At 41.0% G+C, this 144,179-nt stretch overlaps 2 protein-coding genes across 2 annotated transcripts; both read right to left on the minus strand.

Annotated features, from left to right (window-relative positions):
• Positions 1-3,378: 3,378 nt before the first annotated feature.
• LOC102452377 (glutamyl aminopeptidase) lies at positions 3,379-47,733 on the minus strand. The gene is made up of 20 exons (XM_006119274.5): positions 46,879-47,733; positions 42,665-42,806; positions 40,512-40,643; positions 37,126-37,246; positions 34,796-34,950; positions 34,023-34,136; positions 31,635-31,769; positions 26,224-26,289; positions 24,643-24,708; positions 20,899-21,050; positions 18,555-18,634; positions 17,175-17,305; positions 16,992-17,047; positions 13,206-13,356; positions 11,853-11,932; positions 11,664-11,765; positions 11,390-11,560; positions 9,914-10,054; positions 5,452-5,530; positions 3,379-5,327 (listed from the first exon to the last, which is right to left on the minus strand). The coding sequence occupies exons 1-20, from the start codon at positions 47,511-47,513 to the stop codon at positions 5,193-5,195; spliced, it is 2,844 nt and encodes a 947-aa protein (XP_006119336.3). The 5' UTR covers positions 47,514-47,733; the 3' UTR covers positions 3,379-5,192.
• A 9,837-nt stretch (positions 47,734-57,570) lies between these two features.
• Positions 57,571-106,987, minus strand: LOC102452629 (aminopeptidase A-like). Its single transcript, XM_006119275.5, has 20 exons — positions 106,117-106,987; positions 101,498-101,639; positions 98,326-98,457; positions 92,210-92,330; positions 88,334-88,488; positions 87,217-87,330; positions 84,499-84,633; positions 80,471-80,536; positions 76,030-76,095; positions 73,902-74,053; positions 71,877-71,956; positions 68,442-68,572; positions 68,274-68,329; positions 64,304-64,454; positions 63,452-63,531; positions 63,265-63,366; positions 62,966-63,136; positions 61,586-61,726; positions 60,182-60,260; positions 57,571-59,461 (listed from the first exon to the last, which is right to left on the minus strand). The coding sequence occupies exons 1-20, from the start codon at positions 106,731-106,733 to the stop codon at positions 59,324-59,326; spliced, it is 2,829 nt and encodes a 942-aa protein (XP_006119337.3). The 5' UTR covers positions 106,734-106,987; the 3' UTR covers positions 57,571-59,323.
• Between the last annotated feature and the right edge of the window lie 37,192 nt (positions 106,988-144,179).

Raw genomic sequence — 144,179 nt, forward strand, 5'->3', positions numbered from 1 at the left:
ATTTCATGATTAGTCTGTACTAGTCTTTTCTGGCAGAAGGTGAGAGCCAGTGAGGAACTCACTTGAAAAACATACTGCTCTTATTATCTGTCTTGTGCTTCTACCGATGCAGTGAAACTCTTTATCTCAGTTGGCTGCTGGAATACATTCAACCAGAAACACTATCAAACCTTTCTATCGCTGCTTGTGTTGCTGCTGTCCAGTATTGCACTAGATCAAATCTAGTTAGAACTTAACATCTCATGTTCCCACCTTCTTCCTAGTAGATGAACTGCCTCACATTTTTTCATTATTGTTTTCTTAATGAAAATATAAAAATATTTTTTTCAGACACACTTCACAAACTAAATATCCTATCTTGAAGATAATTGAGCCGAACCACCTTATAAAACAAATTATCTTCTCCTCTTGATGCATGTGAATGTAACTTATTGCTCAGTAAACAAAATGAGTTTCCCTCTGTGGCTGATCTGCAGAGGTATGGAGCTATTACAATTCTCAGCTTGAGAGGTTGGGTCTTTAACTCATTCTTTTCTCAGTAGAAACTTCTGGTTTAATCCTAAATGAGCCCTCACATCAGGGATGGAATTGAGAACAAAGTGGAGCTAACATGTTTGGCTCTCAAGGTGATAACTGTACTAGATTTCTCTATCTTTTGGCTCAGGTACAGAAGAGACTACACAATACATATTGATCAGCTGGGATCACAGACATTTGGCTAAACATAGGCATGTGTGAGGGGAGCCTTGTGTCAGTGAGCCTTGCTACATAGAATCATAGAACTGGAAGGGACCCTGAAAGGTCATTGAGTCCAGTCCCCTGACCTCGTGGAAGGACCATGCACCATCTAGACCATCCCTGATAGACATTTATCTAACCTACTCTTAAATATCTCCAGAGACAGAGATTCTACAACATCACTAGGCAATTTATTCCAGTGTTTAACCACCCGGACAGGAAGTTTTTCCTAATGTCCAACCTAAACCTCCCTTGCTGCAGTTTAAGCCCATTACTTCTTATCCTATCATCAGAGGTCAAAGAGAACAATTTTTCTCCCTCCTCTTTGTCAGACAGACCCTTTTAGATACTTGAAAATCACTATCATGTCTCTCTTCAGTCTTCTCCTTTCCAAACTAAACAAGCTGAATTCTTTCACTCTTCCCTCATAGCTCATGTTCTCTAGAGTAGATCTTTAAGCATTCTTGTTGCTCTTCTCTGGACTTTTTCCAATTTTTCCACATCTTTCTTGATCTGTTGTACCCAGAACTGGACACAGTGCTCCAATTGAAGTCTAATCAGTACAGTGTAGAGTAGAAAAATGACTTCTTATGTCTTGCTCACAACACTCATGTTAATGCATCCCAGAATCATGCTTGCTTTTTTTTTTCCAGCAGTGTCCTACTATTGACTCATATTTAGCTTATGGTCCACTAAGACCCCTAGTTCCCTTTCTGAAGCACTACTTCCTAGACGGTTGCTAATTATTCTGTATGACTCTGTCTAGTCTGCATTTCAATTTTTTTTTAAAAGAACAGACTCGTTCTTCCACCATTCCTGTAAATCTGGTTCTATGAGCCATAAGGGATCGCTTGAAAGAACACTTTTTTCCCGAAATTTGTCACCATGTTGATGCACCAAATTTTGAAAGAGCCTCTTTTGAAAGTAAATTTGCGGTACACAAATTGTGTATCTTTTCCATTTTAACATTTCAGTCTAGACGTAGCCTATGTGTGAAACTGATTATTCCTTCCTAAGTGGAGTACTTTGTATTTATCCTTGTTAAACTTTATCCTATTTACCTCAGACTATTTCTCCAGTTTGTTCAGATCATTTTGAATTATAACTGTAAGGGTTACATAACCCTATTTTCTAAAGCAGTTGGAACCCCTCCCCTCTTGATATCATCTGCAAACTTAATAAGCGTACTTTCTATGTCAATATTTAAATTGTTGATGAAGATATTGAATAGAATGGGTCCCTAAACAGGCTTCTGTGAAACTGCACTTGTTATGCTCTTCCAGAATGATTGTGAATCATTAATGACTACTTTCTGAGAACAGTTATCCAGCCAGTTATGCGCCCACCTTATAGTAGCCCCATCTAAGTTGTATTTGCCTAGTCTATTGATAAGAAGATCATGTGAGACCATATCAAATGCCTTACTAAAATCTAGGTATGCCACATCCACCACTTCTCCCTTATAGACAAGACTTGTTATCCTATCAAAGAAAGCTTTCAGATTGGTTTGACATGATTTGTTCTTTACAAATCCATACTAGCTATTACCTTATTTTCTTCCAGATGTTTACAGATGAATTCCTCAATTACTTATTCCATTATCTTTCCTGGCACAGAAGTTTAACAGAAGTTAAACTGATTGGTTTGTAGTTTCCTGGGTTGTTCTTATTTCCCTTTTTAAAGATGGGCACTATACTTGCCCTTTTCCAGTCTTCTAGAATCTCTCCTGTCTTCCATGATTTTTCAAAGATGATAGCAGATACCTCCTCTATCAGCTCCTTGAATATTCTAGGATACATTTAATCAGGCCTTGGTGACTTGCAGACATCTAACTTTTCTAAGTAATTTTTAACTTGTTCTTTTTTATTTTATCTTCTAAATCTACCCCATTTCCACCAGCATTCACTATGTTAGGCATTCCTTCATCAACAGACTTCTTGGTGAAGACTGAAACAAAGAAGTCATTAAGCACCTCTAGGACTACATAGTCTATAATGCAGCATGATAACATTAAATCAACACACATTAAAAGAGCCACCATATTCATTTGCTTTATTCATTCACAAAATTCTTTAAAGATACAGACATAAGAAGGTGAGATCTAAGATACATTAGATATGTATGTCTAGATAGGGACTTATCTTATCTATCTATCTATCTATCTATCTATCTATCTATCTATCTATCTATCTATCTATCTATCTATCTATCTATTATAGTGCATCTGTCTGTGTATCTGTTAATCCATTTGTTTAAACCTCCTCCTAAACCACAAGAGCTCAGGTCACCAAATTCAGTATGTAGCTTCCTCTTACCCTAGGTCAGAGTTTGGTTGTGCCTGGAAAATGAGAAGTGCCGGGAATGGGACTATTTTCCCATAACATGGAATGGGAGGGGCACAGAGATGAGAGGGATGTGATACTGAGAGTGGCCACTAGAGGCAGCTGCAGCACCAAGAGAGTGGCCAGCAGGGCTGATGCTCTGCCATCTTGCCTGCCTGAAGATGAGTAAGGAGCCCTCCTGCACCAAACTTGAAGCCTACCACCCCTGGGGAGAGCTGCGGGCTGGGGCAGGGAGGGTGCTAAAGGCAGGCCAGCAGGAGACGGGGAAGCCCCCAGAGAGCCTGGAGGCTGTGGGCGGTGAGCTGCAGCAGGCCATGTAGGCTGGCCCCTCCCCAGACAGGTTGCAGTTGGGGAGAGGCTGCTGGAAGCCCCCGGAGCCTTGCCCCGCACAGACAGTTTGCAGGCTGCATGTGGGAGTGGGGGATTGGGAGAGCAACCCCCCCCCCCCAGAGCCTCATTCCCTCCTCCCACAGACAGCCTGCAGGCTGGAGGGGCAGCTGAAGGGGGTGGTAGTCTCTGGACCCTCCTCCGCCCAATAGCCTGCAGGAGAAAGGAGGTGTGCTTGTATTCTCTTTTGATACTGCAATTCTGCAGTGGTCCCATAAGTTTGGCCAGTTCCCAGGCCTACTCAGTAGTCTGCACTGGGAGACAACCTGGGTCCCATTTGTCCCTAGACAGAGAACAGGGATGAACTTGCTCCTACTAAAGCTCAAAGTTTTTGCCATATCTCATATTAAGAGACAGTGGTTGATGTTTTTCAATAAGTGATGCCACTAATATACTTAGTTTTACCATAATTTTCTTTCCTAATTAATAGAGAATTTTTCCTAGTTGTTGCTTTTTTTTATGGACAGAGAGGCAGCAGGTATACATGTCCTTGTCTAAAACATACAGTGACTGGCATCCTAGGCAGTAGTTACTTAGACAGGAGTTACAGAGAAAAACATATAAAAATTAGAGAATCCCAAATAATAAATTTAAACAGTAGGCTGATAATATCAATCCCTTGAAAAGAAATAGTTGTGAAGTCTCCAGGGCCGTGTCCAGACTCAGGGGTTTTTTCGGGAAAAGTAGCCTTTTCCCGAAAAAACTTCCCCTGCGTCCAGACTCAAGCCGCGTTCTTTCGAAATTATTTCGAAAGAACGCGGCTTTTCTTTCGATGGCGGGAAACCTCGTTTCACGAGGAAGAACGCCTTCTTTCGAAAATTCCTCTTTCGAAAGAAGGCGTTCTTCAATGTAAAGAGGCCGTCTTCGAAAGAGAGCATCCAGACTCGCTGGGTGCTCTCTTTCAAAAAAGCGGATTTCTTCTTTCGAAAGATCCGCCTGCAGTCTAGATGCGATCTTTTGAAAGAGGCCTCTTTCGAAAGAAGCCTGCAGTCTAGACATAGCCCAGCTGATCCCAGGCTCCTAATGCACTGTCCTTTTAAAGCACCAAAACGGCACTTCAGAGGGGCAGTGCAAGGAAAGCCAGCACTTCAAAGGGACTTTGCAACAGCGGACCTGGAGATCTGCTGGAGTCCCCAGCTGATCCTAGGTTTCTAATGAGCTGTCCCTTGGAAACGTCACCACAGTGCATCCAAGGGGCAACGTTGCATGAAGCCCGGGGTCCAGCTGGAGATTCCAGCTGATCCCAAGCTCCGTGCAGTGCTGCCCTGTTGAAATGCCACCACAGCGTTTCAAAGGGGAGGCGCACACGATTAATTGCGATTACATTTTTTAATTGTTTGACAGCCCTGATGTTTTTTTAAACAAGTTCATATTATTGCTTAGAATAGACCACCTGTAAAATTCACTGGGTAGGGAATCCCTGAGTGTTTTAAATATTCTTAAACAGATTGCTTTCTACATAAATAAGGAGTACATTTTTCAAAGCAGTAGTTGGGAGGTACAAACACAAACGCTTATTTATTTCATGAGCTACTTTACTCTTACATGTACTGTAGTCCTATTTATCTGAGTGGGTACTTAACTTTATTTGTGTATTTAAGTGCATATTGTAAAATTCAGAGACAGCATTTGTAAACACTCACAAATATTCATGTAAGAAATAGTAAGTGAATAAAAATAAGATAGGACATTTTTAAATATTTGCAGCTTTGAAGTAAACACAAATTAGTTAAACCATGCTTCTATCTCTCCCTTGTTTTGTTTTAGCCATGCTATATTGGTCTTCACTGTTTCGAGAGCTTGTTTCCTGGGTGCTTCTCCTGCTCCAGCAATAGGGTATTTCTCAAAGAAATTTTCCATCTTGAAAAGAGAAAACAAAATGAATTCTGTGCTAGGCATCTTAAAAAATAAAAAGGCAAATTTCCTGCAGAGGAAGAGCTTATAATTTAGTGGTTTAAAATGATAATAGATATCATCTCCATACCTGCCAAAGCTGAAGGTCAGTGTTGAATGTTTGGGTTATGGATACCAGTCGACCAAGATATGCATTGTTGAGAGTGTATCTGGAAAAAAAAGCATTTGATATAAAATCAGATTGCTTTTTGAAGTGTTTTTTCCTTTACTGTTAATAAACTCTTTTTGTTCTTTATCCTTTAGCATCATGAAATAGATGTTGCCCCACATATCTAGATATTAGCAGAAATATTATGAAAATCATAATGTTACATTATTTGTGTACTATTCTGCAGGTTAATTACACCTGGCAAGATCTGTGATGTAAACATTCAAAGAACCATGTCTACTGCATAAAATCAAGTCAACCCTTGAGAGAAATTTCTATTACAACACTTTCATGTGTCTATCCCTTTGTAGCACTAAAATTGTGTACAATCAGAGGACCTCTGTAAATTGGCCAGCTTACTGTGGTTTGGTGCCCCCATGGAAGTTTGTTAGTTCCCCTTTCTAGTGCCTTACTCAGGTAGCTGAAGAGAAAAGATGCCCCAGGAACCAGTATGAATACACAAGAGCAAAGCTGGAAACTGATTTCATTGTCATAATGGGTGTGTCTAGACTACATGGCTCCGTCGATGGAGCCATGTAGATGAGTTTACTTGGCAAAGGGAAATGAAACCCCTTCCTGCTTCTCCACGTGGGAACTAATGATACGGCCAAGAATGACCTTGAGCAGGTTACTGTGGATTATGTAGCACTGGGAAGAAGGATTCAAGAATTCGGAGCGCAAGTGGTGTTCTCGTCCATCCTCCCTGTTGGAGGGAAAGGACTGGGCAGGGATCGTCAAATTGAGGGCGTAAATGCGTGGTTGTGCAGGTTGTGTTGCAAAGAGGGCTTTGGTTTCTTCGACCATGGGACTCTGTTCTGGGCACAATGACCAGGGAGGAGTTTAAAGGTATAGCTCGAGAATGCCTGGGGGTTATCAGAAAGGCAAAAGCGCAAATGGAATTGTGACTGGCTAAGGATGTGAAGGATAACAAGAAAGGTTTCTACAGGCATATTAACAAGAAGAAGGTGATCAGAGAGGGTGTGCGGCCCCTACTGGATGAAGGAGGCAACCTAGTGACAGATGATGTGGGGAAAGCTGAATTACTCTATGCTTTCTTTGCCTCTGTATTCACAGTTAAGGTGAGCTCCCAGACTAATGTGCTAAGTGACGCAAGATGGGATGAAGATGGACAGCCCTTGGTGGGTAAAGAACACGTTAGGAACTATTTAGAAAAGCTAAACGTACACAAATCCATGGGTCTGGACTTAATGTATCCGAGGGTACTGAGGGAGTTGGCAAATGTCATTGAGGAGCCTTTGGCCATTATCTTTGAAAAGTCGTGGAGATCAGGAGAAATCCTGGATGATTGGAAAAAGGAAAATGTAGTGCCCATCTTCAAAAAAGGGAAGAACAACAATCCAGGGAACTATAGGCCGGTCAGTCTTACCTCGGTTCCTGGAAAAATCATGGAAGGGATCCTTAAGGAATCCATTTTGAGGCACTTGGAAGAGAGGAAAGTGATTAGGAATAGTCAGTATGGATTCACAAAGGACAAGTCATGCCTGACCAATCTGATTAGCTTCTATAATGAGGTAACTGGCTCTGTGGACATGGGAAAGTCAGTGGATGTGATATATCTTGACTTTAGCAAGGCTGTTGATACAATCTCCCACAATATTCTTGCCAGGAAGTTAAGGGAATGTGGATTGGACAAATGGACGGTAAGATGGATAGAAAGATGGCTAGAAAGCCGGGCCCAGCGGGTAGTGATCAACGGCTCGATGTCAGGATGGCGGTGGGTTTCTAGTGGAGTGCCCCAAGGTTCAGTTCTGGGACCGGTTTTGTTCAATATCTTTATTAATGACCTGGATGAGGGGATGGATTGCACCCTCAGCAAGTTTGCGGATGACACTAAGCTAGGGGGAGAGGTAGATACGCTGGAGGGCAGAGATAGCATCCAGAGTGACTTAGACAAATTGGAGGATTGGGCCACAAGAAATCTGATGAGGTTCAACAAGGACAAGTGCAGAGTCCTGCACTTGGGAAGGAAGAATCCCAAGCATAGTTACAAGCTGGGGACTAACCAGTTAAGTAGTAATTCTGCAGAAAAGGACCTGGGGATTACAGTGGATGAGAAGCTGGATATGAATCAACAGTGTGCCCTTGTAGCCAAGAAGGCTAATGGAATATTTAGGTTGCATTAAGAGGAGCATTGCCAGCAGATCCAGAGATGTCCTTATTCCCCTTTATTCGGCTTTGGTGAGGCCACATCTGGAGTATTGTGTCCAGTTCTGGGCCCCCCACTACAAAAAGGATGTGGACGCATTGGAGAGGGTCCAGCAGAGGGCAACCAAAATGATTAGGGGCCTGGAGCATATGACTTATGAGGAGAGGCTGAGGGAATTGGATCTGTTTAGTCTGCAGAAGCGAAGAGTGAGGGGGGATTTGATAGCAGCCTTCAACTTCCTGAAGGGAGGTTCCAAAGAGGATGGAGAGAGGCTGTTCTCAGTAGTGACGGATGGCAGAACAAGGAGCAATGGTCTCAAGTTGTGGTGGGAGAGGTCCAGGTTGGATATTAGGAAAAACTATTTCACTAGGAAGGTGGTGAAGCACTGGAATGGGTTACCTAGGGAAGTAGTGGAGTCTCCATCTCTGGAGGTGTTTAAGTCTCAGCTTGACAAAGCCCTGGACGGGTTGATTTAGTTGGGATTGGTCCTGCCTAGAGCAGGGGGCTGGACTTGATGACTTTCTGAGGTCTCTTCCAGCTCTATGCTTCCATGATTTAAATAATCGCCACTTAATTTACATCAAAATGGCCACCGTGCTGTGCCAATTAGCTAAATGATGGCACAGCGTGGTAGTCTAGATGGGGATCTGCCAACCTCAGAACCCTTTGTCGTCAGATCCTTTATGCCTCGTGAAACGTTTTGATGTAAATGAAGAGGTGATTATTTAAATCACCACTTCATTTCCCTTTGCCGAGTAAACTCATCTACATGGCTCCGTCGATGGAGCCATGTAGTCTAGACACACCCAATGAATGGGAATGAGAACATTGCAAGCCCCTCATTGTAGACTGGTGTAAATACACAGAATATTCTGTATTGGTCCACAGTGGGGATTGACCACTGGAAGAATTCATAGAATAATACTCCCATAACTCGGTGGACCTTGCAACAGTTTTCTCCTGCCACTGGCTGCTAGTGATCTGTCACTATTTCTCGTGACAGAAATACCTTGTAGCATAAGTCTTAACTGCTTTATCTACATCTTTTTATTCTTCAAATTCACACTACAATTCTTTCCCACAAAGATGTACGGTTCAAAAAGCCCAAATTGTAACACATAGAACTTTAAGAAATTGTCGTGCACTTTCTTTCTCTTCTTCCCAAAATCCCCTTGGCTTTTATTAAAGCAAAAAGCTTCCTAACTGATTCCTCTGGTGTTGTCACAACCTCATGTAATTCACTGAGAGTGACAACCAGTGTGCCTGTAGAAAATCAGAATGGGCACTATCTATGTGGGTGAAATGACTGGATATGTGGTTTTTTTTTGGGGGGGGGTAGAAAAATCTACGAGAGGCATTGGGCTACAGTGCATTCTCTTTGTACCTGTTGCTCATGCCTTTTAGTTGGCCTAGCAGTTGCAGCCCTTTCATGCCACTTGCATGGTTAGTCATTGAGTCCATGGAATTATTGATACCCCGGTACAACAGTTTATAATAAAGTGGTTTGAAGACTTCCTCTGAAGTTTAATTATTCCACTATTAGGTAGCCATTCAGCTTAAGTGGTATGGCAGGCCTCATACCGTCCTTCAATCTGTAAAGTGCTGAGTGTTGTGAAAACTGGCAGATTAGGGTGCTCAGTATCTCACAGGATCAAAATGCAAATGATTAGATTCTCCAAAGAGCTGGGCTCCCATAAACCAATGGAGTTATTCACATGCTTAAAATTGGGCAGATTCTTGACTGCTTGAAATGGAGCCTTCAGTGTGTTTCCTATTTTATTCAGTGTTTCAAATATTGAATAGCTAACTACTTTGACCAAAAGAGAGGTATGTAACTATGTAAATAATAAACACACCAACTCTTGCTTTGTGCTATTCAGCAAGTTTTGATTCATATTGGAACTTAAGTCTAGGATTTTCAAGCAGTATTTCATTTATTTTTCACCATGGGCTGCAATAATGAAATGCACAGCCATTTTCAGCACTCTGTTCAAAGGCGTTGCTGCTTAAAGCCTCTTGCTTCCACAAGCCATTTGCTGCAACAAATGGGAAAACCCAAAGAAATTTGCAAGATTTGCATCACATTAAGAGAAATGGATTGATGTGTTCCTGCATCTAATGATGACTGTAGGAAGAGACTAAAGTAGAGAGAGATTAGAAAATAAAGAGCAGCAGACTTAGAACGAAGTATAGAACATTCAAAAGATGTTGACGTACCTTTTGACTAGATAGTCCCAGTTGAGTCGCATCCAGTCCCAAGCCATGGTTTTACCATAGCTGTTATAGGAGATGTATTTCAGGACAGTGAACGCATCCTGACTTTTAATAAGACTAGTGTTGTAAATATACTTTAGATACCTAGGAGAAACCAGATGGGAAACAATTACACAGACTTGGAAATCTTTCCTTATAGCTTGTGAAAAGTGAGTTGTAAAGTAACTATTCAAGTATGTATTTTCCAAGACTGAGTATAAGAAATAGTGAAAGCCATCTTAATATTCTCATGTCTTTGCTTGTTTGCTGAGACCAGCCTAAACCATCTGGTGGGAACAGTTCATATTTGCAGAAATATTTGTAGTTTATTATGGAAAAATATAGCACTAGATACTTATTTTTTCCTAGAGCATTTTAAGGATGGTTACCTGTTAGGAATAAGATTTTCAAAATCACCATAGGCACATAGGTTTTAATGTTTTTTAAAGGAGCAAGACTCAAGGGATAACAATTGCATCTTACACATAAGTATGACCTTGCGTACACATCGGCTATGTCTATACTGCACCCGGTTTGTGCAAGAAATATGCAAACGAGGCATATCACCCCACTTCATTGCATAATTAACGAGGCTCCGTTTTTGCACAAGAGGCTTTTGCGCAAGAGCCATTCTTCCTAAAAAAAATGTGGAAGAACGGCTCTTGCACAAGAGGGGGGTTTTGCGCAAAAAGAGTCTAATTAATTATGGAAATGAGGCACGGCGATTTTCCATGCTTCACCTCATTTGTATATTTTTTGCACAAAACGGGGGCAGTGTAGACATAGCCTACAGGTCTTAGGCCTCAGATCCTCAAAGATACTGAGGCACCTACTTCCTGTTGATTTCCGAGGTCATGTGAAAATTTTATCCTAAATATTCAAAGTGTGAATTACCTCCTCTGCAGATTTTGTTGCGGTTTTGCTGTGTGTGTTTGAACAATCCGTGTTTTAGTCACAGAACTGATGACTATGTGGGGGTGAATTACAAAATAACCTTAAATGATACATACACCTGTGAAGTTATACACACTGTAAGCCTTGTTTTCTCATTTACCCCTCCTACTGATACCTTCTTCCCTACTCTTCTAGTGCTTCTTGTTGTTGTCTTTGGGGCAAGGACTGTCATTTTCTGTGCTAGCACATAGGGGCCCGGATCCCAGCTGGGACCTTGGAGAATAGTGCTTTGATGATGGTAGTAGTAACAATTAGTTCTATGCTTACAAGAGACAAAGGGCTATAAAAAACAGCACTTGAGCATATTATTTCAAGCAGGGAAGCAATGACTTTGTCTAGATACCAGAAGTATTGCCTCAGGGAGAACTATTTAAGAGTGACAGCATTTTACAAGCTTCTGTAGTCTATATCATATTTCATATATGACAAAAAGGAGAAGGAGCATTAATTCTACTAGAAAATAACACTCGGCATATTTTCAGCAACCTGTCCAGAAGCGTGATGTTCTTCACTGATGCCAGACCATAAAGCAACTTTTCTTTCTCTTGAGCTAATGGAGTGCTTTGATATTTCTGAAACATGTAGTTCCATGATGTCTCATTTCCAGAGTTCTGCATCCCATAGCGATAAACCAAGAGCCGGAGATTTACAGGTAGACTTTAAAAAAAAAAAAAAAAAAAGGATTATCACCTTTTTCCTTAGTGGCATTATATACCATACACAGTACTCTTAACTGAATGCAGAAACTGTAAATATTCACCTTGCTCCATTTAACCAGGAATAAAATAAGGTAGATGCATTGTTTAAAGCATCTGTGTCGTCCATACGGCATGCAAATTCTAAAACAGCTGCACGAAGAAGCCTTAAAACACAGGGAGAGAGAGAGATTTTTGTAGGTGTGCAACACTGAATCTCCATAGAATATTAATGTATGCCATAAATTCTTAACCTTGTCACATGGCTTCCAGTTTCATCATCATTCCAACCAAGCTTACTAGCAATGGGTTTAACCAAACTGCGAAAGTATGCCTGAAATAAAGAGGTTTTCTGATTATATTTAAGAGTTTCATGATGTAACAAGGTTTTCAGAGTCATAATTTGCCTTTTTAAATATTCCAACAATAGCTCTTAACTATACCTGGGGGGGAAATTCCTCAATAAAGTTAGCATGTCATGAAAGGATGGGAACATCATACTGCTCTTTGCTTTGCACTATTATGGTGTGCTGGACAAAACATTAAGATGTCCAACCATCCTTAAGCCTTGTATATACTATAACATATCCATAAACTAGCACAAACTCTGATATAATGCCAACTACAGTTTGTGCTTATTTGTACCGACCATAAAATATGTTCAGCCCCAGGGTCAGGTTTCATGATTGCCCACAATCTGATCAAGACATGGTTACGTTTCATGGTGCAGGTATGGCATGAGAAATGTTGCGGTGTTGAACAATCTTGCTTGTAATTCTCACAAGCCATCCGTAGGGGGGTGTGGGATCTGGGGCAACTCCTTGTCCTCTTGCCCCTCCCGTGAGCAATGTCGTCCAGGGGATTCTGGGGACCTGGGGTGGTGGCAGCAGGGTTCACCTCCCCACACCCACACTCAGCAGCTTGCTCCACCTCACTGTGCCGCCTTATCCCGGCCCACTGCCCCTTGCTTCTCTACAGGTGAAGGGATCCAGAGCACTCTGGGCAAGATGCTCTGCTGCCCACTGTTGCTGTGAAGATGCATGCAGCGAGCCAGGAAAGGTCAGCAGGGTGGGGTGGAGTATGCTGCCGGGCCGCTCCAGCCCCTGATGCCTATGGTGAGTGTGGAGGAAGGCGACCCCTGCTGCCACCGTCAATCCATAATCACATAGTTCTTCCTGTCCGTAGGATGGTTGGGGTGCCTGTGGTGGGGCCCCCAAAAGTGTGGAGCTTGGCATGGCTGCCCTGATTTGTCCTATGGACAGGAAGGCTCTGAATATGCAGGACAAACCTAGTACAAAAAAAACTATGCTGTGAACAATCAAAATAGGTGGCAACCATAACTGGGAACACTGATTTTATTTCTAGTATATGGGCCTAGACTGTGGATCTGTATAAATGAGGTGTTTATATGAATCAGCTTGGAAAATATATGTTAAGAGTCTAATAAAAATATACACATTTTAATGTTGAAATTATGCATAAAATAGCTACAGCAACTTTAAAAATCACTCTGCTTTCACTACTGCCATTGTTATAACCCTGACATGGCTATAACTGAACACGTAAGAAGAATAGATTATAAGCAAGACTTTCATTGGCTGCATCACCTTAAACTTGGGGTAAAGCTCTGTATCATCTGTAAGCATCTCTCTGAGGTAAGATACAGCTGTTATAACACCGTTCCAAGGTAAATAGTCCTCTTCATTTTGTAAATATTTTGTTAGATTCAATGAAACAGAGTAATCCAGAAGTTCAGCCCTGAGGAAGGAAGAGAGATAGTTGAAAGAAACGTACAAATCCTGCCTTGTTTGTAAATAGAACACAAGAAGTCTAATGCACCGTGCATTAATTGAGGCAGCCATGTTACATTCTTGTGGGGAGCTCCTTTCAGAACCAGTTCATTGTATGCAATTGAAAATCTTGCTTGCCTACTTTGGAAACTGTCTAGCTGTCTTAAAGAAGAGGGTGTATTGACCCTATCGTACAACCTATAGGAAGCAGAGGTACTCAACTCAGGACGATTTACCTCTCTAGAAGAAAATCTGTTCAAATCCAAGTTTTAGAAGTCAAATTAGAGATCAGCCTTCTATGTTTTTCATTTTCAGTGTCTTTTTACTATAGGTTTAATATCTTCTTCCTGCTCTCCTTCACTCAGTCCCTTTTCCTCTCGGTCCTCCAAATTACTCCTCCTTTCTTCCTCAGTTGTGTGCAAGACCCAGTCTACTTCTCCTCAAATAGGAAGAGAGAAGGACAGAATGGGCCCCCAAACAAGCAGTTGTCTTTTTTTCCCATCTTTGAACATGATCAGGAGAAAAAGTTTTCTTGTCTCCCTTCTCTTTTTCCCTTCACAACCACACTGACGGGGGACAGAGGTAGTCAGGGATTAGACAGAGCTAAGAAATTCTCTGTCTCCTTCGGGAAGGATCATGAGCAATGTCTTCCTCTCCTCTCCCTAAACAACTACAGGTGGGAACAGCTGTGGCTTTCTTATTCCTTTTTCCCAGTGGTAAGGTGCTATATTATGGAGCAGGCACTCAGGAGGATCCAGTGCAACCCTCTGGTCTAAAAATAGACTAGGCAAAGCGAGCACACCACCATTCAGTGCTCTTGAGAGAGCTTTCTTAAAGACTTTTATAAGTGTAAAAGAACCACACACTCCTAAATTATGGAAATTTAAAAATGATTTGTTTTGAATTTAGGAATTGACACATTCCATTTAGAAAATGTTGGAATGAATGGTTTCAATACTTTAGACTTTTTTTTTAACCAAACAAATCAGGCAAATACAACCCGAATTCACAAAATGCTTCAGTTCACCTGAATCTGTTTTTAACTCCCACAGAGGAAAAAAATTCAACAAGCTTTGATAACCAGATTGACTTCCATCTATCCTATTTCTGAGAAACCTCACTCTCACCCTATTACTTAGTGAAATGATCCAAGTCCGTATAAAAGTCTACTTCCATACACCTGCTTTTAATGTAGATGCCCAACCCCTCATTTGTGTGTATTGGAGATTTTGTACTATGATGAGAACTAAAAATCACACCCTTTTAATTGTGTTGCAATTGTAGAATCATAGAATACTAGGACTGGAAGGGACCTCAAGAGGTCATCGAGTCCAGTCCCCTGCCCTCATGGCAGGACCAAATATTGTCTAGACCGTCCCTGATAGACATTTATCTAACCTACTCTTAAATATCTCCAGAGATGGAGATTCCACAACCTCCCTGGGCAATTTATTCCAGTGTTTGACTACCCTGACAGTTAGGAACTTTTTCCTAATGTCCAACCTAAACCTCCCTTGCTGCAGTTTAAGGCCATTGCTTCTTGTTCTATCCTCAGAGGCCAAGATGAACAAGTTTTATCCCTCCTCCTTATGACACCCTTTTAGATATCTGAAGAAGTGTTATTTAATCCACAGTGCAGTGATGAATGTGTCTTAGAGGCACTATGGATACGCAGCTCTTCTCTGCTTGTTTCAAAACATGCATATTACATCAGTGCCAAAAGTATTTAGCTAAGATTTCATTTATCCACTCATAGTAAAATGCAGGAAATCTGCTGATACTATGGAGTATGTGTTGGTAGAAGTTATTTCAGATAAATAAATCATTACAACAATACCTAATGCTAATGCTAGGAAAATCATTACAACAATACATAGCAACTCTCAAAGCACTTAAAGAGGGGTTAGTATCACTGAGACATAGAGCCGCTAAAGTGACTTGCTGAAGGTCAAGCATCAACCCAGTAGCAGAGGCAGGAATACAATTGACTTTCACATCTTTTTATGACACAAAAATAAACCCTGAAGCTCTAAACATGGGAAACCATTTTAATGTTGGGGGGAAATCTAATGAATTCAGTTGTATTGCTTTCATAACTGCCCACTTGTGGGAGTAAGGGATTCCTACTCTAGCCGTTAATTTTTGCATGCAGCAATGGGTATCTAGTGGTCTGATCATATGACTGAGAGTCAGAAAGACTAATTCCTTAAGAGCTGTGTATCTCAGTATTCTTATCTGCAAAATGGGAGTGTTAATCCTTACCCACTTTACAGCATTGTTGTGAAGATTAACTAATATTTGTAATGCAGCATATAAGTAACACAGAAAATGTGTTAATGTGAATCCCACAGAGGGAACAAAGTAGCTAATATGTAACTAATATGTCATGAAATCTTGTATGCTAGTGAATTTTTGTATTGTACATAGCATTGAACATGAAGGGTTTAATTTTAAGCATATTAGGCGTATAATTCAGGCACACACTTGCAGCAACTGTATATAATTCAGGCATGTGAGAACAAATCATTATAATTATTCTTTGCATGAATAACTGCCATAACAAATAAACTGGATGCAAAATTGTGCATATATTCTGTTTATGCAGTTGCATTCTTAATGGGTTTAGTAAGCAGGCCAAACCATCTTTATTTTTCCTGACTTTTTATAGAACTGTTATCAACAGTCCTTCTAGTTCTCACAGTGTTTATCTCATTAATACACAGCTACTCAACTGCACTCCCACAAGACCCCTTCACTTCATCCAAAGACAAAAGAAATTGCCTGTATTGTGTGATAACAGCAATTAAAGTGCTAAAGAGAACACTATAGCACCATGTAAAAGAGCTGAGATGATAAACTTGGGAAAAAGTTATGGAATATACACAGGAGGTACTTTACAAATAAAGTTCTGAAGGATTATTGTGATTAGATGTCATGTACAAGAGCAGAACAGCTCTTGAAGGAGCGCTCATTATCATTCTAGAGCAATCAACTTTGTGTAGTTATCTGCTTTTGTTCACCCAATAAACCTTGAGAAGGTACACATAGTTGTGTTACCAATAAAGAAGCTATGTCTCATTAATGTTTCATGATTCAGAAAGAAATCTGGATTTTGGGATATTTATTGAGATATACACACAGAGGGGCAGATAGACCCTCTGTGACTCTCCTTAGGCATTTTGTTTCCCCCAGGAGCATGGCTTCATCTGGAACATTTCTGTCATTGCTTTGCCATCGACAGCAGGCTCAAAAAGCCAGCAGCTCTGAAGCCAGAGAAAGGAAATAAATCCTGCTTTCATTGAACTGAATGGCAAAACTCCCATTAACTTCAGTGATTCAAGATCAGACCCAAATGCTGGACAGAGAAGGCCAACCCTAACTGACATCAATAAGAGCTGTACATATGTTTAAGTTTGTTCCTTATGTAGGAAAACATGAGAAGAAAGATAAAGACTGATTTTTTTTCTTTTGGTATAATAAAAACATAATTCAAAATTTCTCATTCTTATCCAAACCAAGAGAATGCCAATATAATAAGCAGTAGGAGGACATGAAGGTTACATGAACATGTCTCTAATGCACTAATTTCGTTATAAAACCTACCTTGCCAAAGAAAACACATCATCCAACAGCCCAACACGATCGGTGGAAGAAAAAAACTACACAAGGGGAAAAAGAAAGAGAACAAGAATGATTTTTATATCTTGTAGAAAAAATAGTAATCATCAATAGACCCCAGAAACCAACAATCTTATAACCAAATCCAGTTAATTTCATCTGACTCACCTTGTGATTGTTAAGCAGATTCTTGGTTATGTCGTTCCAAATTTGTGTTTCATAATTTACACGATAAAATCCGATGTGGTTTGGATTTATTTTCAGTAAAGAAGCAGGATTCCCAGGTGTTACAGTAATTCCTGTGCCAGTAAGCAAATAGTAATGGAAAATTTACATACATATAAATAAATTGGGGGGGGGGAGGGGAAGGGCAGGAGGCAGGGTGAGGAAAGGCTCATCAGAAATATGCTCATTCCAGATGTCAGGTTTGATTTTTAACCCATATCCACAAAGGACCCAAAGTTTAATTCCAGCTTGGTTACTCTAAAATGGCAGAGAATAAAGATATTGATGCCAGCTGTTACCTTAGAATAGGAAATAACTGTGGTAAGGATGGAATCTGTCAGCAAACTTTCTTTATTAAATGGAGAATACTGTACTTAGAATAAGCAAACAGGAAATTAAGTGTTTATAATCAAAAGAATAATCACAAAGATTATTCCTATTAATATTTATTCCAAAAGCTTTTGTCAATTCTCAGTGCCACTGATCATGGCCAGACATGTATTTACCACCATCCAGATCCATCATCTTCCCTTAGGCTATGATTCAGGAAAGCGCATATTTAAATCCTATTGCTGTTAATTCAACAACACCTTTACAGATAAGCATATGTGTAGGTGCTTTTCTGAATAGAGATGGATTTACCTATGTCTTAAATTGAGGTGGGAAACCTACGGCCTGAGAGCCAGATGCGACCCCTGGCTTCCTTGGATCTGGTCCCCACACACTGGGGAGCCTGTACTGGTTCACCAGCCCCTCCCCCCCCCATTTTCTCCCCCAGGGAGCGGGAGCAAACAAAATCAACTAGCCTGGGCCCGTCAGGGCTCTGGTGTGTGAGGGGAATGTGGGGTACGTTTTTCTCCTTCTCAGCTGGGGGCCACATGGGTGAGGTGTTTTTGTTTGTTTGTTTGTTTTTACTTCTGATTTTGTGTGCAGCCTCCAACTGATTTTTCTGTAGCTCAGTGGCCCCCAACCCAAAAAAGGTTCCCCACCCTTGTCTAAAATGCTATCGTTAAAATTAAATAGACTTTTTTTTAATGTGCCCCAAATTCGTCTAAATTAGATGACTATATTATAATAGGCTGAGTGTCATACTGCGTAAATAAATAAGAATAGATTTTAATTAGTATAATACTACTTATGGGCAGGGCCTATTCTCATTCCGGGGAAAAATCTTAACTCTGTCATTCCCAAGCAGAGTGTTTCAAGCACTAAAGAGCATAAAAGAGAACTGCTTTTTTTGTTCTTATTGTGGATATTTTTAAAGTTTTGCATGGTTGTCACATTGAGCCTACTATTATTAAATGAAACATCACTGAAGTTTACCTGCAGATCCTGACTTATTGTAGAATGCAACACCTGTTTCATTCCCAGCATGCCATTTCACTGGGATATTCCAAGTGTAACTGAAATTATTTTAAATGAAAAAAAAATGAATAACTTTTGAAAGAGAACCTAAAATAACACATTTAAAACATTTTTATCGGTTATCGTGAATAACCATACACCTATGGTGACTCATAAAGAATCTAGCTTCATTGTGCAAGGCACCTCATAAAGTTACTTCTTCATAGTCAATGTATAAATCTGTACATGCCCATACATCTATATCTGCATATCCACTAATGTATGACTAAACACCATAGCTGACAAATCTTGGTCTTTTACCAACAGCTTGATATTTAAATATAATTATATGAACTGTGTTAGGGCATCATCTCGGCAAAAAAAGTTTACAAAAATCTTGGATACAGGCAAGGTAAAATAGATACTTGCTAATTTTTATTGGACAAACCCTGCAGAATTAGGACAATATTCCATTTCTAAGTTAAATTAGAAGGTTTGAAGTATTTGATAGTTTTCCTCTTATAGAAAATAGCAGTAATTAATCTCTAAATCTCTGAAAGGTATGTGTCACACCTCTGGCAGTCTAAACACAGGAGTGGGAGCTATGGACTATCAAGTTCTAGTCCAAATTCTGTCACTGACTATGTGTGATGCAGTGCATTACACGTGTCATGAATGCCTTGATTTAGGAAGGCATTTAATCACATGCCTAACAGCCATATTAATAGTTGAATTGATCAAGCCATTTTTTCTGAAATTAATTGAAAGATTTCCATGCTTAAAGGTAGTATGTGTTAAGTTCTTCCCTGAATGGGGCCTTCCTGTCTCTGTGCCTCATTTTTCCCCATCTATAAAATGGGAATGATAATTACCAGGGCTGTCAATTGACCTACATTAATGCCTTCTATTAATGCAGGACAGGATTAACACGTTAATTTTTTTAATGCTTTAATTGCAGGCATTAATGCTGCACTGTTCCTTTGAAGTGCTGCAGTGGTACTTCAAAGGGGTTTTGCAATGTGGAGCCGGGGATGAACAGGGCACTCCAGCTGATCCCCAGATCCACTTGTGCTGTTCCTTTGAAGTGCCATTTTGGCGTTTTAAAGGAGCAGTGCATTAGGAGCCGGGGATCAGGTGGAGTGCCCAGCTGATCCCCGGCTCCGTGTTACAAAGCCCCTTTGAGGTGCTGCTCCAATGCTTCAAAGAGGCTTTGCAACAGTGGAGCTGGTGATCAGCTGGAGTCCCCAGCTGATCCCAGGCTCCTAATGTGCTGCCCTTTGGAAATGCCGCTGCTGTGCTTCCAAGGGGTAGTGCTGTATGGAGCCTGCGGTTAGCTGGGGACTCTAGCTGATCCAGGGCTCCATGCAGTCCTGCCCCGTTGAAACGTTACCGTGGTGTTTCAAAGAGGAGGCACGTGCGATTAATTGCGATTAAATTTTTTAATCGCTCAACAGCCCTAATAATTACTCAAGATCAGAAGGGTGTAAATATGTTCATTATAATTATATGCAGCCATTCTTCTGACTTTACTGCATCAAACTTAGGATGAAAGGGAAGGCAGCTTCATTTTAGCAAGTAAGAAAATGAAGGACGTGGTGTCTGTTTGTCACCTACCCAGAAAAGGTCAGTTCTAATTTTACATTTTTAAATAAAAACAGTAACAGATTCATAAGCTTCTAGCTTTTATTAGCTGTGTTTTGGAGAATTATTGTCATGGAGTATTAAAATACTATTGTTTGGCCAAAAGTCTGGCTGTTGCATTTCTCCAGGAGACAGCCAGTAAACGTTTTTAATACTTGTTTTGCAAATTCATTAAGTGAAGTATTTTACCTTCAGTGTTTTTATATGTTCCTGAGACCGTGTACATAAATACTTGTCTTGGGTATAAAGTGCAATGACCATGCTGTTAAGTATGGGTATTGAGGATATGTTCCAGACATACTATATAGAAATCCACATACTTATCTGGCAGCACTATTTAAAGAACATGAGTTCTTAAAGTTGTAATTTTCTTTTTGAGTGTTAATATCCAGGACAGGACTTTGTCAGGATAGGTGTGCTGTAGCCAGTCTTATTGTGAGGCACAACACCCCAGGAGTCTCTTCTTCCTGATCCATGCTGGCTGAAAGGAATACAGTTTCCCAAAGTAATTGGAATGATGAACCACAGCCACTGGGAGCTATGGGGACAGTGCCTGTGGGCAAACTATCTTGCAGCCTGCCAGCAGCTTACCCTGATGGGACACGTGACAGACACTTTGCACCATGTATCTGCAGCATCTCACTATTGGTCTACAGGACAGGCAAGTACAGTAAAACCTTACCCAAGTTCAGAGGGTGGTTCAGAAGGATTTGCTGAGGGGTCCAACAGAAAACGTTTCTGTGTGATCTTTGAATTGGCTTGCACACTCAATACAGGGTATCCCATCTGCCTAGTCCAGGTGTCCATCACTTCCTTCACTGGATTTCCACTTGCCTAAGAGTAATAGCAGATGGTTACTCTGAGGAAGCTAAAACAGACTGTAGAAGGAATAAAACTCTCATGATGAGTGGATGGGAGACCAGAAAGGGAACAAGTCTCCCTCACTAGTGTTAGAACTCTGTTCCTAACTATTGAGCAAATGACAGCAAGATTGAAGGAAAAAGAAAAGAACAAGAAGAAAAGTAAAGAACTGTCAGACATTTTAATTCCTCTTAAAACAAACTGGGTTAAACTAGGTCAGAATTCAGGCAGCAGGGATTGTGATTGACCGTGGCACATCCTGCTGGTCACCTCAGGAATTAGGTTCTCAGCCTTGGAGACCTGCTGCTGGCCAGTGCCTTACCTTTAGTTACCTGTCCTCTGCATGGCTCAGGTCCTGTGTCCCTTCCTGCCCCCAATGCCCTTTCTTCTCAATACTATCCTACAGCAAAGCCCCTGCACTCTAAGGTCCTCCCCTCCCTAGGTACTCCAGCCCCCTATATCCAGCTTACCTTGATGACCCATTGCTGGTCATCATCTAGCCCCTTCCTCAGGGGCAAAGTGCAGTCGGAATTGGTCACTCATCATTACCAAGGGGGTGGACCTGTTGACTTCTGCTGCCCTAGTACCTTCAGGCCTTGTCTCAGGCCCTGGAGTATGTGTGTGTGTGGGTGGTGAGTGGGGAGGGAGTCATGCCTGAGCTCCACAGTTCTGCCTGCCTTTCCCCAGCACTGCTCTGTCTCCCAAAGCCTCCAGCTTCTATGACAGGCAGGTCCCTTCTGCGCCACAGCAGGAGCAAGAGTGTGCTCCCCACGTCTCTAGAAGCCCCTATTTATACAGTCATAGTTGGGCCCTAATTGAGGGCTATATGCCACAGCTGCTTGCTCCACAGCCCTAGTCCTCTCTGCGGACTGGATTTAACCCTTGATAGGGGCAGACATCCTGTCACAGAGGTGTAAAGAATATTCCCTGCCTTTGTGGCTTGCATCTCTCTGCACCTTTCAAGCTGAAATGATTTCCCTCCTCTGCTGCCTTCTGAGGAGAGTGTAGAGGACTAGTTGAGTCTCGAGCACTGTTGGCAATTTCTTTTGTAGCAAAATTCACAAACAATTGTCTGCAAACCAGTCTTTCCAAGTGCTCTGAAGAGAACTGAGTTGTTGGTTCCATCCTGAGCCCCCAGACAAGTTCAGGTAACTGCGAGTAAAAGGAAGGAGGAACAGAGAGCGAAAGAACTCCCTCTTCCCTGTCCACACATGACTTTTTCTGAAAGCTCTTTCGTAAAAAGGCTTCTTCCTCGTAAAAAGAGGTTTACCAATGTTGGAAAAAACACTCCGCTCTTTCATTTTTTTTTCAAAAGAACGCGATTGCAGAGTGGACGTAATTGAAGGTTTTTTGGAAAAACCATTGTTTTTCTGAAAAAAACTCTGTAGTGTAGACATACCCTAAGCTGGGAAGAGGTATGTTGGAGGGCAGGGATAGGGTCCAGAGTGACTTAGACAAATTAGAGGATTGGGCCAAAAGAAATCTGATAAGGCTCAGCAAGGACAAATGCAGAGTCCTGCGCTTACGAGAGAAGAATCCCATTCACTGTTATATGCTGGGGACAACTTCCTGGGCATCAATTGTGCAGAAAACAACCTCGGGATTACAGTAAATGAGAAGCTGGATAAGAGTCAGCAGTGTGCCTGTGTTGCCAAGAGGGCTAACAGCATTAGGTTGCATTAATAAGAGCATTGCCAGCAGATTGGAGGAACTGATTATTCCCTTTTATTTAGCACTGACGAGGCACATCTGGAGTGCATCCATTTTTTAGCTCCTCCCCACTACAGAAAGTATGTGGACAAATTGGAGAGAGTGCAGTGGAGGGCAATGAAAATGATTCGGCCTAGGGTACATAACTTATGAGCAGAGGCTGAGGGAACTGGGCTTATTCAGTCTTCAGAAGAGAAGAATGAGAGGGTATTTAATAGCAGCCTTCAACTACTTTGGAATTGGGATGGAAGAATCCCAAGCATTGTTGCAGGCTGGGGACCAATTGGCTAAGCAGCAGTTCTGCAGGAAAGGACCTGGGAATTACAGTGGATGAGAAGCTGGATATGAGTCAACAGTGTGCCCTTGTAGCCAAGAAGGCTAATTGTGTATTAGGGTGCATTAGGAGGAGGATTGCCAGCAGATCTAGAGAAGTGATTATTCCCTTTTATTCAGCACTGGTGAGGCTGAAGCTGGAGTATTGTGTCCAGTTCTGGGCCCCCCACTACAGAAAGGATGTGGACCCATTGGAGAGAGTCCAGCAGAGGGCAACCAAAATGATTAGGGGGCTGGAGCACGTGACCTATGAGGAGAGGCGGAGGGATTTGGGCTTATTTAGTCTGCAGAAAAGAAGAATGATGTCTTCAGCTTCCTGAAGGGAGGTTCCAAAGAAGATGGAGAGAGGCTGCTCTCAATGGTGACGGATGGCAGAACAAAGAGCAATAGTATCAAGTTACAGTGGGGGAGGTCTAGTTTGGATATTAGGAAAAACTATTTCACTGGGGGGGGGGGGGGTGAAGCACTGGGATGGGTTACCTAGGGAGGTGGTGGAATTTCCATCCCTACAGGTTTTTAAATCCCAACTTGACAAAGACCTGGCTGGGATGATTTAGTTGGGATTGGGAAGGGGAAGGGGGCTGGACTTGATGACCTCCTGAGATCTCTTCAGTCCTATGATTCTATACCTGAAGGGTGGGTGTCAGAAAGACTATTGGGCCAGGCTATTTTCAGTGGTGGCAGATGACAGAATAAGAAACAATGGTCTCAAGTTGCAGTGGGGAAGATGTAGGCTGGATATTAGAAAAACTATTTCACACGGAGGGGGGTGAAGCATGGGGATGGGTTGTCTAGCTGAATCTCCATCCTTAGAGGTTTATGAGACAAGTCTTGACAAAGCCCTGTCAAGAATGATTTGGTTAAGGTTGATCCTCCTTTGAGCAGGGGTTGGACTAAACTAGATGATCTCCTGAGGTCTCTTCCAACCCTAATCTCCTGAGTTTTTATTATATAAATATTTGCCTAGTTTTACAACAGGCTACATAAAAAACACTAGGTGAATAGACAAAAAAGACCATCTTGACATGAGTAATTACGCATTTTTAAACATTTGAATTAATCTTTCATTTTATTTTAAAAAGTTGCATGTATTTTGGGAAAAACAAAAGAGCCATATTTGGTTCCATACTGAGCCATATTTGGCTCAAGAGCCATAGGTTGCTGACTCGTGGTTTAAAAGTTGAAAGCCACTGTCTTAGATACTGTTGTGATGTGTGCTATAGAAAACCCTACTGTAGAGAGAATCATAAATAAATGGGAGTGAACGAGAGTGTGTGTGTAGTTTATTAAGTGAGACGGATATGAGCGGATAGATAATTTGGAAGGATTGAAGTTCCTTATGTATGTGAGTAAAGGCTTGCTTTGCTTTATCAATTCCCACTCGTTTGCTCCCAGTTAAAATTTACCCCCTAGCACTTTGTCCATGCAGAAAATGAGGCAACATGAAAAAGCGGAGGAAACTCTGTTCTGTGGGCTAAGTACAGAATCTTTTAATAGCAGGAGTATTTGTTACAGAGCATACCTGTGCCAGGGATTCCCAGAAATCATCTGTCTTTGCATTCTGAAAATGGTATTTCTTTAGGTAGTTCTAGGAAAAGAGAAAAGGAAATGTTTCAAATATGTGCATGTCCTCCTCCTTCACCAGTCAAAACAATACACAAACTGTAATGTTCTCTATTGTACCAGGATACAGAATAGCTTCCTAAGGCTATGTTTACACTGCACAATTATTTCAGAATAAGCTATTCCGGAATAATTTTTCTGAAATAGCTTATTTTGAAATAGCACGTCTACATTGCAGGGAAGGTGCTAATGTAGAGGTGCTATCTTGATTTAGAGACCCAGGAGGAATAATTTAGAATGGTCCTGGTGAGGAGCTATTTTGAAATAGCAGAAGTGAAGCATCTACACGTGCCTTATTTTGAAATATCTATTTCAGAATAGGTGTTGTTCTTTGTGGAATGAAGTTTACGGAAGTCGGAATAAGCCATCAGTTTTTTCGAAATTATTTTGAAATAATGGAATTGCTGTGTAGATGCTCACATAATTATTTTGGAATAAAGGCCATTATTCTGAAATAATTTTGCTGTGTAGGCACACCCTAAGAGTGATGTTATGCAGCAAAGGCTTTTCGAGGTATGCACATTTGTTTATTTCACTGCTTTCTGAACAGAAAATAGAAACACTTTCCAAATTGTCTTGGGAGAGAAGGGAGTATTTTTGGCATAGGTTGGTGGCATTGTGATTAATTATTTAAAGGCTTTAGATGGCATCAGTAATGTCTTCTATTTTCGGAGAGGACCCCAAGTTCTCCAATTTTCTCTTTTGTGTTGGCATGTATCCCAACATCTTGGTAGGGTTAAAAAAAGGAGGGCTTTTTGTTTCTTTGTTTTTCCAGGACAAGGGCTTCTTAGTTAACACCATACATCTGGATTGACAGATGTACTCTGAGAAGGAGTTTCATTATAGTGACCTCAGGGCAAGCTTGGAGATGCCAACTGGGTGAATCAAGATTTGTAAAGCTTTCAGATAGATTTCCATAAATAGCATAACACAGCTAAGTGGGCTGAGGTCTGCTATCTGGGTGACTAGGTTCTAGTTACTACTGATAAGAGGATAGGGATAGAGGAATTAAGGAGAAATCAGGAAGGTATTGTTATATATCATGCACCTATGGTCATCACTGGCTGGCCTTCAAACACACATACAACATTGCAGTCCAAATTCCAACTCATTTCAGTGAGTATGTATTTCCACCTATTGCCATTGCAAAAGGATCTAAACATCTATATCATTACCAAACTGTCCCATCATGCTGGGAATTCATGTGACCTAGCTTTTATTGGCTAAACAGCTTTTTCAGATATAGTTGAAAGAAATTAGTGAAAAAACACCCCCTGAAAAAATAAAATGTAGATTAATTGGAACAAATGTTAGTATAGAAATGTTTTAAGATTATATGTTTTAGTACAGACATTGTTACCTAAATTTCTTATGAGAACACCAAACCCGAGTGTATCACATTCACTTTTCTCAGAAAAGTCTTTCCCTTTGTTATGTGGGATTTGTTTTTGTTTCTGGCCTGTTTTACTGTTGTTCATACCTGACATCCTTTTTGAAAATTTGCTGGTGTAATCCAGTCTTCAAGCATTCTGAGAATTGATGCTCCCTATATACAAAAAGAAAGGGAATAGGGTTATTTCAGGCCTTTTTAAAACTAGATTCTCTCTTCTATCTGTCAATTATTTCTTCTATTTATTTCTCCTCTTCTATCTTTACAAGATTTCATTACAGTGAATATTCCATAGAACAAAAATAGAAGTAATTATGTGGATAAAATATAGTTCCTTATTTCTGCAGAGCATTCACTTTCACTCACACTCCAGCCATGATTTCAGGTCTGAGGCTTTGACTAAAAAATCAGTAGCCTTTAAAATACTGTAAATCTGCAGTTTTACATTGTACCTTGACTCTAGATAAGGCTTAAATTATATTGGAATGCTGACCTGGCATACAAATACGGCCTCTGAAGCAGGTTTCTAGGCTCTGTGACACTTACTCCAAAAAAGGGAAATTGGTTGGCCAGAAGGAGATAAAGTGGGCCTTGGAAAGGAAGAAGATGGGAAATAACATCAAGGTAGAAGAGGAGAAATAAATCAAGAGAAGAAATAATAGAGAGATAGAAGAGAGAAAATGGGAGAGCCATAAAAAGGGAAATGAAAAGGAATAAAAACCAAACCCAACATACAACTTCGAAGTTAGTAAATATTATTTTCCTGGGAGAAAAATAGGATAGTTGAAAAAATGTGTTGAACTGTATTTTCTTTAACTCTCACTGTCCCATGAGATTAAGCACTTATGTCAGTCCTCAGTAAGCCTTGAATCCATTGTTTATATTACTAGGAATGACAGTTTGAACACACTAAAGTCACACCAAATTGGTTGTTAACATTGAGTAGTCATATACAATAATTAGGACTTGTCTACACTTAGACATAGTACATAGGAAGCCAGGGTTTGAATATACAGTGCAATAGCTAAACGCTGACTGGCCACGTGGACTGTTGTACCATGAGTTAAAATTTCCATAGTGTGCTTTGATGTAGAGTAGTGGTTACAAACAGCAATAGATAAGCCCCTGGTTTGGAGAGGTTCTTCCATTTTATTGTTGCACTTCTGAATCTGGCCAGCAGATGACTCTTTTCTAATGCAAAAGCAGCTTCATTTGTAGTAAAGATTGGAGACACTGACAAGCTTCAGAAGTGATTTTAATTATAAAGACTATAAGGCCACTTGTATAAACAACGTAGAACAGTGTTTCTCATCCTCACAAGCCTCCTCATTGCCTTTTGTAGTCCCCTTGAAGTTGTGACACAGTGGCATAGAAGTTACATAAATCGTTATTCTCTCATTTGAGCCAGATCAATTGGGAAGTTTTGGTGCCTTTTCCCACAGGGTTCAGAAATACAAAGACTCTTAAAACTACTTCAAAAAGAACTCATTTAAAATATTTCTTCTGAAAAAAATTAATCGGTATCAAATGTCATCTGAAGACATAATTGATTAAACTGTAAAATTAAACTGGGAGAGAAAATGGAGGGTAATAATTCAAGTGGGAATCTCAAAACAACTTTAACTGTGGAATCACTAAGAACAGTTTGATAATACGGTCCAACTGTCTTTTTCCCAATTTAATGAGACAAGAGGGTGAGGTAATATATTTTATTGGACCAACTTCTGTTGGTCAGAGAGACAAGCTTTTGAGCTTACACAGAGCTCTTCTTCTGGAGCCAGAGACATAATTCATTTTGCATCTGTGTATCCTCACTATGTGGATTTAACTCAGATTATTTTTATTGTCTGTAGGCAAATCTATGATCATCAGATTAGTTTGCTTCCTTTCAGGTATCCCTAAAAAATGTTAAGAAAACATCTTAGGAAAGCATATGGCAGTGGACAATGCACTACTTAGAATTCAATATCAATTTAATCAGACCACATAAATATGACCTGAAGAAGAGCTTTGTGTAAACTCAAGAGCTTTTGTCTCTCACCAGTAGAAATTGATCCATGAAAAGGAATGACCTCATCCACTTTGTTTCATTGATACACTGGAACTTACATGGCCAGAATAACATTGCATTTTACCTAACTTGGCTTTTCTACCTATGTTGTTCCCTATCAATCAGATACTGACCCAGTACGTCATTTAGAATGTGCTAACTCCATAGACCCTAAAAAATTCATTGTCTGTAGATTATATAAATATGTTTGTGTTGTGATGAAGTTGAATTTGAGTTCCAAATTGTGCATTGTCAACTATCATGCACTTGGTAAGATGTATTTTAAATATTAAAAAAAAACTATCTCCAGATCACTAGTCCCAAACATTGCATGTCTCTCCAAAGCAGTGGTTGATTTTAAAACATTCTATTGTGTAGGAACTAAGTAAGCAAAAGAGGGAAGGTAAATTAAAGATGAAAACTTTCTATCCCATCAGGGTATTTTTAAAAGTTTGAGAAAACAAGAAAGTCTGTTACTCACTGCATGGGTGAAACTTTAGGTCCAGAGCAGTGTTCCCTCTAAACTGTGGCGGAGCACAGCTACCCAGGTGATTAATCAGCCCTGCCCTGTCGATCAGCTGCATGCACGGAACCCTGAGCTTGACTAGATGGGGCTGATTAATCACCTGTGAAGCTGTGCAGCCGCACAGCTTAGAGGGAACACTGGTCTAGAGTATCTGATTTTAGTCTACACACCTTGGCCTTTGTTGTTTTTACTCAGACCTTCAGGGCTACTAGAATGCAATTTACTTAATGTTTATGGTTGGCCACTGGACACTTAGGATGCAATGAATACTGGTTTGTAGTGTTGGGCACAAGCACTAATATTGAAAAATAGAAAAGAACTGTAAAGGATATAGGCTATTCAGTTCAGTTGTAGATTAGCTAGTAAAAAGAGATGCCTACTATTCAAAGATTTTGTTCTAGATAACGCTATGGCTAAAATCAGCGAAAGAAACATTTTTGCTTAGCATAAAAATGGAAGTCTTGAGAGAAGGAACAGATTGGATGTAACATTAGCAGACCCCACTTAGAATTTCTACATATTGGGTTCTGAAGGAAAAATACAAAAAAGCACAGACTGTGTATGGTTTATTCACTAAGGGTATGTCTACACTACAGCACTAATTCGAACTAACTTAATTCGAATTAGTTAATTTGAAATAAGCTAATTCGAATTAGTTTTTAGGTCTAGATGCACTAATTCGAATTAGCGTTTTGCTAATTCAAAATAGCATGTCCATATTGAGTGGACCCTGAACCAAAGTTAAGACAGTTCTCAGGGTTCCCCGCTTGCTTGTCTACCTCGATGAGGGACAGCAAAGCAGTCCTGTCTTGGAGTGCCCAGAGTGCCCACACTCGGCACATCACAGCACTCGGCCATCAGCCTGGCTGCACTTGTCGTAGGCTGCCATCCGGGGGGGGGGGGTGTCAATCAGGGGGCTGTCAGGATCCAGGAGGCCCTGCAGGAGAGCTTCCACCCTGAGGAGCCCGCAGAGCCACCCCAGTCCTCCCCATCGGGGGCTCATGCCCCATTCCTCCCTCACCTCCTTCCACTTACCCCTCCCTAGTCCCCCTTCCTGATGTAAAAAATAAAGGACACGTGTATTCAAAAATAGAAACTCTCTTTCGGGGGTGGGGGAATTAACCTCTGGGGAGACTGGGAAAAGGAGGTGGGAGAGGGGAAGAGAGAGGGTGGAAGAGGGGAGGGGGAAACCTGGGAGGAGGGAGCTGGAAGGGGGAAGCCAGGGGAAGAAGGAGGAGGGGAAATATAAAACTATGGTATGCCATATCTTCAGTACTCAAAAAAGATATTTTGGCCTTGGAAAGGGTTCAGAAAAGGGCAACTAAAATGATTAAAAGGGGTTTGGAACAGGTGTCCTTGGCCTCTGTTTGTGGAAGGCTAGAGATTGATGGCATGAGACAAATTGCTTGGTGATTGTCTTTGGTCCATCCCCTCTGGGGTACCTGGTTCTGGCTGCTGTTGGCAGACAGGCTACCGGGCTAGATGGACCTTTGGTGTGACCCAGTACAGCCATTCTTATGTTCTAAGCTCAGGGTCGGGCGTCTCACTGGACAAACTTGATTTGCATGCAAACCTGCTCCTGGGTTCGCATGTGGCCTTTGGTGGCCAGGCAGGCAGCTATCCTGCCCTAGACGGCCACTTTCCTGTGCCTAGTGCAGAGATTGTGGACATTGGAGGCCTCCCCCCAAACCTCGATGAGGTCCACGATCTCCGCACTAGACCAGGCGGGCGCCCGCCTCTTGCAGCCCTGGGCAGGCTCCTGTGAGCCGCCAGCCTGGTCCTGGGAAGAGGCGGAGGGCTGGGTGGCAGCGGGAGGCTGGCTCATGCTGTGCCAGGGTCAGGGTCTGCTGGCTGGGTGCTGGCAGGCTTGCAACTGGCACAAGCACTGTAGCCAGACTGTGCCTCTTTAAAGGCTCTGGGGCCAGAAGAGTTTTCCTGGTTTGGCCCAGAGTGGCCACCAGGGCAACCTAGGAAGGGCTAGCCTCCAACTAGTTCGAATTAAGTGGCTACACAGCCCTTAATTCAAACTACTTAATTCAAACTAGGCATTACTCCTTGTAGAATGAGGTTTACCTAGTTGGAATTAAGCGCTCAGCTAGTTTGATTTAAATTCGAACTAGCGGTTTGTATGTGTAGCCCCTATTAAAGTTAATTCGAACTAACAGCTGTTAGTTCGAATTAACTTTGTAGTGTAGACATACCCTAAGGATTTAAAGAATTTAACATAAATCTTAAGCCTACTAATTCTTTTTTTGTGTGTATGAAATCCGATTTTTGAATGCAATTAATCATTGGAAGTCTCTGAATTCTTTAACTGCTCTCTTAGGGCATGTCTAAACTAGGAAATTATTTCAAAATAATTTATTTTGAAATAATTGCTCCTGAAATAATTATTTCAAAATAGCATGTCCATACAACAGGGAAGCCTTGAAATTAGTCCGAGGCAGGCTCACTTAATGTGGATTCGCTACCTCAACTTAGAGCCCCAGGAAGCACTGGGGAGTAATTACTTTGAATGACTCTGGGGAATAGTTATTTTGAAATAGCAGCAGTGGAGCATCAATACTACCGCTATTTCAAAATAACTATTTCAAAATAAGTGTTATTCCTCATGGAAGAGTTATTATTTTGAAATAACCAGCCCCTTATTTTGAAATAATTGGCTTGGTAGCGTGGATGCTCTGCTTGTATTTTGAAATAATGGGAGTTATTTCAAAATAATTCCCTGGTGTAGACCAGGGCTTCGGGTGCAGTGTGGATTGAGAATTAGAATAGTAAGAGGAAATCTTGTCTACAGTAGCAAATGTGAAAGAACCCTGGAGTTGCACAAGAAGCTGTTAAACCAAACGACTTAAGTATATTAAAACCAGAAACTGGCAGGAAATATTTTGCAGTAAAAAGATTAAAATTCCAGGACTCTCCTACCTTGCTGTATGATATACCATCAAATACTGATGATATTTCAGCTGGAGATGACACATTGACCACAATAGGGTGGGAAGACAACAAGGAGTCGTCCTTCAACACAGGCAGCACATCGTAAATTAACATCTGATCAAGCTAGAAATAAGAAAACATTAAAACAGAAATAAATTAAGGGCTATAATTCATATTCCAAGAGTAAGTAATCTATAATTTTAAAGGAAAGTTTCAGACCTGTCTTTGGTGTATGGGGATGTGAAGGAGGAATACAGAAATGAAACTTCAGCTTCTCTACAGAATGATTTGAGCACTAGCACTATATGTTTAGGATGGGGACATTTTTCATCTGCCTCGATACATTTTCTCTTACAGTATCCTCTTTGCATTTGTGCATCGGAAAACACAAAAAGCTCAACAAGGCAAAAAAAGAGAGGCTATTACCAATTTCAGCTTTGAGACATAGCACAGATGAACATATGAAGGTTGGCTTGAGGAGTGTAATGAACAGGAGGAGTGCTGACCAGCAGCCGGTGACTAGGGGGTTAAACTCAGGAGGCTAGCAAGATGTTGGTCAGGGGATCAGGAGAACCAGTTGAAATAGAGGGATGAAATTTGAATTGGATATAGGTTCCCTGCCTGCTTTCTTTTTGTGGGAGAGAAAAAACAGGATTTGAGAGACACAGAACGATTTAATATCAGGAAGAACTACCATGTCTCCGAGGAATTTGGGTCATGGTAGTGGACCAAACAAAGAGAAAATTGGAAGTAAGTTAAGGGAAAAGTGAATCTAGTCACGTTCAGGGTAATTTTTCTTTCTTCTGTGGTTTGGGTTGAGCTACTCTGTGTGAATCTAGGCCTACCCTCCCCATTTATCATCATGCACTGTGCCCAGAGACTTTTCTCTGTGTTTTAATTTGTTTTCCTTAGTTGCTGTGTAACATCTAGCAACCAAGTATGCTTTATCAAGTTTATCTTTTGTTTTGTAATGAAAAAAAATCACTTTTTTTAAGGTGATGATTTGATTCTTGTGTACTGGAAGGTTTCTTGTGTAAATGAAGCACAAGAAAATGCTAATTCACACTTCATTTGCATTGCTTCTTCCAGCAAAACTCATAGTGTAGCCGTAGCCTTAGAGTGCCAAAGTGGGGAACAGCCCAGACAAGGAATATGCAGGATTTCATTAGGGTGTTGTCCCTGATTTTTTTCTTTGACAGATCCAGTACCTTGTGATCCATATTAAGTTAATGCCGGATTCATAGATGAGTGAGACTAAAGTTCTATATAATTTTCTGTTCTACCATTCATTGGTGTACAGCTCTATGCCTTAGTTAAATAGCATTTTAAAAAGGGGCTATATAACCTCATGATGAATAACAATATGTCGGTATGTATGTTAAAATAAGACTCATGTAATTTCATACTTCAGGATGTAAGGTTATTAATATAGAGTGGAAGAATCCCCCCCATACTTCCCAATTCCCATGAACTGCACAGCATTGCACAAATGAAAGGGTGCATAGTATTTTTGGCTTTGTTTTGGTGTTCTCACTGCCAAAGTAAATGGGCCAATGATTAGCATTTGGCTATAAAGGATTTAATATAATAAAAATCTAACAAAGTCTGTATAAATAAAATAATATGCATATGGTAGCTAAAGTCTCATATCCATTTGGTAGATGTGGGCTATGGCACTTATTTTTGGCTGGCAACAAAATCATTAATTCAGCAATGGGCAATCTGGGCTAGTGAGGGGGCCACATGAGTGACCCCCCTTCATCTCAGTGGGCTTCAAAATTGCCATAATCAAGATAGTCTCCCGGGATAGGGTAGTTTAGTTAACTGTGCTTGTGTTCCTAGAATGGGCAGAGTGTGCTGATTGAACGATAGCAGCACTTGCATTGAATAACAGCTCTCACAGTTATTGTGTGCAATCAGCATGCACCTCACTTCACATGCCTTTGCTTTAAGTGAGTGTCGCTCTATTAATACTGGTAGGAAAAAATTATATGGATGGAAACCAGAGGAATCTGGCAACCCTGCACATGAGCAACAGCAAACAAAATGTCTCATGGGCTACTCATAGGACTCCGATGGGATGCATGTAGCCCATGGGCCGCAGGTTGCCCACCACTGACCAAATTAATACAAAGAGTGATTAGTCGTCAGTGTATAAAATATGTATGTATAAAGCACCTGCTTTTCTTTTCTTGTGGAACCATAAAGTGAACTAATTAGTTCAGCTCCACTGTTTGCAGTGTAGGGAGCTTTAGGATAGATAGGACATTTTCTGTCACCACAATTTTAAATATTATTTTGATTAGAATGGTCTATGACGTGTCTCTAATTTTCATTCCATTACAAAATTAAAAAAAAATAGTACAAAATAGTTACCATTTGCCAATCAGATTCTGCAGCATTTACTCCAAGGTACTCAAAGAAACTGGCAAATCCTTCATTTAGCCACAAGTCGTCCCACCAGTCCATGGTCACAATGTTTCCAAACCACTATAATTATAAATATTGAATATAAAGTATCATAATAAGTGTGTATTACAGTTTTGTGAATCTTCTTGCAGTATATTCATTTATTTACATTTCTTCCTATTTCCAGGAAGAAGAATGTCACAAAAGTAATATTTTAATAGGAAGTCACATGATGACTCAGATTAATTATTTGCATTATGAAATTACATATTATAGCTATGATTGATACTGATTCATATACCACTGGAATTATGTTTAGTTTTGTCTTCTTGATTTGATTTACTTTTAGATAGACCAAATTTTTAAGCAGCTTCCAAAGTTTAGTTGCATCTGTTTGCAAGTTTAAATCACATGTGTTCACATGTAAATAAAGTGTGTGTGTGTGTGTGTGTGTGTGTGTGAGAGAGAGAGAGAGAGAGAGAGATGAAGTTGCAAGCAGATTTTTCAGAAACTGAAAAACCTGGTCCTAAGTATCCAATTTTCTGAGAAGTCCATTTTCAATAATTCCAATACTACTTCTAATAGTAGAATTACCTCTGTGCACTTATTTTTAAAATAAAATTTAAACATGCGTAGAAAACCTGAAGCTAAATGTATAACTGGTTATGTTCATAAATGAAGTATGTGGATACTGTGCACTTCCAGTGCTTTAAAAACAATAAACATTAAATGAAATCTACCTGATGAACGAGTTCATGGGCAACCACAACTGCTACTCTCTGTTTGTTGGAGGAAGCAGATTCTTTGGGATCATAAAGTAGGCTTGTTTCTCTGTAAGTGATCAGACCCCAGTTTTCCATAGCACCGGCATTAAAATCTGGAATAGCTATTTCATCTATATGGAAAGAAAGAAAGCACTGTCAACATTGTATTCATTAAAATTCTTATGTGATGAGTCCTCTTTGGGTAGGAGAATGGCCATCTTCTTACTCACAGCATAAAAGCTTGTTTTGTTGCTTGTCATTTAACAGACTTCTGTATTACATGCTGCAGTGAGAGAGTGTACTCTCGGCTTTCTGTTCCTATGTGTAGGATATTCAGTGATACTGTGGGGGCAGACAATCAACTGAATGTAAATTATCATAGCTCCAGCAACTTCTATGAAGTTCTGATAATTTACACTCGTCAAATATCATTCCCAGATAAAGTGATGTGCAACCATATGAAAATACGCATGTGATCCAACACTGCAGTTTGGCTTCAGAAATTAACATTTTACAGGGATATGCTGTAGACAATAAAGCATCTAAAACAATCAGAGGCATGTCACTGACAGCCTTTTGAATAATAAATATTTATCGACTTATTAACTGAAGTAAATCCCCCCTGTCGTGAACAACATTTGCTTCTTCTCACTGCAATCTGTGTAGTCACTTCTTTGGCTTTCATAATCAACACAAGTTAAAAATGTGAATTCTGGATTCGATTGGCCTTGCATTCTATTCTGTGAGGATTGACAGCAGCCTTTCCAAGAGGGTAAGGGTAAAATGGATCAATCAGTTCAAAATTGGACACAAAACCTTACTCATATCTCTACTTGCAAACTGCAAGTGGAATTACTAATGTTTGTTTATTCTTTCATTGGTTATAGCTGTCATCCTGGCAAGGTCTTTTGGACATATTATATAGTCCGTCAAAGATCCAAAAATGAGGCAAACACAAAAAATACTGATTTCAGAAGTTTTGATGTTATAGTAAATTAATTTAGTTAAATTATTATTTTGTTAAAACCCTGTTTGATTCACCACTTGTGGTGTAATCCATTTATAATAATGAAGGGACGTATCATAAAGCTATGAAAGAAAGATGGATTGTTGGTTTTGTACTGAGAGTTGAGATGTTTCTCTCTTACTACTTTGCACCCAGAGGAACACAATATCAAATTTTTAAGATGGTCTGTGATACAAATATTATTAAATCAGGGGACAGAGTTCTATTCTACAATGTAGCTGGATCCTTATCAGTGTCCTTTAACTGGGCATTAGACATGTTACAGAAACATGAGCTTGGTTATAGATAGTTAAGAGCCCGTCTAAATGGATCCACAAAGTGAAGCCAGCTTGTAACCATGTAAAGGGGCAACTGTGTTCTAGCTAGGTCTCCTAACTTAGTTGTAACCTGTAACATGGCAATTTATATTGACTTTTTAGAGGTATTTAGGATGAGGAAAAGAAGAAGTTCAAAAACTTCAGAGAATTTTGAATGTCAATGGTTTGACATGGGTAATCTATTGGATAGTGCATGATCCACTGCATAGCATGATTTAAAAAAAACGTTAAGGCAGCTAGATGTTTCCTCCTTTTGAGTTAAGTTTCTGTACTTTAGTAAACTATACCATTGGATTTTATAGCAGAGGCTGCTTCTGAAGCTTTTCCACAGCTTCAATTACTGTATATCCCTAATTAATTCAATTTTCACAGATCAAATCTAGATTTTAAACATTCAAATTTAGGGATGCTCAGAGTCAATGTTTTGCTTTGGGACCTAAAAATAGAGGGGCTACAGGCAAAATTTGGTTCTGTATCAAGGTTGGTTTGGTTTGGATCTGTACTCTTCATTCAACCTTGTGGAAATGGTTGCACACAAATTGAAGTGAGTCACTTGACTTGAATCATTTATGTCATTAGTAATAGTTGTTGGGAAGCATTCTTGGGAGTTGAACCTGTCTATTCAAGCTACATTTGGCTGCATTGATCCTGTATTGTTTCTGTGTTAATGTCACTAACATTTCATATTTTTAAAACTGAACACTCTAAAGTAGCTGTGTGAGTGCCAGTGTTTCTATTCAGCTGCCAGAATGAAGAGAGAAGAATGTCCCAAGTGAGTCTGAGGCTCCTGTCATGACATAATAGGGCATATTGAACTATAAAGTCTTAATCTAAGCAGATTCTGGCGTTAGCAGCACAAATTCTGTCTTCTCACTCTCCCATGAAATAACAATGATTAAGAGCAGAAAACAAAACTGTGATAGTAAATGAAGAGAATGAAGAATATAAATTGTGGTAATCACCTAATTTTGGAAGAGAATAGTTCATATCAAAATACCGTTCAAAGAAGTCAAATACAGCTTTGGTAACATTTGCAGCATATTCTGCTGTGTGTATTTGCTGTGGCTGTGCATAGATCCTGAGCTGTAAAATAGAGAAATATAGTTAGAGCACATTCCAACTGATCAAAACAAATCAACATGTGTTTAGCAGTGAGGCATCATTGCCAAAGAGAAGGACAATATGGTTGACTTCTCTTCTCTGGAAGACTAAAGCTAACACTGAGACCCTTGTGTAAACCACTTATTTGAGAAAGCTTATGAAATATCAATTTTATATAGATATGCAGAGATCAAATCCGTGTATTACTCTCCTCCCCCCGATCTCGGCATTATTCATCCATGAAACTTTGTGCATTGTGTACGAATACACGGTTTATATCTATCATTACATTTTTTAATGAAGAAGAGAAAAGTGATATTTCAAATGCTGCTGTCCATGCCCCCACTATCTGTGACCAAGAACTGCTACTGCCCCATGGAAATTAATTCTGTTTTACTGTGTAGTAATGGAATATTCCCCAGGCTTATGGGCCAAGGATGACTGTTTTCCACAAACAAACAAAGAAACAAAAAAACAGTTTGTTAATTTGTCAAAAAAAAATTGTAGAATGTATCTCTTTTGACAAAGCTTCTGTCTGGAAAGTTTCTTGGGTCCAGAATGGAATTTTTGGTCAAAAACAGCAGCGAGAAAATCCAGAATAGCCAGTTTCCCATTGATGAGGGCATTCACATGGGATGTGACAAACCTAGCTGTGAATCAGACAGGGATTTGAACCTGGGTCCTGCTAATCCCATGTGTGTGCCTGACCACGGAGATTACTGGCTATTCTGGTGTCTGCTTCTCTCTCATTTACACTCAGGTACACATAACAAAAATTCCATCCTGGATCCAAGAAACATTCCAGATAAAAGTTTTTAGTAAAAAATGATAGATAGCTACAAAAATATTCACTTTCAATTAATCTGAATCTTCTTATGGAAAAATTGTTCCTTTGAAAAATTCCTGACTGAATCTAGTCAGGAATTTAGGCTTTGAACTGAACAAAGTTGGCCTGTGATGGAAGTGCTATCTAAGAGAAAGGTAGGGTAGATATTCACCTTTATTCAGAAAAGCAAGAATAGGAGTGGCAAAAGGGCCTCTGTGGGCCAGATCTGGCCTGACAAGCAGGTTCATCTGGCCCCTGGATGCTCTGCTGCTTCCCCACCCCCAGGCCAATCAGGGCCTAGGGACAAGGGAGTGTGTGGTGCCTAGAGTCAATCCTAGCGGTTGACTCTAGGTGCCACATGCCAGAGGGCAGGGAGTGAGAGATTTCTTATGTCAATCAGACCTTGGGGTGGGGGGAGCGTGCAAAGTCTCCTCCCGTTCTGCAAGGAGCTCGGCACTTAAGGTCAACTGCCAGCTGCTGGTCAGCTGGTGGGTGACTCTAAGCGTGACACTCCCTTGCAGGGCAGGGGCACAGAGCCAGAGACTTCGCATGGTCTCCCTTCAACCCAGGCCCTGATTGTCCTGGGGGCAGGGGTGGGAGCGCACAAAGTCTCCTCCCACTGCCAGGGGCATTGGTGCCTAGAGGAAATCACCAGCTGTTCAGAACAGCAGGTGGGTCCTCTATGGGGAGCAGGGGCAAAGACTGCACTCCTCCACCCCCCAAACAAATCAGGGTCTGTGGGTGGGGAAGCACGGAAGTGTCCGGGCCTTGCTCTTTCCATCTGAGGCCCCACCCTTTCTGAAATTCTGAAGCGGCACCAGGTAAAAAATTATTGCCCACCTCTGAGCTAGAATCATACTGTAATGTTGCTGTTTTTCTAGTGTTCCTCTTTGGAACCATAAAAATCAATCCTAGCCTAGAACTCATAGCCTAGAAGAGAGTGGTAGCTGAATGTAGAATGGCTGGGCTTTTCTGCATACAAAATAATGACTTTGAGTGCATCTGCTTAATTCCTTTTCTTTTTCCCTGAACAAATTTTGTGAGAGACCCTTGTAAATTCTGATTGGGTAGATGATTCAGATCTAGAGGGAACGTGTCTAGGCTAGAAAAACATTGTCCTGATTCTGAGTACAAGTGGAACATTTTATCTGTGAGGTACTCTTGCTCTAAATGTTTGGAGACCCTTTGCTAATTATCACAGTTTATAAATTAAATTTGCAGCTAAACAAATATGATTTTTTTTAAATCATTGATACTGCATCATATCACAAAATGCACTCTGGTTATGCATTTATACAAATGTGATACAGTTCTAATTATTTCTGATCCAACACTGCATACGGAAAGATGTAAAAAAAAAAAAGTTTTAGAGCAAGGAGGCCTCAGGACATCACTATGCTATTAGATGTTTACTAACAAGTAGGGTCAGACATCTTGCATTTTTGTAAAAAGCATCAGATTTGCATGTTGGTGAATGCTAAAACTTAGGCACATTTTGATTTCAGATGGGAAACCGAGGCAAAGTACAGACTTGCTCAAAGAAGGTTACATGGTGTGTCAATAGTAGTGTTCTTAATAAAATCCAGAAATCTAGATTCCCAGTCACTAGGCAATATTTTATCTAGAACAGTAATAAATTGCCCTGAGCAAATGGCTAAAACATCCTTATGCCAAAAGTGTGTGCTTTGATTCTTAAAAGAAAAGGAAGGGAACTAGCAACAGCACCACTTGGGAAGACTTTTTCTACTTCAGATTAAAAAAACTTTGACAAATAACTACTTGGGGCTGAGCTTTCCACATTAAATGTAGGCTCAGTACGGAGTTTGGGTTAAAGGCTAAATCACTACTCTGGTTTTAGGTCAGATTCAAGAACTCTGATAAAATGACGTGAACTGTTCCTACAAGATTTTGTATAGTAAAAATCTCATGAAACTAGTCACAGTTACAAGATGTTGCCTGAATCCAAACCAGAACTAGAAAACCAAGTCCTTATTCTTTTGGGACAATCTAGAATCACATTATAGGATTTTAGATTAATGGATTCAAATTCAAACATGCTTCATTCAGAAGACCTGAGGGTCCATTCTTTTGGAAAAGGGACTATTCTTTTAATGTGTCTGAAGTATTCCTACTGGGATTGGAGCATATAGGCACTACCGTAATATAATAAATAATGTTATACTATGCATTTTTAAACATCAATGCAGTGCAATGACTCCATTTTTCAGTGTAGTTGTTTACTAAATAATAGAGGCACGAGGTGCACATATATTCACAGCTTTTAAGGACAGAAGGGACTATTTTGACTTCATGCAGAACACAGGCCATAAGAATGGGAAGATTAAGCAATACAATATGAAAAGTTGACATGTTTTTTGAAACTCACAGCTGGAATGTGTTCAGAATGAAAATTGGACTTACAGGAATTCCTCTGGCAGACTTTCTTTCTACCCAGTCAAACTGGTGCACAGCAAAGCACACCAAATATGTGCTCATTGGGACAGATTTCTGAAAAGTTGTCCTGTTCCAGCCATCACCCAGTTGAACAGTTTGCTGAAGAAGAGAAATAATTCTTACCTTTTGAAACTTCAGACATGTGCATAAAAGAATCAAATATCTTTATATAAACTGGAGCTATAGGAATGATGCCCCTCTGTCTTTACCCAGCCCATGGGATGGGAACATGCAAAGTGATTTTTTTTCTAAAAGGTGCAATGCCTAGGTTGGAGCTTTGTTTTTATGCACCAAGAACACATTTTCGTATGTCTAGTTGTTTGCATTAAGAAATCAAACCATGTATTATCTGTGATTATATCATCTTAAAATGAGTTTTTTCAATAAGCTTGTGTCCCCTTTAATTTGTTTTCTAGCTAGTCTTCATGAACTAGCTTCATAAAACTAAAATGTTGGATAAATTACACAAAGGGACACATTTTGCCCTCCTTTAAACCTGTACAACTTCCTTGAGGTATTGCAGATGTAACTGAGAGCAGAATTAGCCCACTGAATCCAATTTTTCAGTAATAATTAGTGTTGTAAACCTTACTGGGTTTGCTATCCAAGGGGTTGTTCAAGCATCCTTGTGTTCTTGGAGCTGGCCAGAGTTTTGGTCTGTTAATTCATTGCAAGTCAGTCCTGATGTTAGCAAATGCACTTGATATCTTTCATAGAATCATAGAATACTAGGACTGGAAGGGACCTCGAGAAGTCATCGAGCCTAGCCCTCTGCCCTCATGGCAGGACCAAATACTGTCTAGACCATCCCTGATATACATTTATCTAACCTACTCTTAAATATCTCCACAGATGGGGATTCCACAACCTCCCTGGGCAATTTATTCCAGTGTTTGACTACCCTGACAGTTAGGAACTTTTTCCTAATGTCCAACCTAAACCTCCCTTGCTGCAGTTTAAGCCCATTGCTTTTTGTTCTATCCTCAGAGGCCAAGATGAACAAGTTTTCTCCCTCCTCCTCATGACACCCTTTTAGATACCTGAAAACTGCTATCATGTCCCCCCTCAATCCTCTCTTTTCTAAACTAAACAAACCCAATTCTTTCAGCCTTCCTTCATAGGTCATGTTCTCTAGACCTTTAATCATTTAAAATAACTGCAGAATAATTTGTACAAATCATTTGAACTATTTGTTATTTGTTACTGGTCATGTGGTATATTCTCAATTCCCTGGTTGGATGACTCTCTGAAAAAGTAAAAAAAAAAAAAAAGGAAAATGACAGGTACTTACAGTAGAAATGTTATACACAAGTCTACATCTACATGGCGCATTCTTGTGCAAGAAGATATGCAAATGATGCATGCCAATGAATATCGTCATGCCTCATTTGCATACCCAATGAGCTGCCAATTTTGCGCAAGGGGCTTTTGCACAAGAGCCGTTCTGCTGATTATTTTTAGGCAGAATGGCTCTTGCACAAAAATGGCAGCTCATTAGGTATGCAAATGAAGTGTGGCAATATTCATCACCACGCCTCATTTGCATATATGAACCCCCTTTATGCTTTGAATTCCTTTCCAAAATATGATAACTGTGTTTCTACTTTAACTAGTCACATTGGTCCTAGAAACTTCAGCATTTCTTACAAAAGTTGAGTAATCCATGAAAAACTATCAATAAGTTTATATGCTACATTTATACTCAGGGTGTATTTTTAGCACATAAAAATGTAAGAGCTATCACATTGTGTCAGTCTATGGTCCATCTTGCCCAATTGATTGTGTCTGACAGTCTGTACCAGAATTTCAGGGAGAGTATATAGAACATGACATTTAGGGGAGATCCCTCCACTCTTCGCTTCTGGTAGTCCGAAGTTTAACATCACCCTGAAGCATCAAGTTGTGTTGTGGGCCTATGCTACATGGGCTTTTGTTTTAGGCCGCCTTCTTACTACATAAACCTCCAATCCTATTTTATATAAATCTTTTTTAACATTAAGCTATATAGTTTCTGAGATGAAAAAGGATCTGTTAACATACAAGGTGTTTAGATTTCAATTACCATTACAGTTGTTTTACGGAATCATTCAACTTATGTAGTGCATTTGTGAAATACATACCTCCACTGGCATGTTTGAGAGTGTTTTGTATGGTTCTTTATGGATGATAACTATGGTGTAAGTTGCCTTTTTGCTGGGCTCATCAAAGCAGGGAAATGTCCTCCGTGCATCTGTTGGCTCATGATCAGTAACTGCTATACTCCTTTAAAAAAAAAATAGTTGCATTGTCCTAAGCCTTCATGAAAGCCATTATTTGTTATGTCCATGTCTGAACATAATTGTTCATTAATACTGCAAACTATATAGTAGAACTAGCAAAAGTTTTATTTTCATTGGTCTTTGTCTAAGATACAACTTAAATATTTATAACTCTCCAATATACCTGTGCTCCTAGAAGTCACAACTGTTAGATATTTTAACAGAAACCACGTGAAACTGCTAATCATAAATGGAGGATGGACTCAATTTTTTTTAAGAGCAGGAAAAATAAAACACAAGTGTTCCCCACCACAATAAGGGAAAATCCTGCTCATCCGACTGATGAAAGTGATCCCATTGATGTCACTTGACTAAACATTAGTAATGTTATCAACTGAAAGGAAACTAAGGTTCTGATCTACAAATGAACTCTGAATGAATGATTTGCTCTGCCCATAGGAAGCTCCGCTGATTATTAATTGAAGAATTGGGACCTGAGCTTTTCCTGGAAAGACATCTTCCGAGGGAAAGCTTAACTCCACCTCCACAAAATAGTGAAGCTACCTGCGCAGCACTTTCTTGTCATAGGCATATATCGCTTAGAACTTACACTGCCTGCCCATACTCCTAAACTTTACTGACTCCAATAATGAGGTGTGCACGGATATGAAATGTTTAACATATGGTAGAACACCTAATGGCAAGCCTTGTCACAGTGTTTGCACAATATTTTAGCTTGGAAGTGAAGTGGGATTACTTAGTTAGAAATTACATAGAGAATTATTGCAAAATAGGATCATTTAGAAAACATATGAAGCCTGCTGTTCAGAGATGGAGCACACTCTCTGCTTTGAATGATGATGGTAGGGATTCATCTTAGATATCTCTTCAAATAATTTGGAACATAGAACATTTTTAACAGCATTTCTATGCTACATAATGTTAAGGTGTGGATTCCCCCCCCCAAAAAAATGTAATTTAAAATATTCATAAAATTATAGATCTTTACCCCCATCACAAGTTCACTTGACAGCCAATTTTTCAATGTCTGTGTTGCCTTTGGCTTTCCCAGTGATGGTTAAACATGGTCATTAGGAACTTAGCAAGGTTCATTTAGAGGCGTGATGAGGTAATACATCTTGGTTTTTACTATTCATATTAATTGGGACAGTCACTCAAATGCCTCAAATTCATGGTCTCAGAGGAGGAAGTGTAATGAACCTCGCCTTATTTAAACCTCTCAGAATAGTTTAGACTTAATGGAGTTTCTTCTGTTTTATAAGCTGTTTGATGTCCCATTCTCCGTTTTGTAGGGTTTGGGAGATTTTTTCATAACCAAATTAACTTCAATCTCTTGGGCAATGGTTTAAAAAACTGTTTCTTTAAAAAATTGCTCTATATTTTCTATCCATGTTAGTGAAGATTGACCACTCAAGAACCTCTTTAATGATTTATAGGTGATAATCCATGTACCCTCAGGCATTTATGGTGGGCAGACAAACACCAATGCTGTAATTTATCAATGTCACAATTAATGGGGGTTGATTCAGAAACCTCTAGACCAGGCCATGTCTCTGTGCACACAAGTAGTAATTAAAGAAAGAAAAAATCTTACATAACTTGGTTTTTACATGAAAAAGCCCTCCCTTTTTATAAGTTGCATCCTGTCCCTGCAATTTCTGTTGATTTCAAGGCTTTAAAACATGAAACAGAAGTGACAAAGTTGTAACTATACCAGGAATATTGAGAGGAGATCTGTCTGAGACCAAATGCAGCTGCTGTTCCCAAAATTAAACACTGCTGCATTTAAAGAGATGATAAATTACTGTTTTTTGCCAAGCACATACAGATTTTCATTAAAAAAATGAGAGAGAGAAAATTTTTTCTCCCTCAGATAAGTAATGGATTTCATACATATTTGCAAACATAGATTCATCATTTTCCCAGGAAAATTTTGGCACTTTAGTGAGAGTTACACAAAGTAATGGGAAAATGTACTTTCTGCCCATAGCAACTGTCTTTTAAAAGGAGAAAATTCAAGGAAAGAATGGAAAAGTATTTCACATTTGTGCTAACCAACAAAACCATGAATACCAGCTTCCTTATCAGTTGGAGCCATGCCAAACTAGCACCTTTTGAGCGCCCCAGTCACACATTGCTTCACTTCAGTGCTTTGAATAAAAGAGAATTCAGATCGTAGCCAGATTTTGGTTATGCAAAGCCAAGACACAGCTGGCTTGCTCCAAAACCTCAGTAATACCAGAAGAAAAGAAACAGGAGTTAACTAACTTAACTAAAAAAGCTGTCACTCTCTAAGTTGAGACACTTTTTTTCCCTAGTCTTCATTTTCCTCCTATCTGAGCACCTCACAGTCTGTTTATTTTGTTCATTCTCACCACAACCTCATGAGGTAGAGAAGCAGTGTTATCCTCATTTACAGATGAAGTACAGTGTCCAGTGTCATCATAGAAGTCTGGGACAAAAAGTATTAAAAAGTCCCTGGCTAGTCCCCAAACCTCTGGATCATCTGTTCTCTGGGACCTACCATTACCCTCTGGTGAATGTATAAAACCAGAGGTGAAACCAAAGGATGGTGATTTCTGGGCCCATGCCTAGTGTTTAGAGAAAAGGAACTACAGCAATGCTTAAGCAATCCTGGAAGAATCAGCTTCCAAGCTGGCTACTTCTACTCCACCTCCTCCGGACCACTCTTCCTCTTCTCCGTCAGCTGTCAGGTTTTATAGCTTCTGAGACTATTGAAGAAGGAAGGAAGACTTGGCTAATTGCTAGCTGCCTGTCTCCCTCACCCCATTCTAATGATAGGCTAGGATGGTAACACTGTCTTTTATTAATGTTGCCCAATTCTTCCCATGATAGGATCTGTTTTCATTTGCTTCTAACACTGCCAAACATTTATCACTTGGGCTCACTGAGCAAAACTTTCCCTGAAATTACAGCTGCCGAGGCTTATGTGATAGCTGAATACCTAAACTTAGAGCAGGAAACCTCTCTCTCCTATGATCTTGATGCCCACCCAACTCCTTGACTCTACCATGCCCCTGATCACAGGTGGAGAGAAAAGCCTGCTTTGAATGCAGAGGGGACAAGAGCTAGATCTATGGGACGGATCTGTGGATTATATTGAGACAAAGATCCCTCTTGTAGGAAGACTAGAACTGTGGGGTTGAGGGCAAGGGAAGAGGAGAGAGCAGCTCCAAGTTGTGGGGTTAGACAGGCCCAGGACAGTGAGTAGGAGCCAGAGAGCAAAGTGTATGTGTAGGGGAAGACTGATCTCCGATGAAGATCCAGAAGGGGACTGAGACCAGCAAGCAGTAAACTTGGTGGATGCAGGTCAGGTGAGGGAAGGTAGATCTGACTAGAAACCAGGATGTGAGGGGATGACTGGGACAAGGAGCCAGAGGGATATGAGTGGAGGGACACAGACTGAAGTAGGAGCCCAGGGATGGAGACTGGGACAGAGAGCTAATAGAGATGGAGGAAGTGAAGGGAGCAAAACAAATTAGATGAAGAATCAAAAAAGGGGGAAATGGAGAATAGTTGGGTGACTAGGAGTCCAGAGAGAGACACTAGAACTGGCTTAGCAAGGAGACTGGGATTGAAGAGTGAACAGAATAAGACTTAATATAAGGAGCCATGGAATGGGGGAGGGGGGGAGAGAGCACAGAGACAGAGACAAAGAGAAGAGGGCAGAACAGGAGGAACCCAGCTGAGCTGCATGCCATGTACCAGACTACACCTATAAAGCAACAGACAGGTCTCAGTCCCCACATACAACTCCCAGATGTGAGTTTGAAAAGATCAGGGGTAGCCTAGGGCCAATAGAGTACCAGACTGCTTTTCACAATACAAACTCCAGCCACATTTCCTTGTAAGCAGTGGCCCCGAGACTGCTCTGGCATTCTTAATGCTGTAGCTTCCTGAGGGGAGCAGGAAAATTACAAGAGAGCCCAGAAAGGTAAGCAATTGGGTGACAGAAAGAAGGGGGAGAGGGAGAGAGCAGATCTGAGTAAGCAGAGATAGCTGTGCAAGTCAAAGTTTAAAATAAATGGGTTTACTTGGTTACTCCATTCTCAGTGTAGGTAGTTCTGTAAAATCCAGCCAGGGAGCCATTCAGCGAGCCTTTGAACTTCAGGGTGAGTACATAGTCGACATTTGCAGCAGTAGGAGAGAGCTTCTCTTCTGCCTCCATCACCACATATTCATGTTGTTCATATTTAAAGCAATCTCTCAGTGCAATCTGCTGCCCAGAGGATTTCCGGAGCACGGGCGTCTCTGTGATCTTGGTCTCTCGGAGGTGAAGCCACAAATGCTGGGTTGGTTTATCTAACTTGATAGAGATGTTGACTGTCCCTGTGTAACTATTTGCATCCATCTCGGGCTTTATTTCCAGCTCATAGTGCACTGGGTTAATGTAAGTGGGTAGCCTGAAGTCTGTCCATTCTCCACTCACATTTTTGGGAGTGCAGTAGTGCAGGTCCCCTGTCCCAGGGATGGTGGTTGCTGGCTGCTGTGTGGCTCCTGAAGTCTGGCAGGACTCAGGTCTGTTTAATCCCACACCAAGTCCAATAGCTATACCTACTGCAACCACCACTGCACAGATGGTGCCCGTATGCTGTTCATTCACGCGGTCCTTCACCACTGCAGAGATAGTGCCCGTATGCTGTTCATTCACGCGGTCCTTCTTGGACATCTTAAGGCTTATTAAGGTCCTCAGCAGTTCTGCCTTTTTTAGGTAAGCCCAACAGATTTGGTCTGTATTCTAATGATATAGTTATATCCTTTCTGTCTCTCTCACCTCTTCCATCCGGCACTCAATTAAAAGTAGCTTTCATCTAACCCAGAGGAAAAGTGGCTGATTCAGAGTGCAGCTGTGGAGGAAGAGAGGAAATGGGTACAGAAGAACACTGCTGTAATGACTTCTCTCCTTATAAGCAGTGCAGCTCCACCCCCTCCTCCTCTTGCTCTCTGCTATGACTGAAATAGCCAATAGTGCTGTGTTACTCAGCAGTTAGGGGATGATCATCTGCCAAAGCTCTGTCAGCAGCTTTCAGAAAGAGTTCACAGAGAGTGGTGTTACTGCTAGGAAACCTCAACCTTTACCACTACATCTTATTTTTTATTCCTGTTGTTGTTATTGTTTTGATTAACAACCAAGAATTTCCTTGAAAATCCACCATGGATTTTCTGCAGTCAAATTTCCAATATTTAAAAAAAACATTTTTTTTTGCAATTTAATTCAGTTGTCTTCCCTCAGTCACAGAGTCATTCCTTTACTGTGTAACTCCACACAGTTACAGGTAGAAGCGTTAGCTAGAAAATGGTATATCTTAGCTTTTATTTCAAGCTTTAAAATTTTGCTATTTTCACATATACAGGACAAGTTTTCAAAGATATGTTTCAGAATTACGCATACAAACAAGGTAACCAGGGGATGAATTTACTTCCCGCCTAGTCAGTGCCTTTAGTGCTTCTCCTACAGGGAAAGAGGAGAACATATCTGGGTCAGAGCGTTCCAAAAATGTTAGTTGTATTAAAAGACTGGGACTTTTCAGCTTGATAAAAGAGGAGACTAAGAATGGATATGATAGAGGTCGATAAAATCATGACTGGTGTGGAAAAAGTAAATAAAGAAAAGTTATTTTCCCTTGTTCCCATAATGTAAGAATTAGGGGAATCAGCAAATGTTCCCATAATGTAAGAACTAGGGGAATCACCAAATGAAATTAATAGGTAGTAGGTGTAAAATAAACCAAAGGAAGTTTTTCTTCATGAAGTGCACAGTCAACTTGTGTAACTCCTTGCCAGAGGATATTGTGAAGATCAGGACTGTAACAGGGTTCAAAAAAGAACTAGATAAATTCATGAAGGTTAGGGCCATCAAAAACTATTAGCCAGGATGTGTAGGAATGGTGTCCCTAGCCTCTGTTTGTCAGAGGCTGGAAAGGGTGACAGGAGTGGGAACAATTGATTAGTCCTTTTCCCAAACAATTTAGAGGGTATTTGAAGACAGACCAGCATCAAGCCCCACACAATATTTGCTTCTCACATTGTTTGTGTAAAGAAGCAGCACCAGTTTAAAGAGGAGAGGAACAGGATTAGAACAGGAAGCATAGCCCCACCCTGTTTTCTTAACATGCTGGCTGCTATCCAGAATGATCCTTCCCAAGCGCAAACAGGGCACACCTGAGGAAACTTTTTTGTTTATAATCACTTGATGGTAGATACTTATCTTTGGATGCTTTCTTCATTTGTGAGCTCTTTATCTTAAAAAAAATGACAACATATAGAGGAATAATTGAAGGCATGGCCATGGAAAAGTAGAAGTAATCCATATTACGAGATTAAAAACACTGAACCAAACTCTGCTCTTTTACGTTGGTGTGTACCTGGAGTGACACCATGAAAGTACTTTTAATTTGGAAAAAGAACAATAGTATATATTGTTATATAAGTTTTTCCTGCCGGGCGACAGAATGACATCATCAGCATCAACAGACGCTCTCAGCAAAGCAATAGCAAAGTGAAACAGATGGATAGGTGAGTGCAGCAAGCAGAAGGTGCAGCCCTTTAGTAATGATAATAAAACATTGGAGCTGTGTCTAGACTGGCAAGTTTTTCTACAAAATCAGATGATTTTGCGGAAAAACTTGCCAGCTGTCTACACTGGCAGCTTGAATTTCCGCAAGAACACTGACGATCTCATGTAAGATCGTCAGTGTTCTTGCGGAAATAATGTGCTGCTTCCGTTCGGGCAAAAGCCCTCTTGCGCAAATCATTTGTGCAAGAGGGCCAGTGTAAACAGCACAGTACTGTTTTCCGCAAAAAAGCCCCGATCACGAAAATGGCGATTGGGGCTTTTTTGCGGAAAACTGCATCTAGATTGGCCACGGACGCTTTTCCGCAAAAAGTGCCAATCTAGACGTGCTTTTCCGAAAATGCTTTTAACGGAAAACTTTTCCGTTAAGCATTTTCGGAAAATCATGCCAATGTAGATGTGGCCTGGATGGCTTAGGGGTAAATTCAGTTTACCTTTCCAATGATGTAAGAACAAGGAGATGTACTCATTAAAAAGAGATTACACTTGAAACAGAGTAAAGGAAACACTTTTATGTAACATATAATTCACCTGTGACACTCAGAGTAAAATGGCCAGAGAAGGGATTTTTCTTTTTTCTTTGAGCCATCCAGTCAGTATAATAATGAACTAGATGGGCCTTTGATTTCTTCCAGTATATTGATTCTTATAGTCTCCCGCTACTATTAGGTGCATCAGAAACCAAGTAGAGTTATAGAAAAAATGATTGCATATGTATGTTATAGTCATATAAGAGAAAGAGAAATCCATTAGATCAGAATTCAAAAGCTGAGAAAATAAGAAATAAAAAATTCAAAGGCAGAGACAATTCCACTGGAATATTATATAGAAAATCAGTGTTACCATATGAACTGAAGAAGTCATTTAACAATGAATTCAGAGCATAGGGGAGGAGAAACTGTAGAATTTGTAATATAGGAAGAGTCTATGCCATTTATCTACAATATGGAGGGAGGATGAGTTGTGAATTTACAGCTCTGCCATTATGACTAGGTTTGTCAGAATTCAATTTTTTTTTAATTTCAACAGATATGTCTATTTTTAAGAATTATGTTTTTATTGATTTACGATTTTGCAATAGTAAAAAGTTATGGAGGGATCAAACTAGTGGACATTACACAACAATTATTTAATGACCATAAACATTGCGATGAAAAACATTAAAGCTTTATAGTAATCAAAACACAAATTGTCGACATCATATGTCGAGATATACAAAACGTCCTTAAATCAATTCTCTTAGTTCTAAAGCAGCAGCATTTTTTCTTACTTTGCCTAGCCATGCACATTATCTCTGGCACCCGGAGTCTGAGTCCAACTCCACTCCACTCTGCTTCCAGTCCTGAGCAATATTGGTCCTCCTCATATCCCTTGAGAGCTTGCTGCCCAGCTGAATTTCTGATGAACACACTCATGAACTATACATAGTAGAGCTGCACCCTTCAGTCTGAGAACAGGTCCCTTTTGTTAATTCCTGCATACAAGTTGCGATAGGGTGAAGGCATGCGTTCCTCTGTACACCAGCAACCTTCACCTCATGGTCTTATATATGTAAAACAGGGGAAGGGAATCTTCTGGGGCCAGATTGTCCTTGACAAGTACTACAGGCAACACAGACCTGCCATCCCCTATCCCTAGTTGGCACTGCTGCAGGGATTCCATGTTTCCTCCCAGAACTCCTGAATATAGAGAAGCAGTGCACTTACTCTGCCACATTTGAAGGCATGTGGCATGTTCCCTCCTGTACCTGACCATCTCTGATGGCCAGGGCAAGAGATAAGCCATGGACTCCCCTATGGCCTGTAGGAGGGAGCAGTCCCAGAGCTCTGAGGAGTATGGGGATGGTGGTTGTACTTGGCTGCTACACAATGGCTATATGGCAGTCCTAAATCTGTGCCATCTCCTCCCTTATTCATTTACACAAACTCTGGATAGAATCTGGGCGTTGATCAATTAAATTACTGTATCTGGTATTTATTTTGTGTACAGCAGAGCTATAATTAGTTGCCACTGTAAGTGTGAATAGAAGTTAATATCCAGTTTCATTCAATGATAATGAATAGAATGAATGTGTTTATCACAGCAGAATAGCTCCTACAAAAAGTCCTAGTTTTGTAGATTATATGTTTCTTTTACCATCAGACATCCCCCAAACAAAATGTATCATTTCCAGTGGCTTTGGACAATCAGACTCCCCTGTTTCCCCTATCAGCACTCCAGATAAAATCTCCCTACTCCCTGTTTTTGAGGTTTTTGAGGCTTTCCACTTCCTTTGAATTTTGTGTTCTGCCTGGAGTCTGTGCGGCCAACATTTACAAAAACCCTTCCATTAAAATTGTTTACACTACTTTCTTCTGATGCTGCTTTTTTTTCTTGGCAGACCTAAGCTGTCGAGCCTCGTATTAGTCATTTACATTTTTATATCTGATGTAACTAAAGAAAAAAAGTATTAGATGCCAAATTCTGAAGCCTGATCCAAAGCCTACAGAAGTCACTGGAATATTTTCCAATGACTTAGCAGGCTTTTGTTCGTGATCTTACTTGGGCATAATGTCTATTAACAGCAAAAGGAGCTTTAGCGTGAGCAAGGATTTTGACCCTGTCTAAGTACAAGACTCATAACAAGATGACTGCTTTGCAGCCTTGGAGAACAAAGTACAAAGTTACTCTCGATGAGTTACAGTCTAAGCAATGATATTAAAAACATCTCCCTGCTTTTGCACCAGTGAAGTATCCTGACTGTCTCTTGAAGGGGACACACACACACACACACACACACACACACACACACGCTAGCTTCCGCTTGAACCAGTCAGAAAAAAAAGACTTCCAAAAGTCAATGAGAAGGCAGTGAGAGATTTATCTAAATCCCTCCACATAAAGGTGACAGAAAACTCCCCTAGCCTCATTTATATCAAAGATGGGACAGGAAGATATTTCCATTAGCAAACAGAATGGAGACTAGAGATTCCAAGGCAAGAACCACACTGAACTCTGGGGCCAGAAAAGTAGGGAAGCATTGCTGGATGGGAGAAATCTCTGCTCCACATGTTCATGAACCCACACCTGCACACACCCTGCTCAGTAGTTATCTGACCAATTATAATAATTAATCCTGTATTGGTACCCCTGAAGGCTGCCTATTTGCATTGGGAGTTGTCTTGAAGGGACACCACCCATTGCCAGGAATAATCAGTTCCTGTTATCTAACTAGATCAAGACAATTTTGGGATACTCCCTTGAATCACCAGTTTCCTCATAAACAAATCTAGTGTTCTTTCTGGAACCATTGTTGTTTCCCTAAAAAAACCCCTATTCTGTAAGTTTTTCCCCCTCTGATGCCTGGATCCAATGTCTGCATCAGGTCCATCGGGACTTCATCTTCTCCTGAGTGATCATGCTGGGGGCTCTGCCTCTCTCCAGCCCTCTGCTACCACCACTACTTTGGAACCCGGATCAATTCAAGCTTCATGGAATGATGAGAACCCAACCCTCTTTTTCTTCCTCTCCTGCTCATGTGTGAGGCTTCACCGTTTGCTCTGCAGCAACACTCCACATATCAACAGTGGAGCTCAGGAGCTGTATTCCCGAGAAGTCTCAGAATGCACTGCTCTGGCTTTGCTCGTCTGTGGCTTGTTGGCCCAAAGGGTGAAATTACTCCCAACGCAACTGACCACCTAAGATCTCTGGCTCCATCAATGCCATGGGTTCCTGTTGTGCTGTGGGACATATATCGACATTCTTCTGCACAGGACGGCTTTAACCCTTAACCCTTAATCAATGCCAGTTGTGATGCTAGTTTGTAATGCTTTTCAGTTGAAAAATAGAGAACACCAACTCTTTACACCAACTCTTTAGTGTTCATTGTAATTTTAAATGGAATTTCCCCCACCCACCCAGCATTTCCTTATCTGTAGCAAGTGCTCTAAGGCACTGCACAGCAGACCATTACTGGCAGCAGTTTGCATGTATTACCTGTCCACAGGGGTGCTGCCCTTTTGGATATATTTCATGGTGGCAATATTTTGCAGGACACTCTCCCTTCCATGCCTTTTTTGAGCTAGGAACAAGAACTTCATTGGCCATTTCAACCGCTTGTGGTTTTGTTTCTTTGTTTTTAAAATTGGATACATTTCAGACTTTCTTTTTAATAAATTGGACTGCAGCAATCCAGGGAGATTTATTTTCATATTACCTTCCACAAAGGCTCAGAAATGTCAACAGCAGTGGGATCCTATTGGGGTTTCAATGCTATTGTTTGCGGCGGGGAGGGGAGAGTTTTATATTTGTATCATTTTCCTACACCATTTTTTTTGCTTCTTGGGATAGTTTCTTATCTTATGTGTGTGGATGTAAATCTGGAGTAACTCCAGTGGAGAATGTAAAGTGGGGCTCTGTTCCATTGTTTCTCAATCAGTGCTTTCAGAACCCAAAATATACAATGGTTTAAAAGCTAAGACACAAACTTAGGAGGAGATCTTGATCACCGCATACTTAACAGGAATTTTGTCATTGATTTCAGTAGGGGCAGATTTAATCCTTAGTATGTCTTTTCAATTTATCCTTTTAATACTTGTACCAAGCACTGGTGAGCTTCTCCTATTTCACCCTGAGGACAAAGAGCTGTCACTATACTGTCAGAAGACACAGTATTCTATGATAGTGGCAATTTCCAGTTAAATTTCCATGCGTGACCTATTTTAACATTGGGATTCTCTACTGCTTTGTTTTTAACTGCTTTGCTGTCTGTTTTCCTATTCCGGCTTCTGTTGTTTCAGCAGCTGACTCAAGAACACTTACATAGCTTCAGGACCCAGAGCACTGAAAAGGTGCTATCCATTTCTTGCTCTCTTCTTCAGAGAGCGATTTCCAATTGGCCCTTCAACAGGCTCAGCAAGAGAAAGCATCTTTAAATGCCTATAATTTCTTCAGCCATCTGGGCTCAAAGTGTTTCCATTCTGTGAGCATTTGCCTCTGTGTTTTAATATGAAAATTTCTCAGGCAAGAGTAGAGTAACACTGAAACAGTCCCAAGTGCCTGTATTAACTCTGCAAATGCCAAAGCATGCATTGGTGATTACTTAAAGGCCTTTCTCTTACTGTATGCAAGAACTTTAGCTCTGTTGGTGTAACAGGTACAGCAGAATACTAAAAAGGTCTATGGTGCTAAAGAGTCAAACAGTTCTGTACGCTTTCACTTTATCAGTGGAAATTCTTTCCCTGATGATCAAATGACCAAGGGAAAATGATCTCTTTTTAAAACAGCTCATGTTTCTTTGGATTCAGTTTCAAATTGGCATTCTCGGGCTTATCTCAGACCTTCTACAAAAGTACCCGTTCCTGACCAAAAAATGTAACATGCACCAGATTTGTTATCCATGCATGACAGACGGAAAGAGATGCGTGCCACAGAGCACATTCTCCATGAGCTGTTCAAAGGTTCTGAGGGCACTGCCGAATCCAAAGGACGTTGCTTGAAATTGCTGGAACCTTTATCCTGCTGTAAAAGCAGACTTCTCCCTGGTTTTGTGGACCTACTTCCACCTTTGCAGAGCCAACTCAGGTCAATATGGAAATCCTGTCATAGCATCAAATGGATCTGTTATTGGCAAAGGACAGAAATCCTTTAAATGACTGTAACAGGGTAGCTGATCCCTTAAATGAAATTGGCCTCAGCATCAGAACTCCTCTTCCAGGCCAGGTGTGCCCTCATTTGGTGTAATGAGGAGGGTTGGGTTGCCCTTGAGCATTATACATGAGAGCTCAGACTCTAAGAGTGCTGTTCAGAACTCTAGAGTCCTCAGTGAGAGCTTGGAAGTAGAATTCAGAAAAGGCAGGACCTCTCCCAACCAGCACTGATAGTAAAGAGAGCTCAGAGGAAGTGCAGAGCTGGACTGAGAGCTTTGGGGAGGGATCCACCTGAAGGACAAGATGGTGAGAAGTGCTAGTGATAGCAGAAGCTAGGAAGACAGCCAGAGGGTCACATATACAGTTCTCCAGGCTGGAGATCTAAGCATGGTGAGAGAAAACTGGAGAGGTCTGAAGGCTAAAAGCAACAAGGAAGCTATATTACAGCTCTCTGAGCTGGAGGACCAGAAAAGGTTGAAGGCTGGGGAAAGGTGTAGGGCTGAGCCCTCTGATATCTCCAGGCAATCACTGGAATCATACGTGGGAAGAAAATAAGACAAACACCCCAGCTGAAGGAGCTAGGTTAGGCATGGTGAGAAATCCTAGATCCCTATCTAGGAGCTAAGGTGGAGCATGATAAGAGATGTCAGAGCCATGCTTGGAGTTGGACTGTTGGGGACAAATTCACTATTTGGACTGGACTGAGGGGGGAATTTTAGTTTATGCTAATAGACTTCAGATAATAAATTAAAATCCCTGAAAGGAGCTATTTTTATACTCTGAAGTGTGTAGTGAGTATGAGGAATTGAGCGGGAAACTGAGACCAGCAACCACTTGCTAGGATACCTTGAGGCCACAGGGCAGGTTCTCAGTGATCTCTACATTTTCTGTCTCCCGCGCAGAATCTCATCCCATTGTCCTTTTTCTCATTCAGAAATTATAGCTGATGCTTAAGGACTGACTGAAGGGTCAATTATCTCTTCCTGGCACATTTCATTACTAGTCTATACAAGTCTTCTCTGGCAGAAAGAGAGGTACTCACTTGAAAAACATGCTTCTTACAATGTCTGTCTTGCTGTACTTACTAAAGCAGTGAAACTCTTTATCTTGGTTGACTGAGAGAATAAATTAAACCAGAAACATTGTCAAACTTTTCTGCTGTTGCTTGTATCAGTGTCCAATATCGCACTGGATCATATTTAGTTAGAACTCAGCAACTCATGTTTGCCCCCTTCTTCCTACTAGATGAGCTGCCTCACATTTTCCCATTAATGTTTTCTTAATTTAAAAATAAAAATCTGTATCCATCAGATACATTTCACAAACTAACATTTCACAAACTAGCAAGAACATGTCTGAAAGCTAATTGATCTGAACCCATCGGCTGTGTCTAGACTGTATCCCTTTTTCGTAAAAGGGATGCAAATTAGACCTATCGCAATTGCAAATGAAGCGGGGATTTAAATCTCCCCCACTTCATTAGCATAAATATGGCTGCCGCTTTTTTCCGGCTCGTTTATTGTAAAATAAGGGATAAGGGATCTTTTGGAAAAGGCTTTATTTTCCGAAAGATCCGCGTCTAGACTGGTGCTTTTCTCCGGCAAAGCTCCGAGCCGGAAAAAAGCGGCAGTCATTTTTATGCTAACGAAGCGGGGGAGATTTAAATCCCCGCTTCATTTGCAATTGCGATAGGTCTAATTTGCATCCCTTTTATGAAAAAAGGGATGCAGTCTAGACACAGCCATTCTCTTCTCTTTTTGATAGGTGTGAATATAACCCATTGAAATGGGTTCCCCTCTGTCACTGATCCACAAAGGATAAAGATCGATTACAATTTTCAGCTTGAGAGGCTGGTTCCTTAACTCATACATTTCACGTTAGAGTGCTCTGGTTCAGTACCAGATAAACCCTCATTTACATGACAGCTAGGATTGAATTGAGGACCTCCAGAGCAAAAAAAGAAAAACCTAAGGTGGAGCTAAAATGCTCAGCTCTTAAAGTGAGAACTGTTCTAGATCTCTATCGGTATGTCTACACTTGCACTCTAGTTCGAACTAGGGATGCAAATGCAGGCATTCGAAATTGCTAATGAAGTGGGGATTTAAATATCCCACACTTCATTAGCATGATCTTGCCGGCACGCTAGTTCAAATCACAGATGAGTCAAACCAGGAAGTGCATGCGGGGATGCAGTAGTTCAAACCAAAGCCCTTTGGCGGTAGTTCGAACCAAAAAACGAGGAGTAACGTTAGTTCGAACCAAGGGCTTTGGTTCGAACTACTGCGTCCCCGCGTGCACTTCCTGGTTTGAATCATCTGTGATTTGAACTAGCGTGCCGGCAAGTGTAGACATATCCTATGTTTTTTGACTTAGGTACAGAGGAAACTAGACAACACATATTGGCTAATGGGATCACAAAATTTTGGCTAAAAGTAGGCAGTGTGAGGTGGAAAACAGACTTTGCCAGTGAGCTACATGTTCTATATTGCAGATTGCTTACATGAAATCAACACACAAGAAAAATGTCACTATAATTATTTACTTCACTCACCATATTGATTTACTTTAATCAATCATAAAAATCTTTCGAGGTACAGACATAAGCGGGGAGAATCTAAGACACATGATATTTCCTTTTACAGACAAGCGCTCATTATAAATATGAACAAGCTTGGGACAGTTCATCATATAGGAAAATAGTGAAAGATTTTGTACATATTTTGGCTTTGTACAATTTGCCTCCTTTGCACTGGGGGGGGGGGGCAAAGGTGAGAGCACTGAAGAAGTCATTGGTCTCTGTCCATGTTCCTCTCATAGCTAGAAGCAAATATCATTAATGGCTTGTAATCATTGTAGATTAAAATCCTTAAATGTTTAAATGTGGATACCTGGCTGACACTTTCCTTTCACTAGCAATTGGCTAGCAATCATTCTATGGCACAAAGAGGTGTGCTTTTCACTCACTATTGATTCTGCACTCCTGCAGTGGCCCGATGAAATAGTGGCCTAAGTTTGGCCAGCTCTCAGGCCTACTCAGTAGTCTGACAACCTGGCTCCCATTTGTTCTTGGATAGAGGTGACACAATCTGTTTTCCTCCTGTTCCAGCCTTAGCTCCAGCAGATGGGTGAGTTAGTCCTTTCTAAGACTACTGTCTCAAAGGGCACGTCTACACTGCGGGGCAAAAGTCGAATTAAGGTACGTAACTTCAACTATGTCAATTGTGTAGCTGACGTTGAAATAGCTTAACTCAGCTTTTGGAGCTGTCTACACAGCAGGAAGTTGAAGGAAGAATGCTTTTCCTTCGACTTCCCTTACTCCTCCTGAAATGAGGGTTACAGGAGTCAGAGTAAGAAGTCCTCCAGCTCGACATTATTTTGAAATAATGGTTTGCTGTGTATACGCGCATTTTGTTATTTCAAAATAATGTCAGTTATTCTGAAATAACGCCGCTGTGTAGATGTACCCAGAGTGTTTGCCAAATCCCCTGTCCTGGTTGATATTTTTTAAAAAGGTGGTGATGACCAGTTTACTTATTTTTATCATGGTTTTATTTCCTCGTTTATTGTGAATATTTCTTAGTTGCTGGTGGTGGTGCCTTGCTTTTCTTATGAAAAGAGAGGCAACCGCTATCCATTTCCTTGTCACACAGAGAGACTGTTATCCTAGATGCTGTTGATTTGAAGGATTTAGAGAGAAAAATAAAATATAAAAATTATAGAATCCCACATAATAAACTTAACAGTAAGTTATTCATCCTTTGAATACCAGTAGTTAAACTTTTAAAGACTCAGTTGAGAATATAAATAACTGACACTTCGTTAATACTAAGAATCCAAAATTAAATTCCACATGATGTGTTTTTTACAGGTATAAATATATACAATTATTTTTAAACAAGTTCAAATTACCACTTACTTCCCTTAGAATAGACCACCTATAAAATGCAGTAGGAAGGGAATCCCTGAGAGTTTTAAATATTATTAAACAGATTGTTTTCTGTATTAACAGGGGGCAATAGGTGGTACAAACACAAAGCATCCTGACAAACAGGAGCTCAATTATGCAATTGCTTTATAGCACGAGTGACTTTACTCTTACAAGTAGTCCTATTTATCTTAGTGCATACTTACATGAATAAAGTTATTCAAGTGCATAAGGGTTTATAGGATTCAGATACAGCATTTGTAATCAGACTCCCAAATGTTCATGTAAGAAATAGTAAGTGCATAAAATTAAGAAAGGATATTTTTAATTCTTCACAACTTTGAAGTAAAACATTAAGTTGATAGCCATGCTTCTATTTCTCCCTTGTTTTGTTTTAGCCATGCAATATTGTTCTTTACTGTTTCAAGAGCCTGTTTCCTTGGTGCTTCTCCTGCTCCAGCATTAGGGTATTTCTCAAAGAAATTTTCCATCTTGAAAAGAGAAAAGAAAATGAATTCACAGGCAGCAAGTACTTCTGTTGTATTTAGCATCAAGTAATTTTTAGAGGATCAGTTCCAAGCTCCTGAATCAAGGAAGTTTTATTTGAGAAAGTACATCAGGATTGGACTGGTAGTACTTGAATAATTATTTCAGCAAGACCAGACTAACGCGGCTACATCTCTATTACAAAACTATCCTAGGCATCTTAGGCCATGTCTACTCTTGGAAAGTATTTTGAAATGACTACATTTGACTTAATAACTCCCTGTTTAACAAATGCAAACTAGCAATGTCCATACTATAGGAAAGCCTCAAAATTAGTCCAAAGCAGGCTCCATCAATGTACTACCTTGGACTTATAGCGCCAGGAACAAATGGGAAGTAATTAATTTGAATTAATCTGGGTATTAATTATTTCAAAATAACGGTACCAGAGTATCCACACTACAGTTATTTCAAAATAACTCTTTTGGAATTAGCATTACTCCTGATGAAAACCAGTAGTACAGATTTTGAATTTCGTGGCCTGTTATTTCGAAATGATGGGCTTGGTAGTGTGGACGCTCTGCTTAGAAATTCAACCTTGGGGGGTTATTTTGAAGTAAAGTCCTAGTGTAGACCAGGATTTAGAGAATAAAAAGGCAAATTCCCTGCTGAGGAAGAGCTTATCATTTAATATCTTAAAATAAATATAGGTATCATCTCCATACCTGCCAAAGCTGAAGGTCAGTGTTGAACGTTTGGGTTATGGATACCAGTCGACCAAGATTCCTATCATTGAGAGTGTATCTGGGAAAAAATAGTAGTTGATATAAAAATAAACTCTTTTATTTCTTAATCTGTGAGGGTCATGAAATAGATGCTGCTCCATATTTCTAGATGTTACCAGAGGTATTTGAAAAGTCATAATACTATATGATTTTTGTACTAATCTGCAGTTTAGGAATACCTGATGAAATCTCTGATATGAATATATTCAAAGAATGGTGTCTTTGGCCTGGAATAAAGCTAACCCTTGAGAGAAATTTCTATTACAACATTTCCACATGCAAGTGGAATGAAAGGGTTGCATCTCCTAGGCCAACCAATAGGCTTGAGTAATAGGTACAGAGAGAATGCATTGTAACCCAGTATCCTAGGTAGATTTTTTTCAACCCCCACCCAATCCCTCTACCCCCAAAAAAATTCCAGTCATTTCACCCACATAGTGCCCATTCTGATTTTCTACAGGCACATTTATTGTCACCCTTAGTGAATTGTGATCTTTCCCACACTAGGTTGTGACAGCACCAGGGGAATCAGTCAGGAAGCTTTTTGCTTTAATACATATTCATAAAAAGCCAGGTGTTTTTATGGAGAGAGAAAGTACATGAGTGTTTCCTATTGGTTGGCCTAGGAGATGCAACCCTTTCATTCCACTTGCATGTGTGTTAGCCACAGAATCCATGGAATTATTGCTTCCCTCTACAACAGTTTATGCTGAGCTAGTATGAAGATTCTCATTATTCCACTGCTAGATCTCCACAAAATTAAATAGTATGAGAGGCCTAATACTGCCCTTCTGTCTGTAAGGAGCCGAGTGTTGTGGAAACGGTGGCATATTAGGGTGCTCTGTATTTCATAAGGTTAAATGCTAATGGTTGGATTCTTTGCAAAGCTGGCTTCCCATTACCAAGAGGATTATTCACATGCTTCAAATCAGGCAGGTTCTAAACTGGGGTCTTAACTGTGCTTCCTATTTTAACAAAGATCTGGTAGCTGGCTATTTGGTTCAAAAGAGAGGTATGTAACACTCAGCAAATTTTGATTCATACTAGAATATTAATGCAGGATTTTCAAGTTGGCAGTAACTAATTTTTTCACCACGGGCTGCAATAATGACATTTAAAACATTTTCAGCTTTCTCTGTCCAAAAAAGTTGCTTCTTAGAACCCTTTCCTTCCACAGAAAACACAGAGAACTGTGCAAGTTTTGCCTCACATTAAGAGAAACCGATTGATGTGGTCCTGCACCTAATGGTGACTGTAGAAAGAGATTAAAGTAGGGAAAGATTAGAAAATAAAGAGCAGAAGACTTAGAATGAAGTGTTAAGCATTCAAAGGATGTTAACATACCTGCTGACTAGATAATCCCAGTTGAGCCGTACCCAGTCCCAAGCCATGGTTTTACCGTAGCTGTTATAGGAGATGTATTTCAGGACAGTGAACACATCCTGACTTTTAATAAGACTAGTGTTGTAAATATACTTGAGATACCTAGGAGAAACCAGATGGGAAACAATTAAACAGAATTGGAAATCTTTCCTTACAGATTGTAAAAAGTGGGTTGTAAAGTAACTGTTCAAGTATGGATTTTCCAAGGCTGAGTATAAGAAATAGTGAACGCCATCTTAATATTTTCATGTCTTTGTTTGTTTGCTGAGATCAGTCTAAACCATCTGGTTAGTACAGCTCAGATCTGCAACAGTGTTTGTATTTTGCCATGGAAAATATAGCATTAGAGACATATTTTTCCTAACGCAATTTAGGGATGAAATAGTCTGGTCTAAAATAGTCTGATTATCCTACTATGGATAAGATTTTCAAAATTGACATAGTCACAAAGGTATCACCAGTATTTCATTTTTTTAGAAGGTGCATACAGGATTCAAGCTATAGCAATGGAGGAACAGAGGGGCTGGGGTGTCAGAGGCAGGCTGTGGCCGAGAGACCAGCAGCCCAGCTAATTTCTGAGGCGGGATTCCTGCCTGCCTCATCCCTGCACCCACTGCCGGGCCCATGTGGGTCTACAAACCTGAGGAAAGGGGGAGGAAACCAGCCAATGGGATTGTCCTGGGGCAGGGGTAGCATGCCAAGCCTCTTCCCCCTCCCCCAGGCTCACAGCTGTTCAGACAAATAATCCCACCGCCGCTTTTCTGAGCAGTGAGAGAGGGGTGGGACAGACAGGGAACCTGCCTGAGGCTCCCTGCTGCCTCTGTGGGCCAGATCTGGTGGCTTGGCAGGCCGGATATGGCCCATGGACAGTATTTTGCTGAGCCCTGGTGTAATAGTTATGAAATAACCTTAAATGATATACACCTGTGAAGTTATATGCAATGCAAACCTTGATCACCACGTATCCGATCACTGTTACCCTCGTGTTCTAAGGCTTCCTATTGTTGATTATGCTCATTTGTCATTTCTTCAACTGTAAACTCTTTGGAACAGGAGCTGCTATTTTATGAAGTAGCACAATAGTGCCCAGATCCCAGCTGGGACCTTGGAGGACAGTAGCCCTTATGGTGTCAGTGGTAACAATGAGGGTAGTTCTATGTTTACAAGAGATGAAAGGGATAATGACTCTCAGGGAGGACAAATTAAAGAGTGTCAGCATTTGACAATCTACTGTGTTCTATGTTGTGCAATACGCATGACACAAATGGCAATACGGGGGACTAGCTTGGGGAAGGAGCATTAATTCCACTAGAAAATAACTCTCAGCATATTTTCAGTGACCTGTCCAAAAGCGTGATGTTTTTCACTGATGCCAGACCATAGAGCAACTTTTCTTTCTCTTGAGCTAATGGAGTGCTTTGATATTTCTGAAACATGTAGTTCCATGATGTCTCATTGCCAGAGTTCTGCATTCCATAGCGATAAACCAAGAGCCGGAGATTTACAGGTGGACTAAACAAACAAACAAACAAACAAATAAATAAATAAAGCAATATATTATGATTGCCACCTTTTTCTGAGTGGCATTATAATACAACACACAATGCTCTTAACTGAATGCAGAAACCATAAATATTCACCTTACTCCACCTAACCAGGAATAAAATAAGCTAGATGCATTGTTTAAAGCACCCATGTCATCCATACTGCATGCAAATTCTAAAACAGCTGCACGAAGAAGCCTTAAAAACACAAAGAGAAAGACAGAGATTTGTGTAGTGTTCAACACAGAATATTAAATATTAATGTACACCAAAAATTCTTAACCTCATCACATGGCTTTCAGTTTCATCATCGTCCCAACCAAGCTGACTTGCAATGGGTTGAACCAGATTGCGAAAATGTGCCTGAAATAAAGAGGTTTTCTGATTACATTTATGAGTTTCATGATGTAACAAGGTTTTCATAGTCATAATTTGCCTTTTTAAAAATTACAACAGTGACATCAAAGCTCCTTAATTATAGCATGTGGGGGAAAAAAGCCTCAACAAAGTCACAATGTCATGAAGGGATGGGAACATCACTCTGCTCTTTGCTTTGTGCTGACACTTTTCGATATATCACCATCTTGAAACCTTGCTTAAGTTATGATAAAATAACCATAAAGTAGGACAAGCATTGCTCAGCTTAGTTCTCTCATCTAATACCAACTAAAGATTGTGCATATCTGTGCTGATCATGAAGTATGTTTAACCCCAGGTCAGCTATCATGATTGCCCACAATCTGACAGAGACATTGTTACATTATATAGCATAGGTACGGCATCAGAAGTTTTGCACTCTTGAGCAATCCTGCTGGAAATATGCAGGAATGCGCTGGCACAAAAACAACTTTACTGTGAACAATGAAAATAGATGGCAAATGTTAACTGTGAACACTCTGATTTTATTTCCAGTATACAGTCCTAGACTGTTGATCGATATAATTCCGGTGCTTATGTAAATTATCTCAGAAAATGTGTTAAGAATATAATATATAATATACATTTTTAATGTTGAAATTATACATAAAACAACTTCAGCAATTTTGAAAATTACTCTGTTGTCAATGCTATGATTTTTATACCCCTGATTTGTAAAATACATGGAATGTAAGCAAGACTTTCATAGCTGCATCACCTTAAACTTGGGGTAGAGCTCTGTATCATCTTTAAACATGTCTCTGAGGTAAGATACAGCTGATATAACTCTTTGCCAAGGTAAATAGTCCTCTTCATTTTCTAGATATCTTGTTAGATTCAATGGAACAGAATAATTCAGAAGTTCAGCTCTGAGGAATGGAGAGAGATAATTGACACATGTTTAGAAATCTTGCTTTGTTTGTAACTGGAACACAGAGAATGTATTGTGGGTTAATTATATGTGTGTTAATTATAATCATATTCCAAGTTTGCATCATTCTTGTGGGAAGCTCTTTTCATAAAGAATTCATTGTATACAATTGCAAAGCTTGCTTGCCTACTTTGGAAGAGGTTTAGCTGCTTGTTTTTGCACAAAAACCCCTAGCGCAAAAATGGATTGGAAGAGATTATGCAAATGAAGTGCAAGAAAATGCTAATCCTTGCTTTATTTGCATTGCCTCTTCCGGCAAAACTCGTAGTGTAGATGTAGCCTCAGTCACTTCTCTATTCTTCTTCAATTGTGTACAAATCACTTCTCTATTATTCTTTGAGTGTAAATAACACCCAGTCTACCTTCTCTCAGATAGGAAGAGAGAAGGACAGAGTAGGTCACATGTAAGCAGTGTCCTTTTTTTCCAATCCTTGTTAACATGGTGGACGGAAGAAGCTTTCTTGTTTCCCATCTCCACCATTCCCTAGAATCACACTTATAGGTGCTAGGGCTGATCCAGGAGCTCTGAAGACTAGAGCCAACAAACTGTCTCCTTTGGAGAGGAATAGGGGCAATATCTTTCTCTCCTCTCCCCAGACAATATGGCTAACTTATTCCTTCCCCCCATGAGAATGTGCTAAATTATGGAAGAGGCACTAAGGAATCAACACACTGCCTGCTCTAAAAATAGATTAGGTAGAGCAAGTTACCACCATTCAGTGCCAGTGCCCTTGGAGAACATGATAACTAAGAATATAAAAATAATTGATTTTTTTAGTTCATTGGAGGGAGCAGGAAATGAGATAAAATTAATTTCATCTTGACCAGAAATGGCTATTTTTCAGCAAAATGAAAAAGAAAAGAAAAAAATCACTTCCAATCCAAATGAAATGCTCGGTTTGACCCAAACGAAATGTTTAGTTTAGTTTGAGCTTTTTTAAAGGCTTTTACATTTTAAAATTTCCCATCGTTTTTATTTTTTAAACATTTTTAATTGAGAAATCGACACATTCCATTTAGAAAATGTTGGAATTAAGTATTTTGATGGCTCAGATTTTTTTAACCAAAACAATTGGGCAAATCCAACCTGAATTCACATTATGCTTCAGTTACCTGAATCTTTTTTTTTTCCTCACTGGTGGAAAATATTCACCCAGTTTCAGTGAAAACCTGAACCCTATTACCTGGTGAAATGTCCAAGCTTTACAAAACTCAGCTTCTACACACCCACTTTTAATAGAATCTGGACCCCTCAATTTGTGTGTATCAGAGATTTTGTGCTATGATGGGACAACTGAAAATAGCACACTTTTAATTGTGTTGCAATTGTGGAAGTATAAAAAAATTACTCCACGGTACTGTAATGAATATATCCTAGTGGAATTAATGGATACATGGCTCATCTAGGGATTAGTCTTCTCTGCTAGTTTTGAAACATGCATAATTACATCAGTGCCCAAAAAAATTTGGCTAAGATTTCATTTATCCATTCATAGTAAATGCAGGAAATCTACTAATATTATTGAATATGGGTTAATAGACAAGGTTATTTCAAATCAGTAAATCCTTATAATACCAAGTGTAACTCTAGGTAAATAATTATAATACCTAGTAAATCTCAAAGCATTTTAAAAAGGGGTCAGTATCATCTCCATATTGCAGCTGGAGAAACTGAGTCATAGAGTTGTTGACGTGAATTGCCTGAGATCAATCAGAAGACCATTGGCAGAGGCAAGAATAAAAAACTGCTTGCAAATCTTTTAATGACATGGAAATAAACACTAAAGCTCTAAACATGGGGAAACATTTTTAATGATGTAGGAAAATCTAATGAATTCAGTGGGACTGCTTTTGTAACTGCCTACTGGTGCGAGTGAAGTATTCCTACTCTGGCTGTGAGTTTGTATTTGCATGAAGCAATCAGTATCTAGTGGGCTGATCATACAACTGAAAGTCAGAAAGACACAAATTCTAATACCATTAACATCTGTGTATCTCAATTTCCTTATCTGCAAAATGGGGGTGTTAATCCTTATCCACTTTATAGTAATGTTGTGAAAATTAACTAGTATTTGTAATGCAGCATATAAATGACATAGCAAGTTTTCTATAACGTGAATCCCTAAGGGGGGACAAACAAGCTCTAAATACCTAACCAGTTTGTTGAATAATCTTAAATCTTCTATTTTATTGATTTTGTTTTTTTGTATTATGCATAGCATTGAACCGGAAGGGTTTGATTTTAGGTACATCAGGTATACAATTCATGCACACACTTGTGGTGACTGCATGTACAATTCAGACACTTAAGAGCAAGTGATTATAATTATTCCTTTACATGCACACCTACAATAACAAGTAAATTGGAAGCAAAATTGTGGATATATTTTGTGTATGAAATTGCTTTCTTAATGGGTCTAGTAACCAGGGCCATGCTATATTTTCCTGAGTTTTTATGGAACTCTGTTATCAACTGTCCTTCTAGTTCTCACAATATTTATCTCTTTTATACACAACTACTCAATTGCACTCCCACAAGAGCCCTTCACTTTATCCCAAGGCAAAAGGAATTGCCTGTATTGTGTGATAACAGCAATTAAAATGCTAAAGAGATTACTATAGCACCATGCTCTGTAAAAGAGTTAAGATAATAAACTTGGGGAAAAGTTATGGAACATACTCAGGAGGCCCTTTCCAAAGAACATTCTGAAGGATTATTATGATTAGATGTCATGTACAAGAGCAGAATAGCTCTGAAGGAGCTCTCATTACCATTCTAGAGCAATCAACATTGTGTAGTTACCTGCTTTTGTTCACCAAATAAACCTTGAAAAGGTACACACAGTTGTGTTACCAGCAAAGATGTTATATCTCATTATCTGTCCTAAGGTCCCAAGATTCAGAAAGAAATCTGGTGGATTTTGGTATATCTATGGAAATATACACACAGAGGGATAGACACTCTGTGACTCTCCTTAGACACCAGGTTTCCTCTGGGACCATGGCTTCATCTGAAACATTTCTGTCATTGTTTTGGCATCTACACCACGCTCAACAACACAAGAGTTCTACAGGCAAAGAAAGGAAATAAATCCTGAATGGCAAAACTCCCATTAACTTCAGTGATTCCTAATACTGAATGGGTAAGGCCATCTCTAACTGACTTCATTAAGAGCTGTGCACATGTTTAAATTTTCTCCTCATAGAGGAAAACAGAAGAAAAGAAATGGCTCCTGAAGACAAACCAAGACCTAATTCTTTCTATACAGGTTGAACTTCTCTACGCCATCACTCTCTAGTCTTGTGTTTCATAATTTACACGATAAAATCCAAAGTGACCTGGTAGTCCAGCATGATTTTAGTTAGATGTCAACTTATGATAAGTGTGGACAAGTTTCCTATGGACCCATTAAGTTTGTTTACAGTCACCAGTCCTGGCTGTCAGTATGCTGTGCTACTTTTAGCTCTAATTTACCCCAAAATGTCTTCTATGGGCCCAGTAAGCAAGGGAAGTGTTGGTAATGCTGCTAGACATTACTAACCTCCCATGGTTCTGCAAATTCTCTGGTTTGGCACTGGTCAGGTCCTAAGGGTGCCAAACTAGAGAGGTTCAACCTGTATTTATAATAAAACAATAGTTTTAAAATGCTCATTCTTATCATACAAATCGATGTAATGCCAATATAAAAACCAATGGGAAGACATGAAACCTATTTTGAAACGTCTATAATGCTATAGTTTCGTTATTGAGACTTACCTTGCTAAAGAAAAGGCATCATCCAAAAGCCCAGCACGATCAGCAGAAGAGAAAGACTGCACGAGGGGAGGGAGAAAAATATGTTTGTATTTGTAGAAAAAAGTAATTTTCAATAGATCCCAGAAACCAACCATCTTATAACAAACTGGTTAATTCAATCTGACTCACCGAATAGTTTTTTAGCAGATTATTGGCTATGTAGTCCCAATTTTGTGTTTCATAATTTACACGATAAAATCCAAAGTGACTTGGGTTGATTTTCAATAAAGAATCAGGGTTTTTGTGTGGTATAATAATTCCTGTGGCAATAAGGAAATAGTAATGAAAAATGTTTATACATATAAATACATAGTTGGGGGAGAGTGAGAGCTCATTGGAAATACATTCACTCCAAAAGTCATTTTTTTATTTTTAAAACACAAAGGACCAAAAACTTAATTCGAGCTTGGTTGTTCTAAAACGGCAACCTTAGAATAAGAAATAACTGTGGTAAAGTGTGGTATCTGTGGGCAAATACTCATTATTAAGTGGAGACTAATCAGAATAATTATAAAGGAAATTGTCTATTGCAAAAACAATAATCACAAAGATTATTCACATTAATATTTATTCCGAAACCATTTTCAATTCAAAGATATTTCAAAAGACTGTTCTAATTCATTGGGACAGCTATCAGTCTCCTGTGTTGTGATGGTTTGTATTATTCTGATTTTGTATTTTACCTATTTATCTTCTGTATGTTTTTCCATTTTTATGTCTATGCATCTCTTTTCCCTTCCTATTCCTTGACGCAGTTCCTATAACTACAGATTAATTAAACCACAAAATAAGCCAAGTCAGCGCAGAAGTCTTTGAGGTTCACGAAAACACAGACTGAAGCCCAACTCTGAGGATGATGTTCCATTCTCAAATGTTGAACTACAGGCAGTCCTCGGGTTACGTACAAGATAGGGACGGTAGGTTTGTTCTTAAGTTGAATCTGTATGTAAGTCGGAACTGGCGTCAGCCGCTACTGAAATTGATCAGTTTTAACAGCGGCTGAATCTGGACGCCAGTTCTGACTTACATACGGATTCAACTTAAGAAACCCAGGCGTCCCCAAGTCAGCTGCTGCTGAAACTGATCAGCGGCTGATTCCAGGAAGCCAGGGGCAGAGCAACTCTGCCTCAGGCTTCCTGTAGTCAGCCCCTGGTCATTTTCAGCAGCGGCTGACTTGGGGACGCCTGGGGCAGAGCAGCTGGGGTGCTGCTGGGTTGCTCCAGTAGCGCCGCTCCTCGGCGCTACTGGAGCAACCCAGCAGCACCCCAGTTGCTCTGCCCCAGGCGTCCTAATTCAGCCACTGCTGAAACTGACCAACAGCGGCTGAATCAGGACGCCTGGGGCAGAGCAGCTGGGGTGCTGCCGGGTTGGTACAGTAGCACCGAGGAGCGGCGCTGCGGGACCAACCCGGCAGCGCCCCAGCTGCTCTACCCCAGGCGTAGGCAAGAAAAGCCTGGTCTGCTGGGGGGGGAGGGCACTAGCTGCACACCCCCCCCAGCAGACCAGGGAGACGCGGGTGGCGGGACCGCCCGCGTCCACCACAGCTTTGCTCTGTCTCCCTGGTCTGCTGACCAGGGAGACGGGGAGCAAAGCCACGGAGCACGCTCTGCGGTTTTGCTCTGCATCTCCCTGATCTGCAGGGAGATGGGGAGGAAAGCCTTGGAGCACGCCCGCAGCGGGACAGCCCAGGCGCGCCCGGGCTGTCCCGCTGCGGGCGTGCTCCGCGGCTTTGCTCCCGGTCTCTCTGGTCTGCAGGGAGACAGGGAGCAAAGCCTTGGAGCACGCCCGCAGTGGGACAGCCCAGGCGCGCCCAGGCTGTCCCGCTGCGGGCGTGCTCCAAGGCTTTGCTCCGCGTCTCCCTGGTCTGCTGGGGGGGTTCCCCCCCCCCAGCAGACCAGGGAGACGTGGAGCAGCTTTTCTCGCCCCGGAGGACGGGGGTGGCGGGACTGCAGCGCATCTGGGCGTCCTGCCACTCCAGTCCTCCGGGGTGAGAAAAGCCCCGTTCATAACTGCAGATCCGACATAAGTCGGATCCGCGTAACTCGGGGACTGCCTGTACTCCCGCTATGGTCAGCAGTTTTGAAAGTGCCTGTTTCAGTGTCTGCAGTCAGAATCATTATATTCTAATGGATATTGACTCAGTAGCATTTTTCATTTTGAATGAACCATGCAAGGTATTTCAAAAGACTGTTTTAATTCATTGGAAAAGCTATCAGCCTCGTACTGTGTTGTGATGGAGAGAGTGATAAATAAAAATTCTTTCATGCAATTCTATCATGTATCACAACATAATCAGGAGGCTTAATATTCATCCCAGATTCTGAATGCAAGTAAAATCCACACTTTAAAATAAAATAAAATAAAATAAAATAAAATAAAAAGGGGAGACAAGCATTAAATACAAAAAGAGAATAGAAGAGTTGGTCAGATATTTTTGAATTTTGGCATTTTGTTGAGCAGTAAAAAAATTTCACATCTTCAAATGTAGGATTTTGGAGGTAGGAAAAACCAAACTTCCAATGACATTTTCACTTTTTGAGCAGAAAATAGCTCCAGCCAAGTCCAAAGCTAACAGAGTACTACAGCTCCTTCAACCTAAAGTAAACTAGTCCCAACTGCCAGAGATGTATTTATCACCATTCAGATTTAACTTCTCTTAGGTTGAGATTCAGGAAAGCACATAATTAAAGCCCATTACTATCAGTGGGGCAACACACTTACAGCTAAGCATATGTGTAGGTGCTTTTCTGAGTAGGGATGGGTTTAAGCATGTTTTAAATGTCTGAATAGTTAATCCTCGCTCATACAAATTATCATTCAAATTAAATGGAAATCTTTGCTTTAATGTGCCCCAAAATGGCAGAGAATAAAGATATCGATGCCAGCTATAATCTTAAAAAAGGAAATAATTGTGGTAAGTGTGGAATCTGTCAGCAAATGTTCATTATTAAATGGAGACTACTATACTTGGAATAAGCAAACAGGAAATTAAGTGTTTATTACAAAAACAATAATGATGAAAAATTTCCTAATAATATTTATTCCAAAAGCTTTTGTTAATTCTCAATGCCACTGATCTTGTCCAGAGATGTATTTATTAACATCTGGATCCATCTTCTTCCCTTTGACTGTGATACAGGGAAGCACATACTTAAGTCCCATTGCTGATAATTCAACAACACCTTTACAGATAAACATATGTGTTGAAGAGGTAATCCTCGCATGCTATCATTAAATGGAATTACATTAAATGGAAATCTTTTAATGTGCACCAAATTCAGTGAATTAAGTGACCAATTTTATAATTGATGAGGTGTCATACTGTGTAAATAAATAAGAATAGATTTTAATTATGGGCCTTAATTAGGATAATCCTGGTTATGGGACAGGCTTATTTCAGGGAAGAATTTTAACTCCACCATTCCCAAACAGGGTATTTCAAGCACTGAATAACATAAAAGCAAATTGCATATTTTAGTTCTTATTGTGGATATTTTTAAAGCTTTGCATGGTTGTCACATTGAGCCTATTGTTATTCTTAAATGAAACATTGCTGAAGTTTACCTGCAGATTCCGACTTATTGTAGAATGTAACATTCATTTCGTTCCCAGCATGCCATTTCACTGGGATATTCCATGTGTAACTGAAATTGTTTTAAATGATAAAAAAATAGCTTTTGAAAGAGAATCTAAAATAATGCACTTAAAACATTATTTTTATAAATTATCATTATTAATTATACATTTATTGTAAAACTTATAGAATCCAGTTTTATTGCACTAGGCACCTCATGAACTTATTTCTTTGTAGTCGATTTATAAATACCTGACCATCTATATCTATATATCTACTAATGTATGACTAAATACCACAGCTAACAAATCTTGGTCTTTTACCAACAGCTTGATATTTAAATATAAACTGCATCAGGGCATCTTCCTGGCAAAAGAAGTTTACAAATATATTGGATATAGGCAAGCTAAAATAGATACTTAGTTATTTTTATTGGACAACCCTGAAGAATTAGGACAATATTCCATTTCTAAGTTAAAATAGAAGGTTTGAAGTATCTGATAGCATTTCTCTTTAGTTATGGAGAATAGCAGTAATTAGTCTCTCAAACTCTAAACTGTATGTACCATGCTTCTGGGAGGCTGAGCACAGTACTGAGCAAATGGATTACTGATTTTTAGTCTAAACTCTGTCACTGTCAATGTGTGATACAGGGCATTAGGCAAGTTGCTTATGCCCTGATTTAAGAAGGTACTTAATCACATGCCTAGCTTTATCTATGTGAAGTTTCATTGACCAAGCCATTTTTTCTGAAATCCATGGAAGGGTATCCCTGCTTAAAGTTAGCCTGTGTTAAGTTCTTTTCTGAATGGGGGCCTTCCCAATTCTGTGCCTTATTTTCCCCATCTATAAAATAGGAATGATCATAACTCAAGATCAGAGGCGTATTTTATAGACCAGCTACTTTCTGTACCATTATGTAATTTGTAAATGTGTTTATTATAATTATACACAGTCATTCTTCTGACTTTACTGCATTAAACCTAGGATAAAAGGAAAGGTAGCTTCATTCTAGCAAGTAAAAAAATAAAGGATGTGGTGTCTCTTTGCCACCTACCAGGAGAAAGGTCAATTCTAGCTTTACATTTTTAAATTAAAACATTAAGGCTATGTCTACATAGCCTTTTCCGTTAAAAGCATTTTCGGAAAAGCGCATCTAGATTGGCAGGACACTTTTCCGGAAAAGCACTTTTTCCAGAAAAGCGTCCGTGTCCAATCTAGATGCGCTTTTTCCGCAAAAAAGCCCTGATCGTCATTTTCGCAATTGGGGCTTTTTTGCAGAAAACATTACTGTGCTGTCTACACTGGCCCTTTTCCGGAACAGATTTCTGGAAAAAGACTTTTGCCCGAACGGGAGCAGCATAGTTTTTCCGGAAAAGCACTGATGATTTTACATTAGATCGTCAGTGCTTTTCCGGAAATTCAAGCGGCCAATGTAGACATCTGGCAAGTTTCTCCAGAAAAGCGGCTGATTTTCCGGAATAACTTGCCAGTGTAGACACAGCCTAACAGAATTTTACACTTCTAACTTTTATTATCTGTGTTTTGGAGAGTTATTGTCATGGAGTTTTAAAGGATCATTGCTTGGCCAGAGGGCACCAATAGCCTCCACAGGCCCTTGGTTAAGGTGAGGTGAGCTCCCAGCTCTGCATTCTTAAATGGGATGGAGCCTAGAGTGGAGGGGCGGGCCTGGGGAGCAGCCAGATTTCAGCACTCCCCAGAGCGTGGCACTGGGCTCCCCACCTCCAAACCCCTTAATGCAATGGGGACTGGCACTTCAGCAGTGATATAAAGGGCCACTGCCATGGTGGCTGGAAGGAGTACAATTTTCCAGTACATTAGAAATGATAACTGTGGCCCCTTGGGTGTGGGGGGCAGTACCTGCAGATGCTTAATATAAACAGCCTGACTCGTGTCCTACCAGCAGCTTATCCTGATGGGCCACAGTCCGCAGCTTGCCTACCATTTACCTATATACTTCGTCTATAGGACAGGCATGTACAGTAAAACCTTACCCAAGTGCAGAGGGTGGTTCGGAAGGATTTGCTGAGGGGTCCAACAGAAAACGTTTCTGTGTGATCTTTGAATTAGCTTCCACACTTAATACAGGGTATCCCATCTGCCTGGTCCAGGTGTCCATCACTTCCTTCACTGGATTTCTACTTGCCTAAGAGTAATAACAGATGGTCACTCTGAGGAAGCTAAAACGGACCGAAGAGGGAATAAAACTCTCATGCTGAGGGGATGGGAGACCAGAAAGGGAATAGGTCTCCCTCATTAATGTTAGAACTTTGTTCCTAACTATTCAGAAAATAAGAGAGCAAGATTGGCTAAAAAGATTTTTGTTGAATCCTTTCATGGTGCATGTAATAAAAGGAAAGTAAAGAGCTGTGAACTGAGATGTTTTAATTACTCTTAAAGCAACAGGATTGCAGGAGGTCAGGATTCAAGCAGTAGGAAGGGCAAAGTATATATCTTGCCCCTGTGGTTTGCTCCTGTCTTCATACTTCAAGCTCTCATTATTTTCCTTGTCTGCTGCCTTCTGAGGAGGGAGTAGAGCACAGGATTGATTAGCTGAGTCTCAAGCACTGTTGGCAATTTCTTCTATAGCAGAATTCCCAAACTAAGGTCTGGGAATCCTCCTATAGAAGCCCACCCTTCCATGTGTTCTGAAGAGAGTTAAGTTGCTGGCTCCATCCTCCAAACAAATTCAAGAAGCTGTTTGTGGAAGGAAGGAGGAGCAGACAGCACTAGGACTGCTGTTAAATGGAGGAGCTGCCCCATCCGTTCCTCTTTACCTACAAGCTCTCGAGTGCAGCTGAGTCTCAGTCTGGGACCATGGGACTTTGCCATGCCCCTCCAACCTCCTATGTGCTGGATGGAAAAGAGCCAGGTTTAAGGTGTTATTCTCCAGGTCCAGAAGTTACTGTGAGCAGCAAAGATGGAGAACAGAGCAAGAAGAAAGCCAGGCGGGGCAGGAAATAGACTGGGACAAGGGGGAGGACAGGAGGAGACACTAATCCAGAATTTGGGCAAAATAATTGTGTGGAACCTGGCTAGGACAGAAGAAGGCATGTGATGTCCAAATAAGGAGCTGGGAACTTGGGGAAGCAGAAAAGAGCTGGGCCGCAGGAGGCAAATGGGAAGCAGGATGGGAGGGAAGAGCCAGAACTTGGGAAGATGGAAAGAACCAAGGTCTGGTGAGAAATGAGGGAGCAATACGGATCTAGGATAGTTAAACTAGCAATCATAGCATAGTAAGTGCTTAGATCAACCAGGGGTACATATGCCTTTGGGATTAGGCAGAGGTTTTCCAGGGGGTACATCGAGTCATCTAGAGATTTACCTAGTTTTGCAACAGGCTACATAAAAAAAAAAAAGTGAAATCTGTTCCAAGTAAAATTTCATTCCGACATTGAGTTGTTTGTACTGCTCTACGTGCTATACACTGAAAAGTAAGTACAATATGTACAATCCAATTGATTAATAATTATATGGTATAATGAGAACATAAACAATTTTTCAATTATGGTTTGCTGTGATGCGTTTGAATTTCTGTGTCTGATTTTATAGGCAAGTAGTTTTTAAGTCAGACAAAACTTGAGGGTATTCAAGACAAATCAGACTCCTGAAAGTGATAGAGTAGTCTAGAAAAGTTGAAATCATTCGGTTTAGATAATATTGTGGTAAGTGCTATAGAAACTATTACTATAGAGAGAATAGTATTGGGGAATGGGAGAGTGAGTGAATATATGTGTGTAATGTATACATATTCATTAAGCGAAACTAATGTGGGCAGATGTGTAGGTTGGAAAGGTTGATGTTTCTTGTGTAAGTGAGTAAAGAGTTGCTTTGCTTTAGCAATTTCCTTTTACCTGCTTCCAGTTCCAGCCCGCTCCTTAGCAATTTTCCCATGCAAAATAAAATAAAATTAAAATTAAATGAATATTTGCTAGAGGGATGAGATTTGGAGTTTGCTGAGCTGGGGGAGGCTGCCTGGGAGATGACTTTGCTTCCAACAAGATATTTACAACGTGTTAAAAATTGAGGAAACCCTGCTCTGTAGGATGAGTACAGAAATCTATAATAGCAGGGTTATTATGCTAATAGCAGGGTTATTATGCTACTTATTACAGAGAATACCTGTGCCAGGGATTCCCAGAAATCATCTGTCTTTGCATTCTGGAATTGGTATTTAATTAGGTAGTCCTAGGAAAAGAGAGAAGGAAATATTTGAAATATTTGCATGTCGTCCTTCCACACCTGTCAAAACAATGTACATATTGTAATGTTAGTTGTTGTACAAGAATGCAGAATACTTTCCTAAGAGCACAAAGGCTTTCCGAGGTATGCAGATTGGTTTATTTCACTGCTTTCTGCACAGACGAAAAGTAGAAACACTTTCAAAAAACAGAGTTCACAGGCTGTTCTACAAAGTAGATCTCAGAGGTATCCTTACTCCTTCTTATGTAAATGCAGGGTGGAATCAGTTGCTTCCTCTCTTCTGGCTTTAGAAAAGCCAGACGCATTGAGAAATGATTGCACTCTGAATTATAAGGGGCCAAAATATTATCCTATATGACTCTCAAAAACAATTTCCTTGTCAAAAATTTAGGGGGCATTGAAGATCTAAATGTCACCCAGGATGGCATGTGATTTAATTTATATACTGTCTGTAGGAGAATCCACTTCTTCCTTTAGGAGCCTAAGCTCGGGTCCAATTTGTGTATAAAGTTTTATTAATTTGTATGTCTTAATTTAAAAACAAACTGGAATCAGCAAAAACGTATCTGCTCACTAATACATTTGAAAAGGAAAATAAAGTTTTCTCATCATCCCATTTGTGTGCATCTTCTGTAAATAAATGAAGCCATATATGTCCAATAAAGTTTCAATATTTTCCAAATAACAGACCTATTCCTAAGATAGGGATTCAATGTTTCCCAATATGATATATTAACGAGAAATATATTAATTCTTGGAGAGGGCCCTAGATTTTTTCTTTATTGTTTCTTTGAGTGGACAAAATATACTTGTGTTATAAGTTTCTGTCTTATTAAATATGTCACAAAAACAGAAAGTTAATTTATAAGTTTTTAAAATAGGAGATGGAAGCTGAACTATGATAATTTGGACAACCACATTCTATGATCAAAGTGTTCTTAAAGGCTTAAATAGGTTATTATTAGCTATCAGTTAATGATTTACTATTATGTTTAAATACTGAATGCTAGAACATGCTAATCCCCAGTTCAGTGCTACTCTTAGACTATGACACAAGTAATATGCGATATTTTCTTTCCTAGCCTACTTATCAAGTATTAGGTATGTGGTGCTGTTTGTTTCAATCTCAGCCACAGGTACTTTGTATTTTTGTAGGGATGTGAATAAATAGCAAATATTTGTAATAGCAGCACGTGCCTATAATATAGACTATGATGGACCTAACCTATAATACAGGCAGTTCTTGTAGAACTGTCTCTCTTGATTGTATAGAAATGTTTCAATATAATCAGTCAGCTGACCAGCCAGGATGCACTCTCTGCCACTTCGTATCTTAGCTCTGTCCATTCTAGCTTGGAAACAGCAATGAGATCACTAGCATAAAGAGGGCTCAGGCATCTCAATCACCATATTCAAAAGATATGCTTTGAGGACTAGCTCAGGGGTGAGAGATTTATTGAAAAATGCCAGTGTAGCAACTCAGAATGTGGGGAGAAAAGGGAGAGGTGGTTTGTTTGAGGGTGGGGCTAGGGAGTCGGCATGGTTGGGTGTGGATATGAACATAATTAACCCAGACAACAAAGGCATTGTGATTAATTATTTAAAGATTTAAGAGGACAGCAGAATAAAATTGTGAGGAATGTAGAAGAACATAATTTGTTGGACAAAAGACAACATGGTTTCTGTAAAGGGAAATCATGTCTTACTAATCTATTAGGCTGTGTCTAGACTGGCAAGTTTTTCCGGAAAATCAGCCGCTTTTCCGGAAAAACTTGCCAGCTGTCTACACTGGCTGCTTGAATTTCCGGAAAAGCACTGATGATCTCATGTAAGATCATCAGTGATTTTCTGGAAATACTATGCTGCTCCCGTTCAGGCAAAAGTCTTTTTCCGAAAGACTTTTGCGCAGAAGGGCCAGTGTAGACAGCACAGTACTGTTTTCTGCAAAAAAGCCCCGATCACAAAAATGGTGATCGGGGCTTTTTTGCGGAAAAGCGCGTCTAGATTGGCCACGGACGCTTTTCCACAAAAAGTGCTTTTCCGGAAAAGCATCCTGCCAATCTAGACACGCTTTTCCGAAAATGCTTTTAACGGAAAAGTTTTCTGTTAAAAGCATTTCCGGAAAATCATGCCAGTGTAGACGTAACCTTAGAGTTCTTTGAAGGGATTAACAAACATGCAGACAATGGGGATCCAGTAGATATAGTATACTTAGATTTTCAGAAAGCCTTTGACAAGGTCCCTCACCAAAGGCTCTTGTGTAAATTACATGGCCATGGGATAAGAGGGAAGGTCCTTTCTTGGACTGAGAACTGGTTAAAAGACAGGAAACAAAGGGTAGGAATAAATGGTAAATTTTCAGAATGGAGAGTGGTAACTAGTGGTGTCCCCCAAGGGACCAATCCTTTTCAACTTATTCAGGGGTAAGCAGTGAGGTGGTAAAGTTTGCGGATGATACCAAACTGTTTAGGATAGTCAAGACAGAAGCAGACTGTGAGGGACTCCAAAAAGATCTCACCAAACTGAGTGATTGGGCAACAAAATGGCAAATGAAATTTAATGTGCATAATTGTAAAGTAATGCACATCGGGAAAAATAACCCCAACTATACGTATAGTATGATGGGGGCTAATTTGGCTATGACAAATCAGGAAAGAGATCTTGGAGTTATCATGGACAGTTCTCTGAAAACTTCCACACAGTGTGCAGCGGCGGTCAAAAAGGCAAATAGGATGCTAGGAATTATTAAGAAAGGGATAGAAAATAAGACACAGAATATCTTACTGCCCCTGTATAAAACTATGGTACGCCCACATCTTGAATACTGTGTACAGATGTGGTCTCCTCACCTCAAAAAAGATATTTTGGCCTTGGAAAGGGTTCAGAAAAGAGTAACTAAAATGATTGGGGTTTGGAACGGGTCCCATATGAGGAGAGGTTAAAGTGACTGGGACTTTTCAGTTTAGAAAAGAGGAGACTGAGGGGGGATATGATAGAGGTCTATAAAATCATGAGTGGCGTAGAGAGGGCGGATAAAGAAAAGTTATTTATTAGTTCCCATAATAGACGAACTAGAGGACACCAAATGAAATTAATGGGTAGCAGGTTTAAAACTAATAAAAGAAAGTTCTTCTTCACACAGCATGTAATCAACCTGTGGAACTCCTTGCCAGAGGAGGCTGTGAAGGCTAGGACTATAACAGAGTTTAAAGAGAAGCTAGATAATTTCATGGAGGTTAGGTCCATAAAAGGCTCTTAGCCAGGGGATAGAATTGGTGTCCCTGACCTCTGTTTGTCAGAGGCTGGAGAGGGATGGCAGGAGCCAAATCGCTTGACCATCTCTGGGGCACCTGGTGTTGGCCACTGTCGGCAGACAGGATACTGGGCTAGATGGACCTTTGGTCTGACCCAGTACGGCCATTCTTATGTTCTTATGTAATGTACTCTGTTGCTGAAGACTCCAAAATCTCCAATTTTCTCTCTTATTGTGTATAGCAGTTGGCATGTATCCTAAAATTGTGTCCTAAATTCTTGGTAGCGTTAAATTAAAGGAGAGGTCCCTCCTCTCACCCCACCTCAACTCCCCAGGGCAAGTGCTTCTTAGTTAGCATCATGCATATGGATTGATAGATGTAGAGCAACTATTTTCAGGTCCTGACTTCCCTAGGTGCTCTGAGAAGGAGTTGTACTAACTTCATGTTCTCAAGACTAGCTTCAAGTTTTCCAGGTGTCAGGTCAGCGAATCAAGATTTATAAAGCCTTCAGGTAGATTTCCATAAACAGCATAGCACAACTGAGTGGTCTGGAGGTACTTGTTGTTAGGAAGATGCAGGAGTGCTTTGGTAGCTGGGTGACTAGGTTCTAGTTACTACTGATAAAGAGGATGGGAATAGAATAAGAAGGAATCTGGAAAGTACTGTTACATATCATGTGTCTAGGGTCATCACTGGCTGGCCTTCAAATATACATACAACACTACAGTTCAAATTCCAACTCATTTTGAGTATGAATTGTCACTTAAAATTGCTACCTAGTCCCATTGCAAATGTTCCCTAATGCCTATATCATTACCAAGTGGTAACATTATGTTGGGAATTCACATAACCTATTGGATAAACAGCTTTTTCAGATGTGGTTGAAGAAGTATCTACAGCCTGAAGAAATAAAATATAGATTAATTGGAGTAAATGTCCGTATAGAAATGTTGTTAGGAACATATGTTTTAGTACAGAAATAGTTATCTAAAGTTCTGATGAGAGCACCACACCTGAGTGCATCACATTCACTTTTCTGAGGAAAATCTTTCCCTTTGCCACATGTGGTTTGTTTTGTTTCTGGCCTGTTCTACTGTTGTTCATACCTGGCATCCTTTTTGAAAATTTGTTGGTGTAATCCAGTCTTGAAGCATTCTGAGAATTGATGCTCCCTATGTACAAAAAGAAAGGGGACAAGGTCATTTCCTACCTTTTTAAAACTAGATTCTCTTTACTTTAAAATACTTCAGTAGAGTGAATATTGCATCAAAAAATAGAAGTAATATATGTGGATAAAAATATAGTTATTTATTTCTGCAAAGCGTTCTTTCTCTCTCTCTCTCTCTCTCACACACACACACACACACACACACTCACTCTTTCTCCAACACTTAGGGTACATCTAGACTACACCTCTCTATTGACAGAGTGATGTAGATTAGGCATATCAGAATTGCTAATGAAGCAGAGATTTAAATATCCTGCACTTCATTAGCATAAACATGGCCTCTGCTTTTTCTCGAAACGGAGCTTTTTCGAAAAAAAATGTCAGTCTAGACGGGTATCTGTTGAAAAATAAACCCTTTTTCAACAGATCCTGTATTCCTCAAAAAAGGAGGTTTACAGGATCTGTCAAAAAAGGGTTTATTTTTTGACAGATCCCCATCTAAACTGCCGTTTTTTTAAAAAAGCTCTGTTTCGAAAAAATCATTGGCCATGTTTATGCTAATGAAGTATGGGATACTTAAATCCCTGCTTCATTAGCAATTTTGAGGTGCCTAATTTACATCTCTCTGTTGACAGAGAGGTAGGTGTAGTCTAGAGACAGCCTCACACTCCTGCATGACTTCAGAACTGAGACTTTCACTGAATTGGGAGCCTTTAAATACTGTAAATCTACAGTTTTACATTGTACATTGACTCTAGTAAAGGCTTAAATTATTCTGGAATGCTGACCTGGCATAAAAATACCAGCCTCTGAAGATGGTTGATGGGCTCTGTGATCTTGTAACAGGCTTAGGATCTTGGGTGGCCAGAAGGAGAAAAAAGTGAGATAGCGGCCTTGAAAAAGAAGAGGGTAGCGAATGACGCCAAGGAAGATGAGGGGAAATAAATAGAGAGAAGAAATAATAGACAAGTGGAAGAGAAAAAAAGGGGGAGACACAGAAAGAGGGAAACAATTTTTTTTTAAAAAAAAACCCAACCTACAACTTCAAAGTTAATACATTTTATTTAAAAATTTAAAAATAGGATTGTTGAAATAAATATTTTGAACTGTTTTTTTAAACTATCACTGTCTCATGAGATTAGGAATTCATGTCAGTCCTCAGGCCTTGAATCTATTGTTTATATTACTAGGATTACTAATCCATTGTTTATATTACTAGGTGTGTTCTATTTGATCACACCAGAGTCACACCAGACTGGTTGTTAACATGAAGTAGACTTAGGACTTATCTACACTAAGACTTTGTGTGCAGCAAGCAGGGTGTGAATATACAGTACACTAACTTGCTGCATGTTTACTGGCCATGTGGACTGTGTTACCATGCACTAAAAGTTCCATAGAGTGCTTTGATGCAGAGTAGTGGTTAAAAACAGCAGTAGATCCCCTAGAGCATGGGTTCCTAAACTGGGACGCATGCCACCCTGGGGGGGGGCATGAAGAAATTCCAGGGGGGGCACAATGCACAGTCCACCCTGTAAATCCCCCACCCCCCACCCCAGTTGTGCTGCTATTTTTTTTTTTTTTGCTCAACAAGTTTTGCTGTTATTTGGGGGGGACGGGACCGTGAGGGTTTGTCAAAAATCTATAAGGGGGGTCTGATGCCAAAAAGTTTGGGAACCACTGACCTAGAGCCCCTAGTTTGGAGAGTTTCTCTTCCAATTTATTGTTGCACTTTTGAATCTGGCCAGTAGATGACTCTTTTCCAATGCAAAAATAGCTTTGTTATAAAAACTGGAGAGGCTGACAAACTTCAGAACTGATTTTAATTACAAGGACTATACAGCCACTTTAATAAACAATGTAGAATTGTGTTTCTCACAAAGTTCCTCACTTCTTTTTGTAGTCCCCTTGAAGTTGTGACACAGTAGAGTAGAAGAATACAAGTAATGTAAACCAATTGTTTCCACATAAACCCAAGTTGTTCACATAACTTCTCTCATTTGGGCCAAATTAATTGGGATGTTTTGATGCTTTTACCCACAAGGTTCAGAAATGCTGAGACTCTCATGACTACTTCAAAAATAACTCCTTTAAAATATTTTCTCTAAAAACTTTAAACAGTATCAAATGTCATCTGAAGATGTAATTGATTAAACTGTAAAATTAAACTGGGAGGGAAAATGGAGGGTAATAATTAAAGTGGGAATCTCAAAACAACTTTAACTGTGGAGTCACTAAAACTAGTAACTGGCAGGAACATTTTGCTGTAAAAGGCTCCCAGGCCTTGTCTCTCTCCTACAAGTAGTCCCACTAAAAGCAGTTTCCCTGTCTTTAAAAATTCCCATGGTCATTAACACTGCTTCAGCAACATTAGATGCCCTTACTTAGATGGACTGAGGGCTGCTGTTATCACCACCAGTCTGATTAGACATGCTAGATCAGTGGTCTCCAATGTTTATAACCACAAGATCACTTTTTCAATTGAAGTGCAATGTAAGATCTACTCGAATCCAAATACCCTTGCCCCGCTTCCTTCCTGCCCCTTCTCTGAGGCCTCACCCTGCTCACTCCGTCCTCCTTCATCTCCTGTCCTCACTCACTTTCACCAGGCTAGGGTAGAGGGTTTGGGGTGCAGACTCTGGTCTTGAGCCAAAGGATTCGGCATATGGCAGGGGCTCCAGGTTTGGGGGTCCGGGAGGCATTTCAGGGTGCTTGGGTGCAGGGGGCCTCACATCTGGGGAGGGAAGTTTGGTGCAGGAGGAAGTTCAGGACAAGGGTTCAGGAAGCATCTGGGCACCATTTAACTGAGAGCTTCTGGGTGGTGGAGCAGTGGGGTTAAGGCAGGCTTAAGGCCCTGGCCCTGCACCACTCCTGTACAGCAGTGCCTCCATGGTGCCATGTGCTGCCCCTCATCTACAGGCACTGAGCCCACAGCTTCTACTGGCCATGGTTCCCTATTACTGATCAATGGGAGCTGCAGGAGCAGGAGCTGCAGGAGCAGGAGCTGCAGGCAAGGACAGCATGTGGGGAGACCCTGCTATGCCTTTCTGAGGGGTTGCAGGGACATGCCAGACATGTCCAGGAGCAGCAATTACCATAAAGACAATTACTCCAGACACGACAGGTTAGGCATTTGAGAACTCATTACTCAAAGTATTAAATTTAAGCGTAGGAGAGAAATGAAAATTATGAAATGCACAGACCAGTCAGACTACTTTGCAAGCAGTAAAAGAAGTAACAACAACAACTCATGTATATGTTGGGTCGGGAGATGAGAGTGAAGGACAGTATGTGTTTGTGAGAATGACAGACACACACACAGTGTGTGAGAGTGACAGAGATTTGCCAAGCTCCCTCCATCCCCTTTTCAATGTGTGGAGATGGGGTACAGGAGTGGGGAAAAGAGGGACACCCTGACATCAGCACCCTGCCTTTTCTCCCTCCCACACTCTGCACAGCAAGCAGGAGGCTCTCCGGGGGGCAGCTCCAGGGCAGAGGGCAGGAGCAGAATGACAGTGGTTAAAGAGGCAACTGAAGTGCCAGTGCTTGATAGCTTCCCAGCCAAAATAGTCAAGATCACCTGTCAGAGGCGCCAAGATCTACCAGTAGATCACTGTCTACTGGTTAGTGACCACTGTGCTGGATCTAGTGTAACTCTGTCATATACAATAGGAACTCTAGTGAGGACAGTGCTAGAGACTGCCAACATTTTAATCCCCACAGTTGTACACATGCTGTGAGCATGCTTAGATGGCACAGAATACCAATGGCTATCTGGAGCCCTGACTAAAGGATTGTTCTTGCAGTTGCTGTAACCTCAACTAAGGCAAATTTTTTGGAAAAAAAAATAAAACTAGTGCAGACATAGGCTGATTTTGATTAGGCTCCACTGTCTTTTTTGTCTCCCCTTTGTCTCCCCCTTTAAATGCCCTTTGTCATAGTTAACGTTATAATGCCATAGCTCACCTTGCTGTATGATATGCCGTCAAAAACGGATGTTATTTCAGCGGGAGATGACACACTGACCACAATAGGGTGGGAAGACTGCAAGGAGTCTTCCTTCAACACAGGCAGCACGTCGTCAATTAACATCTGATCAAGCTGGTAAAAAGGAAACATTAAAACAAAAACAAAATCAGAACTCTAATTCTAATTCCAAGAACAAGTAGTTTATAACTTTAAAGAAAGTTTCAGACCTGCCTTTGATGTGGTGGAAGAGGAATACAGAATGAAACTTCATTTGCTCTACAGAATAATTATATTCTGAATATATTCAGAATAATTATAATTATATCACGAGCATTATATTTCTAAGATGGGGACATTTTCCGTTGGCTACAATACACTATCTCTCACAGAATCCAGTTTGCACACGTGTGCATCACAAAACCCAATTTCTTCTTTGAGACATAGCACAGATGAATATATGGAGATCAGGTTGAGGAGTAGGTAGGGTTTCTCGAGGTGCTGTGTCTGATTTTTTTTTCTTTTGAGAGATTCAGTAACTTGTGGTCCATATTCATTTTATTCTTGATGAATGGATGAGTGAAACTAAAGTTTGATGATAATCTTCTGTTTTTCCATTCATTGGTACATAGCTCTATGCCTATGGTTCTCAAGGTGTGGTCCACGGACCACCAGTGGTCTGCAACAGTCTTGCAGATGATCCGTGGGCTTGCAGCTCACCCCACCGTACTGCAGCGGAGAACCAGTACTGGCATTCCAGCTCCGCAGCCCCTTCCCACACAAGGTTGGAACACCAGCACCAGCTTCCCACTATGAGGCAGGGCCTGAGCCTCGCAGGTCGGATCTGGCTTGTTGGGAAAGGAAGCAGATCCATGCACTGCTGCTCCCCCTATCCTCAGCTGGGGAAATGGCAGCGCAGGAAACTACTCACCTGGAGGCTTTCCAAAATCACAGCCGAGGGGAGCAGCTGGGGGTAGTGTTTGAGAGCAGAAACCACAAACCTGCCCCATTCCTGCACCCTACCTCCCACCCAAACACCTCAGCCTGCTCCTGTGCCCAACCTTCTGGGCAGATCTCCATCCCCAGCCAAATCTTGCATCCTATCTTCCACCCATTTTCCCTCCCTCCCCCCGACTCCCATCCTACAGCCAGCCTCTCAACCAGACCCCACTTCCACACCCCATCATGCACCCATTTTGTCATCACAGGTGGTTGACTGACGGTCCACAGAAAGGTCAGCAATGAGTGGGGTGGACCGTAGGCCAGAACAGTTGAGAACCACAGCTCTATGCCTTAAACAAAATCTAGATTTTAAAAGGGCTACATAAGTTCATGATCAATAACATGTAGTTATATATGCTAAATAAGACGAATGGAATTTCATACTTCAGGATAGAAGGTGATTAATACAAGGTAGAAGGATTTCGCCTCTTATGTAGAGCACTGTATTGCATGAATGAAAAGATGCATAATATTTTTGGTTTTGTTCTGGAGCATCAGATATGGTCTAGTCACTGCTAATGTATATGTGCCAGTGATTAGCATTTGTCTATAAAGTCTCATATTAATTTGGTAGATATGGGCCATGAAATCTGTTTTTGGCAGACAACAAAATCACCTGATTAATACAAGCAGTGATTAGTCTTCAGTGTGTAAAATGTTAATATATAAGCACCTGGTTTCCTTTTTTTGCAGAATCTTAAAGTGAACTGATTAGTTCAGCTCCACTGTAAGCAATGTTGGGCATTTTAGGCCAGACACCTGTGGTCACCAGTGTTTTAAACATGATTTTGATTAGACCTCTTCTGAGCATGGTACTGTACTATGGAATAGTGTTGAAAACACTTGCAGGATCTGCTGCTGGAAAAATCATTTCCCCCTTCTAATCTGGAAACAAAACTAGAAATCCCCACTTGCTAATCCACCAGACTTCCATGTTGGATCGTGGTTCTGTATCCACACAAAACAAAACAGAACCAGACAATTCAGCTCTTCTGAATAAATATAAGAAGGCTCTCTTGAGGACTTGAGGGCTAAGACATATTGCCACCTTGCAAAATCACCACGTCCAGGCTCAGAATTTGCTATGGCTAGGTCTCCATTAGGGGAGAATTTCAAATTAAGATACGCAACTCTAGCTACATTAATTGCATAGCTAGAGTCAAAGTATCATAAATCGAATTTTGGTACAGTCCACACTGCAGGAAGTCGACAGGAGCACACTCTCCCTTCAACTTCCCTCACTCTTCATAGGAGCAGGAATACCGGCGTTGACAGGAGCATCCCCTCAGTTCAAATTAGTGTGTGTTCACTAGACCAGCTAATTTGAACCCCAGAAGACTGACTGCGGCAGCTTTGATTTTCTCTGTAGTGTAGACATGGCCTTATTGATTCTTTATAACAGTGACAAACTAGTATTTTACTCACTTGTCAAAACATTATAACCTTTAGAGTAGCAGAACTTTCAGACTAGTTTCAGATCAAAACCTGGTTACCAAGACAATTTAGAAACCAAGCCAAGTGTTTATACAGGCCAACCATTAGAGGTGCTATACAACTATATAAGCCCATTTGTTCACATTTCTTTTCTCTTTCTGTCTGCACACTACAATAATTAAGTGTATGTGTATCCATTGTGTCTCTTAGTTTTCAGTATCTATAACATGATTTTAATATTGACTCAATTACAAAATGAAAAACATAGTACAGAATAATTACCATTTGCCAATCACTTTCTGCAGCATTTACTCCAAGGTACTCAAAGAAACTAGCAAATCCTTCATTTAGCCACAAGTCGTCCCACCAATCCATGGTCACAATGTTTCCAAACCACTGTAATTGTAAACATTAAAAATAAAGTGTTAACTATTGCAATAAGGGTGTGTCTAGACTACATGCCTCCTTCGACGGAGGCATGTAGATTAGCCAGATCGGAAGAGGGAAATGAAGCCGCGATTAAAATAATCGCGGCTTCACTTAAATTTAAATGGCTGCCCCGATCTGCCGATCAGCTGTTTGTCGGCAGATCGGGGGAGTCTGGACGCGATGCCCCGACAAAGAAGCCTTTCTTCATCGACACAGGTAAGCCTCGTGAAACCAGGCTTACCTGTGTCGATGAAGAAAGGCTTCTTTGTCGGGGCATCGCGTCCAGACTCCCCCGATCTGCCGACAAACAGCTGATCGGCAGATCGGGGCAGCCATTTAAATTTAAATGAAGCCGCGATTATTTTAATCGCGGCTTCATTTCCCTCTTCCGATCTGGCTAATCTACATGCCTCCGTCGAAGGAGGCATGTAGTCTAGACACACCCCAAGTGTTTATTATAGTTTTGTGAATCTTCTTGCAGTACATTCATTTGTTTACATTTCTTCCTGTTTCCAGGAAGAAGAATTTGTCATAAAAGTAGGTTTTTAATAGGAATTCAGATGACTCACATTAATCATTTGTATTATAAAATTACATATTACAGAGGTGATTGGTACTGATTCATATATCACTGGAATTATTTTTAGTTTCCTCTTCTTGATTTGATTAACCTTTATATGGATCAATTTTTCAAGCAGCTTCCACAGTTTAGTTGCATCCACTTGCAAGCTTAAATCACGTGTGTTCACATGTAAATAATATGTGTGTGTGTGAGAAAGAGAGAGAGAGAGAGAGAGAGAGAGATGATGATGTTGCAATAAGATTTTTCAGATGCTGACTGAAAACCTCATCCTAAATATCTACTTTTTCTGAGAAAATACCATTATCAATAATTCCAGTACTGTGAAACTCTGAGTAGAATTACATCTGTGCAATTATTTTTAAGGTGCAGTTTTTAAATGAGATGTACCTGATGAACGAGTTCATGGGCAATCACAGCTGCTACTCTCTGTTTGTTGGAGGAAGCAGATTCTTTGGGATCGTAAAGTAGGTTTGTTTCTCTGTAAGTGATCAGACCCCAGTTTTCCATAGCACCAGTACCAAAATCTGGAATAGCAATTTTATCTATGTGGAAAGAAAGAGAGCATGGTCAACATTGTAGTCACTGAAATTCTTACACAATGATTCCCTTTTATGTAGGAAGAGAGCCCTCTGATTATTCAAAACATATGATAATAGCTTGTTTTGTTGTTTGTCATTTGACAGTCTTCTATATTACATACTGCAATGAGAGAGTGTACTCTCAAAGCCCTCTTTCTATCTGTATGATACTCAGTAACACCGTGGGACAGACTCACAACTGAATGCAAATTGTCATAGCTCCAGCAACTTTAATGTAGCTCTGACAATTTATACTAGTCAAAGATCTGTTGCCAGACAGTGTTGTGCAACCTTATGGAAATACAAATGTAATCTAACACCACAGCTTCGATCCAGAAATTAATTGTATTTTCTAGGGATAAGTTAGGCAATAAAGCATCTGAAACTGTCTGTTGCATAATGAGGCATGTCATTGTCACTCTCTTGAATAACAAATATGTATTGACTTAATAACTGAAGTAAATTCCCCATGTTATGAACAATTGCTTCTTCTCACTGCAATCTGTGGAGTCACTTCTTCACGTTCCATGATCAATACAATTGTGGACTCAATTGGCCTTGCATTCTGTGAGGATTGACAGCAGCCTTTCCAAGAGGATAAGGGTAAAATGCATCAAATGGGTTCAAAATTAGACAAAAAGCCTTTACACCCATCTCTAATTGCAAATTGCATGTGGAATTACCAATGTCTGTTTATTATACTCAGCTCAGTCACTGGTCATAGCTGTCAACCTGGCAAGGTCTATGGGACACATTATACAGTCTGTCAAAGATCCAAAAATGAGGGAAACATGAAAAATATTGATGTGATAGTACATTAGTTTAGTTAAATTATTATTTTGTTAAACCCCTCTTTAATTCACCATGTCTGATATAATCAATTTATAATAATGAAGGGACACTATCATGAAATGCATCCTAGAATACTCAGGGAGCTGATAGAGAAGGTACTGAGTCTTTAGCTATAATCTTTGAAAAGTCGTGGAAGAAGGAAGAGATTCCAGAAGACTGGAAAAGGGCAAGTCTAGTGCCCATCTATAAAATGGGAAAGAAGCACAATCCAGGAAACTACAGACCAGTCAGTTTAACTTATGTGCCAGGGAAGATAATGGAGCAAGTAATTAAGGAATTAATCTACAAACTTCTGGAAGAAAATAAAGTGATAGGTAACGGCCAGCATGGATTTGTAAAGAATAATCATGTCAAATCAATCTGATAGCTTTCTTTGATAGGATAACAAGTCTTGTGGATAAGGGAGAAGCAGTGGATGTGGTACACTTAGACTTTAGTAAGGAATTTAACACTGTCTTGCATGATCTTCTTATCAATAAACGAGGCAAATACAACTTAGATGGGCCTACTATAAGGTGGGTGCATAACTGTCTGGATAACAATTCTCAGAGAGTAGTTAGTAATTAACTGTTTACAATCCTGTTAGAAGGACATAACAAGTGGGGTTCCGCAGGGGTCTGTTTTGGGACCGGTTCTGTTCAATATCTTCATCAATGATTTAGATGATGGCATGGAGAGTATAATTATTAAGTTTTCAGTTGAAACCATGCTGGGAGGGGTTGCAAGTACTTTGGAGGATAGGGTCAAAATTCAAAATGATTTGAGAAATGGTCTGAGGCAAACATGATGAAGTTTAATAAGGACAAATGCAAAGTACTCCACTTAAGAAGGAACAATCAGTTTCACACATACAGAATGGGAAGTGATGAGGAGTCCTATGGCATCATGCAGAATGGGAAGTGACTGTCTAGGAAGGAGTACTCTTGAAAGGGATTTAGGGGTCATAGTGGATGACAAGTTAAACATGAGTCAACAGTGTGACACTGTTGCAAAAAAAGTAAACATGATTCTGGGATGCATTAATAGAAGTGTTGTGAGCAAGACATTAGAAGTCATTCTTCCGCTCTACTCTGTGTTCATTTGGAGTATTGCATCCAGTTCTGGGCACCACATTTCAGTAAAGACGTGGAGAATTTGGAGAAGGTCCAAAGAAGAGCAACAAAAATGATTAAAGGTCTAGAAAACAAGAGCTGTGATGGAAGACTGAAAGAACTGGGCTTGTTTATTTTAGAAAAGAGAAGACTAAGAGGGGACCTAATAGCAGTTACCAGTACCTAAAAGGGTGTTAGAAGGAGGAAGGAGAAAAATTGTTGTTCTTGCCCTCTGAGGATAGGACAAGAAGCAAAAGAGGTTTAGGTTGGACATCAGGAAAAACTTCCTGCCTGTCAGGGTGGTTAAACACTGGAATATATTGCCTTGGGAGAGTTGCAGAATCTCCATCACTGGAGATATTTAAGAGCAGGTCAGACAGACACCTGTCAGGGATGATCTAGACAATACTTGATCCTACCATGAGGGCAGGGGACTTGACTCGATGACTTCTTGAGGTTCCTTCCAGTTCTAGTGTTCTATGACTCTATGATTCTATAAAGCTATGAAAGAAAGATGGATTACTGGTTTTGAGAGGGGAGATGTGTTCTTCTGGGTTCAAAGAAGTAGGAGACAAACAACATAAAATCTTTAAGATGGTCTGTGTTACAATCAGGGGAAGAGTTCTATTCTACAATGTTAGATGTAACCTTAACAGTGTCCTTTAACTGGGCATCAGACATGTTATAGAAACGTGAGCTTGGTTATAGGTAGCTAAGAGCTAGTCTAAATGGATCCACAAAGTGGAGTCCGCTTGTAACCAGGTAAAGGGACAACTATGTTATAGCTAGGTCTCCTAACTTAATTGTAACCTGTAATATACATGGAAATTTATAGTGATTCAAATGATATCAAGGGGAGAGGAAAAGAGGAAGTTTAAAAACTTTCAGAGAATTTAGCATGTCAGTGGTTTGACATGGGTAATCCATTAGACAGCGCATAACATGATTTAAAAAATACTCTGGCTGCCTTAACATTTTGGGTTTTGTTTTAATTTTCCATCCTTATAAGCTAAGTTTGTGTACCTTGCTACTATGCCTTTGGATTTTATAGCATGGGCTGTTTCTGTAGTTTTTCCACAGCATTACTTATATCCCTAATTAATTCAATTTTCATATATCAGATCCAGATTTCAAAGGTCCAAATTTAGGGATGCTCAGAGCCAATGTTTTGCTTTAGGACCTTAAAATACAGGGGCTACAGGCAAAATTTGGTTCGGTATCAAGGTTGGTTTGGTTTGGTTTGGTTTGGATCTGTGTTCTTCATTCATCCCATCTATAAAAAATCAATTATAGTCATGGGTCCCTGGTAGAAATAGGTGTACACAAATTGGAACAAGTCACATGACTTGAATCATTTATGTCACCAGTTACTGTTGTTGACAAGCCTCCCTGGAGTGGAACCCATCTATCTCAAGCTGCATTTTGCTGTGTTTAGGCCGTATTGTTTCTGTGTTGAACTAACATTTCCCATTTTTTAAAACTGGACACTCTAAAATAGCAGTGTTAGTGCCAGTGTTTCAATTCAGCTGCCAAAACGAAGGGAGGAGAATATCCCAACTGGGTCTGAGCCTCCGCTCATGACATAATAGGGCATCTTGAACTATAAAGTCTTAATCTAAGTGGATTCTGGCGTTAGCAGCACAAATTCTTTATTCTCACTCTCCCATGAAATAACAGTGAAGCAGAAAACAAAACTGTGATAGTAAATGAAGAGCATGAAGAATATAAATGGTTGTAATCACCTAATTTTGGAAGAGAATAGCTCATATTGAAATACTCTTCAAAGTAGTCAAATACAGCTTTAGTAACATTTGCAGCATATTCTGCTGTGTGTATTTGCTGTGGCTGTGCATAGATCCTGAGCTGCAAATAAAGTAGAGAAATACAGTTAGAGTAGATACCAGCTGGTCAAAACAAATCAACATGTGTTTAGTACTGAAGCATCATTGCTAAGGAGAAGGATAATGTGGTTGACTTTTCTTCTCTGAAAGATTAAACCTAACACTGAGATGCTTGTCTACACCACTTTATGGAAGAGGTTTCTGAAATGTAAACTTTTATATATAGATATACAGAGATCAAATCCATGTGTAACCTCCCACAAATCTGTGCGTTATTCATCCATAGAAACATTATGAGATTATTTTATTCATTCCTCTCAGGACCAAGCGCACTCGTTCCCTCATCTCCTGATTTTGCCCAATTGTAGATTACTAGCTCTTTGGATGGGAACACTGTCTTACTTGTTTTGTAAGGCAGCATTCACAGCTGTGGAGTTATATAAGTAAAAAGTAACAATAAGAGACAAACCTAACATATTTTGCTGTCTGTTCACTGCTTCCACTAAATTCTGTCTGGATTGTGGACCATGATTTTCATGATTAGGATTTCACCTCCGAGCTTAATTTTTAGTGATTAGTGTAAGCCACCACATGAAATTTGAATAGATTTATAAAATGTATTTGTTACTACTTGAAAGTTCAGCTGTACTTTTCAGTTTTTTGGAAGAATAGCTTTCACAAATGAATACTTTTGCAGCTGTTACAGATAAACATCCTTTAGGTAAGAACAGGTATACGTGTGTAACCCATACCTGCTAAGTGTGGTGCTGCATCCCCCATTCCAGTGTCACCTAGACCACCTACAGATTAATGAGTTTGCTACTGTCATCACATGACTTTTAGCCCCTGTAATAAGCCTTTAGAGGTCCCAGGTTTGATTCTGCCTGCCAATGATCAGCGTTTGTTGGTGTTACACGTGCTCTCCGAAGACTAGCACATTAGACAGTATGAGTGTGTCTAGACTACAGGTTTTGCGTCTACACTACTGCCAAGTTCTGTCGACAGTAAGTTGACAGAACGCGGCAGTTTTGTCGATGGCGGTAAACCTCATTCTACGAGGAATAACATCTTTTTTCAACAGAGTTATTTCGAAAAAGGCGTTATTGCATCCACACTGTGCTTTTTCCAAAGAGAGCGTCTAGACCCTTTGTCGGAAAAGTGGCTTGCTTTGTCGACAGAACTGGCTGTAGTCTACACACTCTTTTTCAACAGAGGCTTTCTCAACAGTATCTGTTGACAAAGCCTTTGTCGACAAAAGCCTGTAGTCTAGACGTACCCTAAGTGCTGAAACCTGCTATCAACAAAAAAGGCCAACTTAGTGTCTAAGTGAGAAAAACAGCTGGAAAAAAGGATTTTTTCCTCTAGCTTTTTGCTATGGTAGGTTTCCCTGGTAACAAGACAGGTACACAATTGTATTCCACAAGTCTCTGCTACAGAAGTGTACTGTGTAGAGAAGAAGAGGCAGGAACATCTTTCCCACACAGACCTACTAGTGCATGCTTGCAATCCAGCGCTACATGGTATTGGATGAAGTACATTGTGGTCAAATGGTTACACGTTTGGAGCTAGCAGAGACAGACTGACAGTCTGACAAATGCTGAGGGAACAGATGGACATACAGTCCATCTCTCTGATGTGTTGTGGTAGTTTCATTGTTCTGGCAACAAAAGCTTTGCACTTGGGGGGTGAAGAGAGCACAGAACACTTAAGGGGACAGGACATCTCACAATTGTTGGTCTCTGTATATGTCTGTGGAGATATAGTGTTCCTTTTTGAAGCAATAGTAAAGTGTGCTCTACCATATGTTTTCTTCACTTTCCTCTCCAACTCTGGCTATGCTTGGTTCTCCTGTCCTGCACTAGCAGGACAGTTTCTCAACTTTTCATGCTTTGGGTAAGTGTAGGAAACTGCTTTTAGTAGAAGGGTTGCAGACTAAATTCTGATTGTCATTGTAAATATTATTAAAAAAAATAGACTGTCAGTGTAGTAAGGTAGGCATTGACATGTGTGATAGCTGCTAAGCTATCTGCAAAGTATCATGCTTAGATCTTGCCTTGTGAGAATGATATTTTTATAGTAAAATTCCAATGCTGGTATGATGAAGATATGCTCATGGCTTTTATGAGGCAATGTGAGTGTTCTGTGATATTTCTTACTTGGATTTGTTTATTATAACCTACAAACTATAAGCTAGTCATCACTCATCTTAACTGGGAAGTATGTTTGGGTATTAAGAAGTACGCATTGTGTACTGAGTGCACAGTTTAGATCTATCATATTTTTTAATGAAGAGGAGAAAAGTGACATGTCAAGTGTTGATCTCTCATGCCCCCACTCTGCTGCTGCCATGTGGAAATTAATTTTGTTTTACTATTTAGCAATGAACTGTTCTCCAGGTGTAAGGGGCCAAGGATCTTTTCCTGCAAAGATGCATGCTTAGAGCTGGATGGTCATTTTGTGGCAAAACAGTTTTCTTCAGAAAATACTGATTTGTCAAAATCTAAACTTTTTTGAGGAAAGTATCTGTGTTGACAAAGCTTTTATCTGGAAGGTTTCTCGCATCCAGGATGGAATTTATGGTCAAAACTAGCAGAGAAAGAACTCAAAATAGCCAGTAACCCACTGGTGAGGGCACTTACCTGGGATGTGACACTGTAACTTTGCTGCCTTTAATGTTTCCCTTTGAATCAACAAATATCAGTCCCTAATTCATTGCCTAGAAGAGTGTGGTAGCTGACTGTTGAATGGTTGGGCTTTATGTATACCAAGTAATGTGTGTGTTTGCTGCATTCCATTTCTTTTTCCCTAAATAAATTCTGCGAAAGACCCTTGCATATTCTGACTCTGAGAGCTACTCTTGCTCTAAAGGTTTGGAGACCCTTTGCTGATTATCACAGCTTGTGAATGAGATTTGCAACTAAACAAATGTGAGGTTTTTAAAAAAAATCAAGGATACTGCATCACTTCACAAAACATACTCTGGTCATGTATTTAGACAAATGTGGTGCAGGTCTAATTTTTTCTGATCCAACACTGCATATGTAAAGGTGTACAAACAGAAAGTTTTAGAGCAAGGAACAGGGGCACCATTTCAGATTTTGGTGGTGGAGAGGGGGTGACCTGTGCATGCCATGATGCGGGGGGAAAAGAGAGTAAGAGCATGAGGGGAATTGACTGAGGATAGAGGCTTCAGCAGTGTTACTAAGTATTCCAAGTAAAAGCCAAGCATCAGATGGGGGGGGGGGGGGGAGAACCAATGCCATCTGCCCTCCCCCACACATACACATCAACTCTATCCAGGGATGACTAAGGCACTGGAAAGCTCTACTTTTTTGGCAAACAACTTAGCAGTTAGCTGACAGGAATACTGTATCTAATTGTGGCAAGTCACTTAAAGGACACTGGTTATCCTTAAAATTTTAATATATATTCTTACTTTGTTACTAGCTCTGTGGAGTCTCCCAGGACTCCTAGGCTCTGTCTCAGCTCTGGAAGAGGAATGGGTTCTAGTGGGTTACAGCAAAGGGGCGATACATTTCAGCTCTATACAAGAACATCAAAATGGCAATACTGTCTCTGACCAATGGTCCTTTTAGCCCTGTATCCTGTCTTCCAACAGTGGCCAAAGCCAGGTGCTTCTGAAGGAATAAACAGAAGAGGCAATCATCATGATCCATCCCCTGTCGCCTATTTTGTTTGTTTGAAATCTGCTGCTTAAACATTTAATTGGGTCAGCTTCTCCTGTTATGTTAGTGAAAGAATGAATAACATTTCCTTATTCTATTTTCCCACACCATTCATGATTTTCTAGACTTTTAACATATCTTCTAATCCTTTCGTCATTTCTTTTCCAAGCTGAAAAGTCCCAGTCTTGTTAATCTCTCCTCATATGAAAGCTATTCCTTAACCCCGAATCATTTCTGTTGCCCTTTCTGCATCTTTTCCAAATCCCATGCATCTTTTTTTAGATCAGGTGACCAGATCTGCATACAGTATTCAAGATATGGGCATACAATGACTGTACAGAGGCAATATAGTATTTTGTACGATTATCTATTCCTTTCCTAATGATTCCCAATATTCTGTTATCATTTTAGTTTTTAGACTGCCACTGCACATTGAACAGATGTTTTCAGGGAACTATCCACAAGATCCCTTTCTCGAATGGTAACAGTTATTTTAGATCCCATCATTTTTGCATCTGTAGTTAGGATTATATTTTCCCATGTGCATTATTTTACACTTATCAACACTGAATTCCATCTGTCCTTGTGTTGCTCAATTTCTCAATTTTGTGACATCCCTTTGTAGCTCTTTGTAGTCAGTTTTGGATTAGTCTATGTTCACCCCTTTTTCAAGAACATTTGTAAGTTTAACACAGTAGTCCAAATGAAGATCCCTGACGCATAACTCTTTTTCCTACTCTTCCCCCCCTCCATCTTTTAAGTGGAGTACCTTGCAATGTTTTCATGATGATCTAACAAACCTTCAATTACTGGAATGCCCAGTCTTTTGTAATTTGTAATCACTTTTCTGCCCTCTTTTTATAACAAACTCCCTGCCCCAAAGGCAAATCTGCAAGCAGCTCAAACTTTGTTGCATTTAAGAACTGCATCTGGAGTTAGGAGATGGGCTTTAAGCAGACCCAAGTATGAAATCCAGGGATTCAAACTCAGGGACGGGGTCTACTGTCCACCTAGCCCCCCATAAATGGTGCTCTCGGCAAGGAAACCTCAGCACGGCACTATGCCATTAGATGTTTGCTAATAAGGAGGGTAAAACCTCTGAAATTTTTGTTAAAAGCATCATATTTGCATGTCAGTCAACTCTATAGTGTGGGAAGGGATTGGTTTGCAAATGGGAAACCGAGGGAAAATATTGACTTGCGAAGGAACGTTATATAGTGAGTCAATAGCAGTGACTATAATCCAGAAATCTGGATTTCCAGTCATTAGGCAATATTTTATCTAGAACAGTAATAAACTACGCTGAGCAAATGGTTAAGACATCCTCACAGTGTAAGGATGCATCTACACTGCAGGGCTTAACTCAAAATAAGCAACGCAAATTGAGCTACGTCAATTGTGTAGCTTATTTTGAAATAGGGAACGTCTGCACAGCACTTATTTTGAAATAGAGCATTCTTCCTCCAACTTCCCGTATTCCTCATACAATGAGGGTTACAGGAGTCAGAGTAAGAAGTCCTCCAGCTTGACAGTATTTTGAAATAACTGCCTGTGGTGTAGACGCAGACTAAGGAATTGTGTTGTAGTGTAGACACACTGAGTGTGTACTCTGATTTTTAGAAGAAAAAATAAGGGAAATAGCAAGAGCACCACTTTGGAAGAATTTTTCTACCTCACATTGAAAAAGTTGGACAACTAACAGGTTGGCATTCAGCATTCCAGCTCAAGTACAAGCTCATTAAGATTTGGAGGCTACATCATGGCTGTGGTTTCAGGTAAGATTCAACTGTTGAACTGTTTCCACAAGATCTTAAAAAGTTAAAATCTCATGAGACTAGCTGTTCTTACAAAATTCTGGCTGAATCCAAACCATACTTGGAAAACAGACTCCTTACTCTTCTGGATACAATCTGAACTAAAATAATAGGAGAAGTTCAGATTCATGGATTCAAATCCAAACCTATTCAGTTCAGAGGACCTGAGGTTCCAGCCTTTCAGGGCAGGGACTGTGTCTTTTTAATGAGTCTGCATCATTCCTACTATAACTGCGCTGTATAGGCACTACCGTGATATAATTAATAATGGTACACTATGCATTTGTACACAACAATGCAGTGCTGAGACTCAGTTTTTCAGTGTAGTTGATTGCTAATGAGGTGCACACACACTCACAGCTTTTAAGGACAGAAGGGACTATTTGATCACTTATTTTGACTTCCTGCAGAACACAGGCCATAAGAATGGGAAGATTAAGCAATACAATATGAAAAGCTGATTTATGTTTTTTGAAACTCACATCTGGAACGCATTCAGAATTAAAATTGGACTTACAGGAATGCCTCTGGCAGACTTTCTTTCTACCCACTCAAACTGATGCACAGCAAAGCACACCAAATATGTGCTCATTGGGACAGACTTCTGAAAAGTTGTCCTGTTCCAGCCATCACCCAGTCGAACGGTTTGCTGAAGGAGAAAAAAAAAATCTTACTTTTTAAAACTGCAGACATGTGCATAAAAGAATACAATAGTTATATATATAAAGTAGAGCTATGGTCAGGATGAACTTCCACTCTGGCTTTACACAGGACATGAGATGGGAACATGCAAAGTGATTTTTTTCTTAAAGGTACCAGGCATATAATGAGACTTTGGTTTTATGCACTAAGAATAAGTTTTTTCATTTCTAGCTGTTTGTATTAAGAATTCAAACCATGCACTTCAGATGAGTTTTTCAATAAGCCTGAGTCCAGTTTAATGTGTTTTCTAACTAGTCTTCATGAAATGGCTTCTTAAAACCAAACTGTTGGGAAAATTAAATAGTGGGCCAAATTTTGCCCTCCTTTAAACCTGTGTAACTTTATTGAAGCTAGTGGGATATTATGGATGTAACTGAAGGAAGAATTTAGCCCATGGAATCCAATTTTTTTCAGTAGTAATTAGTCTATAAATCTTGATGCAAGGTTTGTTTAAACATTCTTGTATTCTTAGTGCTGGTCAGATTTTTGGTTTATTAATCCATTGCATGCCAGACTTGATTTTAGCAAATACACTTGATATCCTTAAATAGTTGCTGAATAGTGTGTACAAATTACTTCAACTATTTGTTACTCGTCATATAGTATATTTTCTGTTGCCTGATTGGATAACTCCACAAAAGTGAAAAAGCCAATGGCAAATAACATACTATATTTACAGTAGATATACAATACCACTTTCAGTTTTAAAAACTGAACACACCTATAATTTCAAAGAAACATTGAAACAAAATCACTACGTTTCCCCTTGTCTTGCTGAAGTAAATATCCCGTAATTTTTAGTGCAAATACATTAGATCAGTCTAATCCTTTTGTAGAACCTTCCATGGAACCTTTTATGCTTTGAACCCCCTTCCAAAATATGTTAACTATGTTTCTACTTTCAACTTAAAGTGCTCCTAGAAACTCCATCAGTATTTCCTACAGAAATGGAGTAGTCCATGAAAAACACCAGTAAATGTCCAAGTCATGTCTACAACTGGAGGGAAAAAAGGAAGTTTTTATGCGCTAAAAATACAAAATCTAGCACATTGGGTTAGACCATGGCCTATTTTGCCCCGTTGTCTGTGTGTGACAGTAGTCCATACCAGAGCTTTTGGGAGGAAGTACAGAACAGGGCAACTAGGAGTGGATCATTCCATCTCTTCCACTCGTGGCTTCTGGTCATCAGAAGTTTAGCACCATCCCAAAACATGAGGTAGTTTCCCTGTCCATTTTGGTTAGATTTTTTTTCTTGAGTGATAAGAACATAAGAATGGCCATACTGGGTTAGACCAAATATCCATCTAGTCCAGCATTCTGTCTTCTGACGGTGGCCAATGCCATGTGCTCCAGAGGGACTTAGAACAGATAATCATCAAGGGATCCATTCCTATCACTTATTCCCTGTCCTAGCAAATAGAGGTTACGGACATCATCCCTTCCCATCCTGGCTAAAAGCCATTGATGGGCCTATCCTACATGAATTTATCTAATTGAAGTCCTGGTCTTCACAACATTCTCTGGCAAGGAGTTCCACAGGTTGACTGTGCATTGTGTGAAGACATACTTCCTTTTGTTTATTTAAAACCTGGTACCCTTTACTTTCATTTGGTGACCCTTAGTCCTTGTGTTATGGGAAGGAGTAAATAACTTCTTGATTCATTATTTCCACACCAATCGTGATTTTGTACATCTTTATCATGTTGTCCCTTAGTCATCTCTTTTCCAAGCTGAAAAGTTCTCGTATATCCTCCTATGATAGCCATTCCATATCCCTAATCATTTTTCCCTCTTTTCTGAACCTTGTCCAATTCCAATATATCTTTTTTGAGATGAAGCAACCACATCTGCACACAGTATTTAAGATGTGGGCATACCATGGATTTATTTAGAGGCAATGTTATTTTCCTTCTTAAATACCTCTTTCATGATGATTTCCAACATTCATTTCACTTTTTGGTTGCTGCTGTGCATTGAGAGGACTATCGACAATGACTCCAAGATCTCTCTCTTGAGTGAAAATAGCTACAGTAAACTTCCGATAATCTGGCACCTTTAGAACCCAGGGGGTGCCGGATTATCAAATATGCAGGACTATTGGAAGGGGGGGGGCTATGAGGGATCTGGGGTGGAGTGGGGGTGATGTGCCCCTCGGCACTGCGAGAGCAACCCGGCAGCACCCCAGCTGCTCTGCCCCAGGTGTCCCCAAGTCAGCCGCTGCTGAAACTGACCAGCGGCTGACTCAGGGAAGCCCAGGGCAGAGCAGCTCCAATTGTCCGGCTTGCCGGAGCACTTCCGTGTTCCAGATGGTGCCGGACCATCAGGAGTGCCGGACCATTGGATGCCGGACCACTGGAGTTTTACTGTAATTTAGACCCCATCATTATGGACATATAGTTGGGATTTTTTTTCCAATATGCATTACTTTGCACTTATCGACACTGAATTTTGTATGCCATTTTGTTGCACAGTCACCATTTTTGTGAGATCCTTCTGTAGTTTAGTCAGCTCTGTTTAAGCTTGAAAGCTTTCTCTCCACCAACAGCAGTTGGTTCAATGAAAGATATTACCTTACCCACTTTGTGTCTCTCACATCCTAGAACTGACATAGCTACAACACCACTGCTTATTGTTTTTATATGGCCTGTGGGATAGCAAGTCTACAAAATCTGTGCATGCAGAAGCCCTGGAATAGCTAACTCAAGAAAAAATATGATTTTATCCTCCATTGTGATTGGCAGAGCACTGCTGTGTTGTGCTTTGCTGCTGAACCTCTGTGGCCAGTAATACACAACTAAGAATGATAATTAAACCACCTGTCCTATTTTATAAAAGCCTTATGAAACCTTAAGGTGGTAACCTTAATCTGTACAGCTTCTGAGATGACAATGGATCTATTAACACACAAGAGTGTTTAGATCTGAATTACTGTTACAGTTGTTTTACAGATATATTCTTCTTATATAGTTCATTTGTGAAATACATACCTCTACTGCCATATTTGAGAGTGCCTGGAATGGTTCTTTATGGATGATAATTATGGTGTAAGTTGCCTTTTTGTTGGGCTCATCAAAGCAAGGAAATGACTTCCGTGCATCTGTTGGCTCATGGTCAGTAGCTGCTATACTCCTTTAAAATAAAAAAAAATAGTTGCATTGCCCTAAGTCTTCATGAAACCCATTATTTGTTGTTTCCATGTATGAGCATAATTATTCATTAATACTGCAAACTATAGTAGAACTAGCAAAAGTTTTATTTCCATTGGTCTTTTTCTAAGATTAACTGCAATATTTATAGCCCTCCAATATACTTAGGCTCCTAGAAGTCACAACTGTTAGGTGTTTTAGCATCTAAATAAAATAAAACTGCTAATCATAAATGGAGGATGTGCTCATTTTTTTTTAAGAGCAGGAAAAGTAAAACACAAGTATTCCATCACACAGAAAGGAGAAATTCTGCCCAGCCTACTAATATGAGTAATCCCATTGACTTCACTGGAGTAAACATTAGTAATGTCATCCGCTAAAAGAAAACTAAGGCCCTGATCTATCTATGAGCTCCAAATGAATAGATTGATTTGTCCATAGGAAGCTCCACTGATTGGGTCTCATAACAGGATTGGGACCTGAGCTTCTCTTGGAAAGACATCTTCAAAAACTTTCGAGTGATTGCTCATCCCTACCTCCACAAAACAGTGAAGCTTTCTGCACAGCACTTTCGTGGTATAGACATTTATCCTTCAGAGGTTACCCTGCACATTTGCCTGCTAATACTCTTAACTTTACTGACTCCAGTAATGAGTTGTGCACTGACATTTGAGATAGAGTAGAACACCTAACAACAAATCTGTGCCACATTTTGTTTACAGTATTTTGGCTTGGAAGTGAAGTTGGCTGACTTAGAAATGACTAAGAAAGTTGTTGCAAAATAGGATCATTTAGAGAACATTGTCACAACTTTTATGAAACCTGAAACATGAATTCAAGTTGCCCCCTATCAGCATGCTGTTCAGAGATGGAGCATGCTCCCTGCTCTGATTGACAGGTGAATGCATCTCAGGTATCTTCAATTAATTTGGAATGCAATGCACTTTCTGACAGCATTTCTACAGCTATTCGAGCCACATTATTGTAAGGTGAAGATTTTTTCTTTGTCTTTTCCTCAGTAAATTAATTCAAATACTCATAATAAATTATAGATCTTTACCACCATCAACAAAAGTTCATTTGGCAACTAATTTTTCAATGTTTCTGTTCCTTTGGCTTTCTCCTGTGATTGATAAATACTAAAGATGGTCATTAAGATAGGTTAGTGGCAAGGTTCATGTATAGGTCAGATGAGGTAATACATCTTAGTTTTACTATTTCTGTTCATTTGAACAGTCACTCAAATGTCTCAAATTCAAGGTCTTGGAGGTGGAAGTGTAATGAACATCACCTTATTTAAGCCTCCCAAAAGAGCTTAGACTTAGCAGAGTTTCTTCTGCTTTATAAGTTGTTTGATGTCCTGTTCTCGTCTTTGTAGAGTTTAGAAGTTATTTCATAACCAAGTTAACTTCAGTCTTCTGGGCAATGTTTTACAGCTGTTGCCTTTCAAACTGCTGTATATTGAGACATTCTTCTATCCATGTTCTTTAAGACTGACAACACAAGAACCACTTCACTGATTTATAAGGTGATAATCCATATGTATTCATACATTTGTAGTAGGCAGACATACACCAATGATGCAATGTATTAATGCCACCAGTCATGGCAGTTGATTCAGAGCCCTCTAGTCCAGGCCATGTCTCTGTGCACAAAAGTAGTAATTAAAGAAAGAAAAAATCTTGCATAACTTGGTTTTTACATGAAAAAGCCTCCCCTTTTTATAAGTTGCATCCTGTCCCTGCAATTTGTGTTGATTTCTAGGTTTTAAAACATGAATCAGAAGTGACAAAGTAGTAACTATACCAGGACTATTGAGAGGAGATCTGTCTGTGACCAAATGCAGCTGTTGTTCCCAAAATAAAATGTTGCTACATTTAGATGATAAATTACTGGTTTTTGCCAAGCACACACAGATTTTCATGAAAAAAGTGACACACACAAAGAAAGAGTTTTATTTGTCTGCCTCAGTGAAGTAATAGATTTTCATACATTTTTTGCAAACATAGATTCATCATTTTCCCAGAGAAATTTTGGCACTTTACCAAAGGATACGCAAAGTCATGGCAAAGTGTATTTTCTGCCTTCAGCAACTGCCTTGGCTTTCTTTTAATAAGAGAAAATTCAAGGAGAGAATGGAGGAATAATTCACATCTGTGCTAACCAACAAAACCATGAATACCGGCTTCCTTATCAGAGACATGCCAAACTAGCACCTTTTGAGCCCCACGACACCCACACATTGCTTCACTTCAGTGCTTTCAATAAGGAATTCTGATCTGAGCCAGATTTTAGGTATGTAAAGCTAAGACACAGCTGCCTTGCTCCATCTGTATCCTCAGTAATACCAGAAGAATAGAAACTGGAATAACTTCTCATCTCTTAATAGCAGCCGAGAATTGAAAAGTTGTTACTCTAGGCCAAAACACTTATTTGGCACTTTCCTGGACCTCATTATCTTCATATCTGAACACTTTTCAATCTGTTTATTGTTTTTTTCCTCATCATTGTTTCCCCCATTTGCAGGTATTCAGTATCATAATGGAAGTCGGTGACAAATAAGAGCATTAAACTGTGGTTTCCTAAGTCCCAGGCCAGTCCCCAAACGACTGAATCATTCTTCCTCTGGGACCTACCATTATCTTCTGGTGAATGTATAAAATCAGAGCTGAATTTAAGGGGAAGTAATGTCTGGACCCATGCCTAGTGTTTAGAGAAAAGGGGCGATGGCAATGCTTAAGCAATCCTTTGTCCCAATAGAACCAGCCTCCCAACTGGCTTCTTTCTATTCCACCTCTTCCCATTTCCATAGTGGAATTTGAATATTGTGCAATAAATGAGGCATTGAGCAACACCTGGAGCCATGTTAATGTTTGACTTTGCAATCTTAATAATGTGGTTTTAACAGATATTTTTGTTAAATATCTGTTAGTCACGCAAGACTCTTTCCCGGCATTTGCTACACAAACCTGCTAAGAAAGAGGGATGCTTCCTGCTTCCACATTTGAGTTGCTGTTCCACCTTGCCACCCTACTTCAGAAACAGAGGCCTGCTGGCTGACCGAGGGGTGAGAGGGAAGATGAGCTTGTGGTTAAGATGCTGAACTGGCCCTTTGGAAATCTGAGTTCTGTCCCTGATTCTCTGGCATATTTCTTGTGATACCATGGGCAAGTCACCTCTCTCTCCCTCCCTGCTTCCAATAAACTGTAAATAACAACTCCCTGCTTTACAGAGGCCCAGTGAGACTTTGTTAATGGTTATGAGGTTGTTATATGCTAGGGCCATAAGTACGTTACTTACATTGATAACAGAGGAGCTGTACAGGGATGGTAGCAAGGGAATAGAGCTGAAGAGCCAAATGCTCCCCATAGGGCTTCCCCTTAGACCAAATTGTTGTAGGAATCCACTTCTATACATGTCAGAGGGTGGCCCAGTTGACCTTTTCTCTTCGGTCTGCCCTTGCATCCTCCTTTGCCAGCCTCTGGGTTTGCTCATGGGTTTGCTAGTTGGCAGCAGAGTGAAGCTGACATAACTCTGGCTTGTTGCACCTAAAGGTTTTGAATACCAACAATGAAAATGGACTAGTTTCACTTTTCTGTTCAGGAAAGCTAGGAGGGATTCCAGCAGCCTGTCTGCAGATTCCAACCCATCTTCCAAGTATTAGGGCTGGAAACATCCCTTTAAAATGTTTAATAATAAATATAGCAGAAAGTGGTTATTTAGTGCCTCTCTCCTAACATACACGCATCAGGGGAAATTTGCCACTAGCACTATCTACCAGATTTTTCAAGCCCTGCCTTAGAAGTAGTGGAGATCTGAGGAAAGGAAAGGGTTAACTGAGTCATCCAAAGGGGACATATTTGGGTTCTTTAATTGTGACAAAACCTTGGTAACATTTTAATAAAGGGGAAGGAGTATGTCAACTCATAGATATGCTCCAGCTTTCAAACCTGCCTATGTGTAATTTAAAGCAGCTGGCGAAGGAAAAGTAGAGCTCTGACATTCCTTTAGCTTACAACATCCAAGAGGTTATGTCAAGAAAGCTGTCAGTGCCAGATAGCTGGCATTTCACTGAAAGGCTCTTACTTTTGGGAATGATCAAATACAACTTACAGAGCTGTTTCCATGTAGCAGACTACACCTATGAAGCAACAGACAAGTCTCAGTCCCCACATACAACTCCCAGATGTGAGTTTGAAAAGATCAGGGGTAGCCTATGGCCAATAGAGTACCAGACTGCTTTTCACAATACAAACTCCAGCCACATTTCCTTGTAAGCAGTGGCCCCAAGACTGCTCTGGCATTCTTAATGCTGTAGCTTCCTGAGGGGAGCAGGAAAATTACAAGAGAGCCCAGAAAGGTAAGCAATTGGGTGACAGAGAGAAGGGGGAGAGGGAGAGAGCAGATCTGAGTAAGCAGAGATAGCTGTGCAAGTCAAAGTTTAAAATAAATGGGTTTACTTGGTTACTCCATTCTCAGTGTAGGTAGTTCTGTAAAATCCAACCAGGGAGCCATTCAGCCAGCCTTGGAACTTCAGGGTGAGTACATAGTCGACATTTTCAGCAGTAGGAGAGAGCTTCTCTTCTGCCTCCATCACCACATATTCATGTTGTTCATATTTAAAGCAATCTCTCAGTGCAATCTGCTGCCCGGAGGATTTCCGGAGCACGGGCATCTCTGTGATCTTGGTCTCTCGGAGGTGAAGCCACAAATGCTGGGTTGATTCATTCAATTTGATGGAGATGTTGACTGTCCCTGTGTAAATATCTGCTTCCATCTCAGGCTTAATTTCCAGCTGATAGTGCACTGGGTTAATGTAAGTGGGTAGCCTGAAGTCTTTCCAGCCTCCATTCACATCATTTTTGGGAGCGCAGTAGTGCAGCTCCTCTGTCCCAGGGACGGTGGTTGCTGGCTGCTGTGTGGCTCCTGAATTCTGGCAAGGCTCAGGTCTGCTTAATCCTACACCAAGTCCCACAGCTAAACTTACTACAACCACCACTGCACAGATAATGGCCACATGCTTTTTCTTCATGCAGTACTTCTTGGACATCTTATCTTCAAAATCCATTCCCTGCATCTCTGCTCCCCTCTCTTCCTTCAAAGCTAGACATTAACTCTAAAAAAGGCTTATTAAGCTCCTCAGCAGCGTTGCCTGTTTTAGGCCAGCAGATTCGATCTGTATTCTAATGATGTAGTTATATCCTTTCTGTCTCTGTCTCCCCCACCTCTCCTTCCACCAAGCACTCAATTAATTAAAGATAGCACTCATCTGAACCAGAGGCAAAGTGGCTGATCCAGAGGAGTTCAGCTGTGAAGGAAGACAGAAGAAACCGGCGCAGAAGAAGAATTTTGTTACTACTCCTCTCCTTATAAGCAGTGCAGCCCCACCTCCTATTCCTCCTACTCTGCTTTCAGTTAAATATAAAACAGTGCTATGTTAATCAGCAGTTAGGGGATGATCATATGCCAAAGCTCTGTCAGCAGCTTTCAGAAAGAGTTCACAGAGAGTGGTGTAACTGCTAGGAAACCTCAACCTTTGCCACTACCTCTTATTTTTTTCCTCCTGTTGTTGTTGTTGTTGTTTTGATTAACAACCAAGAATTTCCTTGAAAATCCACCATGGATTTTGTGCAGTCAAATTTCCAAGATTAAAAAAAAAAATCTTTGCAATTTCATTCAGTTGTTTTCCCTCAGTCATGGAGTCATTCTTTCATTGTGTAACTCCATGCAGTTACAGACAGAAGCATTGGCAAGAAAATGGTATAACTTCACTTTTGTTTCAAGCTTTAAAATGTTGCTATTTTCACATATACAGGACCAGTTTTCAAAGAGAGGTTTAAGAACTACACGTACTAACAGGGTAGCTGGGGGTGAATTTACTTCCCTGGTCAGTGCCCTTAGTGCAGTGGTCTCCAACCTTTTTAAGCACATGATCACTTTTTGAATTTAAGTGCAATTCAGGATCCACCTCAAACCCAAACACCCTTGTCCTGCCTCCTTCGTGCCTCTTCTCCGAGGCCCTGCCCCTGCTCACTCTGACCTCCCATTCTCCTTCCCTTTCACCAGGCAGGGGCAGAGGGTTGGGACACAGGCTCTGGTCTTGGGCTAAGGGATTTGGAGTGTGAGGGGGCTCTGAGCTGAGCCTGGGGCAGGGAGTTGGGGTGCAGGAGGTGGTTCAGGGTGCAGGCTCTGTAAGGGAGTTTGGGTCTGGGGGGTTCAGGGCTAGGTCAGGGGCCTGGGGTGTAGAGGGGGGCACATGACTGGGGTAGGGTTTGGAGCGGGCTCCAGCTGGACACTGCTTATTACAGGTGGCTCCCGGGTGGTGGTGTAGGGGGCTAAGGCAGGCTCACCCCTGCCCTGGCCCTGCACTACTCTCAAAAGCAGCCAGCAAATTCCTTCCATCCCAGGCCCTGTTGTCCCCTTCTCCCCTTTCTGTGGGGATAGAATACAGGGAGGAAGAAGGGGCACCCTGACATCAGCACTCCTCCTCTCCCTTCCCTGCTCTGTATCACAAGCAGGAGGTTCCTGGTGGGGGCAGGGGGAAGCTCCCAGGCAAAGGGCAGGAACTGTGCAGCAGTGGGGGGAGGTGCAGCTGAAGTATCCACACTTGATAGCCTGTTCGCCAAACCAGTCAGGATCACCTGTCAGAGGCTCCAAGATCTACCAGCAGATCCTGATCTACTGGTTGGTGACCACTGCCTTAGGGAAAGGGGGAAACTCCTCCCCTCACTCACTGCAACAACAGAACACTGTTCCTCAACCCCGTCCAGATGCATAAATCATATTCACAGCTGCTGTCAGTTACAAATATAAGAATGATTTCCTTGGTTTTCTGGTCTCTTCTCCTTAACCCTTCACTCAATGCTTTCTCTCTTGCTCCAGTTATCCATGCCAATGTAGATTAGGTAACTGCAATGTGCTATGTAAGATCTTTCAGCTAGTGTAGAATATAGCTTCACGCTTACTTGGAGTTGGAGTTAGCCATAGGAGATATACAGTCTTTGCCCTCCAGAGATTATGCAGACCTCCTGTTTACTTTCAATGCAACTAAAGGCATGGCTTTTAATTATTTTAGTTTGGGCCTCAGTATCTGAGAAACCTCCTCTATTCTTGTACACTTCTGTGACATGAGATATGGATTTAGGCTGACAATTACTAGAGCTACCATCTGGCTACCATAAAAAGAAATTGCCAGGCAACCCAGTAGTGACATCTGTTCAACGTGCAGCAGCAGTGCAAAGCCAAGTAAAGCCAAGGCTTTACTGAGCAGAGAATAAAGATTAATATGAAGACCATTCTAATCACTTGATGGTATGTTCTTGAATCCTTGAATTTGGTATTCAGCTGTGAGCTCATAATCTCCTTTTAAAAAAGGACAACACAGAAGTTAAGGAATATTCAGGACTAATTGGAGCCAGGGGTGTAGAAGAGGAGAAGTAATCCTTATGAAGAGATTAAAAACACTGAGCCAAATTCTGCTGTCCTACATTGGTGTGCACAAGGGCTCTGTCTACACTGCAGTGCTATTTCGTGATCCATCCAGGATCCCAAAATAATTATTCCATGTCTTTTGAGCGCACCTGTTATTTTGAAATATAATGGGCTCACTATTCCAACGTCCCTGTAAATCTCATTCCACAAGGAGTAGGGGATGTTTTAGAATAGCGATTTGTTTAGAAATAAGCACTGTGTAGACAGCACCAAATTTTGAAATAAGCTATTTTGAAATTGACTCGAAATAAGCTATGCAATTTGCATAGCTCAAATTGCGTAGCTTATGTCAAGCTAAAGGGTGCAGTGTAGATGCACCCATGGCATGACTTTATAAAAGTACTCTTAATTTCGAAAGAAGAAACTAAAAGATAAGATATAAAATATTGGATGGCTTAGTAAATTCAATTTACCTTTCCCAAGATACAAGAACAAGGAGACATACAAGTTAAAAAACCGTAACATTACATGTGAAAGAGAGTAAAGGAAACTTGTGTTAAACTTGTGGTGATATTGCTAGCAGCATAAATGGAAAGTTTATGCTACTCCAACATTATTGTTGATAATACCTGGCCCACTAGTGTTCGCAGAATGTCTTATTACCTTGAGGGCAGTTTGCGTGATAGCATGCCATTAGTGGAAAGTTGAGGAGCACATGAAGCCAGCGTTGAATAACAGCAGTGACGCCTCCAAAAAAAAAGGGAAACTGTTGGTCATTCTCAAACTCTCAGTAGTCTGCAAAGTGCTCAGAAAGTCATCATTCAGCATGAACTACCCTGCAAAGTACTCCAAACTGTATTACATTGCTGAGGAAGTTGTAGCAAAGCAATTGCAAGAGTACCTGCCCTTCAACAGCCTTGGTTGCTAATACATCCTATTGATGTATTTTAGGATTTTGAACTGCTGCACATCACTGTAATCTCTGAAAGCCTTTCCATGGGTAGATTTCCTTGATTGAAAATGTTTTATCCCTGGACTCTAATGCTTCATTCAGGCTTTATGGTCTCCACTGTCCCTGAGAAGTGCAACTGTCTTGGTGTAGTCTCCAGTTGACCATGGATCAGAGCCATTGAATGCAGAGACCAAAATCTTAAACTGGCAACAAAAACAGGATAAGAGTCAATGGGGATATTTCACATAGATTTCTCCTGGATAATTGGAGTATTAAAAGTGCCTAATAAAAGATGCTGTGCGAAACACAAATACAGCTTCAAAATTTAGCTCATCTGCAACACTTCAAATTGCCATTTCCTGAATATAATTTAACAAACTGAAATAAAACTAAGTATTTGCTAAAGACAAGACTATGGAAAAATAAACACAAAGCAAAAGTTGAAAGATTCAAATCTTAAGGGCAATGAGAGTAAACTTTTATCTTTTGAAAAAGCCCGTGGGTAATTGGCTTTAGAGGAAAGTTACATCCATAATGTCCAACATCAAATGTTACTGAAGATCCTTAGACTTAAAAAAAAATATCAAATAGTGTCTTGATCTAAATCTAGTTTGAAGTCGGAATCTTTTGTGGAAGTAAGTCTGCTTATCAGTCACTTCTCTGTGGATGTTAGTTCCCAAATGAGAGAGAGGATTTTATACACCAATTCACTCTCTTAATTTTGCAGGATCACTGCCTTTCTTTTCTCCAGAGGGGCTTGAATGCCAGTAGTTAATGGATAAGTTTAGCTAACATGTCCTAAAACAACCAAACTCAAGTTCAAAAAACTAGTCAATGTCTTTCAAGAAGTCACGTGGATCACTACACCAGAACAGTGCAGCTTCTATTTTATGAGAATAATAGCTAAATTCTGGTCCCTTTTTTGAGTCAGGTAAAATTTGTGATGACTTGAAGAGCAAGATTTAGGCCCTAAATATTTGGGCAACTGAAGAAGCTGAGATGTTGCTACACTGCAAAGTTCAGACCCATATTTCTTGCAAAGCTTGGGGAAGTTGAGAGACACAGTTTTGATTCTCACCCCCTTCTTGTAGAGATTCATAGAATCGTAGACTTCAAGAGATCAAGTGCAGTCCCCTGCCCTCACGGCAGGACCAAGCACTGTCTAGCTCATTCCTGATAGATGTCTATCCAACCAGTTCTTAAATAAACTATTACTATTATTGTTGTTGTTGTTTGTTGTTATTTATTTATTTATCTACAAAGAGTATCCTAACCACTGTACACAAGAAAGACTTGGTCCCTCACCCCCAAAGAATTTATAATCTACTCTCTGACGTGGCAAAATAAGCAAAGGTGATAACAAACAAAGTGGGGGAGGTTACTTAGGCATAGACACAACATACCTTGATGGCCCCACTAAGCATTTGTTTTTCCATTGTGTTAACTTGCTTTTCATAAGTGACACAGCAGTTACCTGAAAGTGTATTTTTAAGTTGATGATCTTTATTAAATTGCTTGTCTCAGTGAAGAATAAAGATTACTGAATCCTGAGTCAGATCCACCTCCAAAAGAGTCCTCAGCATTCATACCTCCCACACAAAGAAGTTTTTCATAATGTGATGTGCTACTCTGAAGATGTTTCTCAAAGGAATTGAGTTGTTTGGAGCAGATAGCTTCAGTTTATGAGATAATTCTGCTCCATCCTCCCCTCTTCCCTACCTCTCTCCTGAGGACTTCAGTTTTCTCCTTTTTAAAGGCCTCCTGCCTATCATACATATGTGCTTGACCCAGGGCCTCTGTAGCACCTTCCTCTTTAGTATGATCTCTATGCAACCCATCACAAAGTCCCATGTCATACATGTGTTGGATGATGGGATTACAACAGAATTCCCATGAGTTCACTGTCACTTCTGGTCTGAGAGAACTGGGCTGACGGGGTGGGATCACATTGTCTTGGAAACTTTGAATGACAATTAGTGGCTTCAGAACTTCCAAATGAGGAAAGAGACATTAATGGAGATGTGTGATCATCTTCCAACAACATTTTGTGCCAGACTACTCATTTTCAGAAACCCATCCCTATACAGAAATGGGTGATTGTTGCCCATGGGAAGATAGCAACACCTGACAGCTACTGGTCAGCTGCTAACCAGTTAGGGTTGGGGAAATCAACTGTCAGAATATTCTTATGAGAATATGCACCAGTTGTCATATTCTGTGGTGACAGAAATTTCCATCACAGTTCTCCTTATCTGCATAAGAAGTACAGGTGTACAAAGTGAAATTATTTCCCTTTAGGGGGTATTGCATATGCAATGCTGACTAGAGTTTGGTAGGTGCAGGGAGGAGCTACAGCTCCGTCTACTTCCCTACCCAATTCTCACCCAGATAAAATATCTGGTGTGTAGCCTGTTTGTTCTCTTGAGCTCCCCACATTGTAATCTGAGTGTCCTTTCTCGGCGGCATAAAGGGAAGGGGGAAGGTCAGGAATCCATACTACTTCCTCTTACTCTGTGCACCTATGTAATGGCTAGCCACCATCTTGTTGTGTATTTGTAATAAAACCATATTCAATTTATTTTGCAACAAGTTTATACTTAGTTTGATATTGTGTATTAACTTTCAGTAAGTTTTATTTTTGGTCAAATACTAAAATGGAAGAGTCTCTGGTGTCCTTAAAAAGTTTACTGTTTACACATTCTTCACCAGAGACATTTTAAAACCAATTACTGGTATTGCTTTCTTCACTATCTGGGCTGATAGGTTTTAATGGACTTTACTCTTTCATCACTTGTTATTTTAATTGTTGGCCAAAAGATTAGAGAAAAATATCATCAATGTTCTTTGGACTTTCACACATACTGCAACTAGAATAAGTATATAAATTCGATAAGGAAGGAGAAATACATTTTATTACCATTGCACAAATTGTAGAACTATAATGGAGATGGGCTATATCTCTGACGTATTAATCCTTTTATTTTTCATTAACCTTTTAATGAATAAGAGATGGACCCAGACTAAAAAACCCCAAATACCCAAACTAAACTACACTACTGACCTTTGGAAAATAGGGGATTTGATAGCAGAGGGGTGGAATATGATAGAGACATTTGTGCTACTGTCAGGAACCTAAAGGTACAATCATGAATGGCATTGAGAAACTGAGTAAGTGAATGTATGCCTTCTTGTAACACAAGAACCAAGGGTCAATCAATTGAATTAATAAGCAGATTTTTTTTAAAAGAAAAGGAAGTGCTACTTTACACATTGCACAGTCAGCCTGTGGAACTCATTGCCAGGAGATGCTGTGAAGACCAAAACCTTCAAAAATTATTAGATGAGTGTATGGAGGTTAGGTTAGTCAATGAATATTTGCCAACATGGTCAGAGATTCAATCTCAAGTGCTGAGTGTCTCTACCCTCTGGCTGCCAAAAACTGGGAATGGATGATCATAGAATCATAGAATACTAGAACTGGAAGGGACCTTGAGATGTCATTGAGTACAATCCCCTGCCCTTACAGGAGCACTGTGCACCATCAGATCATTCCTGATAGATGTCTGTCCCACCTGTTCTTATATATCTCCAGAGATGGAGATTCCATAACTTCACTAGGCAATTTATCCCAGTGTTTAACCACTGTGGAAGGGTGGCCCCACTCCTGGGTCCCAATACCCTGCTCAGGTCTACTTCAAGCAGCTTCAGTGCTGCACTATTTGCCCTTTGCAGGATTCCAGCTCCAGTCTCTCAGCCATAAAAGTTTTGGGCCAACGCCCCAGGGTCAGCCTGTGAGGAGCCCTCAGAGCCTCCCCAGTCCTCCCCACTGGGGGCTCATGCCCCATTCCTCCCTCACGTCCTTCCACTTACCCCTCCGTAACCCTCCTTCCTGATGTCAAATAAAAGACACGTATGTTCAAAAATAGAAACTGGGTTTATTGAACAAAACTGGGGGAGGGGGATGAACCTGTGGGGAGACTGGGAAAAGGAGGTGGGAAAGGGGAGGGCAAAACCTAGGAGGAAAGAGCTGGAAGGGGGAAGCAAGGAGAAGAAAGGGGAGGGGAAGCTCAGGGCTCCGGTTTGGGGGGGTCTCACCAGACCAACTTGAGTTTCATGCAAACCTGCTCCTGGTGGCCAGGCTGGTAGCTATCCTGCAATAGATGGACCGCATTCCTCCATCTAGTGCAGAGATGATGGACATTGGGGGCATCCCCCCCAAACCTGAATAAGGTCCATGATCTCCACCCTGGACCAGGACGGTACCTGCCTTCTCCAGCCCCTGTCAGGATCCTGGGAGCTGGCAGACTGCTCCTGAGGAGCAGTGGAGGGCTGGCTGCCAGTGGTTTGCTGGCTCATGTTCTGGGGCCACTAGGTTGGGGCCCTGGTCACCACTACTGGCTCTGGGCTGGCAGGCTTGGAGCTGGCACAGACACTGTGGCCAGGGTCTACCCCTTTAATGGCTCCAGGGCTGGGGTAGAGGAGAGTAAGTTTTCCTGGTTGTGCCCAGAGTGGCCACCAGGGCTCCCTGGGAAGGACTGGAGGCCCCCTATTTCGAATTAAGTCTACACTTAATTTGAAATAGCTATTTTGAATTTGGCATTTGAGGTTTACCAAATTCAAATTAAGCGCTCCACTATTTCAAATTAATTTTGAAATAGCTGTTTGCATGTATAGATGCTATTAAAGTTAATTTGAAATAACGGCTGTTATTTCGAATTAACTTTGCAGTGTAGATGTACCCTTACAGGAGTTGGAGTAAGAAGTCCTCCAGTTTGACAGTATTTTGACACTATTCCAAAATAACTGGCTGCTGTGTACAGTTGGACTAAGTTATTTTGAAATAGTGCTAGTTATTTTGAAATTGTGTTGCAGTGTAGATGTATGTCAGAAGAAGGATAGTAGACTAGATGGACCATTGATCTGACTCAGTATGGCTATTATTATATTCTTACTAAAAGTTTGAATCCATGTCCAAGCACGAACTTGCTTTTACCAAATTTTAAGAAATTACTAAGGTTAGCCTTAGAATACTGCTTCTTTCTTTAATGTTGGAAGCTCTCCTGGACTCAAAATTTGATGCTCCCGTTCTACCTCCCACTCTCCAGAAAAAGCAACTAACATTTTTATATGACAATAGAACAAATATTTGGCATGTTTCCATTTGGAATAAGAAATAGGTTAATTTTGATGTCAGGAAAAGCAGCTAATTTTCTTTTAAAGTTAAGGGAGCTATGTATCCACAATAGCACCAAACCAACTAATCAAAATTATTTTCTTGAAAGTAAATGTTCTAAATGAGTTGCAGAAATGACATTTTTTTTCTTTTCTCCACAGTTATGGAGAGCCTTGAAAGAGGGTTTGGAAATGCATAGTCTGCTGATTATAATAGTGTCAAAACAGTTTTTGAGTCTTCAGTTCTTAAATGAGGGGGAAAATAGATGATAATCTGGAAAGTGCTGAGAAGGTGAATGAAGGTGATGGTTTGATAGTTAAAAACAATATAACTAAGAATCAAAAGGTTTGCTTAGTTAGCAATGAGCACAAAGTAAGTTAAGAGGTAAATTCTTTAGGAAATTCTTAGAAGGAAAGTGAACACTATCCTAGAGAAATCCTTACTTGACAGGTGCTAAATAAGAGATGAGAAAAGCACCAATGGTAAGAAAAAGCAGCTGGGATCTAGAATAAAGGAATGGGGCTACTGAAAAAACAGGGCCTGCGTGATGTATAATATAGACAATGAACCCAAATCTGTATAATGATAGTCAGGATTTACAGCGCACTGTACTCTCAAAGCACTGGGATGCATAACATAATTAACCCCCATAACACCACTGTGAAATATGGACATGCAATCCCCATTTTAAAGATGGAGAAATTGACACTGTGAAATGCCCCAGGCCACACTGTATCAGAGCTGGGATAAGAATTCAGGAGTTCCTGTTTCATCATCCCGTGTGTGCTGACTTTATGTTGTTCGAAAACCCAAGGGATATGTTTAAAGGGCCTACCGACATCTCTTATAGAGAATAAAGTAGAAAAGTGTGGGGAGTTTCCTGAGTACAAGGACTGAGATGAATTGTCTGGGAACACAAGCAGCCTGCTATTAAAGGGTCCAGCAGTGGCTGCATTCCTAGAGGCATTGGCCTTTTTCAGGCACAATGCTCCGGAGTGTTTCTATGTAGGCACTGTGCCTCTGCTATACCCTTACCATATTTTTACAACTGCACCCTTGTGCCTGGGCAGGGGTCACTTTAATTAAGTCCAATATGCAAGCTCCAATAGGGCACACAGTCCTTTATGAACCAACAGCCTTTATTCACCTCAGTGATATTAAATATGTAAAACAGGGAAAGGGAATCTTCTGGGGGCTAGACTGTCCCTAACAAGTCCTGGGGGTAGCACAAATCTGCTCTTCCCTTTTCCTAGTAGGCACTGCTACAGGATTTACATTCCAAATTCTCCAGAGTCTCCTGCTTCCCGAATCAGCAATCCAACTCTGTAGTAAAATCTCCCTTCTCCCTGTTTCAGCATTTCCACGTCCTTTGTTTTTGGGTTCTGCCTTGACTCTGTGCAGCCAATGTTTACAAAAAACTTTCCATTTAAAGGTTTCATTAAGTCATTCTTATTATGTAAATATCTGATGTAACTAAATCTGTGCCAAATGCTGAAGCTGTTTCCTTGGGCCTGATCCAAGGCCTACTGAAGTCTGTTTCCATCTATGAGGTACAGTCTTGGCAACGACATTGCAAGCTTCTCCCTGCTTTTATGCCAGTGTGTCTCATCCTTGAGCTATTGGGCATGTCTAGGGGAGCAAGAGTGGGTCAGTTTCCCTGTTCACTTAAGACTGAGATTATGGCTGAGATCAGGACACAAGAATGGAAAGTGCAAAAATGGGTCTTACCCCTTTTGTATTCTCTCAGTGGGGATTAGCCAAAACTGCAGTACTTCTTTGTTTCTGAGCACAAGAACTATCCAGAGCTAGTTTTCTCACATCTATTAGCTTCTCAAGAAAGAAGGGGTTGGAGGACCATCAGTGGAGCAGGGTAGCTACAAAGGGGAGCCCAGGAGCAGTACTCATGAGAAATCCCAGAAGACATTGCCTACAATACCTACTGGATAAGCCTGATTCCTCTGAAGTGTATGGCTTGTTGGCCCAATCTGGCCCAAAGTGTGAAATTGGTCCCATTGCCATGGGCTTCTATTGTGCTGTGAGTCATGTATTGATATTCTTCTGAACAGGGTGAAATGAACCCTTACTACATGGGATCTGTGCTGACGCTACTTACCAGATGGCCAGTTGGTACCAATTGTGATGCTGGCTTGTGATGCTTTTCGGTTGGGAAATAGAGGACACCAACTCTTTACACAGTGTTCATTGTAATTTTTAAATGGAATTTTCCCTACTCACTCAGCTTTTTATTTATGAGGGTATTAAATCTCTTTCCCAGAATTAATTGCCATCCTTCAAAGTAGTGTAAGCTATTTTTGCATGGCCAGTCTATAAAAGTCATACTTGCCATAAAATCCAACAGAATCAAGATTTTATCAAATAGGCATCTACATTGCACCAATTTGATTATGGTTAAAAAACAAGTGTTTGACTCCAGCGCTGACATGTGAAAATGCTCATATGGAAACAGGGGCATAGTTTGAAGTAAATGCAATAGGGCAGATCCTGCTCTCTCCCTCATTTGATTTATTTCACTTCAGTGGCACAAAAGGAACAACAGGGAGACTGAAATGGCCAATATGAGATTCTGCACGCAGAAGGGAATCACTGGGTATATGTAAAGCCAACATAACAAGCACTTTCCACCCAGAGCTGGCCTAAGCTATGGGCTGACCAGGCAATAGCCAGGGGCGCCTGATTGTAAGGGCGCCACGTGGTGCTGCCAGGCTGGGCGGGGCCGCGTATGCACCGTGCGCCCAGGGCCCGGGGCGCAAGAATGAGCCACGCACCCGGGGGCAGGGCCACGCATGTGCTGTGCGCCCGGGGCCTAGGGTGCAAGAATTGCTCGGGCCGGCTCTGTTTCCACCTGCTTCCAGCCTGGCTAATGCAAGGGCCAATCAGGGGATATGCCCAGAGATAACTGTGTGTGGTGTTTTAGGTGCTGCTTGTAATTATTAGGACTGGGAGCACTGCCTGTTGGGAGTCTGGAAGCACAGGAAACAGGAAGGAGAGGGGAGAAGATTAGCTAGGTCTGAGTGAGAGCTACAAAGGGGTGCAGCAGCAGCTTTGTAAAGAGGTTTCACTTTTGGTAAATAAAGTCCTGTTGAAGTTTGTTAGTACTTTGCTTGCATGGTACAATACTGTGTGCCAGGGACCAAATGATGGTAACCATAAAGTGTCTTCTTGCTGCTTTCAGGATGGGAGTTGATGGAAATCATCAAGAAACCCCAATGCAACCTCCCCATCTTTGGCTTAGAAAGAGCATCTTAGGTACACCTGACGGGGTCTGGTCCTTTGTGTCTGAAAACCTGTTCGTAATGATAGCCACCCTGATTTCTATATACAAGTTCATATAAAAATAAAAGTTTACATAAAAATAAGTCTCCAGATTCACTGGAGACCATTTTAAATAGTCTGTATTTATCACAAATGCTGCTCAGTACTATGTCTGAGGCACCACAGATAACTCTCCATTGTAAGTATAGGGAAAGAGCTGTGCTATCTCATACTAATTGTTGGCAAAGTTCTGTCTGAATGACCTCAAGGGTAAGACTACAAAGCCATTTGCACTTGATCCTTTACAGACATTATTTACAGTGCAATTTAATGAAAACCACAGTAAGTACCTTTGGGAAAACTCTGCGGTTGCAAAGTACTGGCCGATCTTGTGGCTTAAGCAACTGTCTAAAACTTAGGAAGTTTGAATTCTGTTCTCAACTCTCTTACATGATCTTGGATAAGCCATTCAACTTCTCTTTGCCTCATTCTCATAATTCTGTTCAGTACTTTGAAGAATCTCTGAGGGAAAGTATTGTGCCTTCCTGCTATTCCTATGAGAGTCTGTTGATTTTATTGTGAGTTAGACTGGGACTTGAACATGTGCAAGATTGTTTGCTACATTCATATGATCACAGGCTCATGCCACTTTTGTAACAAATGCATGCAGGCAAACACATGATATATATAAGCTCTAATGGACAGTAAAAATCCTTTTTGTTTCGCTTATGCACTTATTGGCCTTTGTGTTCATAAGACTTTTTTCTTTTAAGCTGCTGGGCTACTTAACTTACTAGCTCTTTTTCTATGTTCTCTATGTTGTGCTTAGTGTAAAAGGTTATAAAAGAGCCACCAAAACCCAGTTATTCACATTCATTATGCTGAAGAAAGAAGATTCTAAAGGGGATGGTCCAAATGCATCCAAATTAATGTGAATTTTAGCACAAGAATGGTTTTACTGTGTCACACTCTGAGTGTATTTACCCTATATCTATGTAAACCCTGGACTTCAGTTGGCCTCAGAGATACAGGAGTGCTCCATAGACAGGTGATTTTAAGCTCTGTTTTACTTAAATGTTATATTTTTATCATTTAAAATCATTTAATTGTGCATATAGCTAATGTGGATCACCCTATCCACTATCAAAGGGCCAGCTTTCTGCTCTGTCCCCAGAAGCCTAGTTGCCTAGAGAGCTGACAGGAAATCCCACCCCTGCTGCCATCTGACTTCTGCTTGGAGGAGGACTTAATTGAAAAAGTAACTACTTAGGCTGCAAGGGCAGAGCAGGCTGAATTGGAGCTCAGGGCGGGGCGCAGGCCTGGACCTTTTTAGCAAAACCAGTAGAAGGCTTACATCAAACTGCATGCAAGAATGAGCCAGAGCCCAAAAGAAAAAAGATACTATGATTAGTGACTGATATTCAAAGGGGGGAGGCATCTGGGCTGTGTTTTTGCTAATGAAGGTGACTACTTCTGATAAAACTGATTGTTACTGAATTTATAATGGTCTTGCAGTGATTTCTGGGGAATCTTTGCCTCCCTAAAAGGCTTTAGGGAGAGTTGCCACCCCAAAGCAAGGAGCCTTAGAACATGCTACAAGTGAAGGGAATGTGGCTCCACTAGTCGCTAGTTAGTTTAATTATATGTCCCCGTTAAACATTGACCTCCTTCCTTCATTGTATCTATTTTTTTTAAACCCGCATGTCTCTTAATTCCAATAGTAAGGTCTTTAGGGCGGGGACTGTCTTTTGTTACATGTTTGTACAGCACCTATTGCAGTAGGCCCCTGATTTTGATTAAGTTATTTGAGTGGTATTGCAATACAAGTAGTACCCGCATAGAAAGACATTGCTTATATCTTAATATTATTTATTGTTATTGTTATTGTTCCACCCACAAAACAAAGTAGTATTTTACAGTGCAGTTCACTTTGGAATATTGTAATACATGCTGTATTTCTCACTGTTCCCTTGTGAAATGATAGCTTTCATATCAGTGCTTCAGAAAAAAGAATTTCATTGTTCTGTTCAAATTGTGTGTCCCTTCTAATTAATTGGTTTGGTAGTTAGCATCTGACCATTTTCAATTGCTACATATATACTAAAGAACAACAGAATTGCTTATAGGGCAAGCTATTTTCTTATATAAGCATTTTAAATTTGGCAGCTATTTTTATTGGATGTTTAGTATACTAGACAATTAAAAAAAGGAATTGGCCTCATTGCAGCCCTAGTTGCACCAGTGACGCTATATAGAGAATGGTGGAGCAAAAGGAGACAGAGATTTGAAATATTAGCAGCAAATTACAAGGGTGATCAACTGGCATGGAGATAATAATTAACAGGATCATTGCTGTAAAGATTACACTATCTTCTTGATGTATCTTTTCTCCCCTCTAATAAAATGACCTTTAACCAATTTTCCATGGTGAAGGTTAATTCACAGTTGAATAGAACCTTGCCTCTGTAATTCTCCCCCTTTATTGTTTAATCCATTTCCATTCCTCCTCCTCTTCTTCACCTTCAGTGACCTCAGCACTGAGGTTGCTAACTCTAATAGCCTCTCTGTTTAGGGCTTTTGTTGTCAATCATCTAGTTCCAATGCTTTGTGGATTGTGTCCCAGTGAAACATCTGATGGACTTCACAATGGAGTGTGGTAGGTACTTGAAAGTGAGATCACTGCAAGGAAACAAGTAAGCCTTCTGAAGTGTTGAGGGACTAGAGACTAATGGCCCATGATCTCTGAGGGTATGTCTACACTACCCTCCTAGTTCGAACTAGGAGGGTAATGTATGCATACCGCACTTGCTAATGAAGCCCGGGATTTGAATTTCCCGGGCTTCATTAGCAAGTGCGGTATGCATACATTACCCCGCTAGTTCGAACTAGGAGGGTAGTGTAGACATACCCTGAGAGATGGGCAACCAGGCAGTCATGGGGAAAGGGATGGTGTCACAACCATGCTGGTCCCAAATGAGAGAAAGGTCTCGTGTTCAAAGAGGTCCAAACTGAAAAATTGTGAAGGTATTTTAGCTGGAGGAGGCTCGCATGAGTCCGTTGTTTCCCTGCCTGGGTTTTGGGCACTGTGAAGGACTGCATGGCCTCCACTGCTGCAGTCACTTCCTGCCTCGGTTTCTCTTCTCTCTGGGCCTCTTAAGAATGCCACGCAGCTCGAAAGATGGAAGACAAAATTCCCATGCCAGGTATCTACTTCATTAAATCGGAAAGTAATCTTGAACTAAAGTTTCTCCCCTTCACTCGCAGGGGTTGCATGTCCTCCTTTTTGAGGCCTGAAGTTCTCAGTTCTGGCCTCTCTGGACTGTAATCTCTCCCTTGGGCTCAAATATTGTACAGCCCTCCTTCTCCTTGAAGCCTGTGTTTTCTGAAGTGACACTAACTTAGGAACCTTTTTATCAAGCCCAGGTGCTTGTGTTATCCAATTAACTGCCTAGACAGACTTGTTCCCCCTAAATTAGCTCACCACAGGTCGCCTGGGCCTAGTCGCCCCTTACAGAGGCCAGCAACCCTGAAATGGGGAGAATTTCAGGTTTCATTTTGAAAGAATGTCATTAGCCATTGCTCTCATGATAGTTGCCTTAAATATGCAAATTGATACATATCTATTGCTAAGATTGAAAGTCATATTCCTTTGGGCTCCACTTCTATAGCAGGCAGAATGTGGGGGAACCAAAATTTGGTCCCACCCATACACATTCCTCAGCATTCTTTATGTGTCATTAGTAGAAATGGATAGGTACCGCTTTTCCTATCCCCACATCAATTTTCAAGAGTTCAAAATAGACAAAAAGACGATCTCTAAAAAGTTTGTAAGGAAAAAAATACCACAAATTCAGAGCATCTGTCTAAACGTTTTGTTTCAATAATTATTATTGTAACCCCCTCTTTTACATTTTTACACATTTATTATAAATTAACTTAAATTTATAAATTAACTATTGTTTGACACAATCAGAAAATGTCTTTTTGTCTTTTACAAATTTCAAGATAGTATGGCTTAACAATTTTGGACAGCATTTTTCAAAGTAGGAAATGAATCAAAACCAATCATTTCCCAGAACAGTTTTGGTTAAATTGAATCAGTATTTTCAGACAAAAATGTATTGATGAAATATTTCTCATCAGCTCTTGTCAATCCTGCAGTGTCTCTCAAAACCATCTTCTGGACTGCTCCCTAAAACTTTAGGCTGCCTGTATATTTTAAGTGATAACCATAGCCAGAAATTGGTTATAATTGTGGAAAAGGTCCAAAAATTATCTTAGCATACCCCAAAATGCTGAAGATGACAGTACTTATATAACTGTTCAACTCTTCGAAAACCCACAGAATTGCCATGGCTATGACAGGTAGTGTCTACACCCATCCATGTTTCCAGGCAATGAGGAGCCAATGAGACACCTAAATCCGTCTAGGAGAGGGTAAAAAGATTAAGGCAATTTCCATAACCTCATTTGCATCATAGATGGGAAATCTCTGTTGCGGATGTTAATGAACCCAAGCTTGCCCACACCCCACTATAATTATCAGATCATTCTAGTAATAAATTCTTTATTGGTATTCAAAGTACGGAAGCTGCCTAATTGCATCATGAGCTCTCTTGAAGGAACTCTGCCTGGAACATAGCCAGGAATGATCATTTCATGTCTCTAGTGTGAACAAAACAACTTTGGGATAGTCCCTTAAACCATCAGTTTCCCCATAAATAAATCTAGTGTTCTTCCTGCAACCACTGTGGTTTCCCTACAAAAAAAATGTACCCACGCTCAAGTAAGGTTTATTTTCTCTGATGCCTAGATCCATGCATCATGTCTATTGAGAATTCATATTCTCCTGAGTGAGCATGTTGGGGGCTCTGCCTCTCTCCAGCTCTCCAGACTAAGGATGTTAAAATGCAGTTAATTGACTAGTCGACTAGTTGACTAAATTTCCATCGACTAGTCAACTAGTCGATAGGCACTTTCGCATTCCTCCTTTGAAATGTACAAGAGCCCCTTTTGGGAAGCCACGGCAGCTGGGGTCACCCATAGTTCTCTAAATCTGACTTTTGTAATCCAATTGAAGCCAGATTTAATATTATATTATAATTTAATATTATAACTATTTTGGCTCTTCTTGTATAGTTAATTCCTGACAATAAATAATAGTCACAGTTAATTAGCTACTTTCTCTGTTCCTCCTTGGTATGATTTTTTTTTTTTGGCTTCCCCATTTGGTCTACAACAATGCTCTTCGTACCTATGATAAACATCCCTGTAGTGCCCAAAAATCCTGTGGGGTTTGCTCAACAAGTGGGTTATAAACAGAGCAGTTGTAGTGTGAAAATGGGAATAGGTCTATGCTTACCCCGTGGCAAAGGAGGGTGGCAGCTTGAAAGCACTGCTCAACCCAGACTGCTCAGGCATATTCTAGTCTGGTTCAATGCCCATGGCATATGAGGGTGGCCACTTGAAAGTGCCATTTGACCCAACCTAATGAGCCCAAGGGCAAGTAAGGGTGAAAGGTTGAAAGTGATGCTTGACCCAGCCTACTGAATCCTGGGATGTATAAGGGTTCAGCTTGGGAGTTTTGATTAAGCTGGTCTTCTCAGATGTGTTCTGTAAATGAATAGGGGTGTGTGTTATGAGTCTAGGGCAAGGAAGTACGCAGCCCTGGGGAATCTAGGTGCTGTTGGATAACTCCATTGGCAGGGAACTTGTAGAAGGGAGAGGTAGAGCTCTGCATGAGAACACAAGTGACACAAACAGCTCACTGAGAGAATTACGATAGAAATGTAGCCGTGTTAGTCTGGGGTAGTTGAAGCAAAATGCAGGACAATGTAGCACTTTAAAGACTAACAAGATGGTTTATTAGATGATGAGCTTTCGTGGGCCAGACCCACTTCCTCAGATCAAATAGTGGAAGAAAGTAGTCACAACCATATATACCAAAGGATACAATTTAAAAAAATGAACAAATATGAAAAGGACAAATCACATTGCAGAACAGAAGGAGGATGCGGGGGGGTGGGAAGGGGGAGGAAGGAAGGTAAGTGTCTGTGAATTGCTGATATTAAAGGTAGGGAGAGTGGGATGTTTGTGAGTTAATGGTATTACAGGTGATAATTGGGGAAACTGTCTTGATAATGGGTGAGAAAGTTCAAAGACTTGTTAAGTCCTTGTCCGTAAGTGTCGAATTTTAACATGAATGACAGTTCAGAGGATTCCCTTTCAAGTGCAGATGTAAAAGGTCTTTGTAGCAGAATGCAGGTGGCTAAGTCATTTAGAGAGTGTCCTTTCTGGTTAAAGTGGCAAGAAACTGTTTTCTCTTTGTGAAGAGAATTACAAAATTCCTCCACCCCAGAAGAGTAACCTTAATAAATGAGCATTATGATAGCGCCAAGATGCTTTGGACAAAATACCTCGTGTAACCTATCAATTTTAATGATACAAAATATCTTATTTTGGTGAATTTATCACTCTTGTATGTAAAGTTAGAAATATGGAGTATGGAATGCTTTATAGGGTCTGACCAGGTAATTTTCCATGGAAAGGGGGAAGGTAGAAACAGAATTCCCTCCCAAAAGGAAATCTATTTAAGATGCATAGTTTTCAGGCTCTTTGTTTTAGGCTGGCAGGACACACATGCAGGAGGATAACCAAACACCGTAGGGAAAAAAAAGCTTCTGTGGGTTGGAGGTTTAGCTGAAATAAGAACAGTTTTAGGGTAACAGTTTTGCTATAAGTTTAGGGTGTTAGAACTAGCTACGCATTTTCTGTTATTGTAAATTTGTAATTTACTTTACTGTGCCTGTTTTCACTTGCAACCACTTAAGTCCTGATCTTTGTACTTAATAAAATTTCTTTTATTTACTATCAAGCCCAGAGTAAATAATTGTTACCAGGCAGAGCAATCAGTGTGTACATCCTCCTTTCATTGTTAAAGGGGTGCAGTCGGCAAGAGTAAGTGTGACGGCTTCTCATGGGTGCGAGCGCCCCCTCCCAGCGGGGTAGGAGGGTTCAGCAGACCCGCCGTCTAGGATTCCCGGTTTATATCCCGAGGTCAGAGTGCGATCACCCGGCGGCCGGGCCGGGGATCAGCGAACTCGTTGCCCGGGCCCCTGTTGGGAGGTCCCTGGGTCCTAGTCTAAACATGGAATAAGGGTCGGGGGAAAGGGGGTGCCCGGCGGCCTATCCGGGGACAAGGTCCTCGCCAGGAGCGGGGAAGAAGGGATTTTAGCGTCTTATTGCGCAGTTTCAGTTGCCCGTCGTACGCCGCGCTGCGGATGCTCCTGACGGGGCGTGCAGTCGGGTTGAGGCTGGGCACAGAGAGGTGGGGTGTGGGGGACCAGGGCCCACCCTCTCCACCGGGTCCCAGCCCGGGGCCCTAAGTGGGGGAACAACGGGAACGTTCCTCCCACAACAGGTGGGGACTATCCCCGTAACGCACCTGTCCACGAGCTCCAGAAGGACCCTGCCCCGGGCTCCTTCCACACCCCGTTCCCGTCCGCCCCGCCGGCGTAACTGTCAGCGGTGCTTACCTCGCCCGGCGCGTCGGCCCCGTCCGGCTGCCATCCTGGCGGTTCCGGCCTCCGTCCGTCCACCCTCCATTGGGGGAGGGGGGTGTCTCTGCTTGTCTGCCGGGTCTGCGGCGACGGCTCCTCCTGGGGCTGCCTGGACCTTGCTGTACATCAGTTTCAGTTTCCCCCTCCCAACTGTGTACCCCAGGTAAGATGCTTCGCGTTGTGCGAAGTGGCACTTTTTCGGGTTGGCCGTGAGGCCGGCCTTGCCGAGGGTAGCGAGTATTTCCTCCAAGTGTCCCAGGTGTTCCTCCCAGGTCTGGCTGTAGACGACAATGTCGTCTATGTAGGCTGCGGAGTACCCATGGTGGGGGGTCAGTATACGGTCCATCACCCTCTGGAAGGTGGCGGCTGCCCCATGTAGGCCAAAAAGCATAGTGATGAAGTGGAATAGCCCCACGGGGGTCGAAAAGGCTGTCTTCTTTCTGGCTTCGGGGTCTAGCGAGATCTGCCAGTACCCCTTCGAGAGGTCCAAGGTGGATATGTAGGCGGCTTGTCCTAGCCGCTCCAAGAGCTCGTCCACCCGGGGCATGGGATAGGCGTCGAAGCGGGATATAGAGTTGACCTTTCTAAAGTCAATACAGAACCGTGTCGACCCATCTGGTTTTGGGACCAGGACAATTGGGCTTCGCCATTGCTGTCCGACTCCTCTATCACACCCCATTGCCGCATCCGCCGAATTTCCTTGGCCACGGTGTCCCACACCTTCAGGGGTAACGGTCTGAGCGGCTCCCGTATGACCTTACCGACTTCTGTCACTATCCGGTGTACTCCCAGGGTCGTGCGCCCGGGTTGGGTGGTGAGAGTCCGGTGATGTCGCCGTAGGATGTCTCGTAGCTGCTCCTGTTGCTGGGCCATTAATTCCGCGCTTATGTTGGCCGTCCCTTCTAGCTCCTCGTCCCCTCCCCAGGGACTGAGGGTTTCTCCTTCGGATGGCGTCACAATTATCAGAGCCTCCCGGGGAACCCACTTTTTATTATTGTAACCCCCTCTTTTACATTTTTACACATTTATTATAAATTAACTTAAATTTATAAATTAACTATTGTTTGACACTGGCATACGGGTAGCGGCTCGCTGCCCCGCCCCGTCCTGGCGCGGCCCCGCTCGGCCAGTGCGCCGTTCAGGCTCGCTGCCTGTCCGCCGCGGGCGTTCCTGGCCCCGCCTTCCCCGGCGAGTGGCAGGGAGCTTCTCCCCGCGACTGGCTTTTGCCCGCCCAGGGTTCCCCGCATCTCCGGGGCTGCCTGCCCGCCCGCCTGGTCTCGGGGGGGGGGGGTGATCCCCCCCCCCGGGGTAAGTGCAGACTCCGCTGGGTCCATCACAGTAAGTCTAAGGTCCGACACTGGGTCCTCAAAGCACAAAGGACGCCACGCAGTATCTGTCAAACACAAGTAGTAGAGGGTACGTCTACACTACAGCGCTAGTTCGAACTAACTTAGTTCGAATTAGTTAATTCGAACTAAGCTAATTCGAACTAACGCGTCTAGAACTAAAAACTAGTTCGAATTAGCGTTTTGCTAATTCGAACTAGCAAGTCCACATTGAGTGGACCCTGAATAGGGCTTAAGGATGGCCGGAAGCAGTGCCGGCAGGACATCAGAGGAGGACTTAGAACGTGGAGATGCTGTCTCAGGCTAGCCGAGGGCTGCGCTTAAAGGGTCCCGACCTCCACCCCGGACAGACAGTTCTAAGGGGTGCCCTGCTTGCAAAGCAGTCCTGGCTTGGATTGCCCGGAGTACCCACACTGGGCACATCACACCACTTGGCCATCAGCCCGGCTGCACTTGCCGCAGGCTGCCATCTGGGGAGAGGGGGCAATTGGGGGGCTGCAGGAGAGCTTCCACCCCCAGAAGCCCGCAGAGCCAGCCCAGTCCTCCCCATCGGGGGCTCGTACCCCATTCCTCCCTCACCTCCTTCCACTTACCCTTCCCTAGCCCCCCTTCTTATTGATGTACAAAATAAAGATAACGTTTCTTCCAACATCGACTCTGTCTTTATTGAAAAAAACTGGGGGAGACTGGGAAAAGGAGGTGGGAGAGGGGAAGAGAAAGGCTGGGAGAGGGGAGGGCAACTAACATGATCAGGGGTTGGGAACAGGTCCCAGATGAAGAGAGGCTACAGAGACTGGGACTGTTCAGCTTAGAAAAGAGGAGATGGAGCGGGGACAGGATAGAGGTCTCTAAAAGCAGGGGTTGGGTGGAGAGGGTGCATTCAGAAAAGTTCTTCATGAGTTCCCATAAGAAGGACTAGAGGACACCAAAGGAAAGGAATGGGTAGCAGGCTTCAAACTAGTAAGAGAAAGTTGTTCTTCCCAAAGCAAAGAGTCAACCTGTGCAACTCCTTGCTGCAGGAGGCTGTGAAGGCTACAACTAGAACAGAGTTTAAAGGGAAGTGAGATCAAGTCATGGAGGTTGGGTCCATGGAGTAGTCTTAGCCAGGGGGTAGGAGTGGTGTCCCTGCCCAAAGTTTGTGGAAGGCTGGAGAGGGATGGCACGAGACAAATGGCTTGGTCACTGTCTTCGGTCCATCCCCTCCAGGGTCCCTAGGGCTGGCCGCTGTCGGCAGACAGGCTACTGGGCTAGATGGACCTTTGGTCTGACTCAGGACGGCCATTGTAAGCTCAGGGCTCAGGGTCGGGGGTCTCAGTGGACCCCCTTGATTTTCATGCACACCTGCTCCTGGGTGGCCAGGCTGGCAGCTCTCCTGCCCTAGCCAGCCACTTTCCTGTGCCTAGTGCGGAGATCGTGGATGAGGTCCACGATGTCCGCACTAGCCCAGGAAGGTGCCCGCCTCTTGCGGTCCAGGGCAAGCTCCCGGGAGCCGCCAGCCTGGTCCCGGAAAGAGGGGGTGGGCTGGGGGACATCGGGTGGGTGGCTCTGTGCCATGCCAGGTGCAGGGTCTGCTGGCTGCGTGCTGGCAGGCTTGCACCTGGCACGGGCACCGTAGCCAGCCCGTGCCCCTTTAAGGGGTCCGGGGCCGGGAGGGGGGCACCAGAGTGGCCACCAGGGAAACCTGAGGAGGGCTAGCCTCCCACTAGTTCGAATTAAGGGGCTACACACCCCTTAATTCGAACTAGTAAGTTCGAACTAGGCTTAATCCTCGTAAAATGAGGTTTTCCTAGTTCGAACTAAGTGCTCCGCTAGTTCGATTCAAATTCGAACTAGCGGAGCGCTAGTGTAGCGGCTATGAATGTTAGTTCAAACTAACGTCCGTTAGTTCGAACTAACATTGTAGTGTAGACATACCCTTATTTCCTGACAGCCAACAGCTGTGCCCCATAACTGGAAGAACAATATAACAAAGAAGTGGCATATCTTACGTCCCTTCCTGCAAGCCTGGAACCCTGGGTAGGCTGTGGATGTAGTGGGAGGTTGTCTCAGCTTCCGAGGCGCTGGTACCCAAAGCCCATCGGTGAGGTTCAATTTGCTAGGCTTTGAGGCAGCCTTAAATACAGTTTTCCTGCCTTGTTTGGCAGCTTGGAAATTTCCAGAGATTACTCATTATGTGCTGATATAGGGCTTAGCTGTTAGTTATCGATCTGGATCTGTTCTGGATCTACTTGTTCTTTGGCCCTGTTTACGTGATCAGTACATTAGGGTAAACAGAATTGTTTATGCGTTCTTGTCCTTTATTCTTATCTTATACTTCTTCTTGTTATACTGGCACCAATGCTTATCTTAAATTGCATATGTTCCCAAAGACTTGCTTCTGGCTCATCAGAAAAAGGGAAAAAGGGAAAAGGGGGGGGGGGAGAATGCAGGCCTCACCACCCCTAAACTAGCACGTACAAAGTTCTTCCGCTGTTGACCCCTACAAGGAGGCTTACCTTTATTTGGGCTTCTGATCCCATTTGGGGAGTGGGTTTCCTGGAAGCTGTGCCTGAGACTTCATTATCCTCAGACCTGAAGAGGTTCAGTGTCTGTATTGCTCTTTGGGGGTGGTGCAGTGATCTCTGCTTGGTGCCTTGGCTGGGGGAGGCCAGGAGATCTGGCCCAGCAGGACAGGGTGGTAACTAGCCCCAGACAGCAAGATGGCGAGTGTCAGTAGTTTTGTCAGCACACTGGGACACTAAGGGGTCTTCCATCACTACACCCTGTCACAAGCATATTCCAAAATACCAGGCAAATCTGGTAAAAAATTTTCCTTGCTACTCAGGCAGAATAAAGGATATTTTATGGTCAGCACATCTCTAACCTTACATACCTTGCTATTATAATTACAGCACAAATATTTATGTGGGAATATTTAAGAAAGCAGCTTAATTTGGTATTGTATAAGATTTGCATAATTATCACTGCAGTTCTTGACAGATTTAAACTGTCAAGTCTGTTTACACTGCAGCAGAAAAGTATTTACTGATCCATACAAATGTTACATTTGCATCAGTAACAAGAAAATGTATGCTGCTTCAGTTCACTGATGATAAAAATTATACGTCTGGTTAAGAAAATGTCAGAGTTGGCCTTCTCACATCCATTAGTATAGGAGCACACTTGTTTTCCCCTAGGAATTTCAGTCAAGTGTAAGATCTTGTTGTCTAGTAAATTGTTGAGAAATGCCAGAATTTATATGCATTATTACAGTAAACCTCAGGCTGCCAAGCCATCCACTTACCATAGTTACAGAGTCATTTGGTTGGCAAAGAAACAAACATGGCAGTGGCCTAGGGCTTAAGATGAAAGCAACAAAACAAATGAAACACCCCTCCTCCATTTTTTAAGGGATTGAATCTTGAGTTTTCCAGGAAGTGTGAGTATTCTCAGCTTCCCAGTGAAATCTATGAGAGATGAAGGAACTGTGCACCTTGCAAGGACTACTACTAAAATAACAGAGTCACCTTTCATTAACAGACTATGGAATTAAAAAGGCACATTCGCTCCCAGTTTCTGACTTGTAACAAGGAGCAGTATTGCCAACCTCAAATGCTAAACGATTCTGAGTCAGGTCCCTCACACTCATGATTGGCTTAAGAATCATGCACATTTTCAAAACAATAAACATTGGGTTCTTTTTATTTGCTTCTGACTTCAGAGCATTTAGGGTGCACTTGGTCATATTTTCAAGCATTGCTGTGCAACCGTGCAGGTTAGAAACGACTTCTTTTTTTTCAAACAAAGGGTGCAGTTCTTGTCTTGGGGAGGTGAGGCGCTAAGTGAAATGTCAAATGTCATGAGACTTGAAATAAAATCATGAGTGGTAACAAGGAAATGATCACAGGACAGAACCTGTCAGCCTTCTGAAGGCCTCTTGGATATCCTGTTCTAACACAGAGATCCCCATCTTGAAGTCCTTGGTCTGGCAAAACTCTCATCAATCAACCTATAGGAGTTTTACATGAGTAGGTCACAGATTTTGTCACCGCTATCTCAAACTAAATAACTGCCCTACTAATAGTGGGGGTTCAATAGGGCATTCTCACTAGCTCTCTTTTTTGGTATAAAGTTACTTTAAACATCTATGTGCCTTCTCTGTCTGTCTGTGTAGGTTCTTCCCTTCATTTCATTTTACTTTATTATTGCCATGCTGACTATTCCTAGCTATTTTTCTCCCATTCCTAATGGCACAGCTCCAATTCTCTACAAAGTAATCCAAACAGTCTGAGCAAATAACCGAATGAACAAGAACCATTTTGAAAGGTTAAATTCAAATAAGCCTTAAATTGCATTTGACCACAAACACTTACTGAGTTCTTTTCTTTCTGTGATTCTTCCCCTTAATAGCTGCAGCATTACTTCATTCAGCTATTAATAGTTTCATCTTTATTTGTGAGTTCTCTACACAGGAACTTATTAAATGTGTTTTTGGATGTTCTTTCTATCATCTGCAGAACATTGCCAGAATACGTTCTTTTCTTTCTTGGGCTTATATGAAGACATTAGTCCATGATTTCTATCGTCTTTTAAAAGGATTCCAATAAAGTCATTTATGGATTATACAAAATGCAACAGAGACTCCTCTTGCATGTTAAGACATTTTGCTCGGAAGCATGAATTGGTCCTAATAGCCTATTGCACTGATTTTTAAAAACTATTGTTTATGATGTAGGTCTAATCTGCCTTTGATATGTTATGTCCTGGCTTTCTTTTGAGATGTTCTGGGTCTGGAGGCCTTAGGTCCATTTGAATCAGATTTCTGTGTATAGATTAGAGATTGATTCAAGGCTCAAAATCTATCCAATTTTCAACACCCTAGGTTCAAGAACTTCACAGGTACTTGGTATTCTGATCTGTGCTCATCTTTATTAGAAACTGAAACATATTGGTTTAATGATAGAAATGTAGCCGTGTTAGTCTGGGGTAGCTGAAGCAAAATGCAGGACAATGTAGCACTTTAAAGACTAACAGGATGGTTTATTAGATGATGAGCTTTCCTGGGCCAGACCCACTTCCTCAGATCAAATAGTGGAAGAAAATAGTCACAACCATATATACCAAAGGATACAATTAAAAAAAAATGAACACATATGAAAAGGACAAATCACATTTCAGAACAGGAGTGGGATGCGGGGGGGGGGGGGGGGGAGGAAGGAAGGTGAGTATCTGTTAATTGATGATATTAGAGGTGGGGAGAGTGGGATGTTTGTGGGAAATGGGTATCTTACCCCCGCATCCCCCTCCTGTTCTGAAATGTGATTTGTCCTTTTCATATGTGTTCATTTTTTTTTAATTGTATCCTTTGGTATATATGGTTGTGACTATTTTCTTCCACTATTTGATCTGAGGAAGTGGGTCTGGCCCACGAAAGCTCATCATCTAATAAACCATCTTGTTAGTCTTTAAAGTGCTACATTGTCCTGCATTTTGCTTCATATTGGTTTAAGTGCATCACTCGCATTTCATTTTGCACCTTTAAAAATAATGTGTAATAAAATGCCATTATTTTCATAGTGCTGGATATACTGTATTGCATTCTTGATAGTGGACCAGTCTAACCAGGCCTCCATTAGTGGAACCCAAGGTTTCAGGAGAAGAGGATCACCAAGGCCAAACAGAAAATGCAGCCATTGGAAGGTAGAAATATTGAAAGTGAAATATACACCAGCTTCCCACTCTCTTGGAGAGAAACTCCCTTAGGGTATGTCTACACTACCACCCTAGTTCGAACTAGGATGGTTAATGTAGGCATTCGAAGTTGCAAATGAAGCCTGGGATTTAAATATCCCGGGCTTCATTTGCATCTTGCCGGGCGCCACCATTTTTAAATCCCCGTTAGTGCGGACTCCGTGCCTGCGGCTACACGCAGCACGGAGTAGGTAGTTCGAATTAGGCTTTCTAATTCGAACTACCGGTACACCTCATTCTTTTTTTACTCTTCTTTGGACTTTCTCCAATTTGTCCACATCTTTCCTGAAATGTACTAAGAACTTAACACAGTACTCCAGTTGAAGCCTTATCAGTGTGGAGTAGCACTCATGTCTTGCTTACATTATTCCTATGAATACCTCCCAGAATGATTTTTGCTTTTTTTGTAACAGTGCCACAGTGTTGGCTCATATTTAGCTTTTGGCACATTATGACTCCTAGATCCCTTTCCATAATACTACTTTCTAGTTAGTCATTTCCAGTTTTGTATGCATGCAACTGATTGTTCCTTCCTAAGTGGAGTACTTTGCATTTGTCCTTATTCAATTTCAACCTATTTACCTCAGTCTATTTCTTCAACTTGTACAGATCATTCTGAATTATAATCCCATCCCCCAAAGCACTTGCAACCCCTCCTAGCTTGGTATTATCTGCAAATTTTGTAAGTGTACTCTCTATGCCATTATCTAAATCACTGATGAAGATACTGAACAGAATCAGTCCCAAAACTAATCCCTGCAGAACCCCACTCGTTATGCCCTTCCAGCATCACTATGAATAATTGATAACTACTTTCTGGGAATGGTTATCCAACCAGTTATGCACCCATTTTATAGTAGATCCATCTAGGTTGATCCATCTAGGTTGCATTTCCCTAGTTTATTTATGAGAGGCTCATGCAACATTGTATCAAGTACCTATCTAGGTATACTGGTACTAGTATATCATGCTAGTTTGTATGATGCAAAACATATGTACATAGTGTCTTTCATATAAACATTCCATAGTCATTTGTATAAGTAATATACATTATGTTGGACTAACTGGGCTGATTTTACACAAGTTTTAAAACTGTGGTGTCCATTCAGTTCTGAAGCCGTAGCCACTGTTGTGGCTTCTGCTATAGTGAATTAGCCACACTCAACGGGCTAAATAGCCACATGTGGCTAGTGGCTTGCGTGTTAAAAAAAATCAGTTTTGAATACAGTAGTGAATTCACCCAGTGTAATCTGCAAAAGAAACCCTCACAAAAGGCATATGTTGTTAAACATGTCTGTGATTTGGAGGTAAACTAAGCAATCCCAAGACAGAAGACTATTCTAATGCATCACAAATAATGCAATAGCAGCGTGCTTCTACAAATTCTCCAAATGATGCACTTAAATCCTTTAGGTGAAGCACATTTTCATCCAGATTCTCAAATTAAAGGCAGGATCACCAAACACACAGAAAACTCTCTGGGAAATATAACTGACATAATTTATTGTCACATCTCCTACCTCAGGGATTTCTAACTCTTTCTAATCAGTCCAAAGAATAAACCTTCAGCCTTTTGGGTAAAATCTTTGCTAGAAAAAAATATCCCTGCTTGGTAGAATCCTCTAAAAAATAGTTTTCCGTTGAGGTCCCAAAATGAGGTCTGTATAATCGCAGGCAGAACCCAAAAAAAGCCAATAGGTGAACTAAACCCCTTTATTACCTTACTCCAATTAGGCCCAGCAAGAACCCTTGTTCAAGGGCATCCAGTGATTTTTTCAGTTTTCCTGGCTCATAGGTGGCTACTCTGCCACAATCTCCCAGCATCCATCACTTCAGAACAATTTCTACCAGCAGCTTGTGAACACAGAGTGGCAGAATGAATTGTATGACAGGAAAATAAAATATGATGAGCTTTGTGAGGTGAACCATAAAATGCCTTGAACATTAACAATGTAATTCTTGTTAGAACAGGAAGCTAATGTTATGATCTGAGTACAGTTGAAATATGACTGAGCCAGAGTTTGGATGCATGTAGAATATTTTTTCAAACTATAGGGTGGTAGTTTCTGAGTTTAGGAACTAGTCTTGTTTGAAGTCTGGTACCAGTTGAAGGACCTGAAAACAGAATTGTCATGGTCCATTTTTTTAAACACTATACAAATTCACCTAAAGACTGTTTTACTTAGGATCAAATCTTGATGTTTTTCCTCACGAAAACCTCTTATTGATTTTAGCTGCAGAATTTGGGATTAATGGTTTTGTATTAAGTTTAGCCATGAATACACAAAAATAAGGAAGTTGATGGCCAAGTTGGCTGGGTGAAAGAGAAAATTAAGGGTTTGACTGGCCCATGTTGATGATTCTAGGCTCCATGCAACTGAAATTGCTCTCCCACACACAGAAGAGAAAGTTATAAGATTACAATAGAGTTATAAATCGAATGGCTCATTCTTAAATATGCTTTGTCTATAACTCAGTTACAGCTTTCCAGTATCTTTGGTGCCAGAGCCAGCAAGTCAGATGCATTTTGGGTAGAGTATCAAGAGAACTGGAGCTGGTTAGTGCAACTCTGTCATGCCCAAAAAGAAAGAGATGGTGAGTTTTGAGAATAATTTGTGCGCGTCTTAGCTTTGCTATTTGTTAAATTATGCAGGTAGCAGTATGGTTAACTCATTCCCTCACCCAAAAGAATTGTAAATCACTTTTAAATCTTTACTCATTATGCAAATTTGAAAATGTGTACAGAATCACTCAAACCACTACTATGCGGTGGTCATAGAAATAGCTGTGGCATTGTTTTTGCAATCACATAAGCTTTCTGAACTGAATATGTAGTATTCTGTTCAGTTTTTAATTTTTTGAATACCTTTTCTGAATCTGATGATAAGTTTATTGTGACACCATGTGAACTATTCAATGGCATTGTAGGCATGTGTGTCCCAGGATATTTGAGCGACAAGGTGAACTAATAAACTGGAGGTAAAAGCCGAGTTCATCTGTTACTGGAAAAACTTAAAAAACAACGAATAGTTTTGCAGCACCTTAAGGACTAACAAAACATGTAGATGGTATCATGAGCTTTCATGGGTACAACCCACTTCTTCAGATGAATGGAGGAGGTAGTTGAGGACTGAGGCCAGGTCTACACTTGGGGCAATGTTGAACTAAGGTACACAAACCCAACTACATGAATAGTGTATAGCTGAAGTCAACATACTTGTCATGATACCTAGCAAAGGAGTCGACTAGGAGGGGTTTGGACAATCAGCCAATAACAATGCAGGTAGGAATTTCAAACTGGAAAAGAGGAGTTTCTCTCTCTCTCTTCTTTGTTTTGAGATCAGAAAAGTTTCTCCTAGGTATTCAGAGAGATGGAAGAAGCTTTCTCTCTCCAAGAATGGACTCCTTGAAAGGTGTAAGTATGGGAAAGTTTAGATAGTCCATCAAGGTTTATTGGTTTCCTTGTTTGGGGGTTTTGAAATCACGTTAGAGCTGGCTAATTGTTTTTCTCTTTTATAACTAAGGATTATAGCCCCGGGGCTCTCCATGGCTACGTCTACACTGGCCCCTTCTTCGGAAGGGGCATGCTAATTTTGAACTTGGGAATAGGGAAATTAAATCCCCCGCGGGATTTAAATAAACATGGCCGCCGCTTTTTTTCCGGCTTGGGGAAAAGCCGGAAAAAAGCGTCTAGACTGGCGCGATCCTCCGGAATAAAGCCCTTTTCCGGAGGATCTCTTATTCCTTTGAAGTAGGATAAGAGATCCTCCGGAAAAGGGCTTTATTCCGGAGGATCGCGCCAGTCTAGACGCTTTTTTCCGGCTTTTCCCCAAGCCGGAAAAAAAGCGGCGGCCATGTTTATGTAAATCCCGCGGGGGATATTTAAATCCCCCGCGGATTTCCCTATTCCCAAGTTCAAAATTAGCATGCCCCTTCCGAAGAAGGGGCCAGTGTAGATGTAGCCCATGAGTATATATATCAAATTGTGACTATTTACCATTGAGCCAATTTACTATGCTTGCAACAGTAGTTTTATTTGGATAAGAAAAGAGTATTGGTTGATTATTGTGTCCTTAGGACCAAGTGCCTACTTGCAAGGGCAGAGTCTATTGTTGTCTGTGGATTCCCTCTGTTTTCCCAACTCCAAGCAAAATGGATGTTGGGGCAGGCGGGAGAGCTTTTCCTTATGGAGGTGATTCCCAAGTGATCTCTTCCCTGATTTTCTTGGAATGACTTGGGTGGTGGCAGCAAAGAGCCAGTCTTGTTGTGGGTTTTTTTTTATTTGTTTTTAATCTCAAAGGGACTGAGATTGAATAAGTTTGTCTCTGGGAATCACAGACACAGGTTAGGCAGAGGTTATTCTTCTAGCCAGCCCTCCAACTCTGCATGCATAGTGTTAGGTTGGGGGATTGAGCCGTGACTGTACCTTAGTTCGATGTATTGCGGGCGGTCAACGGAAGCATGATCAGTGGATGATTTAGCAGTCTTTACTAGACCCACTAAATTGACCACCCCCAAAAGATAGCCCCCCCCCCCAGTGATAAGTATAGACAAGGCCCCAGTATACACTTTTACATAAGAGTTAACAGCGGAACACAGTGAGGTTTTCAGATAACTAAGAATTCACTATTTTCACTACATGTTGAACCTCTGTGGTCTGGGACTGTCTAATCCAGCAACATCTATGGACTGACAGGATTACGGATGTTGTTGGACTAGAGAGCCCCAGCCACAGAGGGAGCTGGGGAGCTCAGCCAGTCTGGCAGCAGGCAAGGGCAGGAGGAGCCCAGTCAGCAGGCTGTCAGCTGGAGAAGGGCCAGACGGGAAGTCCCACAGGCTGGTGGAAGAGCTCGGATGGCCAGGGGCAGGGAAACCTTATGGCCAGGATACTGAATAGGGACATCGAGGGAGACCCTGTGGCCATGGGCCTGGGGTCACCACTGGACAGGGCAAGGAGCCCCAGTGTCTATGAGGTGGTCAGAAGTAGAGCCCCTGTGGCTGGGGACACAGAGCCACCACTAGCCATAGTCAGAGAGACCTGGCAGCTGTGGGCAGGGAGTGGAGACCTAGAGTGGAGCCCTGCAAGCAAGCAAGGGGCATGGCACTGGCCAGGACAGTGGCCAGAAGAGGAGCCCTCAGAGAGCTCCAATGGTTTAGCAAACTCCCTCCTTCAGGACTGCTCAGGTCCTGAGAGTGCCCGATCAGGGATCTCCGACCTGTAATATATTTTCTGTAAAGTAGTTTAATAGATAATTGAAACTAAACTATGCTTCTCAACATAAATGAACAAAGTACAGCTGGTGATGTGTGATCCTTATTTTTGTAATTGTTTTTGTTCATTTGATTACTCACCAAGTTAAGTAATTCTCAATGGGGCTCTCAGTCATTAGTACAAATCAGCATGTTTCTACTGTGTTTTCTTTTTTTCTGTGCCAGGACGTTTTTTTGTTAAAGGTAAACATTTTTAAAACTCATTTAAGGTACTTAAGACCCTCTAATTATAGAAACTGCAAGAATGGAAGGTTCAGAAAATTGGGCTTAACCACAGATTCATTACACTCACTGATCATTAACTTAATTATACCATCCATGGATGAAATGCATATAGTTTCTACTAATAAAAATGGAGCAATTAAGTTCTACATCAAGGAACAGATGCAGTTAGTTACAATTACTGTTTAATTCCATTGCAATTTTTTCATCCCTGGTTAATTCAGTGACTGCCCTTATTTATGCTTCCTAGTATCTTAGCTATGCAAAATTACTTACTAGAAAATAGTAGAGATGCGTTTTCTTACTATAGGGCTGTTAAATTTACCTTAAAACTTAAAACCCAGGGCTCTGAGGTTTGTTCTTGCCATTCAATATGCTTATCAGCTCCCTTTCACGTGGGGATGGAACATGAATACCCGTTGAAGAGACAACAGAGCCCATGCTTTCCTGTCCATTGCAAGAAGCATACACAGCCACTCTGCTGAGCAGAGAGCAAGTAACATGTTTTTAAAATGCCACACTCATAAGTATTAATCTAGTATTTATTGCAGCAAAAAAAAATCGGAGTTTATTGTGATAAAACCAGGCAGTAATAGGACACTTCCACTGCATTTCAACATTCATTAACAGATCATTAATTTAAAGTATCACCATGAGTGCTTCCCTGTTCTTAGATGATGGCTATCTTACTCTCTTACGTTCTGTGGTCATACGGTGTTCCCTCTCACAGAAAAAACTCAGTTTCTCTGAATTCTCTTAGCATATGCAAGTTCACTGACGAAGCCATGGTCCTAGAGGGGAGAATTTTAAGGGCGAGACTCCAGGTTTGATTTGCCACAGCTGCCCAAATGGGGCGCATTTACAAAATGTCTCAGGTGGGGATAGTCACCCTCCCTGGGTATTCAGTGAAAGGCTTTAAGGAGAACTCCCACGGGAGGATTCCAGTGCTAAGTGGGACACACTGAATCAGCACGTCACCCTGACTCTGCCATTACCTGGTCAGCTCCATCCACTTCGGAAGCTGCACTGGCTGGATCCAGGCGTTTTGACTGAGTGGCATTGCACTGCAGCAGCCCATCTTGGAACAGGCTTAGAAAGCTTCACTCTTCTTTATCTTGGGCACGCTGCCATTCAGACAGTCATATAACGAACTGAACTCTGCCTCTTCAGACCTAGTCTTTCCCCCCCCTTTATTAAGCCATACTGCTTTGCTTGGTGTCGTCCTGGAGAGGAGCTGGGATAGAAAGAGGGAGATTTGTATGTTCTGTTGAAACGTTGCCCTCTGTGGAGGGCAGCTAATAATGTTTATATAATGCTTTACAGTTACAACAAGCACAGACATTGAGCCTGAAATGTTTGAAGCTGCCTAAAGAACACAAGCAGCAACTAAAGCTCCCATACTATTTAACGGTAGAGCATTACGGTTAAGCTTACAAATCACCCAGGTTTAGTTCCACCCAATGAAGTTACTAGGCCAAATTCTGCATTCTGGATGCAAAAACTGAGCAGTTCCTTCATTTGCTGTGGCGGTACTGCAGATATTTGCTGAAGCGAAAGAGAAGAATTGTTTCTGTCTGTCTTTCAGCTTGGAAATTTGCTTTGTTCAAAGGTCCAAAGTACTTTTCAAATAGTAATTGTGCCCCTGTGAGGTTCAAAGGTACCTATTTTCCCTGATGGGAAAAAGGAGGCCCAGGAAAAGATGCAGAGCATTAAAAATATATTGAAGGTCCATTGCAGCCAGCTAGATTAAAAGAGCTCAACACCTTCCAAGAGAATCTGCATGTTTGAGTCTCAAGCCCCAGTGACTTGTCTATGCAATACAACAAATGAAGAATCTGTTCAGGGTTAGATGGCGGGTTTTCTGATGCAGCCTCATATCTAATCCACTAGATTGGACCACACAAATTCTCATTCAAAGTTTTTAGGGCAGATGACAACTTCTTCAGGTCTCTGTTCCTCTATGTAAAAATATAGGATTAATCAGGTAGGTCAACTATTCAAAATCACATATGTTACTAAAACCCCATATTTCTGCCTTCATCTTTTTTTTTCTACTTGCTCTCCTCTTTTTCTCTCTTCCTTACTATCCTCAGTTGCTCTCCATGCATAATAGTCTATTACAGCTACTATAATAGACTGGAATATTTCCTTACTTTGCAGCTAAAGAGCTAGGTCTTCAGGCAAGGGTACCCTAGTACAAAGGAGACTTAAAGCTGACTGAACGGTTGCCGTGATTTCGATGAATCCACCATTAATGAAAACCTGGCTTAGCCAGACCTGTGTTCCCATTCAGCCTCAAAAAAGGTAGGGAATGGATAGAAATGATTCTGGGGCAGCAGAACAGTCCACTAGCGAATTATTTCAGCCAGCACAATTTGGAGCAGCTCAGTGGATGCTCTAATATGCACTAGGAGCCAATTAGGCCCCAAGCCATCTTGAGGATTGAGGATATAAGGAGGTAGTCTAGCTCCAGTTATGTCTCCCTACAGTTTAATTACACCAATTGTGAGGTTGGCACAGTTGCAGCTGAACCTAAGTTGTATCATCAATTATGATTGTGGGTGCAGTGTAATTTCCTAGTTCTTCACATACTTATGATTGATTCACAATGAATAATTCAAATTTTAAAGGAAGAGCCTAGTCTGATGAACATGGCCATACTACCATATTGTCAAGGAAGAGCTCAAAGAGCATCATCAGTAAAATCTTGGACATTAATATTGTTTCCCTAACTAGGCTTTTTTTTGTGAGTAACAATCTCAGATCTGATGTATCTGTGTCTCTCATCGAAGACATACCTAGCATCTGCACAAATATATTTGTTTTCATGAATCCTAGTGCAGCAAATGCAATTTTACTTTGACCTGCAAGTGGCAGTATATGGCTTCAAAATGTGTCTCCAGTAATGGTTACTCAACCAACTACATCACATTAGCAGGAAAGAATAATCACAGTGGTTACTGAATTGCACTGCTTAGATAATCTCTTATTTATCTGCACAGTCTGACATATCTTCCTGCTATTCCATACCCTTCACATATAAGAAAATATTGCCAAAGATTTAAGAAGCTCTGTCTTTAGATGACCTTTGTCAAGTTGTTTTTAAGACGCTAAAATAACATATTTTCAGCATATTTCCTTTATTGACTGGAAGTCTGAAATTGCTTGTCTAATTTCTATGTTACTCTTAGACATTATCTAACCCCTTCCACCCTATATATTTAGGAAAAAAATTATTCAGTCCTCAGTAGAAGAAACTGATCTTAGGCATGTAATTCTGATGTTGCAAAGTTGGTGGGGGAAAAAAATTCTGGTATTTTCAAAATTCAATGTACTTACTCTCTATTACAGCAACAGCAGCAACTACCTCTGTGTTGGTGATTATCTTGTTATGTACTCAGATGCTATGGTGATGAGGATAATATAAATACTTAGATGATATTTCACACTACCATTGGGAGACTTAGTAGAAACCCCAAAACATTGATCATATCATGTGTTTACCTTCACAAAGACCAAATCAGCAGCAATTCCCATACTATTTCACACCCCAACACTCATTGTTATCCCTCTCTTATTTTGATCTTGCTGGTGTATCTAACAATAACAACGTTGTATCTTTCATGATCTTGTTAGCAAACCTTAGCAGAGATGGTAGAAATGTAGCCGTGTTAGTCTGGTGTAGCTGAAACAAAATACAGGTCTATGTAGCACTTTTGGTTATAATTATAAGTTCTGTTGGCAGAAACTCCAGAGGGGAAAGAATTCTTTTGTATATTGGAAGAGTAACTTAAATTTCTTACAGGTACTGTCCTATTGCAACCATCCCTTGGGGGGAGGGCTGGGTCAGGACAGGGGGTAGTCAGGGTTGCGAGAGGACAGTACCTGTAACAAATGTAAGTATAGGATGGAGTGGGAGGCCTCAGGGTAGGGGCTTCGGAGGTGAGGGGGTCAAGGCAGAGAACTGGAGGATGTTGGAGCCCCGGAAAGGAAGTTGGGGATGTGCAGGATTCAGGGTAGGGGGCTGTGCTGTGGGGGGGGGGGTGCAGGAGTCAGGGCAGGAGGTTGAGAGGTGTGATGGGGCTCAAGACAGGAGGTTGTGGGGTATGGGAAGAGCTTGGGACTGCCCAGCCACAGGATTCCCATAGCCCATGCTGCTCGGTCCCTGGATCCCTGGGAGCTAGAGCCTGGGTGTGCTATGGCCAGGCAGCAGACCGAGCCCCACTCGCGGACCACTTTGAGAAACACTGCCATAAAGGCACTGAAGATTTTATAAAGCATATAGTTCACAAAGGTAATCACTGCAATTACAATGGACATGTACATATTGTCCAGAGGTAAGAGCAACAAATGTCACATGCAACATATTACTCCCATGAAAAAGTCCTTGCTTTACGAAAAAGATAAATATCTGTACTTGACAACCAGAATACAGCATGATTTTTAAGTAGGTCAGCTTTTTTTACAGCATTCAGCACAATCACCAAAGTGCCTCATAAATATGAATTCGTATTTCTTCACTGCTCCTCAGTGAAGTAGGAAACTATTATTTCCTGTTTTAAAGACCAGAAAAAGGTCAGAGGGAGATCAAGTGATTTGCCCAAGGACACCTTTAGTGGAGCCAGGAATAGAATCCTGATCTCCTGAGACCTATGCCACTCTGGCTCACAAAACCATGCTCTTCTCCAAGATAATGCCTAGCATCTATCATGAAAAGAATCCACATGAACAACAGCTCCACTTTCAGTAAAATAAAAATAGGTATTTTGAATGAGCTTCCACAGCAAATACCAAATACTCCACCAGGAATTCATTGGAAAACTCAAGAGCACTGACATGATGGTTCATTCAATATATGTGAGCATACCTGTGACATTTGGATTCAGTTATGTTCATGAGGCACAAATATTTTAAAAATAAATGACATGAAGTCTATATAAAGTACAGATTCAGAGTAATACTCATACTTATTTTTTAAGCTTTGTTATGTTATTAGTCATTACCTTTGGACTCCAAACTATCCACATATAGCCTATTTTTAACAGCCTAAATGTCTATCTTCTGTCAATTTTATTATCCTGTGCTTCAGAGCCAATATAAAAGCCATCTTTCAGTCAGTATGCTGACTATTCCATTTGTGCGTTATAGATCCAACTGAATCTTGGTGAGCTAAACTGAAACAGGGCTGTTAAATATCGGTTAATTGAATAGTCGAGTAACCTCATGAATTCTTATCAGTCAGTCAACTATTCTATAGTCCCTGGGGTAGGGAGTCAGCAGTAGCGTGGGGTGCCAGGTGGGAGCTAGTTCGTGAGGGGAGCCAGTCTAAAAAACAGCTCTTCTTGTAGAGCAGCTGCTTGTCACCCTGTACTGCTGCCTCTGACAAGCCACACCTGGTGCATAGTGTTTTTATATTTACCAATGTTTGTTTATGATTATTTAATAATTTTATTACAATAGTATCAAAAGGTCCTAAATGAGATCAAGACCCTTTGGCTACATCTACACTGGCCCCAAATTTCTAAAAAGGGATGCAAAGCTGGTAAGTCAGAATAGGGAAATCCGC

The sequence above is a fragment of the Pelodiscus sinensis genome, chromosome 4 (assembly GCF_052426305.1).
Source record: "Pelodiscus sinensis isolate ZL-2025 chromosome 4, ASM5242630v1, whole genome shotgun sequence".
NCBI classification, from domain to species: domain Eukaryota; kingdom Metazoa; phylum Chordata; order Testudines; family Trionychidae; genus Pelodiscus; species Pelodiscus sinensis.

Excerpts from the sequence above, each read along its gene's own strand:
- LOC102452629 (XM_006119275.5), bottom strand. The coding sequence starts at position 106,733 with ATGCAGGGAATGGATTTTGAAGATAAGATGTCCAAGAAGTACTGCATG. Across the intron at positions 98,458-101,497 it reads TCTCAAATATGGCAGTAGAG|CAAACCGTTCGACTGGGTGA; the intron begins GTATGTATTTCA and ends TTTCTCCTTCAG. Across the intron at positions 84,634-87,216 it reads CAGAAAGTGATTGGCAAATG|CTTGATCAGATGTTAATTGA; the intron begins GTAATTATTCTG and ends CCTTTTTACCAG.
- LOC102452377 (XM_006119274.5), bottom strand. The coding sequence starts at position 47,513 with ATGTCCAAGAAGGACCGCGTGAATGAACAGCATACGGGCACTATCTCT. Across the intron at positions 42,807-46,878 it reads ACTGAGAATGGAGTAACCAA|GAGTATAGCAGTTACTGATC; the intron begins GTAAACCCATTT and ends TTTTTTTTAAAG. Across the intron at positions 37,247-40,511 it reads AGTCTGCCAGAGGAATTCCT|CTCAGGATCTATGCACAGCC; the intron begins GTAAGTCCAATT and ends TCTATTTTACAG.